Here is a 121,896-nt window from a genome sequence, read left to right as displayed (position 1 = left end):
AGAACCTCTGGGCTTGCAGGTTTTTTGCTGTGGCCATTACCTTCAGGGACTGGGATGTGCCCGGTCTTCAACAGCATTTAGACGAGTGGTACATCAAACTAAATATTGTTACAAAGTAAGATCCATATGAATTGCACTGTAAGAAAATCATCAGTGTTACTCATTTTACCTTTATTGTGTTTTAATGTAGGAACTAACATGTGTTAATGTTATTGCTACTGCATTATCTTACCATCTTTGGCATCCAATATTGAACTTGAGCTTTATTATGTTAAAAAAATCATAAGGCTAAGGCATGAGAGATGGTGCTATGAAATGTCTACGGTATAGTTTACATTTTTTCCATCAGCTGGAAGTGTTGCTGCCTGGCGCTCAAGGACACTTAGGTGAGGAGAAACACATAATTTTGGCAGTAACTCCCACGACATCACTACTGATCACTGCCATTGTGCAACTTACATAATAATAATAATTAAAGAAAAAACATTCAAGGACACAAAGATAAGAAGAGAAACAACTGTACTGCAAAATCACTGCATTTTATTGTATTTTTTTTTTTGGAGTTTTTAGGTTGATTTTTTTTAAAGACGTTTGAAACATTTGTGATGGCATCATTGCTGTTATAGCCTCTAAAAGACCTTGAATAACCAAAGTGCTAGAATAGTTATATTTCAATGGCTTCACTCTGTTAGTAAGAATTGTACATCAAAAAATCTGCTCAGGTGAAAACACATATCAAAGAAAATTAACAAAATTGATACTTCAACCATATCAAAGTATCCTCTACCCCCTGATTGACATAGTAGTACAAGGGGATGTGGTACAGCACCCTATCTGACTTCCTTTAATACTCCCACCCAAAAAAGCTGAAAAAAAAAAGTTACATAGTTTTCATGTCCACAGCATAGACATCAGCATACTGAGCCATCGCAGCAGTAGAACACCACACTTTAACTACATGGGCATCTAATGAAAACTGATACATAAATTCCTAATGTCATGTAAAGTGTGTAAAATAAAACTTTGTCAGTGAGCTAGTGAAAACAATTCTATTCGACACTGCATATACAGACTCTCAAGCCTAAAGAGATCACACAGTTTCAGAGTTAAAACACAATTTATTTAATGCTTAAATAACTGGTTCTGACCATCCAGTGTTTTGTCATACAATATGCTATTTGGAGCTACAATCAAACAATGTCTTTATGTGTCCTTAATGTGAGTAGGTTTTAAATTAAGGAAATACTTCACCAAAGAATCCAAAGTGAAATGCCCCAGTTTTCCTTTAATACCACAGCAGCCATTAGAAAACCAAACTGAAACACTGCTAAATGTTTACAAACAGTCTTACAGTGTACAGAGACTCCTAAACCTTATAGCCAATATGCACAATACAAGTATAATTTTACAGCGAGCCAGCCTACTAGCATTTACATTCTGATTACTTCGTTCCTGTAGCAGAAGCTGCCCTCCAGTTTTACACAGACAGACAAGACATCACATCCTCAAGAAGCTAGAGATTTTTTTTCATCCTCACCCCAACATGATAAAAGCTTTAATGGTATCCTTTTTCAATTTGAAATATAAAATCGGTGACAAACGTCAGGGCTATATGTGTATAGTGATAAAGGGATTCATTTGAATACAGTGTTTTGCAAACCTGTAAAAATTGTAATTAAAATAATGTGAACAGCATGCATGAAAATATGAGTACTCTGAAAGGCTCCTTTTTTTTGCAGGATTAGATCCATTCCCACTTTGGGAATTACAGAAATTAGATTTTTTTCTGGAAATTTCTTCTGTTAAAATCAAACCAGCTTTTTCATGTACAAACATTATACCTGTTCTAGTAATTAATTATACAAGAACCCGTGAAGTTACACTCAAATCTTTAAAAGTGAAATCGTTTCAGTAAATTTTGAAAGCACTTGAAAAGGTCACTCTCCTCAGTGCGTTCGCAACCAGCAACTTGTCCATTCGATTTAAAAGAATTATACACATTAGAATTTTATATACAGGAAAAAAAAGCTTTTGTGTTAGTTGTGTTTAAGTTTTAAAAAGGAAGGAAAAAAACCTCCAAACAATTTACATCCTGACAACAATGGGTTCAAGAAAAAACTATAAGGCGAGTGTTGAAGTTGGATTAGAAGTGTCCATTCGATTTTTCTTGTGTGTGTTATTGTAACTACCTCATTCTTTTCACCCACCATGTGCATTGAGCTCTTGTGCCATCTTTGGTCACAGTTGCACCTGTGTGGTTGTCAGTAATGGAGTCTCTGTCGTTTTTCGCAACAAACGACGCTCCTCCAAAAAGCTCTCACAACACCAGTGGACCGATGGCACGTATTGTTTCACACAAAACAGGAAGCAGGATCATTGTCCACTGGTCCACCACAGTCAGAAAGTGAGAACTTCTTGGTCCTTTAATTGACAGGGAGTGAGTTTTTCATGCTCATGCGCAAGTCAGAAGGGTTGACTCCTTTCATGTGAAAGCCATTTATTTAGAGCAGATAGTGGCACGCTGGACCTTGCTTTAAGTCCTCGAACCTGAAGTCTTAGCCCTCTGAACACTTGTTCCCAGGAAACGTTGAACTTGGTTCCTCTGTATCTGGAAGACAAAACAGTACGTTGCATATTGCAGCACATTTACTGTCACCCTCTTGAAGCTCATACAATACATTACAACTGACAGTGCATTGCCTAATATTGAGTATTAAACTGAATTCAAAGGGTGTAACGTGTACAATGTTTTTCTTAAGTGTTTCATTCCTTTGTATGACAAAATGACAACACATTAACAAGACCTGATGGTACGTGGGTTGTTATGGTGACCTCTGTTACCATAGAAACTCTTTGGCAGACTTCATGGCAGTGCCATCCCATTTCTGCGCAGATGGAATGATTCACCGCAAACATACGGGTGAGCAGCAGTAGGGATTAACAGTCTGGCCAGTGGGATAACAAACTCTTTTTGGATGGGACAAAGCTGTTGTGAGTTGGGGATTTAGTGGACAAAGAAAAGGCGTGGAGGGTTTTAGCGGGGCAATATAATGCTGAGGTGTGTAGTGACCCTCAACCCTGTTCCCTTTGTAAATGTTTTCTATTCATTCACACTGAGGGAACGCAGAGGACAGAAAATCTGCCAGGGGATAACCAAGCTCATGCCAGTTTCTTCTTTGCTTTGAGTTTGAACTATCTGACTAAATTGATGATTTCATTTACTTTAATACTGTGGATACAGGCATCTCATGTGCAGCACTGTGCAAACGTTTGAGCAGCTTCAGAGGTTCCCAAATGTGATGCTGTAGAGTATGTAAAGTATAGTATTTATTGAGAGTATGTAAAAAAGAAATTGCTAGTTTTCTTCAGGATCATTCTCCTTTTGCATGATTTGAGCCAAGCTTTTGACTCTAGGGTATACAGAGACTATGGTATACAGAGTTCATGGTCAACCCAATGACAGTAAGGTGCCCTGTGCCTGCAAAACAAATCCAAATCACCCCCCTTCCGCTTTGACAGCTGGTATCAAGCGTTAGTACTGATGTGCTGCTTTTGATTTTTGCCAAATATGGGTCTGTGCAATACAACCAAACATCTCCACTTTGGTCTTGACTGTCCAAAGGACATTGCACATTAAGTCTTTCTGGTTTCTTCAGATGCAACAACCTAAACTGTGGTGTCTTGTTCTGTTTAGACAAGACAGGCTTTCTCTTAACGGCACATCCAACTTACTTATGATCAGTTGATCAACTGCATTTGATTAGCAGCAACTGGCTGCTATTTACCTTCTTCCTTCTTTCAAAAGCAGTACAGGTGTACTTTGTTTTTCACAGGACTGTATCTCTCGACAAGACATCTTTATAGTTAACTATTAAAAAAGAAACAAACAAAATCTGCTATTTACTAGCTTAATAGTAAAACGTGGTTACACTGAACACGACTGATTACTTTGTACTACATTTATTAATAAATAAAAGGTATACCGGTAGGTTAATTGAGAGGTAGGTTACTTTTGGTGCCTAAAATGATAGTTTGCTCTGTTCAAAGTTTAAAATCTGTAAAGCCTAGAAATAAAAACACAGAATACACTAATACAAAAGTGAAGGCATTAGGTGGTACTAGGTGCTATTCAATGCCCCTGACTTCAGTTAGTGGGAAGTCAGTGAACAACAACGGATATGTACAACATGTACAGTAGTTAAAGCCTGGGGACTATGATGACTGTGTTAAGGTGAGAAAGTAAACTACTGTACCTGGAAGAGAGTAACCATCCCTATGAGTGGTGCTTTTTATCCCCTGATCTTCTATCATCTTTCCGCCTGCTATTCCTTGACCCCTCTCCCTGCTGGAAAACACACATAGAAGTATACATAAGACATGGTATTCTTATCTTCTGATAGAAAAAGACACAAAAAAACCTCACTGCAACCAAAAACACACCTGAAACATCAAAATAAGAGAAAGAAGAAGCAAAACTCAAATGTTAGTAATAGCATCATCGCAAGAGTTATAATTAGGACTTAAACCACACACCAAGTAGACACCTGGAAAAAGAATAATTATGCCATTATGGACAGAGCTGGAAACAAAAGGAGCTGATTGAGTTTCCTTAGCACTCATTAGTCATACTCTTGACTAATTGGCTAAATGCTTTAAAAGACCATTATAAAAGACCATTAGCACCACACAGTCAGGAGAACTGCAGTCAGCATCTTCTTTGTTATGCAAACAAAACAGACACCACACACTGTTAAAACACAACATGCAAGGTTGCAGTTCATATGATATTTGTATATATTTGCCCACTATGGAGATAATAGTCATCTCAAACCAGTTAATCCAGTGTTAACAGGAATTAACTTCACTGAATTCACTGGAGTAAAAGATGATTAAATCTAATTGACTCCCTCCCTCTTTGACTTAAAGCTGCACCTTTTACCACGTGTTACTTTCTTAATCTCAATTTTGCTCTTAACACTTCACTTAAATAATCTTTAAGGTTCAGAAGAGCCTTTAATTTTTAAAGTGAGACTCAGAATTGTGGCCCGTGACTGCAAATTTCTTATTTAGATGAGTTATAATGTTATTTTCTTTTGTTTCAGACCCACTGTGATTCACTGTCAAATGCAGCTTTAAGCCTAAAAATTGTTTTTGCTGTTAACCTCCCACCCAAGTAGTTCTTAGACTGATGTCTTGTGACAGGAGAATAACAGCATATCAAAGGAAACCCATCTAGATGGTAGATTAATTGGATCTTCATGCGACCTCTGATGCATCTTCTTGCAGAATGGGACTGTGGTGAAGGTCTTTGTGCCACCTGTCACCTCCTTGGTTTTCTGGTGTGGGAGTAGACACCCGGCGAATAACCTTCCTTATGACCTGCTCAAGGCAGAAGAAAAGATCTGATGGTGCCTGATTGTATAAAAACACCATCCCTATGATGGGTATTATTTCAGAGCTGGATAGGAAATGGGAATTAAAGTATACATTACTTTTCTACTGATGAGGTTACCATCTTGGTCCATATAGTGTTCCTCTGTCATGGTCTCACCTGGGATATTCTTTGCTTCTTCTCCCTGTAGGTATTTGTGGTTAGCACGTGAATAAAAGCTTGCCAACTTCCTGAGCACTTCACACACGATTAAAAATAATCCATCACCATCACCACACTGAAACAAAACACCAGTGAGAATAATAACCCTGACAGAAAGAGGATGGATTAGTTTTCATTTATGAACTGTGACAGGGTCAGTAGAGCTTGTAAACAAACATATGCACAGTCATATCTAGACACACACATACACACAAATAGAATAAACCACCATTATACCAAGCAAGACTATTACGTATCACAGCAGACTGACCAGTCTAAACCAAACCAAACCACGACCCAGCTCAGCACCTGCTTCAGGCTTTCAGTGTACCTTTAAAATTAGACGGCGTCTGAAGATTCTGGTGGTTACTGTCTGTTCTTCCTCTGAACCGGAATCTACACTAACTCGCTGTGGAGGGAGGTTTTATACAAACGTTACACAACAGAGGGAGTCAAGTGGAAAAAAGAAGCACATGTGTAGGACAGTTACAGGTTGAAACATTTTTGTTGTTGTCCTTTATGCACCTCAACTCCATAGTTGGCTGAATCAGGAAAGACAACTTTAGAATAATAGAGAAGTTTAGTTTTCTTTAGCGTAAGATGTGCTATGTATTTCTCCTGTAGAATTAGAAGGCAGTATAGGACTTTAGTACAGAAAATAAACAAAGATTTCATCCCTCATTGTTACAGGTACAACAGTCTTTAGTATTACCTGGACTTTTTTCTCTGACATTAGTGTTCCCTCCTCTTTTCTGCCATTTGATGATTCAGATGAGCCGTCCTGAGGTGAGTGCTTTGAGTTGTCGCCGTTCTGTCGGGACCTCCCTGATTCTCCTCTAGATGAGGAGGTGATGGAGTCACTAGAGTTCTCTTGGCTGTTGGAAAAACAAACAAAACAACACACCAAATAAGTGGTCTGAGAGATTGTTATTTTGTGATTCTATTTGAGCATTGTACTTAAAAAAAAAAAAGATTTTACCTTTCTCGTCTGTCGAGCAAGTCTGAGCTGACACTGCGTCCTGGCGTTGGTGGTTCCACATTGACACTGGATGAATCGCTGTGCCAACCTGAAAGTGAACAAAGGTCTTGTTCTGCATGTTCAACGTGATCACAAAGCTCCTGAATCCTGGACTTGGTCATCTCTTCGTTCTCCTCCTTTTCCTCTGAGCCACCTTTGTTCTTCACCTCCTCCAACAAAGACCCTAATGCTTCTTCTTTGATCTCTTTATCCTCCTCCTCCTCCTCATCTTCTTCATTGGGCTGAAGTTCCTCAAGTGCCTCATCCCAGGCCTGAGGGGAGAGGTGGACTACAGTCTGGTCCTCGACGTCCTGTTGTGATGTACTGCAAATATCCTTTTCACTGCCACACAACGTCGAATCCTTAAACTGCATATCTTCATGTGTATCATTTATTCTATCACCCTTACAGAAAACTTTCTCAGCGTCTCCATCAACTTTTCTGCTATCTGCTTCAAATGTGGCACAAGCTTTTTCCATTTCATGCTCATTTCCTGGCAGGTCATACTGCTCGTTTAACAGCTGTACATCTCTCACCACTTCCATAACATAGGCTGTCCCCTCATTCCCATCATGAATATTATCCTGCTGGTTACTCACTAAATCTTCCTCTTCCTCTTCAAACCCCTCTTTCTGTTCCACCAAATTTTCCTCTGTTAGTTTAGACCTATCTTTTGTTATCATCTCACATTTTCTTTCCACATTTTCAATTAAGTCTCGCTCTACCCACTTTTCCACTAATGCACTTCCCTCTTCCAACTCTGCTGCAGCCACTTCAACAACCTTCCCTAATTCTTCTGTCACTTCCTTTTCACCTCTTTTCAAACAAACATCCTGTTTTACCCCATTAAAGGGATCCAGCTGCACTCTTCCATCTCCAATTTGTGCTCTCTCTGGTGATGAAGGGGTTATCGATGAAATTGATGATAATGAAGGGGAAGATGTGGTGTATGCCATATCAACATCTAATTCACACATCGTGGGAAAGGACCGTGACCTGGGCCTGTGGATCGGCTCCATTTCTTGAAAAGATCGGTCCTCCTCCTCGCTCAATAGCAGCTGATCATTCAGGGCAATGTGGGGCTTTCTTGGCTTATAGGGAATAGGATCAGGAAGTTCAAATACTGGGACAGATAGGGTGAGCTCACAGGGTCTAGGGGGGCTCCTAGGGGGGCTTTCTGGCTCTCTGTTACTGGGCTCTAACTCTGAACTCCAAGGCAAGGGCTGAGGCTGGGTGTCAGCAAGCAAAGGTGTGTCTGGTTCTGGGTAATGGTGCTGTTGTTGGTGGTGTGCAAGGGAAGGATTGGGAGTGACGGGGAGGTCAGACTCCAGGAAGTAGGGATCAGAGTGCAGTGTGGCGGGGGACTGCAGCTCCACTAGAATGCTCTGATAATCTGTAGGTGACAGGATGAAAAATGTACAGACATACACACACCAAAGCATAACACAAACAATTTAACACCCGAAAACACACCATAACACCACATGACATGGACAATAGCACAGAGAATGAAATGTAAAGCATGTATCCAGACAACCGTTACCTAGGATAAGGATACATTTAACCCTTTAAAGCCTGAAGCATGAACTAATTGCCAGAATTTTTTTTTAATGGAGCATTTATTGAACCTTCTAACAATTTAAAAATTGTCAGAAGGTTTGTGTTTTTTTATTTTCATGACTATTTAAATTATAGATTCTCACTGAAGGCATCAACACTATGAATGAACACACATGGACTTATGCAGTAAACAAAAAAAGTGTGAAATAACTCAAAACATGTTTTATATTTTAGATTCTTCAAAATAGCCACCCTTTGCACAGATTACTGCTTTGCACGCTCTTGGGATTCTCTCGATGAGCTTCATGAGGTAGTCACCTGAAATGGTTTTCAAACAGTCTTGAAGGAGTTCCCAGAGATCATCAGTCCATTTCATCCCAAACCATCTCGACTGAGTTTAGGTCAAGTGACTGTAGAGGCCAGGCCATCTGTTGCAGTGCTCCATCACTCTCCTTCTTGGTCAAATACCTTTAAACAGCCTGAAGGTGTGTTTGGGATCATTGTCCTGTTGAAAAATAAATGATGGTCCAACTAAACGCAAACCGGATGGGATGGCATCTCGCTGAAGGATGCTGTGGTAGCCATGCTGGTTCAGTGTGCCTTCAATTTTGAATAGGTTTCCAACAATGCCACCAGCAAAGCACCCCCACACCATTACACCTCCTTGTCCATGCTTCACAGTTGGAACCATGCATGCAGAGACCATCCGTTCACCTTTTCTGTGCCGCACCAAGACACGGCACATAGAACCAAAGATTTCAAATCTGGACTCATCAGACCAAAGCACAGATTTCCACTGGTCTAATGTCCATTCCTTGTGTTTCTTGGCCCAAACAAATCTCTTCTGATTGTTGCTTTTCCTTAGTAGTGGTTTCTTAGCAGCTATTTGACCATAAAGGCCTGATTCACGAAGTCTCCTCTGAACAGCTGATGTATGGTACAGATGTGTCTGCTACTGGAACTCTGTGTGCTATATATCTGAGCTCCAATCTCAGGTGCTGTTAACTTCCAATTTCTGAGGTTGGTGACATGGATGAATTTATCCTCAGCAGCAGAGGTGACTCTTGGTCTTCCTTACCTGGGGCAGTCCTCATGTGAGCCACTTTTGTCGTAGCACTTGATGGTTTTTGCAACTGGACTTGGGGACAGATACATTTTAGCAATTTTTCAGACTGCCTGACCTTTAGTTCTTAAAGTAATGATGAACTGTTGTTTCTCTTTACTTAGCTAATTGGGTCTTTCCATAATATGAATTCTAACAGGTGTCAAATAGGGCTGTCAGGTGTACCAACCTGACTTCTGCATAACAAAACTGATGTTCCCAAACCCATTAAGAAGATAAGAAATCCCACAAATGAAACCTAACAAGGCAGACCTGTGAAGTGAAAACCATTTCAGGTGACTACATCATGAAGCTCACTGAGAGAAGGCCAAGGGTTTGCAGCGCTGTCAACAAAGCAAAGGGGGGCTACTTTGAGGAATCTAAAATATAAGACATATTTAGGCTTAATTATCAATTTCTTCTTTGCTACATAATTTCATATATATTGCTTCATATATTTGTCTTCAGTATGTATCTACAATGTAGGAACTAGCAAAAATAATGAGAAACCATTAAATGAGAGATGTCATATTTGTAATATCCAGTGTGCGTGTTTGTATAAGATGGAAGATGGTAGGATGGCTGGATACTAGATAAATAAAATAAAATGAATGCATACATTTAACTGTACCAGATCAGCCACAACATTAAAAGTATTGTGAGAGGTGAAGTCAATATTCTACTGGAAAATATTAATCTAAAGGTTGATATGAACTTCAAAATTAACAAAACTACATCAGTGAGATGCCCTGGAAAAAGTCCAATCTGGACAGAACAAGACACTAATACAGGCTTCATGTTGATCTCCTGATGGTTTAGAGCTGTCTGATTGTAATACTGGGACCTCCACAATATTAGTCAGGTGGTTTTGATGTTATGGCTGATTAGGTTAATATTAAACCTACTATATATAAAGAAGTATTTTATAAGTAGTAATCACAAATGCTGGTCGAAGTTGCTCTTATTTGAAAGATTTTGTCAGTGAGGTAAGATATTAAAAGTGGGAACTATTACTGACATGAGGCCTTATAGTGTGTGATGTGGCTAATATTTACCAAGGTGGTCTGTTACATGCTCACATGGGATAGACGACAGATGAGAGTTTTTAGTAGGAAGAAGCATGGAGTGGAAGGAGAACAAGATAAAGGATAGCAAATGCTAAAGGTATATTTCCATATTAGAAGGATCGATGCGGGTTTGAGTGGGAGGTGGATTGACTGAGGGTGCACAAGTACACTGACAAACAGGACAGGGAGACAATGAGCGGAGAGGCGGGGAAGAAGGACTTGGGCTAGGACAACGTGATCCTGAAGGAGAGATGGGAGGGAGGGTAGACATGGAAAGTGGGGACACTGGGCGGAAAGAGGAGGCCAGCTGGGTCACTAGGGACTCTTTGCTTGAGGAGGCAGTGACAGAAGGAGGGACTGTGCCTGGGGCTGTAGAGTGGATGGCTGACACAGGTATGGTGATAGGCTGAGAATGGCTAGGAGACATAGCGCAGGGTGCAAGGGTGAGGTTGGGCGGAGTTGTTGTAGGTTTGAAGGTATCACCAGTTTGACGAGTGACTGATAGTGCTTGCAAAAGGTCCAGAGTAGGTATGCTGAGTCTGGGGGAAGCTGGAGCAGATGTGGGAGATGTTGGGACAGATATAGCAGAAGAAAGAAAGGGTGATGGTGAATGAGGAGCAGGTGAAGAAGGTAAAGGTGAGGTAATAAGAGGGATTGGGGAAGAAGTAAGGGGAGAGAAAGGAAAGGCCGGGAATTGACGAGGGTCAGTATTGGGACACTGAGGGATGGGACATGCATGGGGAGAGGTGAAAACGTCGAACTCTGCCGGCTGAAATGGAGCTGAAGGTGCCAAGTCTTTGAGCAAAATGGACGACTCATAACTTGGCGAGCGGCGTGGAGGGAAGGGGTGACAGTAAAGCGCTGCTGAAGGTGTAAGGGGAGTGGGTGGAGGTGTTGGGGTTGGTGTTGGAAAGAAAGGACTGGGTGTTTGCAGGATGAAAGCTGCTTCAGGGCCTCTGGAAGTTAAGGGGATAATTATGCAAACTATGGGAAAGGAATAAGGTAAGATACAAAATAAGAGAGATAAAAAGAAACAAAAACTACATTAAACCCAGTGAAACATGCTTGCACAACAGGACAACGAGTGAATAATATGGGTGGATAAGGAGCAGGCATATGAGGATTTTGCCAACACATGACTTTACATTTGTTAAGAGCAGTTATGTGCTGTTATCAGCAGTGGATACTGCTGGTGGGAGTTGATGGGAGGCAGGAGGAACAGAAGGAGGAGGAAGAGGCAGTCTGGTTTCACAGAGGAAGACATTCTCTCATCTATCCAAGGAAGGCTCTGAGGAACTGGAGGAGAACTAGGAGAGCTAAACTAAGTCAGCAGAGAAAAGCAAACTATAGGGTTATATTATTTCTGTATAAGTCACACACTGAAAAACATTCAAAGCAATAGTTAACATGCAGCATGCACTTGAAGTGGAAATTAACAATGTATATTAATCTTCTGTGACAACTGGATACAGCAGTGATTTGCAGAGTATTTACCCTGAGCGTAATCTAATTTTAATGAGAGTTAATTTAACAGAAGCCAATTAAAATCAGTGCAAGTAATAAAGTGCTATATAAAAAAGTTTTCATTTAAACTAAATATTAAAATGAAATTGAAATGTAAAGCAGAAATTTCAGTGTCAAATATATTGTAGAATCAAAAGGAACGTCTTTGAGGAATGGTAAGACCCAGCTGTTCACACAAATTCTAAATCCGAGTGTAAATCACCACTTGTGGTTTTGGTTTCACTAGTATGATACATATGTGATCCATGCATTGCCACAAGAAAAAGAAGGTAGCAGGGAGAGGTAAGAGGTCAGCTAGACAAAGCTAAACTTTACCATCAGCCTGATCCCGGAAAACAGCGTTATCATCGGCAAAACATCTTGTGCCTGAAATGTTACCATAGTCAAATATTGGCCCCTCCAGCAAAGTCACAATATCCATCCGATTGACTTTGGTCAGCACTGCAGTTAAGGCATCCGCTGAGGAAGAAGAGACATTAAAACAGTAAAACAGGAATTTGAGCAAATGTAATTATGCAGACGTTTGGATTAGTCATAGCGAAACCAATTTTTAAGCAAATATATTTTAGAGCATCTGGATGATTTTTCAAAAGAAAAGAGAAAAGAATAACAAAAAAGAAAGCAGAAAACCTCAGTGAGGGGCGATAATAAGGAATGACAATATATGACTTTACCAGACAATATAAAGTACCCTGAGGCAACTATTGTTGTGATTTGGTGCTATATAAAAAAAAACTGAATTGAAGTGAATTGAATTGAAAAATTGAAAAGAACTTTCAGGAGTAAATCAACAGCAGAATGACTGAAAAAGAATGGAAACAAAAACAAGAGTAAGTAAAAAGAAAGATGTATAGACATAAAAAATAATCTTACTTGTGGCGTTTTTCCCTTCCCGACTGACCCATTTCTTAAGAAGCATGAAGCTCTGTGCTGTCAGAGAGTTCGGGTTCTCTAGTCTAATGTGATTGATCTCATCCACTGTGAAGTTCATCTCCCGAGCCAGCTCTGTTCAGACACAAAAACCAAGTCTAACATGAATACTCAAACTTCAGTGTTTTTCTTTTGCACTATCCATAAACAAATTGTCCATCATTTTATGTACAGTGGAAACATAAATACAAATACACAATAAAAATGATTAAAAAAATCCTGTTGTTTAAAAAAAAAAAAGTTTTTAGCATTAACTGATCCATCACTTTATTTAAAATTATTTAAAATTCCTCTCCTTTTTAAGGCTTTTAAACCTGGTATCTTAACGCTACATTATAACAGCGTATAGTATCAGAGGCTCTGGGTGACAGTCAGCCTGAAGGTGGCAGTAAATAACAAGGCTCGGGGGCTTGAGAAATAAATAAAGCAGTGGTTATAACCTGTCCAACTGAGTCCCAAGTGATCTGCAACTATAGCCATGCGCAAGTCCGTTCGCTCACAAGGACTTTGGGGACCTGGCAAGATAGAAGACATTGATTCATTAATACCAATAACATTTTTCTACACTTACACGCTAATGTAAAAGAAAAATACATGTGTATAATTTTCCTTTCCTGGCCACTTATTAGTCATGATTATCAGCATTAGTTACAGCTGTGATACAAATATTTTGATTACTATGGCTACCATATTACTGGAATCATTTCCACAAGATGGCAAGGAAAGGATATTTCATACTAGAGACGCTATGGGGAACATAAATGTGTCTACATAGTAAGTGGTTCTCTGTGACAAAACAAAGCATAACATGACTCTCAACAACAGACTTCTAAAAATCTACAGTGGAAAGGTCTATGTTAGAATCTAAAATGTTAACATGCGAAGACGCTTTTGTGTGTTCTTTGCCAACACTAGTTAGTTTAAATGACAGCTGCATGAAATAGTCTGTAAAAACAAACTACCACAATAACTCAGTAACAACCCTGCACAGACAGACAGACAGAGACAGACCAGGATTTGTAAAACAAGTGACTGGTTGTGCCAGTGACCAGTCACTACTACTGGCATGCTGACTCTAACTATGGAAGGTAAACGGGGTCAAAAGAGGAGAACAGAAGAAAGAGAATATTGCGACACGGACAATACAGTACACAGTACATCAATGAAAAAGAAATTTAAATGACAGCTACTATTCTGAAGGGAATATGTAAACACGCCACAGGCATTCCAGTCAATCCATTAAACAATCACAACGATGTCATGCAACTACAAGTGAAATATAGAAATATATAGATGTATTTTAAACATAGTGTGAAAATTTTACAAACTAGGCTTGATCTCCGCGATGGGAGGCGTTCGAGACCCTGTGAGTCCCTGACTGCCCTCCTTCCTCCCACCAGTCCGCCTACTCCTCCTGCTCCTCTCACTGCCGGAGGCCCTGTCCGTCGTCGCCACCTTTGCCCTTACGGACGCGGCCCCGGCCTCAGCCCTCGAACCTCTACCAGACCTGGATGAGCGGGAGGGCTGGGAGGGCTGGGAAGGCTGGGAGGCGTCCGACAGAGAGGTGCTCCGGGAGGTGCTGTCTTCCTCCGACTGCTCTGTCTGCGTCTTTTTCTCCTCGTCTGACAGGCGGTCCACCAACTTTAGCGTCTCCCCGCTAATGTCTTTAAAGTATTCGATGGTGCGCTTACAAAGCTCACTAGGGTTTTCCTGTCTGTCTGGTCTACATACTCCCTCAATTGCGACACTGCTGATCTGATGCCTGTCCTTCAGTGGAAGCCTTGAGGGCAACTGTATGGCTGCTCTCTCTGTGGCCAGTGCCCTCGTTGGCTGTGAGGTAACCCGAACTGAAACAACTGAGCTAGCTGTAGTAGCAGGGCTGCTCTTTTTAACATCCTTTATTGGTATCCTAGACCTGGGCTCTACTTTGGCTATGGCTGGCTCGCCTCTTTTTTTAACCTCAACTTTCACTGCTTGTTTCGGCTTCTGTTTACCTATGGCTGTTCCCTGCGTGTGAAATGACCACCCTGATGCTTTAACTGGAAGTCTTGACTTGGGCTGCTTTACTTCATTTTCTTTAACTGTTTCATTTTTCTCCTCCTGCACCTGACTACTGCTGTGTACTTCCACTCTTTCTTCTAATTCCCTACAGCAAAGCGTTTCTATCCGACTAGCTTTTTGGAGGGTGGGTTCAGAAGAGGACTGCAAATTAAACACCACACTGCCACACTGTATGTAGTTGGCCTGTACATTGGAGGACTCAAGGTTATTATTGTTGTTGCAGTTTTCAGAGGGGTAATCTCTTCTTTCTAATCTGGGCGAAGTGCGGCTGCTAGACTTGCTGTCTGTAGACTGCCCCTCTATACTAATGTATTCTGGCACCAGCTGGCCCTCAGATATCTCAGCTTTACAATCAGTGAGATCCCCTGAGTCTTTTTTCACAGTTATAGAGGCAGCTATGCCCATCTTAATAGGAGTACGTAATTTCGAATCAACCTTAGAGGCTGTGATTGTGCAAGACGAGGCAGTTTCAGCTATGGCTTCACAGATGGGGGCATCAGTACCAGCATAGCCAGTGTCACTGCGAGGCTGTGCAGGACTGCATTTTGCTGTAGTTGCTGCTGGTGTTGTTGGTGTAGTGCTGCTGTCTGTGGTAGTATCTATAACCTTCACCTTTCCATCTACAGTGGCCCTCTCCCCTGTTTTTGATTGAGAGGAAAGTACCCCCAGGATCTTGCCCCCTCGCCCCTTTTCCCCTGTTTTAGGGTCAGAGGAATGCTCACCAATCTGGAAAAACTGAAGCCTCTCTTCAACAAAGTCCCGCTTGCTCATGTCAATAGCACCACTGCGGGTCATCTCAAACATCTTCCCTTCGTGGAAAGGGAAAGGGTTAGGCTCACTAGTCGGTGTGCTCTCATCAGTTGGTGTTCGAGCAGGGGTTGTGTCAGGAGTTGTAGCCTGTGAGTCCTCCACTGATAAGCCGTAGGGTTTTGGGTCATCATCTTTTGATTTGGACTCAAAAACCCCTTCATTATCAACCCCTTTTGTGGACCAGGGGTCAAAGTCCAGACCTTTGGTGGCCACTGTTTTAAAGGGTGAATTCAGCTCCTCTTCAAGTTGATAGCCAAAGTAGTTTTCTCCAAAGCCCTGTCTATCTGGATGTCTTCCTTCAAGGGTGTAATCTTTTTCATCCCCACTACTTTGCAGAGAAGATGCACTGATTTTAGTCTTTCCATCTCCCCCTTCCTCACATTTCTCTTCCTCTATCACTTCAAGCTTGGACTGGCTAAATGCACCCGCTGTTTTTCCATCATTAGACAGACTAGATGTTTTTGGATCTTCACTCAGTCCATCATCCTCATCCTGAAGGTCATACCCATCTAAAGAGTCAATTTCAGTTGCATCTGTGTCATGAGAGAACTCAGCAGTGGTCGCTATTGAGCAGTCAGTGATTGACTGATCATTGCCATTTTGCTCAAAATCAGCCTCCTCTCCCTTTACTACACCATTAATCCCAGAGTCCTTATCTCCATTTTTCTCAGATTTTTTGGGTTTTGGACGTTTCTCTCCTTCTTCCTTCATTTTAAATGTATACTTTTTGAGTGGGATGGGATGAAACACGGACTCATCATCGCTAGAGTCACTGTTATCAGCTCCAGGGGGAATAGGGGATGGAGGCTGGACCCTGATGACTGGCTCAGCTAAGAGGTGTCTATCATGTTCCTCTTGCAGGTTAACCTCCATCATCTCTGTCTCTGAGGAAGAAGCACATGAACCCCTTTTCTCTGGATTGGACTGTTCTGCTTCTATAGGAGGAGGTGGTGGAAACTCTATATAAGCCACTCTTTTGTCCTTTGACCTTTGTCTCTCTCCATCCTGCTTTTTATTCTCTGGGGAAGCTGGCTTAGGTTTTTCCTTTGAGGGCTCTTTGTAGATGAAGGTCTTTCCTTCTTCCTCCTCAGACTCCTCTGGGATAGGACTTGGCATGCCAGGCATGAAGCCTATCACAGAGTCTGGCGTTCTGGAGGTCAGGCTCATTTCCTCTGAGCTGGGAGTCTCAGGGGTAACAGGACTTTTCCCAGAGCTTTCCATGAAAGTCACTTGTTCTAGAGTGTCATCTTCTGGACTTCCTTGAGGCGATGGCAACTGCTTTTGTTTGACAGAGTAAAATGCACCCCTGGTTTCATGCACTGTCCTACTCTCATGGCTTACTATCTTTTTGTATGTTCCCAGCTGACCCGAAGCTGTCTCTTTCTCATACTGCTTTCCTACTTGGATGCTGACATAAACAGGCAAGGGCTTAATATCTTTAAAACCCTCAGTTACAACTACAGGAGTTACTTGATCCAAATATTCTACTTGGTCACTATCAACACCATTACACACTACATTTGACTGGCTACCCTCTGATGAATCTGTGGATTTTCCTAATGATGATCCACGGGTAGACTTGTTGGATTCAGAGCTACTGTGTACCCGATTTCGAGCTGAACTATGAGACCCTGCCCTCTCAAATGGTTCAATAGGGGTATCAGATTTTAAAGGGGGAGATTTCTGATTTTCTGAGAAATTAGATGGCTTTCTTACAGGAATTTGTGATTCCGAGTTTTTTTTTAGACTATCGTTGCTGGTTGGACTTTCTCGGACAACAAATTCTGTGTAGATTATTTTTTTTGTTGTTTCTTGTCTTTGGGAATCACTATTATTGCTGCCTTTCATAGAATCATGGATTAATGAATTAGATAGTTTGGGAGATTGAGGTTTATAGTTTCCATACCCCTGGTTCTCCCATGTTCTGAATAACTTGCTCTCTTCTTGATTTTTTCCACTAGTCTCATGCTTGGGTGAGAACTTATTTGTTTCACTCTCTTGACAACTCCTCTGATTTCCCACACCATCTCCTGTTTTTGGGACACCTGAACCAGCAAATACCTGGTAAACAGGAAGCTTACTTTCCTGGAGCTTTCTGATAGGGGGATTTGAATTCTGGACACCCTGAGGATTCCGATCTTGCCTTTGAGCCTCTTGCTCAAACTTTAGCCTCACTGCACTGACTTTGGAGGAAGACATCTGAAAAGGTTTAGGGCTTTCACCTGTAGTTACCTGTGATTTACCATCACCTTGTCTTCTTGAGTCGGAATCACAATACTGTAACAATACTCTCCTTTCTGGACTGCTTGGTAAACTGGCACATTTCCTGTCACTGGAGGTGAACCTGCCTCGAAGCCTTTCCCTGCTCCACTCTTCCCCACTACTCCCACTCCTATAAGCTGATCTTTCTGGACTGCTGTGTGTAGAGCTGGGCCCTGACCGTGATTCTCTGAAGTCTGGTCTACGAGATTTCTTCTCTGGAGATGACAACTCATCATTGAGCTGTTCTGTTTTATCACGGAAGAACTGAGACACCTCACTTAGCTTTTCCTCTGCCTCTTTTACAGTTCTGTCCACCCTGTCCTCATATATAAGCTGTTCTCTCTCTTTATTCTGCGTGTCATCTGACACACGCATCCAAACAGACTGCTTGGGGCTACCAGGCTCAGATGAATATTGCAAAAGTGTCAGTTTGTCAAAGTTGTCATCAACATTGGCCATCCGTCCAGATTTATCAAAGACGTTTCTTGTTGACCTAAAGACATACTCTGTCCTTGGCCCAACTGATCTACCCTCACTGTGACTGCTTCTATCTGGTGAGCAGAAGCGAGACCTATCTCTCAAATATTCTTCTGTGTCAGAATGAGATTGGTCAAATTTCTCAGAGAGTAGCATTTTCTCTGCAAAATTGTAAGACTCCCCTCTAAGCTCTGATGACTCATCCTCATTGTACTCAACAGACTGTTGGCTAAGTAGCTTTAGAGTTTTGTAAGAGTCATCTGTCATGAGCTGGGCTGAATTAGGGCGACTGTCTTCTTCCTGGGACATGGGTGTGTTCACTCTTGGGGAGTCAAGGTACACTGGGAGAGACTCCTCGGTCTCTTCCTCATCTTGTCTATTCCCTGGATAGTAGTACATTTCCTTCTCTGCATGGTTTTTTGTCTCTCTGATGATGACTTCTGTTGGTTCTGTTTTATTGCCCTTTTCAATATGAACCTCAATTATTCTTTCAACTTTAGGCTTGGAGTTGAGATCCTCGAGGACTCTCTGAGATGTTTCCTCATTGTTTGACTTGTGTTCAAACAGTCCAGCCAGCTCTCTAGAAGGGTCTTTGCCTGACTGAAATGCCTTCATTATGTCATGCACAGACATCGTCTCCTCACACCTCTCAGATGCTGATTCTTTGCCAGGTGGTTTGTGGTACACCATCCTGGTGGTGGTAGTGATATGAGTTTCCTCCTTTACCCTCATCCCTTTCCCCATGGGATCTTCGTCAGGGCTGACTTTAATTGAATAGCATTTATTCTGGTCTGCAGTTGACGTAGTTTGATTTTGATGCCCTTTAGCATCTGAATCAATATATCTTACTGGGTGAGCATCCTCCATTGCAGGTTGTTTGTTGTCCTCTGGAGACTCATAACTCCTGATGACATGGACAACCTCAGTTCTAGTCTCAGTGATCACTGGTGGAACTGGGATATCCTGAAAAAGGGCTTTGGGGCCCATGCCTTCGGCACTTTGAGGGGCAGAGGGTGTTCTTTCACTTCTGGTCTCAAAGCCACTGTCTGAGAGAGGGCTTTTATCTTGTTCATGTGAGATATCATCAGGGGATTCTAGCACAGTATCTGCTCCAAAAAGCGTATCAGCTATTTTACTGATCTCCTTGTCAGAAGAAGAAGACCTCATGTTTGTTGGAGGCATTTTGAGCTTATGCTCCTGAACTGCTATGGTGGGTTTTAAAACACGTTTCTGCTTCTCTTTCCCATCTTCTTCTCTTTTGCCCTCATCTGCTTTATGCTTTGTATCATACATTTTGGAGAAAGAGCTGCTGCCCACATCAGTGGCCAGGTAGTCAACCACTTTGGACAGATTGAAATCTCGATCAGGAATTGTTTTCGATTTGGCTTGAGGGACCACTGTCTCATATCTTGGAGGATAGCTCCAGTTGCTTGGCGGTTGTTCAACTTGTACTTTCGAGAAATGTATGTCATCCAATGAATCCCTGGTCAGGGAAACCCTACCATCCTTCACACCATCTTTAGTGAGGATTTCACTGACTTTTACCAAGTCTTGCTTTACTTTCTCCACAATCCGATATGGCTCCTCATCTTCTATCTTAGCCTCTCTGGGAGAATCAGACTGAAATCCTTTATTTGCTATGGAATTTGGGTCTGTCTGCAAAATGGCTGACATTCGAATCAAGTCCTCCTTCATTTCAGCTACGTCCTTCAGAATCTCTTGACTAGATGACAGTGGTGATGTGGTATTTGACTTGAGGCCAGCAGAAAAGGGAGCTTTGATAGGGGAAAGCGTTTTGGCAAAGGAAGACTGCAACTGAGCATTTACCTCAACTGGCACAGTCTTCCTTGGGGATAGAAGAGCAGCAGCTGACTTTGACACCTCAGGTAACTTTTTAAACTGGTGTTCTGGCAGCACATTAATAACAGAGTACACTGGAACAGTCATTGTACTAGACGTTACAGCAGTGGTAACATTAGTGGGGGATCTTAGTGAGGGATACAGGGAATTAGAAGCTGATGATCTAATGGACTGATATGAGGAAGACGCAGAAGAAGACATGGACTTCAGGGTGCCATAGCCTGCAGAGCAAGAATTGAATGTTTTTTCAACTTCATCAAATGCTGCATTGACACTTGTGGTTGCAGCATTGGTGGTTGCTTGTATCCTTTCTTGCAGACTGCTGGAGAGAAGAGATGTTGGGGATGAAGAACGGTACTGTGTGGGCGAGACACTTCCATTAATCAAAGCTGCAGCACTTGGGGAGGAGTTGGATTTCAGTGGTGATGAAAGGGACGAAAACAGGTTTCTTGCAGGGCTTGTGACATCAGAGGCAAAGGAACGCACAGAAGAGAGACCAGGTACAGTTTTTATAGGTGATGAGGATGATGCAGTGCCACTAGATCCTCCCATAACAGTCTTATATGGCAGGGATGAACTGAACATACTCAGAGAAGATTTGGGAGAGCTTGGTGGGGTCATGCCCATAGATGATCTTTCAAGAAGAGTGCTCCCTCTTTCAGGGACAGTTAAAGGGGAGGTTCTAGCAGACAATGCTGCCAATCCTTTCATAGACAGAGGATCTGGGGCACTTTTGCCCGGTGAAGAAAGGGGACTGGGGCTGACCTGGACGGGGTACTGAGCTTGCTGGACTACCGTTTTTATAGGAGAGGAGATGGTTCTGTAAGATCGGATGGGAGAGGCTATGTCACTAACTGACTTTACAGAAGAGGCAGGTGATCCAGGGATGTTTGTCTTGATGGGGGAGGCAGAGTTGATGGACCAGACAGACTTTAATGGAGAGGCAGAGGGCGTGTTGGATGACGAACTGGAGAGGGAGCCAAACCCAGACTTGGCTTGGCCAGGGACGGCGACAGGAACAGGCGACCACGCCTGATAAGGTCTCGTTGAAAAGACAGGTTTGTGAGGGTAGCTAGAAGGCTGTGTTCTCGGCGAGCTTCGATCAGTTGTTTCTTCAACAGTAATTTAAACCAAAAGCAATAAGGAAGTAAAAATAAAATCCAACATAAAATAATTTGAAATAAAACATAAAAACCAGAAAGAGAAATTTGAGTCAGTCAGAAAGGGCATTACTCTCAAAGGCATAATTTTACACTTGAAATGTAAAAGGCCCATATTACAATGATGATGAGCAATGAGAATAAATACACTCAAAAGAGAATGGATCTTGGAAAAAATAAACAAAACAAACAAAAAACAAAAACAAAAATGCTTGATATGATAGATGTGACAAAAAGGTGATAACCAAAAATATGCAATTCCATTGACTTTTGATATGCTTAATCTATTTGCTCCTAACAACACTGCCTTTTACTGTGTATCTTTGATTAAAAGGTCTTTCTCTTTTCATTTAGTACATTTTCAATGCCAGGTGACCCCACAAGTGTATATTATTAATAAAAAAAATATCACCTTAATATTTTGGTCACAACTTAAAATAAAATATGAGGTTGCACTTTACAAAAAAATGTGACCTGCAATGAAAGATTTATTTAAATGGTCACAATTTTATCTCTAGCTAAGTATACTATTAAATAATCCTAACACTTTTCACAAAATTGTCAGAAAGACAAGTTTAGACATATTAAAATAAAGCAAAGATAGTGGATCGAGAAGAAAGAGCTCCGGCCCTAAAACATAATATCTGTGAGAAAAGGTATTCCAAGATTTAATTAAAGGAAAAAAAAATGTTTTTAAATCAAATCTTGTGCTCTAAAAGAGTCACTGTGGGGGGAAGAAAGTTCATGTAAAGTGCAACCTATTTCATGTTAATATACACAGCCGCACGCAATCATAAAGCCAATAAAAGAGTGAAATGGCTGCTGAAAGAATGAGAACAATTCAAAATAATATTTTTATTCAACATGAATTAAAACATTTCTGTTCAAATGATACACGAACAGACATTGACACCAGTGACAATAACATAGCAGTCAAAACAGGGAGACATTTTGTCAACATGGGGTGGGTAAGCAAAGCATGACACACAGGAAACCATGCAAATGTTTGCAGAATGAAAGATGATAAAAGAGTATGTGTTGGGTGGTAGGAATAAATGCTCGATGGACATGTTTTGTCAGGGTTCTATATTATATGTAAATGAGAGGTAGAAATATGTAAACTATATCATGGGACCTTTCAGACACTAAAACTGATTAAAATAACATAAATATCTGAAACCAATTAAAAATTTCACGTAGGTAAAAATGGGAAACTCACTCGCTGCTGGGTCGGTCAAATAGCTGTAGCGCTTACGCAAAGCTAAGGAGGCAAAGGTATGACGTCGCTCTGGCTTTTCAGTCTGAAACAAACAAAAAAGAACAAAAGATGCTTCAACATAAAAATGAAGTAAAATGTGCTTGAAACTAACAGAAATAAATATTTTTGTTAACTTGTTAATTTAGAAGTTATAGTGCAAGGAAATAAACCTGCTTTTTTAGTCTACCAGTGCATGCTGTTAGTACTTGCACAGGGAGGCACTACAGTTATGTGTCTTCAAAAAACTGTAAACGATATATGATTTGCATGTAATCCCTGCACTAGTAATTGGTGCAACTTACAGTTAAGTATGGTATATTGAATAAATTTCTTCTCATCTTCACATCATGGTAAATCTTAAAACGTCAATAATAATAACTGTGTCAGTGTTGGTCTCAATAGGTTCTCCAAATGTTCATATTTAACAAATATGCATTTCATGATTTAAAATCTAATCTGATGCCAATTTTTAGTGTAAAAGCAATAACTAGTGTGAAATGTAGCCTTTGTAAAGAGTTGGGTAACTCACAAAAGTGAGTGCAGTGTGTTTATTCTTTGCAGACAAACAGCCTAAGTTTTTGAAACTATGACTACAGTTTTTTGCAAATCCTAATGAACTTGTTTGCCGAACCTTAACTATTCCAATATCACACTCTTGTTGAAATAAACGTTTATTGTTGGAATCCTCTTCCATAAATGTTTTGCCATGCAATGGAGAGAGTTAGTACTATTGTTACAGAAAAGCCAAGGAAAAGGACAAAAAATACGAGAAACCCCAATACAAAAAACCAACGACTAAGGCTACGTCCACACGTACCCGGGTATTTTTGAAAACTGAGATTTTTCTATGCGTTTGCACCTTTCGTCCACATGTAAACGGCGTTTTCGGTCACTGAAAACGGAGATTTTTAAAAACGCCTGCCAGGGTGGATATTTTTGAAAACTCCGTTTTTGCATTTACGTGTGGATGAGGAAAACGGAGAAAATGCAGCGTCAAAGGTGTGCGCCTTTCTTGATGTCACACTGTGCGCCACGTTAATGTTTCGGTGAAATGAATTTCTACAATGGAGGTAGACTGTTACTGTTAATTTTACTGTCTGCAGTGTTTAAATGCTTACACATACACACACAGTTATTGTCCCTCCACACATACGACTCGGTTCTGCTTCTATGCCCCAGCTTTGTTTACCATCTCCCACCGAGGCTTCTAGACTTCTGATTGGCCAACATTTCTACACAGTTAGGAATATATCGCCACCTGTTGCTTTGGCATGTTCCTAGCAGCATTTTCCATCATTTTTTCGTTTACGTGTGGACGGGATTATTTTATAAAACGAAAACGGAAAATCTCCGTTTTCAAAAATGCCCGTGTACGTGTGGACGTAGCCTAAGTGGACAAATAATAAAAGTTAGGGTTACATGTCTGGCTGACAAAATATACCAAAGTCTCTATATGTTTATAGTAATGACGAAGTCCTGTTTAACATGTATGAAAAATAAGATAGTGATGAAAAACAAGCCGAGATGTTATACAGCAACTGGCTCCACTGGACTTGGGATGGAGACAACGATAAATAAATCCTTGCAGATTAAAACAATTGCCATTTCCACTCATGCACTGCAGGGTCAGGATTGACACGGCTGTGTAAAAACGTGCGCTCAGAAGCATCTTCCACATTTAGGTACAGAACTGAGGTAAGGTATTTGCAAAACGCATATTTACAACGTTCTCTGCAGTAAAGCCAACAGAAAGGACGACAAAGAAGAAGCGGCTTCGTGTGATGATGAAGAATTTGTTTACCTCATCATCAGGATCAGACTCCATATCCTGTGGTATTCCAAGATGCATTGCAGGAGAGGAGAGAGATGACACAATGGAGAGCAGGGACGTTATAGTGAGCGGGAGGTGAAAATAAAACTCAGGGGATGAAAATGGAGCAGCAAAAACAACAAAAAGCATCAAAAATCTATGGGATTAATAAATACACACAGCAAAATAAACAAAAGCAAAAGCAAAGGAAATACAGTTTCTTGTGATCAATCAACACCACAACAAACAAACAAAGTATTGTTTTGTTGTTTTTTTGGCATAATTTTTATGTACCCACAGAGAGCCAGGCACTAAAGCAAAGCATGATGTGCATGTGTGGCTGCAATGTGTACGTTGTGGGGTCTTATGACTGGCACAGGCTTTAACATTAATAAAAGACACAAGGAGCAGGCAGTCACTTCTAGACCAGGTGAGCTTCAAAGATTTCTCTTGGTCTCGGGAGGACAGTGTTTGTTGTTCTTCAACTGGTTCATTTACATGTAGATGATATGACGTGGCCTAAAACAATCAACAGTTTAATCATGGAAATCGTACCTTCTTGTGGGTTGGCAGTGTGATATTCAAATTGCATATGGCAGTCTGTGGAAGGCCTTTTGTGGTCTTTGGCTCTCTCAGGAAGGAGAGGCGCCCACATGGTTCTTGGCCCATGTCTCTGATCTGCAGAAGACAGTAAACACTTGTTCAACAAAACCTAATGTCAATAAAAAAATGCATTTCTTCTTAATTCCAGGAGTAATTATCATTGCACCTTAACCTAGGGCTGTGCGATATGACCAAAATCTCATATCCCGATATTAAGACATCTATCGTCCGATAACGATATAAATCACAAAAATGTAACATTTTCTGTAAATTCTGTGAATCTCGGGCAGCTCGACTTGCGTGAAGTGTTTCCAGCTGGGCATTGTGTACCTGGAGTCGCGTGTTTTAACCGATGCATGAAACTATACATTTTAGACATAAGTTGTAACGGCCACCGTTTTCTTTGTGAGTATTTATTACACGGCGTGCTGCGGGGAAAAGCCTGTTCTAACATTTGAGTCTAAGGTTTATTTTTTAGCACCTGACGGCTCTTTTTTGCTTCTCATCCGTAAACACTCTGCATCTTTCACGTGATTCCGTTTATTTTGAAAAGTCTCAACAGGATCTTGAGCTTTATTGTGAAAGGTTTATGTGGAACAAGCGGACACACGGTGGTTTTACCGTCGTTGTTGCTAACGACAACGCATAAAAACAAACGCTTGTCTGTCTGTAGTGTGGTTATATTAAATGTAAGAGAAAGAGAGAACTTTAAGAAATTAATATAGCCACCACAGTGACCATCAAAACGATGAAAAAATATTGCAGTAAACAGTTTATTTTGCAACACCACGAAACAAACGATAGCATAAAATGAAACGATAGACGTTTTTATATCGTCATCCAATATATATCGTTATATCGAACAGCCCTACCTCAACCTATTGCAGTGTTTTTATATACAAGTAAAGATATAACAGGGAAAAATATAATCCACTTATAAGCATGTACATGTACATAAGCATGTGCAGAACATGAGATAATTAATGCAGACTGAAGGAAAGGAGAGCTGTTACTGAAATGCACCTGTATAAAGGAGGCTACAGTAAATGCTAACAGAGAGTGTGACAGGAAGAACACATCCTATACCTTTACGTTGAAAGGAAGTCTGTTTTCCTTGAAGGAGAAGAAGTTAAATACCAGCTGCTGCCCGCTTTTGGCAAGAGGGGAAAGATTGCCATAACAATCCACGTAGATCGGTTTGCCCTCAAGAACCTACAGAAATCCATTATCCAAAAATATAGAATCACAGCACATTGTTTTATTTTATCTGTCAGTGCAGTTTTTATTAGACTCTCTTACTGCAGAACATTTGTTTGCATCCCACCTCAATATCTTTGCTGCGGGCCACCTCCTCAAAGTTCTCCTGCTGCTCGAGGGTCTTGTCCACTTTGTCGTCCGTCATGCAGAAGCAGCGCAGCCGAGCCTCAACAGCATCATTCATCTTGGCGAACACCACAAATTTGGCCAGGTACGGCACGCAGATCAGCTCCCGGTATAACTGAGACGCTAGACTCACCGTCTCAGGAATCTGGTGACAGTCTGCGAGCCAAAACCTGAGGGGGAAAGATCCGAGGCGACACAAAAAGTAAATAAATAAAGCAATTTTGTATGAATCTTCTCACAGGTGTGTAACAGTCATTCTAAATAATAATCTAAGTGATCAAACAAATGTGGCTATTTCTCTGAAGGATGCAAAAAGACACATGATATTTGTGCAGTAATCTAATTATAGAGTACCAAAGGGTGCTCTGTTAGTATCAGGCTACACACTCACCGCATGATTTAAATCAAGTTAGGATGGAAAATCATGACTTTGCGTGATGTAACTGAAAGGTTCACTTGCTGAGGTCAGTTTAACAGCATACCTCAACAATCTGTGGTTTACTGACTTTGCACCACACAGTTAAATGTGTAACTGAGTGTAACTCTATCAGAGGGGAACTCGGGATTCTGTCAACTAACTGGTTGCATTTTTGAGCTTTTATCTCGTGGTATATTTGGGCATTCACTGCCGACTTCTGCAAATACACTGTCAATATTTTGAAGCTCACAACAATGTTTTCTGGAAGAGAGTTAAACTCTCTTGGGTTACTTGTTGGGACTTCCACTGAGGTGAGACTAGACCTGCAACTAACTGCTTTTATTATCAAGGTCTCCAGAAAATATAAAATATACACTGATATTTGATATTGATAAATATACACTGAACCAACCATACTTTAACCTACTACCTTTATTATTGATACATCTAGTCATTATTATTTATTATTAATAAAGAAAGTTACACCTGTTTCTAGGGCTCAATGTACTATATTCTCCCTCCACAAATGTAACAGTTTCACTCCATAATTAGTCCAATTAATCAAAATTGAGAGATTTAGATCATTCAAGTCAGAGGTATAACACGGGCGCCATTTGTTTGTCTGTCTGTTTGTCAGCAAGATCATTTCATGACGATTGACTGACAGCTTGGGCATCGGTATATTTATATATGCAGTGGTCCAGTTCTGATTTGCCGTGTGTATAACATACGAGTGTGTCTCACCTGGCCGAAACATTTGTGGTGAAGGAAACGCAGTCAGTTACAAAGGACAGTGGTGTGGTTCCTGTGATGTCCTCCCACTGCGCAGGGGAGGTTCCTCCTGCATTAAAAACAGGGACAAAAATTTAGCTCACTGCCTTTTCAGCATGGGCAGTTTTTAGCTTACGTAATCGCTGTTCTTTTATCTTCTTAGCTCTGCATTTTTTTACTATCATAGTAGAACTGATCAGACTATTCGACTCATAATGATTTGTACAGTGCTGTGCAAAAGTCTAAAGCTACTCCTTATGTTTATTATTTCATTTTGTATATATTCCTCGAAAAATGGAAAATAGGTGTACTGACATGTGAAAACGTAAATGGAAACAAAGTAGATAAGGCAAAAACAGAGTTTTCACAATTCTAATAAGCTTGAAAGTCAGTATTTGTTATGAACACCTTTATTCTTCTTTAATTAGCTTTCAGGAAAAGTTCTCCAGGATCCTTGAAGGACATTCAAAGCTCTTCGTTGGATGCTGGCTGCTCTTTGTTCCAATAATCACACACTGCTTCAACAATGTTGTGGTCCTGGCTCTGGGGAGACCCATCCATGACTGAGAGGGTTCCACTGTGTGTTTGTCTAATCAGGTATGATTTTACTGCATTGGTGATGTGTTTAAGATCAATCTCATGCTCCCAAAAAGATGGTATCGCATAGTGAATCTTTCTGCATTCATAATTCCATCAATTTTGACAGGATTCCCAACACCACTGGCTGAAATACAGCCCCAATCCATGACAAAGCCTCCACTAGGTTTTACAAATAGCCATAAACACTCACTGTTGAATCTCTCTCCTCATTTTGTCTGTACATATTGAGTACTGTGAATGAGTGCTTGACATTTTTTAGGCCTGCCAAGTGCCTTTTCTCTACTTAAATGATTCATATTTAGGGCAGTGTTAAGTGGCTTGACAAACACAACACATCCTCAGAAAATGCCAAGGTAAACGGACTGGACTGAAAACTAATTAAAATATAGCCAATTTCCAAAGAAAAACTTCAAAATTGAGAATTGTTGCTCAAGACACTTTAAAAAAGTCTGTTTTTTGGAAGCAAAACAGAATTGATGATGGGTGGCTCAAGACTTTTGCACAGTGCTATATAATAGTAAAAACATTTTAAAACAAAAATAAGAAATGTAATGACTGTCAAGATATCTTTTAAGGAATCTTGGAAATAAATGTTAATTCTGCAAAAGCTGTTTGCATAGAGGTACCACAAGAGTATTGTCATGCTCTACTAATACACAGGTCGGCTTGCCTGTGATGCTGCAGAGGAGACGCAGGCAGGGTGCCGATTCGCCTCGATGGCCGATGGGATGGCCTTCTGCCGATCTAGGTGGGACAGGGATCGTCATAGTGATCGGCTTGTGGAATTTTCTTCTCCTCGGCTCTACAGTGACAATGGGGCTGAAGGTGGCTCTGTTGCCAAGGACTGCCCTCACCATGTCATCTGGCACAGGCTGGGCCTAAACAGAAGGCCAGGAAGATGTACAGAAAAAAATATTTGGCCATTAAACTCAGATTACTGCCAAATCAGGCAATTTTAAAATATTCTAACAAATTAAGGGATCTAAGCAGTTAAAATGAATGGTAAGGTAAAGAAACAAATCAGTGCACCGTCATCATACAGACCAAACTTAAGTGGGCATTAGGAGTCCTACTGTACCTGCAGGCCAACACGGATCTTCTTGGTGAGAGCTCCTGGGGGGAATGAGGCCTGGACCATGGGAACAGTACTGCTAGAAAGTACCCCTCCATCAGGACCCATATGATTAGATTCCTGCTTAATCCGCGACACCACAGCAAAATACTGTGGAAAATCTCCAGTGACGATGCGGCAAATACGCTTCTTCTCCAACTCGGCAGGACTATCCATCTCTGCAAGATGAGAAGAAGAATTTCACACACACACACACACACACACACACACACACACATAAATATATATTTATATATGTGTTTGTGTACTTTTGCACTCATAAACAGATATTTGCAACAGATATGCAGTATATCTGTTTGTGTAATTTCCATTTGTAGTTTGAGTTGATCAATGGTATTTCTGCAGGCTTTGTCAGCTTACAGGTAATCAGCCCATAAAAAAGCAAAAATAGGACTGGGCTGAAATGCACCAAATCATCTGTGATCATTAGATTTTTATGAGCTCTTTCAATTAATCTCCATTGGCAAACAAAGACAGGAACGCAGAAAGTTTTATGCCGTAGTAATCAGATGATAGCTGTTCACTGTACATGGAACTCAATGCATCCAAAAGCAATTTGCTTTTCAAATAAATATCTATCCATCTTCTGCTCATCCACTTCCGGGTTCTGTCATAGGTTGAGAGGCAGGCAAGACCAAGGACAGGCTAACACAGACAGTCAGAAAGCCATTCACACTCACATTCATGCCTACATCCAATTCAGAATCACCAATTAACCTAACTCCACTAACTGCATGTCTTGAGACTCCAGGAGGAAGCCAGAGTACCCAGAGAGAACCCATGCAGAACATGCAAACTCCACACAAAAAAGCCCAACGATGGTTGATAAAATGTGGAGCACACCAAATAACCTTCCTGTTACCTTCATCCATTCCAGAAAGCAGCTCTGTGAGGTCTTCTGGTCTAATGTCAGACTGGTGCTCCTTCCACGTGTCACCATTATCACTCCTCAACACGATCAACTCCCTCTCTTTCCCCCGCATTGAACCAAAATGAGGGATCTCCACAATCACAGGACTTTGAGGAAACAGAGCATAAGAATCTTCGTTAAATTGGTGCACAATCTAAGAAAGAAAGAAGAAAAAACCTTTGATTTGTCTCCTAGCCTACTACAAAAAAACCCAAAACCTACCCAAGGAACTGAGCCCCAGCAGGTCCGACCTCCACCAGTCGGCTGACCAGCCCCTCACCCTCTACCATGGGTGGAGGATAGGCCAGTTTGTGTCTTTTAGCCAGGCGACAAGTAATACGTGTGGGTGCCGTGCATTTCCTGGGAGGGATGATGATGCGCATGCCATTGTGGCGGCTGCCCCTCATGGAACCACCACGGGCATCCACCATGAAACTGACCAAGAACCTGCCAGATGAAGAAGAACATTTCAGAGTAGGAAACAAAACAACGACAAAAGAGAAAGATAGACTAAAGCTACGGACACAAGTGGGGAGGACGATTCCCATGCTGTGATCACCGTACACCAAAATAAAGTGAAGGAAAAGACAGAAAGTAACAAAAACAGAGAAAGAGGAAGAGACAGGACGATAGAGAGGAGAAAAACGATGCTTTGAGTTCTGAAACTTGGCTGTTCTCACCTTCACCTGCCTGAGTTTAGGGAACTAAACACTGTGTGAAACTAAACTGGTTGCTAATGAAGTTGTAGAAAGTTTAGTTTCCAGGACTGAGGCTGTAAGTGAGCACGTGCCAAAGATTCAGCCCCTGTAAAGCAGCATTAAGTGGTCAAATATTAAACACCAGAACTAATGTTTCAACTTGGGTCGATACGATCGGTATTCTTCAAATCAAGAGCACGTTGTGGCGTCCCACAAATACACCAAATTACACAAATAAGAAGACGGAGTAAGTTTTGGGTAGGCATACAAACCTGCCTGTGCAGCTTTAATTTAAAGCCACACATTGAATTTTCTCCCCATAAGTGTTGCTTGCTAAGCATGTTGCAAACAGTAAAATCCCTGTATATTTTGCCAGAAGACTGAGGTGTTATTTTTTATGTGTAATGAGAGAGTAAGGAATAGCACAATAAAGAAGGAGTCCCAAACATGTCGACTACAAACTTCTAAGATCTAAGCAGTGCAAATGAAACACCAGACCACACAGATGACAAAGGCACAGACGGGAGAGGGAAGAGACAGTGACGAGATGAGAGGGAGACAGAGGTGGAGGAGCGAGTGACATCACTGCGCCATCATGGGTGAGAGCAGCAAACTCAGTCATCACCTGGAGTCATACTGAGGGAGCGGGGAGGAGAAGCTGCAAAATAAACACATGGGAGACAATGCAGGAGGCAAACCCCCAGAACCTAGTTTTAGTAGCAGTTCCATAATCACTGGTGGGATCTCTAATGACTACTCGAGATGAAAGAAGACTAAAAAGGTGAAAAAACAAGGGATGCAGTAAAAATAAGGACAAAAAAATGAGGACAAAATGACAATGAACACAGTAATATTTAAATAAACAGGCACGCTTTGAAGGTAAAATAATGTGTCATAAATAGAAAGAAAGATCCAAAACTTAAAATGATAGATCCCACTATTTAAATTCTCAGTAACACCAAAGATATTTTCAGTTATGTGCAAGTTCTGTGCAAAGACAGCACGCTCTATTCTGAGCAGATCTTAACACTTTATGATGTCGTATATTCAAAGTATGTAAAAGACGCATCGGTTTATCTAAGTGAAACACATGAGCCACTGTACCATGAGCTCACAAAGTATGCGGTTTGTTTCCGTAATGATAAAAATAGAATGACGGCAGTGAACATGGGGGAACTCAAGAGTTTTAGAGGGTGAAGTGTGTCTTGTTGCTTTAATGTAATGTGTACAGTAGCAGCACTGCAGAAATCCCACAGCCCTGCACCTTGTCTGCATCAGTGCTGCAGAGTTTGCTGAATATTGACTCTTTGGGGGAGAGCAAAAGACAGTGAAACATTTGCGTGCAGTAAGCATATAAAATGTGTGATTTCTGCAAATAGTTATATGAATGCACATGCAGTATGTGTGTCGTTTCACATGTACTGTAAGTGTATGCATGCTGGGAAACATCTTCCCAGGCTGGATGAGAGTGCAGCTGTTCTTACCCAGAGTGAATTGGACTAGACACAGTGTTGTGGCTGTGATCCATAGTGTCAGGAGTCCAGCTGTAGCGTCTCATACACTCCGAACTGTAATCTCTGGTCACAGCAAGGTGCTGGTTGAGGAAGATCCAAAGACACGGAAAAGAGCACAGAAAGTAAAGAATGGGTTAAGAAGAAAAAGGATGACAAAGAAAACTGACAGCAGATTTGCAAAACTGACTAATGGATCCAGACAAAAGGAACAAGGTGCAAGATGACAAAAAGTGAACAAATTATCACTCACTGCAATGATAGATATGGGCTGATTACATTTACAGCTTCTATTTCACCAATGTTTTCCATCACTGTCCATGGTCTTACAACAGCCAGGACACAAAGGCACTTGAGGCGCATAAATAAAAGATGATACTATATAATTATGATGACTGAGAAACTTGAAACTAAAGATCAGCTTTAATAAAAGAAGAAGGATGTGAACACGGAATCTTGGAACTCTCGTACACTGAAAGGAGCATGGGAATGACTTATGGCAAAGACCCAAAACAAACAAATATACGGAAAAGCAAAACTTGAGAGAAATGGAAGCTGAACCACTGTGAATGAAAAATAACAAAACCGACGAATGAGTCAGACATCCAACGACATTTATACCTTATTGAGTGGGTCAACCAAGTAGGAAATGTCTTTACAGACACTCTGAAGCTTAGGGAAGAAGAAAAACAGTTCAGCAGTCGCATTATAGGTACTAGATGGCCCACACAAATTAATTTATGGTGCCGTGCTTCACTGCAGGATTTGTGCTCCACTGAGGAAAACAATTTTGACTCCTTGAATACATCTTGATTCTAGCATCTACATTCAATAGGTGACTGTAACTGAAACTTCACTCATCAAAACGCAGATAATTCAAAGCAAACATAATCTCATATACATAATATTTACAGGTTAATACAGCACCAATTTACCAGGAAGCTCTCTGACATAAGACAGTAAAGTAGTGTTGTTAAATAGTCAAATGATTTCCAAAACATCTGCTTTTCTAATTCAAGACAACTACAAAATATCTTGGGTGATGCTGAAACAAATATTAACAATAATTTCAGGAAAAGAGTTACAGGTTCTTTTATTGCTACAGACCAACATAAACAACGTAATGACAGATGAGTGCTGCAGAGCACTGCAGTTTTCCCTCAGGAAGCTGGAGGTGGGGGGCTCAAAGCTCATGGGTTTGAATAAAGCTTTCATCAAGGTGCTATATGCTCACTCTCAGCACTTTGGCAAAAGCAGGCATGGCATTAACACTTCTTCTGTTATGACCCTTGTGCAAGATGAATGAAGCTACTCTGATTCTGCCTTTAATCTATCCAATTTGTGTTTTAATCAGGAAAGACAACAATTACAACAAAAAGCAAAGAAGAAAATGTGGATAGAAGGTGACAGAAGGCTTGGAAATAGTGTTGAAAGAAAGGAAACTTACCGTGTCTTTTGTAGGAGCCAGAATCTCTTCAATCATCATACTGTCTCGTGCAAAGGAGCTCCGGTTGAGCGTGTTGGACCTATCCGAACTGAAGGAGCGGAGGCTACATGTTACCATGCAACCCAGTGCCGCGGGCAACAACAAGTGACGGGCAGGGGGACACGGCATAAAACAAAAAGCAAGGAATCCATTACTACATGTAACCTCCAGGGGTTTCACTTACTGGACAGAGAGTCCAAAAGTAATATGGGGAAAATAGAGAAGCAGAAGAGTCTGCATTTGAACAGGGATAAGATATTGCAGCACGTTATTCAGAGATGGAAATGAGAGTGAGGTCAGTTTTTTGCATTAAGAGATAGAGGGAAAGAGGAAGAGGAGAAGTAGGCGGCCTGAAAGGAAAAAAAGACAGCTCTGTCTATACGTCTGTCATGAGCACTAGTGTAACTACGTCTGCCTGAATGATGACGTATGACAGAATAGCAGACTGTACTTATATGCACCTGGTTGGCAGATAAGAGCTTAAAGTGTTCAATTCTGTGCAGACGTCATCAATGACAGGAAAAGGAACAAGATTCACTCAAAGATATTTCAACTTTTAAATCCGACTCAAGCTCAAAAGCTCACCTTCCTTTATTCTAAGATTAGCTGACCTAGACCTGTTTCAAAGGAGCAAAATACAAGAAGGGAAGCAGGTCTTTTCTATCTATCTTGCTGCAGTCTGCTTTATGGCTGTGTGTGGTGATGTGTGCCTATTTTTGCTGCCTCTTCGGCTCAGTGCAGTGCTGCAGATTCATTTCGGGCTTCTTTCTTGTGCTCCTTTTACAGCGATTTGATCATTGCAGAAGATGTGAAATATTCATTTGATGTGCGGTGACTAAACGCTTACCTAAAACATATATTTTTGTGTGTGTGCGAAGAAGCACTTAAATATCATACGTGAAAGGTGCATTGTTGTTGTTGTTGTTGTTGTTTGTGTAGGATACGCAGCTTCAGCTGTGAACAAAGCTGAAAACTCTGCCTTCGTTTCTCAGAGGGTATACTGTATGTGTGTATTGATGCGCCGTGCGTGAGTGCAAAAGGGGGAGAGTGGGTGAGTGAGGGGGAGAAAATGCAGAGCTCAGCGTGTTTGAGTGGGCACGCTATTCAGCACAGAGAGAAGCCCTTTATTCAGCAGAGCCTGCCTACCCCGGCATCGAAGTTACCAAGCAACTCTGTGCGGGCTGAATGGACTCGCTGGCAAGGCAGCGCCGCGCTATCCCCCCCCTACTCTGTTCTCACCCCGAACATGTTTGTTTTTTACAGCTTCCTCCTCTTTCTCATTCTCCCCCCAAAAACATCAGCGCTTCTTCTTTTCCTTCTGTGTTTTCATTCTTGCTCATTCCCTTTTATGTCCTCCCTGTAGTCAGCTTTTCACTTCTGCGTGTCATCCTTCTCCATAATGATCTCCTTCTCTCTCTGCTTTCTCATTTCCTGAGTCACGATGCTTTAACAATACTGTGAAGTTTATCAGTTCATCCACTCAACTAAAGACTTTTTCAACTTTGCCTCTATCCCACTGCTTTCCTCTAATCAATCAGACCCTGCTCTAACACCTCCTTTCCTCTTTCCACTCCATTCATTTTTATGGGTGGTCACTCATAAAATCTACTTCAAATTTTCAATCTAGCATGTCAAACTATGAACCAGTTAAGCACTGAGTCGAAGGGATTTTTGTGGACTCAGAGAGGCAACTGTAGGCAACTGAGTCATAGTATATCCACGTGAGTGCTGCTGTGTTCGAATGCAAAGTTTCCATCTCTGCAAACCATGCCGAATCATGCCGAATACTTGTGGGACACCTCCAATTATGTCAACAAATTATTAATCCAATGATGTGTCCGATCCCTGGAAGTTACACTCAGAGACACTCCAAAAAAACATAAGGTGCCACATAAGAAGAAGCCACATCAAAACATTAGTCGATTACTCCACACAACTCAAAACTGAAAGATCCGCAAAACAGCTGCTTATATTTTCTTATGTCCAGCAAAACTGTCTCTTTTGCACACCTACATCAAAACAATAGACACAGATTTCACTAAGAGGTATGATTTAAAAAGTGGAGGGATGATGATGATGATCTAAAAATACAACACGTAACAGCAAATGGGTCAAATATGCTACCACGAACAGAGAAACACCAACACTGGATGACACCAATGTCCAATGAATGACTGGTGGTTTGAGTTAGAGTCTTATGAGTGTTGGATTGGGGTTAAAAAGTAGTTCACAGGGTCACAGGGAAGAGACACCATTCACAGATCTTTTACCTACTACTACTGGTACCACAACTACTACTCTTTTCTTACCTGATTCTAGGGCTAGAATGAGAGACAGGATGCAAGAAAACAAGAAAAAAAGAACAAAATAGCAGAGTGAAAAGCAAAGCATTTTGAAGACATTCAAGCGTGATGTGACATTGATGCTGTGCTTTTGGTGGCACACTACGACAAGGTTGAGCGAATTTTTCCCGTTTTACATGAGAAGGTGTTTGCGTGTATCCAGCCCACTCAAAAAGCAGACCATGCAATGTCAATGTCATAAATGAAAAGGTAAGGGAAAGAAAAGAACTTGCTCAGCATCACACATTCACTGATCAATACATTATTTTATACATTTCCGCACTCCTGCAAAAACAGTCAGCTTAACAAAGTGTATGTGCAATGTATGTATATGTATATGCAGATTTTAGTATATGTGTCTGTAGTTTGCAGAGGAAGAAAGTTCTATGGAAACTATGGAAGGACTTGATCATTTGTAAGGAGAAGTCAGTGTAATAATAATGTAATAAAACTCTGAAATAGAAAGGTGAGCACAGCTTTTAAGCTTGCATGTGCTCCTCGCTGTATCATTGTACAAAATAGTTCTTTCAAACTAACATTTTGCATAATTCAACGTATTATCTCTCTGTCAAAACTTTTTCCAGGATCAGCCCATCAAAACAAAGTCGTTCACGTGGAATCCCTCCAGTGTTTCCCTTGTTTGCCTTGCCCTGCTGATGTTAGCAGCTTCCTGTCACAGTCAGTGTGACGTTGTTTTTATCAATCCAGCCATCACAGTGCCATCTGCCATCTGTCAGTGCGGTTACAATACACACTGTGGGGCTGCACAACACACCACCGGAGTGTTTTCATTGGCGCCTGCCATTTTTCCACGACATCCTTTGTCCACTATGTGAAAGTGTAGCTACACCGACACGCAGCTGTTCGCCCAGAGCATCAAAGGTATCAAAGCTTGCTAGCTCTTTGTACATTTTTTTTTGCCCGAGTTTCAAACAGGGTCACGCAAAACGCTGAATCATTTAGTCAGGTTGAATCATTAGATGGCAACTTCCCAGCTGCGCTTTCTGGTGACTTCCATTATGCTGTGTTATTGTGTGTGAGCCTATATGTGTTTATGTTGCATATGTATGCATGTGTGTGTGCTCGGTGGAGGGGGCTGTGCATTAAACTATTCAAGAGCAACAAGAACAATATATGTCATATCAACTATGGCATTATAAATCTGTGGATTTAGGGTGACCACTGCAAATATCGCAAAGATGATGTCACACTGTGAAGTACATCATTAGTTTTAATGTGCATATATATAAAAATGGCAGGTGCCTACCTGGCTGAGCGGGCTCCTATGCTGAAACCCATGTACCCCTCATGAGGGAGAGAGTCATCCCCCAACTCTTTGAGGTCCTGAGGCCGCAGGTATTTGTCTGTATCCCCAGTCATTGCATCCTCACCTAGTGAAGGGACGAAATCAGAAAACCCTCCTGTTAACTTCAAAAGCTAATCAGGGCAAGAGAGACGATGCGGCACCCAGCAAAGAAAAACAAGCCGACACCAGCCTCTTTTTTATTTGATTAGACTACTTAGAGAGGGCCTTGGCTAATTATCAGCATCCCTCTGCCGTTAAATCAACCCAGACTATCTCACTGCAACTTTTCTTTCTTTCAGTCTATTCTTTTCATTTGTGGCACACCAACAACATGAAGCTGGAACACTCAGCAGCGCCTATGCTGGACTTTAGAGGTGAGACTAATATTAAAAGAGAAAGAGGCAGCAGCAAAGACACTTTGCGGTATATCTAGAGCTCTCCTGTAAAATCAAACGCAGCTCGTTTCAGAAGAGTCAAAGCAGAAGGTTTTATAGCTACCAAAGCCTCAGCACAATAAGCAAAGAATAAGGAGAAAGTGCATAACCGCACCGCACCTCGATCGGCGGACCGGTGAACGATGACACGCCGGTCAATGAAGCCGCCGGGGCGGCTACAGTGTTTCCCCTTCTCCCTCATGTCCGGCTCTGTCCTGCCTGCAACACTCTGCTCCTTCACCGCAGCCCCTCCCCCTACCTTCAATACTGCCGCACTCCGATCACACACCACCACCAGTGTCAAGCAAGAGGACAAGGGATGGCAGCGTTTCCGGTGTCAGATTTCAAAATAAAACCAGTGGTGGAAGGGTTATAAATGAAATTATTTTTAGTCAAAACTAAAGACAAAGAAAAAAATTAAACCTGTTTACTCCCTATGTTTACACTTCATAAATTACAATTATAATGTTCATCAGCTACTCTTACAAAGAATACTGTGAACATGTTCTCTCAGGTGAAGCAAGGAAATTGATAAAAGATGCAAGATTTTCGAAGACATATCGCAATATTTTAATTATACTAAAGAAATATTTTAACTAATAAATAATCTCTGTGTATTTAGTATAATTTTGAAATCTTGTGCACCTTAATTTTAAAACACTGGGACAGAGAAATATCGATTATAATATCGCTTCCTGTCTGTTTCCAAATCTCAATAAAAATGAAAGCGAAACATGCATATCTTATGATGTGGATGTAGCATATGAAGTGTTATTGAACGCATAACGATATCTTTTATTGTTGTGGCAGAGCGGATAATCCAACTTCCTGCGTTTCACAGATATTTCTGTCTGACTTCACAGACCTGGAAAGGGATCGACTGCTCGCTGTTAAGAATAAAGTGTGGCAGTCCCATTCAAGCTCAGTTTTCCACCACTTACACCCCGACACACACACACAAACACCCTCCTGTTCTAGCCTATATTTTAAAGCATATTCTGAATCCCCCCGCCCAAAAAACAAAAGCCTGCCTTTTCCGTCCCTCTAAGAAGAAGAAAAAACAAAAACTGTTCACAAATATAAAAAGGATGTTGATTATAATTCACACAATAAAAACTACGTAAAATCAGTAAAAACGGAAAAAATAATAACCACATGTTATAGTGACAATTTCACATTCGCGCTCAGTAACTCTCACTTTCTTACTTTCTGTCTCTCGATCAATTCTCTGTGGTTTAGTAATTGCACCGGCTATTGAAACTTCTTTTAAACCCCCCGAGCGACTTACCTTTGTCCACCGCAGCCATATCGATTACAGCTCTGTTCGTGTTTCGGCGGTAATTTCTGTTTCTCTAAAACGCCACAAAACGCCCACGGTGTAAAAACTGCAGAAAGTTTAAGACTATCAAGAAGTCCATTCAATGCTTCTGGTGCTGGTGGAAAAAGCTGCCCTCTCGTCACCTCAAACACTTAACTCCACTCCAACCAACTTGCGTGTTTCTTTGCCCGTGCGCACATCCCTGCTGCTTTCGTTGCGAAAATAATGTAGATTAGAACCTCTCCAAGTTTTGCGTCTCCTTGTTGCACAAAAAGGACACGAGGAAACATAAAACAGCCTAAGTCTAAGCCACCTGACATCGGTGGCCACACCGGGGTTAAATCTCTTGCAGGCGGCTCAAAAAAAAAGCTCATCTCATTGGATTTAAAGCGAGAGAGAGACAGTGCGTCTCTGGCTCAGCAGCATCCACAACAAACTCCAGTTGAAGAGTGTCAACAGGGGCCGCGGTGGAAGTGTTTACCGCTCTGTGGAGAGCACAGTCAGCTGACAGGTCGTTTGAGCAAATGCCTGGGAACGTCAGCATTTGAAACTTTCACTGAGGTTTTATTCTTCCTCTGTGATGGAAATCCTAGAGGGAGTTTGGCTGTGTGTCAAAGTGGGAGTGGGGCTACAATAATGACGAAATAACCACATAATTTTGCAATTTTTAATCTTTTGAGCAACATTTCTCTGTCTAGCTCTTCTGTCTCTGTGTTGCACACAGTGACTACAACTTGCACAAGAGTAAGAGAATGCAAGCAAAGCAGCAACGGTTAACTGCAGTAATGAAACTATTGCAGGCCAATGCCATAGGAATTATAGAAATCTATACTATGACGCTAACAGAGAAAATCAAAGATTTAAGTTATTCTCTATAGATTAGTGGCTGTAGTCATGTATAGAAGTCATAAGGCAGGTCACAATAACACACAAGAAAACACACACACACAACAGCAACCACGGGGAGCTGTTAGAGTCACTCCAGCCTGCAGCTTAATAGGATTGGCTTCCCTCATGTAGGATTAAAACAAGTTGAAGAAAGTCTCCATTGACTCCTGCTACTTCTTTAACACAAACCCACATAGAGCAAAACAACAGCATCCTATAGAAAATGAAGGAGTGCAGACCTGAATACAACTGCTGTCTGAAGCCAGTCTGGTGGTGCTATTGGGCAAAGTGATTATCAAGGCCACAGAAGTACAACGCTGATGAAATACATGCATGGTATAAACCGTTTATGTGGGGGACATTAAGTCATGGGCACTATATTTCCTATGTGAGGATCTTCAGAACAAACTCATCCCCTAAAACCTGATATGCGTGTATACTTGTTGATTCTAGCTGTATCGCCTCACACAGAAACTCCACACCCCTTGACCAACATCCCCCGAGCAACAGCCTGTGAACGAGCTCATCAATTTTGCAAGAATCTTGGCTGTGTAGTTCCAAAACAAAGGACAGAGGACTGAGTGGACGGTCCTCTGTACCATAAACTTGGCAGAACATTGGCCTGCAGTCCTGAAGCAGCTACTCTGCTGCAAACTATGAAATTTTACATACATTGAAAAATGATTTGACACGATGTATGCCGGCCTCTTCATATTCCAACTCTGCATTTTGATGTGTGTCACATTGATTTTGCTTTCATTTTTTCACAGCTACACAATTTTGTGTCAAATAAAATGGCTACAGCTGGACTTTATTGTTTGTCTGCATGATTAAAGACTAAGGAAAGATAATAAATACAATAAAACAGTATATATGCACAACCCATGGAGCCTTAACAACATAATAACTAAAGAATAACCACAGCATTTAGTTTGAGTGGACAGTGTGTATTCTGGTCAGTGAGTAAGTTCCTTTGAAAACGTTCCCATTACCATGAACAGCAAAGCAGAACAGCAGTACAGCAAAGGCGACACTGTTAGTTCTAGGCAAGGCAGCTCCGTTGTATTAAAGGAAAAGAAGCAAAAAATAGAAGAGAGGATTCAAACCGATACCTTCGTCAACATCTGACAAAGACTCCTCACTGAGAGTTTCTGGCACATTGGCCTGGACTGTGTTTTGGATACACATACAGTGAAACATGCACGTTAATGAGAATGACATCACATAGCACACAGTATATGGGAATTATGCACTTTCATTGATTTTAGGCCTCAGTGATAAAATTTAAAAACATTTTTTTACATACCTTCATCATCTGACATATCGAGGAATTCATTCATGGTCTCAGGGACATTGATTTTATGCTTTTCGGATGCACTCTGGAAATTCAAAAAAAATACATATATATTCCTCACCTGTTTTTTTAAGCAGTTACAAATGGATTTTCTTAAATTATGATATGTCACATAATCACTTGAAATCACTGCCTTTCACATTGCTACATATTAAAAGAAAGTACTGATAGTGACATTGTTGTTGATATTTTGAAAGTCAGTTTATGCGTGACAGCAAAGGGAACATAAGAAAAGATGATCTTGATTATTACCCACTCTTTAAATATTTTATCAGCTGAAGCTCTGATAAATGTAGTCAGCTGGTGTCAACTTCAGGATATAAGTTGCAAATAAAGTGAAAGCTTCACATATATTTCCTTATTTGGGCCTTGGACTGGGCTCCAGGCCCTGTCATAGCAAGAAGTAGCCATACTGTATTTCTGAAGGCCATCTTGACCCAGATAAGCGATCAGCAAATGTTCCAAAGGCTGCAGATGTAGGCTTAAGAGCAACATAAAACAACAGCAGAGGTCTGTGTACGGTGAATAATAGATCAGGCACACTGAGGTGTGAGGAGATGACCTTGATCTTTTATTCACACTCCTGTGGTTTGAAGCATTTATGACGAATACACTTTCCTGCTGATTGTGCTGGATCCTCAATGACCCCTTTTCCTGGCTCTTCACTCACTGTCCCCCTCACACGCTTGTCACTTCTTCATCACTTCTACATCACTGCCTGTCTTTCTGTACCTCACTCATCTGATCATTAGGGTCAGCTGTTAGTATTGCTGTTAGTAACGTTGGCTATACGAGGGGAATCCTTAAGCTCCAATCTGAGCCGTCCCTTTCTCTTAAGCAGGACAACTTCACACATGTGACACAGCGTGACAGACTGACTTGCAAGCTCATTTGCAGTATTCACACCTTAACTCCACTTACAGTGTGCTGCTGGCTGTCCACGGCCACGGTTTATTTTTGGCAATGAGCTAGCTGCTCGGTAAGAAAACACTAGTAGTTTCACAGACAAATAAAAAACCTTATTTCTAATGTTCGCTTTTAAGCAAAAAACAACCTTCCTAATCCAACAAACAACCAAAGTGATACTATTTCTAATGCACTGTACAACTTTTAGTTCTGATATTCTTGTTTTTCCTGATGTCAGAGCCCAAAAAGCATTGGAATCAACTCTGAAATCTTACATATCAGAAAATCCTTTAATGCACCAACAATTAAAACCAGAAACTGCATGAAAATGTAAAGTATCACAGAGTGACAAAGCTGATTTCCACATAGTTAATACCCTAATAAAAATAAATGGCTGCTAAGAAAATAAAACATAGAAGTTTACCCTTCAGTGTCTGGAAAATGAGATTTGCTCATGTTAATTTGCTAAAATGTGATAGCTGTTAGTTTATTATTTAAACTAATGAAGCTGAATCATCAATAAAAATCACACAGTCTCACACACCCAAAAAAAGAAAACATATATTAAAACCTTTCAATAAGAAGCACAGAATCTTTGCCCAGCTGTCAAGTTACACAAAATATCCATCAGTTGATGTATGAAGTAATTATATGTCTTAAGATTGTATGTCTTAAAGCATGTGAGATGGCATTGACAAGAAGTCAGTGTCTTACCATAGTGGCCAAGTTTTCATCAGTCACAGGCCTCAGAGTGTCAACAACAGAGATGTAACCAAGACGGCGGGCAATGGATAGGGCAGTGTTCCCATTCTTACCAGTGACAAAAACACACAGAGGAAGTTACACACAGAAAGGAAAAAAGCATTCAGTATTTCCTCAAACTTAAGCTCTGCTGTCTAGCCCGTGTGTTTGCGTACTAACCACAGTGAGTTCGTTGGCCGAGGCCCCGTTCTGAAGCAGCAGGTTGATGATGTGGGTGTGGCCCTGCTGAGCAGCTTGGTGTAGAGGAGTGTACCCGTTCTAAGCACAGCCAGACAAACACAATCAGTTTGTCCAGGAAAGATGCAAATACACTGCAGGATTGCAGGAAGGTCTTCAGCGATACAAGACTGTATGTGTGTGATTCTGTGTGTCTACCTTGGTTTTGCCATTGACTCTGGCATGGTTGTGCAGCAGGAAGTTTGCCATCTTTGCATTTCCATAGTGGCAAGCTACATGCAGCGGAGTGTAACCCATCTGGAATGACAAATGATGGCAGAAGAGGCACAGACAATTCAATTAAAACAGGACGGAAAATTACTCACAAGTGCCTACTGCAGACTATAATTTGTTACATCACAGCTTACTAGAGAGCTGGCCTGAATTTTGGAAAGTTTATATTTTAAGTGTAAAATTTACCAGGCAAATATATAAATCCTCTCACATAATGGGATTTCTCTAAATCCTAAATTAAAACTGCATTGTATTTCATCTGCTCTATGAATTATGTATTTGTGTATCATGGAGATCAGTGGGTGAATAACCTCTTTGCTGTAAACAACTGTCCTGTCAGCACAAACACACCACAAATAACCTTGTGTTAGCCCAACCTTTAGCTACTGCAGCTCTTAGTGAACGTGATTATGTGCATGAATGTGTTTGCTGCATCCATAACAACATGATCACCTTCTACTCAGGTAACAATCCTTTATTTATGCAGCAACTGAGATGTCGGCAGACAAGTGAGTGTATGAGCGTGTTAAGCTAAAGAGGAAAATCAGGATAAGCACATAAAGCAAATTAACTGATGGAAGTTAAAAAAGTATAAATATGCAGCAAACCTGCCTACTCAAGTATTTACAGTTTTCCCATGTGTGCAAGAAGTCATCTGAGAAAGCTGTACCTTTGTTTGTGGGTTGACATCAGCCCCATGATTGAGAAGGACTTCAGCAACATTGACCTTGTCCTCCTGAGCTGCTAAGTGGAGTGGTGTTAGTCCGCTCTGTATATGAAAAAAGGAGAAAAACATGCAAATCCACAATTACATTTATTAGGGTGGGTGTGCAGAAGAAGAATGAAAAGTAGGGTGTTTTTCAGAAAACTTGTTTGAGAAGTCTAATGTGTTATGGCAAAAATCATGACAAGTGTTTGTCTACTGGGTAAGAAGGATTGTGGGCCATATACATGTGTAAGCTTAATTACATTTGTAGTAGTTCCTGTATAAATACTAGAGCTATGTGACAGATTCTACCTTGTTGCACACGTTGACATTAGCGTTCTTGGTCAGCAGCAGTGACACCAGATCCACGTTGCCCTCCTGTGCTGCAAGGTGAATTGGGCTGATGCCTTGCCGCGTCACTGCATTGGTGTCTGCACCGTACTCCAGCAGTGTGGTCCCAATTTCCATTTGGTTCTTCTTGGCAGCGATATGAAGCGGCATGTAGCCGTTCTAAGGTCCGCAAGAGAGGCGTAGAGGTTAGGAGGCTGGACCGAGCTCTTCTATGGTTGTAAAACTTAAACTATGGGCAGGGCTGAAGGGTGTGTCTAAAAGTAATTTTCATTTTATCTACAAAACTAAAGATCTATTACATGATAGATGCAGCTGAAAATCAGGATACAGCTTTGATTAAAAATGTTGTAACTTTGCATCAGGACGTATAATCCAGTTTGTCATGAAAACAAACTTACAGCACAAGGGTCTTTCAACTTATTGACAGTCATGAGGCTAGTGTGGCCAGCCTAACGTATCACAGGTAAAACTGATGGGAAAACCTCAGACAGAAGGTTGACCTCAGCTGTTACACACATTCACAACAGTGAAAGTGCTAGAGACAAAGTGTACAAACAGGAGTGCAACTTAAACGTGAACAGTCACCACCCTGGCTTCCTCCTTTTTGCTACTGTGGAGGAGAGGACCTGAGAGAAAACATTACAAAGTAGCAGGAGGTCTACATTCAAACCTCTGGGTAGCCTTGAGGTCTGCAAGGGAGAAGGTAATTCTAGCTCAAATGAGAGTGAGTAAAAGGATAAGGTGAGTCTGGAAGAGGGAAGAGCCTCTATTTACAGAGCCTAACTTGGCTTCCTTCTTTGATTTAATTTACTACACTGTGTAAAGCAAGACTTATACTTCAAGTCAAAATCCATTTTTTTCTATCTCCATCACTAAGTAGAAAAACATCACACACGGAGCACAGATTATGGTACTGCAGGGAACTATTGCAGCAATAACTGCAATAGTAACCCTACTCGTGTATCTGTGTTAGCGCCTCTATACAACTCCTCTTGTACACACTGATTGATTTGTTTCCAAAAGCACTTAAATTAGATCAAGCACACTAACTTTAGAACCCAGCCAAATGAAAAACAATTTGAGAAAGAAAGAGAGAAAGGAAGAAGGCAGGACAGAATGAGTGTGGGAAGGCGACAAGAAAGGCAAAGGAATAAATTTAGACAGACGCAGATTAAGGGAGAGAAAGAGAGCTAGGATGGACCAAAGTGGCTTTGCAAGCTTTGGTCTCCCTTTGTGGCATGTCACTTGACAGTCCAGGCAAAACAGGCATTTCCTGCCACATTTTTGGTTGGTTCTGGCTTTTTGCTCACACTCGTTCTGCGGTTTCGACAGACTCTTAAAGCCTGGCAGGAGACAAACCATGACTTGACCACTTATGTTTGTCTGTCTAACTTAACAGCTTTTTTTTTAGGTTTTATTGGGAATACATCATTTTCTCAACTCTTGAACAGACAAAAAAAAAAAAGGAAATTTTAGTTGTTTGGCACTATTACTGACTCTGGAGTAATTACATTTCTTCTTTTTAGGAGAAACACAGTATATTGCTTGCAATATGTAGCAAACCAGCAACTCAAATCTGCTGACAGCATGACCTCATTTCAGGCTGGTCAGGTGGTTTGTAAGACTTGACTGAGCACAAAATAAAACTCACACTTTCACTGATAAATGATGAAACGGATGGAGGAAATGGGCGAGCATTAGATCCACATTCACACGGATGAATATTACACATAAATCATTATTAATGGGATGTTACGTAAGTGATAAGCCAGGTGAGTTCCTCTTAACACGTGTATTGATATGTGTCTGTGTGGATACCTTGGCGGCAGCGTGTGGGGAAGCTCCCTGATCCAGCAGCAGCAGTGCCACTCTCTGATTATCGTAGTGAGCAGCTACATGCAGAGGAGTTAGCCCACTCTAAAACACCCACACACACACACACACACACACACGTACAAATGCAGAGACACATCCACACACACACACAGGAACACATACACACAGGCATGCAACACAACACGGGATTAGAAGATCACCGACCACACCCAAGCACAGACACGCTGACAAGTAAAATGAAAGAGCCAAATTAAAACTGTGTTAAGAAATTTTTAGAGATGGGCATCGAACCGATGAAAGATACAAAGTATAGGAGACGGTTAGAGCTCTAACTTCATGCGCTAAAGGTAGATGGCATTATTAGGAAACTGAGTGAGAGAATTTTCCTGCTGGCCTGCTGATAGATTTCAATGTATCTTCAAAATGTTGACTTTGCAGCACTTATCTACAACGGCTACAGTATTTTGATTTGGAATTCAATAGCCATGTCAAAACATGCTAAAGTCATCTCAAGTGTGCAAAAGCACCAAAACTGAAGATACACACTTTTCACTGGCCAGCAAAGATGTGACTAAAGCATTATTTTTATAGCAGCAGAAGAAGGATTAGTATTAGTTTACCAACAGCAGAAGCAGCAAGGTCTAGTTATTATTTTAAAATGTGATCAGAAAACTGAATCTAATAATTTTTTTTAACCAAAAGCATGTGCTTATCTGCCACTAGTTGTTCAAATTATATATTTTGAGACAAGATTTCTCAGTGTATCCATCGACACAAGTGGGAGATTAAAGGGTCTGCATCACTCATGTTAAACCCCAAAACCGTGCTCGCAATTACTCTTTCATAGGACGTGTCCCACAGAAGGTGAATGCCCAACCAGGCCTCCACACAGTGTGGCTCACTAACAACAACCTTCCATAAAGAGAGTTTCAAGGTCATGTCATTGTCTTAATACTTTCTATAAGAGTTAGATGATGGAGGCATTGTGTAAATAATGGTCTGTATATATGGAGTACCTTATAATCTTAGGCTCTAAAAGTGTTTTACAATGTTTTCTCATCAAAACGCACACGCAGAGTGATCAAACAGGGCGGCATATGATGTGACATACTCATTATTTCTACCAAAAGATATAAAAAAAAACCATATAATATCTTAAAGTCTTTATTTTCATCTTGATATAAAATGTATTATAATAATAACGACCTGATTTTCTTCTTTGTGTATCTGACACTGAGGCAGATTTTAGCATGACACCACCAGACACTGTGGAAGTTTCATTATCATATCTGACAGTCTTTATGTTAAACACTTTCAGATGGTGGCAAAGATGCACATACGACTAGTGCCAGCAGGTCTCAGCTATTTAAGTCTCTCTCAGTGGAATAAAAGAAATCTGCCTACAAGGTTTTTGCAACAGGACAAGCATCTGTTTGATGTGTCGCACTGTGATCAGACCTCAGCTTGCTTCCACCACACTACTACCTCCCAGCATCTGGGCCAGCTGCAGCTCAGAAAACACAACACAGCCCTGCTGACTATCTTAGAGATGAGGACATGAAATTAGGAATTTCAGGTTTATACTGCACTTTTGCTGTCTATCATTTCCTTGCTGAACCTGCCTGCTCGTCTTAAACAGGTCATCTTTTTCTGTTTCTTAAATTTATACTCAGAAACTCTCCGCCTTTTCAGACATCTCACCTTTCCAGCAGCATCAGGTGCAGCTCCCTTCTGTAGGAGCAAACTGGCTACCTCCATCTTGCCATACTTTGCTGCCACATGGAGGGGACTGAATCCTTTCTGCTGGGCCAAAAAAAGGAGAGCAGGGAGTAGTGAGGGTATTTAAACAGGAAGTGAATATTTGCATTATTTTAGGTCCCACTTGGCTGGTGTGGGATCGAGCTTTTCCTTAAGCAACATAGTTTCTCACTGTCTTTCAGTGCTCAAGTCACAAATGAAAACAAAACAGCAGCAGCAAAGATTTTGTGTTATTCAGACTGAACAAAACAGAAAGTTTGATCTTAAGAGTAACATCTCTTTCCTTCATAAGACACAGGACACCGAACATTGCAGTCCAAATAGGTTAAAAAGTTCAACATTGTGAAAACATTTTCAATAAAGTTATATTTTAGCCATATTTAAATTAGGATGGATTCACTTTATTAACAAAACTCAAATGCAAAATAACTTACAAATGAGTATTGTCTGTGCATGAGTAATTTTCTCTCCATAGGGGTTCATTACACTGAGAAAGTAAGGCAAAGGTCTTTACTATCTCTTGAGGCAAATGCATGTCTATTACACGTTTTGCTGTGATGCTGGGTTTGATTTGCCAGTGTGATCACTTGGCTTCCTTCCTGTGTGTCTGCAAAGATATTTAAAGACATTAGATCATATTTTCCAGAGGAATGTGGGACTCCACAGATTCCCATTTTCTCTGAAACACTTGACCTCATTTGTGGGATAGCTAGTAATCGTGCCAGTTTTTAAATTTCTATTCATTTAATCTGCTTTATAAACACCTAAAAGGGGTCAATTAATCTGCTCGATGGCACAAATTTTCTGTTTTCACACAGATATGATATCATTTGCTTGAAAAGCCGACTAAGGTAAAGTCCCAAAAGATGCTATATGTGTGTGTGTGAGGAAGTAAGAGCCCACCATGGGGTTTACCCTTCATTAATCTGCTCTGCTAACAGAAGTCACCTTCAAAGACAGTCCACAGAAACATATCACACTCACATCTTCCACACCCATTTTATACTTTGAGCAATGCACTTTTATGCAATTAGTCAGATCTGTGTGTCAGTTTAGTCAGTTTAGTATGCTTAGACTATGAATTCTTTTGCTGGGAGAAGGACGTATTTAGGCATTTATTTCATATGACAAGAACCTTGGAGGCCACTCGAAACAAAACCATGCCTACTAGTGGAGATACTGGAAAATGGGAACATTATCTACATTGCAATATAATGCTTAATCTTCCACAAGACATACCTTTGTTGCAGATGAGAGTGAGGCACCATTGTCCAGGAGCATGGCAGCAACATCATGGTGTCCTTCGCGGGCAGCCAGGTGAAGGGGGGTGTAGCCTGAGGTGGTGGCAGCATTGGCAGACGCACCGCAATGCAGCAGCTGCTGGACAATGTCGACCTTCCCCAGCCGACTGGATATGTGCAGCGCTGTCTGGTCATCCTGCAAAGAGAGGGGAAGTGACTTTTTGGCCCAGTTCTGTATCCCTTTTTGTTTTCTCCTTGACACAGTGATTGATAATGACGCTCTGTGTTCTAACCTTGGACTTGGTCTCCACCTTGGCTCCGTTCTTTAGCAGGTATCGGACTACGTCTGCCTGGCCTGCCCTGGCTGCCATGTGGAGAGCTGTCTCTCCTCGCTGGAAGATACAAAGGTTGTTGGCAAAAGGGAGATTTTCTAATCTGTATCGACATGTAGTACATTAAAATTAGTCTACTTACCACATTGGTGGTGTTGGGCGAAGCTCCGTGGTGCGTCAGCGCATGGACAATGTTTTCATGGCCCATAAAGGCTGCCACATGAATGGGCGTCAAGCCGGACTGCAGATAATAGATACGATGATCAACATGAAACATTAAAACACTAAAGACCAAATCAGCAACCAAGTTTTATCCTGAACATCAAAACCAAACAACAATAAGATCAATTCCAAGTAATTATTATGTATTAAATGGTACAGAAGAGTAAAGGTGTTCCAGTATGCTCTATTACCTCTGTGACAGCCTGGATAGACGCTCCATGTTTAAGCAACAGCTCCATCACCTTGACTCTGTTCTTCTTGCAGGCGATATGAAGCGGAGTGAAACCATTCTGCATGAAGAGAAAGTGTAAAGCTAAGGCTGGTATTCCAGTACGATCACTGAGAAACTCCCCACAGCCTCTAAACATGTGCAAATGAGTGAATGCTGAGATGTGCCAGGATGCAAATGTGTGGTAAAGAAAAGGTAAATATGAGGAATAAACCTGTTTTCAGTCCTGTTTTAAACATTCGTATCAGCACATATCTATTTATTTCACACAAAAATAGTCCATATCATTAAAAAACAACAACAACAACAACAACAAAATATCCAACACAGACAAAACTATCAGAAAATAGACAGACACAGTAAAACTTTATATTATAGTGCTAAGACTTCTGCACTGTAAAGCTACCCAAACCAAACCATTTATTTTTTCTATGAGTATAATATTAATCATAAAAGCAAAACTTTTGGTGACTAACACCTACCAACATCAACATTTCAGTATTTCTTGAACGTGATTTTTTTGTCACGATCACGTGACTTTTCTGTTTTGCACCCCCATTCTTAACACCCCTTGTACGGCTTTATCCCTACCAGAGCCTTGGCATTTGGGTTGGCCTTCTTGTCCACAATGAGCTTGGCCACCTTATAGTGACCGCAGTGGGCAGCAACGTGCAGCGCTGTAAGGTAGTCATTGGTGACGTCATCCACGGGCACGTCGTGCTGGAGCAGGAGCTGGACGCAGTTCAGGTGGTCCCCCTGAGTGGCCATGTGGAGAGGCGATAGGCCGTTCTATACAGGGCCGAGACAGGGAAAGAAAGAGAGAAAAGGGGAGAGAAAGAGAGAGCCAGACAAAGAAAGAGAGCGACAAACACACACGCAGACGGACACATAGACAGATGGACAGACAGACACAGTAAGTTAGGACGCGGCCATGTGCTGCACAGAAAGACTGCGAAGGAAGTTGCTGAGAAGGTTACAGAAGCATTGTTATAACGAGGCCATTACAACAATGTCTATTTTGTTACACTGGTCGTCCTGCGCGGTCAAACTGTAGGGCTGCGAAGGCAGCGGAGACAGGCTGTTCTGGAGAGGTCGCACAGATGTTATGGAGACAATGCGACAACACTACAGCAACAACAACAGACCTGCTATGTGAGTGGATGACAATTATTTAAATAGCTCCGAGTGGTTAGGAGAGCTGATTTTGAAAACAAAGGTATTCCAGTGTTATTAACATCGTGTATAGTGATCTATTCTGGTCTGTTTTATATTTAACTTAATGAAAAAGATGTCATGTGTTTGTGAACTTTCTTTCCTTCCCTATTCTGAGCTTAGCAGCATCTCCTGAATTGATCATCCAAGTAACTACCTTGGTCTTGGACAGTATAGGAGCTCCTCTGTCCAGAAGAATTTCTACCACCTGCTCGTGTCCGCTCCGTGCCCCACAATGAAGAGGTGTCAGACCGTCCTTAAAAGAACAAAATAACAAAATGAAACACTTTTTTAAATTTGCATTTTACTGTAAAATAATTTTAATAAACTTCCGTTTGTGCAAAATCAAATACTGCTACAGACAAAAACTTCTGTAAGTCTAAAAAACATATATTTCAGCCTCAAGTGCCTTTCTAATTGTGAAAAAAGTCTTACCTTGGTCTTTGCATCAATTTTGGCCCCTCTGTCCAGCAGCAACTTCACCATATTGCTGTTGCCCCTTTTTGCGGCCACATGAAGCGGTGTGATGTCATTCTAAGTGAAAAAGTGGAAAACTCTTAGACACTTCTGCTCTCACATTATGCATTTAAACATATCTACAATTAGACAGAATTAATTCATTAGAAACTCGTCATGAAATTGACTAGTCTGCAACAGACTGTAATGCTTTGTTGCTCTCAAGCAAACAGCTGTAAGCCAGCTCCATTGTTTAACCATCCACCACTGCTGGTGGATAATTTTCTGGACCTTACCTGTTATCAGTATAAAAGCAGCACAAACACAAACACCGCTTCACACACTAGCTGATTCAATTATAGGCCACTGATCACTCTGATTAGTAAACATCTAATATGGAAACCCATTTTCTAAGACAACATCACTGAGATTACTCTGTATATGTCACATAAAATCTCTTCCAGGTCTTTATATTTAATCATATCTCAAAAAAATATGAATTCAGTCTGAGAATAACATAACAGATACATATATAACAAATGTCCCATTGTTCTAAAAAATCTCCCATTTCATGAGGGTCTTTATTAATCCAGGAATCTCTTTCTCTTTACCACTGAATACCTATATATTTATGGGAATGAACACAAATACATTAGGCTTCATCGTACCAACATTACTTCCAATACTTGCACTATTCTGTATGTGTACTATTGTATTTATTTATATTCATTCTCATTATTTTCTATTCATTCATTCTCTTCTATTCAAGTCCAGTACTGTTGTATTTATTCTTAGTTTATCTTATTTCTGTATAGTTGTATAAATGCATATTTGAATTTATTTCATTTTGATTTTTACATTTTGACCTTTGATCCAAGAGGATGATATTTCGTCCCACTGTATACTTGAGTGTATATTGTTGGGTTGACAATAAAACTCTACTTGACTTGACATTAAAGTTTGTGTGTGGGTGGTTTGGGTTTCACTGTTGTTTTTTTCCCTTGAGTAAACAAAATATGCATTCGCCTATCAATGAAAAGTCCACAAACAGAATTCATGTAAAAAAAAACAACCCACATTTGACACCAATATTTTCAGTCCATCCTATTTTGCTGAAGGGTTTACATGCAAAATATAAGTTTATTCTTTGCTTTTGCTTTCAAGGAGCATAAATGTGACAGATGTTTGGGAAATCAAAGTGATTTTCCTCTGCCATAAAAGCTAAGCTATACCTTTGTTTTACCGTTTCATAGTTTTTTTTTAATCCATTAAATATACCCGTATACCATATTCATATGTATTGTGTGTAATGGTTACACCTTTCCCAACCAGCAGAGGGCAGTAGAAACTCACCCGAGCCATGAAGTCCACAGCAGCCCCGCGGTTCAGCAAAAGCGTGGCCACATTAATGTTGCCATAATGTGCTGCGATGTGGAGGGGGGTGAAACCACTCTGAGGATTGAAGAAATGCAACAACACACGTGCAGACAGACAAATAGACACACCATGTTAAAAAAACAGTGGAGCAACATTCACACAAGATCAAACATCTGGCTTTACAAAGTCCCACTACATCAAACAAGGACACACTGGTTGCACACTGCTACACTGACACCTGACTTTTCTAACAGTTGCAGAAAAAGTCTATTTTTTCTAAAACTGTTAGAATCAAACATGGGCCCAACTAAAATATAACAATTTTACATTTAACTGACAAAAAACTAATTACAAAGATATGAGTGTAATATACAACTTGATTTGAAAGCTCAAGAGCTAACTGGTGTAAATCTGTTTAATTCTATTTACAGCATTCTGATATTTTTAGCTGCAAATAATCACCCTGCAAATGAACTTAATCTCCATTTGTTAACATCTTCAATGAGAGATGTATCCTGATATAACTCCTGGATTAGCTGTCGGAGCAACTAAAAGACACTGGAAAATATCTGTGACCTTATGTCTTACATTAAACAATCCAACTGCTGGAATTTTAATTTCAAAGAGCCAAAAGTCAATCAGTAATTCAGACACGTGTCCCCACCGATATCCTGAACTGAGAAATCGTACCACAAAGTTCACCAAAATTAAAATGATTTATATCTGCCTTGAAAAAACACACTATTCATATAAAACAGATTACAGTGTCTTTCTTCTATCTGAGTACACATTTGTTTAATGCAATGCATAAGTCTGAAATCAAAGCCATTTTTGGATGAATCATATCAGAGCCTGCCAAAACCACAGACAATGCCAACCAAAACAGGCACGCACAGAAGGTGGCCACCTGGCTTTGGTTTAAAAAAGGGGCCAATGTTACCACAGACGCAGTGTCACACTAGCTTGTTACTTTGGTCCCATGCAAAATGCTTTAGGTGTGAGTGTTGAATATTGGATGTACTAGAGCTCAATAAAGGATACACCAGTAAACAAATTAGAGAGCCTGACTAATGCTAGAATGCAGGGGTTCTTTAGAGTGTAAAGGGAATTAGACTGCCATGCAAGTTATGGACAAACTGCTGGTTTCAAATGAATGATAACCATTTTTCATGCGTACACTGGTTATCATGCTAATCAGTTTCATGGAGGGACTTAGTCAGGACACATTAAGACAACATATTTTAAACAGTGACAAGGGATTTCCAAAAATAAGACACTTCAGCTTTGGACACCATGAAACCATTAGAATCAAGGAAAACCTTGATACCCAAGCCTTTAGCCTCAGATTTATTAAATCAGTATTTGTGAAGCATGCGCTTTAGCTCTGATTTTCTCAATGACCAGATATATCCACTAGATTGATGAAGCAATGAAAAGGAAGAAGGCAGTACTGAGCTAAAATGGAAAAGGGGGAGTGACAGAGGGCTGCAGAAACACTACTGCATCAAGTCAGGGGCACTGAAGTGATTGTCGTTGTTGTTTTCAGAGTTTTTATGAATAGGATGAACACTACATAATGTACAGAGTAGAGGTGTACCTCTGTTGTTCTATTCACCATCATCTACAGAGTCAGCCAAGAGAGGAGAGAACGGGCAATTAGTGAGAAAAAAAAACAAATTAAAAAGGGCCTTCACTCACATGAAGTGGAGGAGCAGAAGAGGGAGAGGCAGCTCAGTGAAAAATAATCTACGGCAGAAAAGTTTCGGTGTGCAGACTGCGCTCTTACTTGAAGTTTGATTTTAAGAATGAGAAGGATATTCTCAAACTCAAATCTTTTCAGAGATAAAACTGGCCAAAAAACAAACATGAATGTACTTCTGCTTCTTTTCCGAAAGAAAGAGCATCAACAACAAATTCAAACAATAAAGAGAAAAGGCAGCAGGAAAAAAAAGACAATCAAGAAAACCAAAGAAATCAGTGTTAAAAACAAATAATCAAATAGGCAAAAAGAAAGAGATCAACTGATCATTCACTACCAAAGATGGGCTGCATCAGCGTTTTTGCTCACCTTGGACTCGACGTCTGCGTTGTGGTCGTTCTGCAGGAGCAGGGCCGCGGCCTTGGTGTCATCCTTGCGTGCAGCAATGTGCAGGGCAGGCAGGCGCACCTTGCCCTTTGTATCGTTCTCCAATAGCAGGGAGACCACCTGGTCATGGCCCTGCTGGAGGGCCACTGCCAGAGGGGTAAAGCCATCCTGCGAAGGAGGGGAAGAAATGAGTAACCAATGCTGGATGGCGTGGATGATGAGAGCAAATTAAACGCAGCTTATAAAAAGCAAAATGATTTTTAATAGTTTTATAGGCAATGATGAATCTAGGCTGCTCACATTATTTGAAGGTATTAATTATTATAATAAACAACTAGGTTAACTATGTCAATAACAGTGATGTGTTTTCATAAAAATATAGAGGCAGCTTGACCTAGAGGAGCATTTAGAATTAATTATAACTTCATATAATGTAGAAGTTACTGTACATTTCCAGCTCACATCTTCGGCATTTCCCACTCACATTGCTCTTATGATACATAATTCAGCCAAAAGCTCTGCCATTTTATTTTACTGTGTTTTTGATACTGCATGTCTCAGTATGTGTGGGCAGAAGTGTGCACACACACACACACACACACACACACACACACACACACACACACACACACACACACACACACACACACACACACACACACACACACACACATATATATATATATACACACATTTTTTTCCTGTCCTGATAAGCCTCTTTCAAGATGAGGGGTGACTCAGCCCAGCTGAACACTGATGGGAGGTTATAGACTGACAGTGCAGTGCTCTCCATCGCCATCATCAAAATACTAAACAAGGGACTATTTAATTGGAAAATTGGGTTTGAACCCTCCTGGGGGAAGTGCTAAGGCACTTCCTTTAATTTGTCACCAGCCTGTATATTACCTTATATCATGTTTGAGTAGATACTGTGCATGCGTGCCCATAAATGTAAACTTGCAGACGACAGGGTACACTGGGTATTGTATCATCTGCGTATGTGCACGTGTGTTTGTGTGAACGTGCTGTGACTGGAAAGTGTACGTGTGTTCCACAGACTAAGCAACGTTAATCAGAGCAGTAACAGCAGCTGTAGAGAGGAGGCAGGGAGCAGAGCAGACCTCATCAGTGACCCGCTCAAGGTCACTCTACCTCCTCCGTACACTACCAATCAATGAAGTTCTGCCTAGTCCCTCATAAAGAGATGAGGAAGGAGGAGAGGAGGTGGGGCAGGCAGAGGAGAATAGGGGAAAGATAAGAGAGGGATCATGTGAGACAAAAAAGATGAGAAATAGACAGAAACAGGAAAGTGAAAAAGGAGACAAAAAGATGAAGACACCGATGGAGACTGAGGCAAATTGGGGGGGGGGGGGGTGGAGGAAAAGGGGAGGAAGGGAAGGAAACAAAGGAGGAGAGGAGATGGAGGTGGTTAGTACAACAGATAAAAAAACCTTAGATACGACAGTGGCATAGAAAATGCACGGATACATACTACAGAGAAATGGACACACATGTGAGCACAAGAAACACACACACACACACATACATGTACAGTACCTCAGTGGCGATACTCTGGCTGGCGCTGTTCTCCAGAAGGAACCGCACCACCTCCAGGTGATTCTCCTGGGCTGCCATGTACAGAGGAGTGAAGCCATTCTGCACACAACATGAACCAAAAGACACACAATCTTTTACACACTGAGTATATCTTAACAAAACATGTTCCAGTGGTCTGAAGGTAAAGAGTTTTTCCTCTGCTTGCTTTTTTATTTTGGACATTATCAGAGAGAAAGAAGCTGGCTGAATATTTTCTCTTGCTTCGATCTAATAGAGTTAAATGTGAAATGCAAGGACAAGCAGTTTCCTGAAGAGGCAGAGGCCTAGTTGGCATTATGCCAGTTTCTGTCAGTGAGGATTTCTCCCTGTATGTCAGCGACTATCTGATATAGATCATCTCAACAGCAGTGTAATTATACCTACCCTAAAGCCAGACCACCAAGACCTTGCTGTCATTTTGACATTGACTTGCAGGCATTTCGAGTATATCCCACCTGAGATTGTGCGTTGACATTGGCTCCATTAGTGACCAGCTCTTTGACGACTTCCGTTTGGCCAGCCAGCGACGCTATGTGCAGAGCAGTGTTTCCTTTCTGGATTACACGGAACAACCAAAGGAATGCGTGTTAAGCTCTGGCCCACCTGTCCCACTGTTTTGCTTGTGTGTATGTGTGCGTGTGTGAATGTGACTGATTGCCACTATGCTCTTCATATATCCACGTCAGTATCTACGTGCACCTGTGAATCCCCTTACACAGATCACATGCTTGTACTGCTGGCATTCCAGCTCTGGCATCCCCCTGCATGCAGTGCCAACAATGTGTCACTTCCTATCCCGCCGGTAAATAAAACTAGTGGAGACTTTTTAAGAACCTGTGCAGTTCCTTGTGAGGGCAGAGTCGACCCTCAGCCTGATTCATGGCCACATGATCCTGATGCTAGTTGATCACAAGGTTCTTTTGCACAATAGCGATCAGTCACATATAGCGCATACAGGAGCAGGGAAATCTGATAGCCATGGCTCCTAACAAACAGACAAGTTTCTTTTTGTTTATTACACCACCACTCAAAGCTGCCAAAGATGCCAAATTACAGTTATTTGCAAGCACTGCTGAATACAAAAATTAGTTTAATGGTTGAAACTCTGATTTCTTCTATTTCACTATGATTTTTTTTTGACAGATTTATAAAATATCTGTGTTTTGATACGCTGTCACTTTATTTTAATATTCATTTAGTCACCTTATTATTGTTGACAGGCTAATTGTACTTATGTTTATACCTTTATTACATGCTGTAATGGCCTTTTTTTTGGAGCATTTCAACTTGCTATACATCAAAATATAAGTAATTAGGCCATAGTAACAAAATAAATCACAAGAAATGCAGTAAAAGAAATTGAAAAGCTTCTTTCTACGCACTAGATATAGAAATGTCATAGCTATATCCATCAAAATTGTAAATGAAAAAAAAGTTGCACAAATATATAGAGATATATTTATATATAGGGAGAAGAGATATTTATATATTCATATGTGTCTAACGAGACACAACATTAGTACAATACTACATGTTTGAGGCCAAACGTTTCAGCTTTTGTTTGGAATCGTGTTCATTCAGATCTATCGTAGCCTTTATGAGTGGTAACACTTAAACAGCAGTGTTAAAGAAGTGCTGGCTGCACTATTTGAAGCTAACTGACAAGTTACATTATTTAGCTTTGCAAAAATACCAACTCCTGTGCTTGAAAAAATGTGCCAATGTTTTCACAGTGTACATTTGAGCACTGAAAACACACAGATAAAGGCAGGTGAAGATCTTGGCCTTATTTAAAAAAATGATTAGAAAAATACTCCTTAAATTCCTTCATGCTGAGAACCCTCAAATATTTTTGGCTAAACAAACACTATGAATACCATTTTAAAGACACGTATTTAAGTTCATGTAATCCAGTGCAGCGATGCCACTACAGCTCAAAAGATCAGTTATTGTATCACTGACTATTAGTGAACACAGGACTTCTTGTTTAACTCTCCCACAGTGAGAGCAGCACTGTTGGAGGGGCTAATGAACAATAACTAGAATCAAACAGAGACGCTGTTGCTAAACAAGAATCCTCGATAGCGTTGCCTCCTCTGGCTGCTTAAAGAGGAAACTGATCGGCATTAGGATGCAAGCAGACACAGGCATATCAAACTAATCCTCGAGCATCCTCCAGGTCACAATACAGAAATATTTTAATTGGGAAGATTTTTTCCTTGATCTTGAATATTTTATTGTGTCTTATGTTTATGTCAGCACTAGGCATGTGGCCTGGGGCCCAGAGGCTGAGCCAGACCACTAAATGGCAGTAAAAGGCTTCAGGGGAGAAATATGGAAAACATTTTCAGTGGCTCTTCCTCTGAACTCCTTTTAGATCAGAATTGAGATGCGTCCATAGCAAAAACCTGTCTTATTAAAATATATGCATGTTTTTACAATACATAAAATAACACTACAACTGGTTTTACTTATCTATATGTTTAATACATACAATTCTTGCAACACACTCTTTTGCTTCATTCTAGCACACATTCTATTATTTTCGTATGGCTAATTACCTTGTCTGCTTCCAGCAGTAGTCCCCATAGACGTCATTAAATATTGATCCAGTATCAAACACTAACAAAGGCTGCACACTTCGTCGTACTGATTCTGCATACTGTTTAATCCTACAGAGATGCCATGATCCGCGCTCGGTCCAAATATAGTCTTCCATTATACCTGATGGAGTTGGTCTTACCTTTGTGGCTGCGTCCACAGTGGCTCCGAGCTTCAGCAGCTCAGCAACAACCTCTACATGTCCCTCCTTGGAGGCCAGATGAAGAGCATTTAGACCATTCTAGGAAGGAAACGTTTATAGGAGTTAGGGGTCTTATGCATGATGAGATAATATGAGATTACGTTTGATTGTCAATGATACGTTGGCTAAAATCATCTATGTTTTATTTATGGTAAGATAGTGTTTATTAAGTTATACATGAATCTTGTAGTCCTCTTAAATTTAGCTTGGGAAGCATTGCAGCTTAATGCGTACCCTAACATGCTTCTTTAATTCTAAAATCAATGAGCATGCATAAGGACATGACAGTTTAAATGGTAAAAACTTACTTGATTGCAAATGTTAATCTCAACCCCAGACTTGAGGTAGTCAAGGACTTTTTCGAGGTTCCCTGCCCGGGCAGCTCGTAGGTAACTGGCATTGCTATCAGACTTAAGAGGAGGAGGAAACAAAGAGAGCGAAAGAGGGCACGAGAGGCAGATGAGAGGGAGAGCAAGAACAAAGAGAGACGAATTAAGCACTGTCTTGATTTAAACATAACACATCTTTAAGCCCACAGTAGAACAAAGCATGTGCATTACTGTACCAGGTAGAACTCTGTCATAATTTCTCAGACATCCAAAAACATCTTATCTTGGCAAAAAAACAAAGCTAATATCCACAGATGCAATGTGTTCATTTTTACACTGCGAACAAAAAAAAGTCTACTTGTGCTTCAAAGCGAGAAAACACAAACATTTCAAGAAGTAAATCCATGAGAAATGAGAGAGCCCAAGCATATCTTCCCGACAATTCACATCATCCTTCATCATCCATCAGATCCCACCGAAATGTTATTGCAGCTTTGTTAAATCCAAATGTCCATGATTCCCCAGTGAAAGAAGTTCAGTGACCGGGTGGTCGTTACAGCTGCCACAGAGACCTCCTCTTTTCCTCTGAGATGTTTTCTGTCCACCAGCAAAGCAGTTATGACTCTACGTTGCCGTGCTATGAGAAGCAGAGCATCCGCTGTTCTGCTCAGCTGTCCTTTATTTCACTACAGAAATAGGGCTTTGCACACCAAAATATAATGATGAGGCAAGCATTTTTTTTTTTTTGCCCCATAACAAATGTGGTGAGCATGTGCGTGTAGAGAAGAAAGGGAGGGAGGGAGCGAGATGGAAAGGAGGAAGAGAGAAGAAAGAAAAAGAGAAGGAGAAGGAGAAAGCTAAAAAAAAAAAAGAGAATAGAAGAGACGAAGGTAGTTTCTTTTCTGTGTTCATGTTACCTCAGAGGACATTAGGTCTGACATAAAATGACACACAGCAAACTCTGCACATTTTGTCTCCCTTCTTCGCAGCAGCCTTGCAAAGAGCATTTTGTAAAACTCAGCACTGGTGCTGCTGAGAGCAGGAGGGAGAGATGCTGTGATATGCTGCTTCATAACAGGGGCACAAAACCAAATTCCCCTGATTTATCAAAAGCCCAGACTTGCTAAATTTAGCTTGCATCCAGAGACATGTAGGATAAACGCAGCAGGGCAATGGTACAAGTGGTTATCCAATGTTGTATTCTCTGCCTCCCCCTCCACTGTGCTTGTCCAGAAATAACTCTGACGAGCATAGAGGGATCTGACCCTTTGCCAAAATGTGAGGGAACAAGACACCAGTATTAGATTGTTCCACTAGTCTGTATAAAAGTTTGAGAGGAAAATATTTCTGTTTGTGCTCTTGCACACATGTGTGGACAAAAAAATTAAATACAAATGAGGCAGTGTTAACTGGAACCCGAGTCATTTCCTGATTACAAGATTACAAGAAACCATTAAGCTAAAACTTATATATCTGCAGCCACATCTAGAGATTTCTCCTTCCTTTTTCCATAGCCCCAACCCTCTGAGGAATGTGTGATAGCACTGAATCACTAATGATATTTCTGCTCTTGTGGCCTTGAGAAAAAGTCATGCGTGGTACCGAACCAGCATGATAAGTAAACAGCAAAAATGAGCCATGCACCGAGAACAATTAAAGAAAAATTCAGCTCTTAACTTTATCAAATGCATGTGCAGAGGTAATATTATAAATGTCTCAAAGGTCTAAAGAGGCATAATAAAAGCTTGAGATTCTTTCTTAAGATTGATGCTCTATCAGTGTGTGTGGCTGTGATTATCTTAGCATTACTTAGCATTAGCACTGCTGAATTGTACCGGGCTGTGATACTGAAAGCCTTTAAACATCTAGTGCTATGCTCTGGATCTTCTTCAGAGAAATACCTCCAAATAGCTTTATAAACAACGTGATGTAATGTAAACAATCTCCACAGCAATTAACTTAAAATTAAGCATAACCTTTACTTAAAATTCAGCATAATACAGTGAGTAGATCTTTCATGATAACCTGTGGCCCAGCCACAGTCAGCAGCCACCCTCTTTCTTGTCATCATTTTTATTTTCTGTCTTCTGTTAGGTCTACGTTTCATTTGTTTTCAACCTTCTTTACAGTGAGAAGTGCTGGCTATGCAGGAATGGTGAGAAAATATTGATATTAAATATTGAAGGGGGGCTGTAAAAATAAAAAAAGCAACACCATGATGTCGTTTTCCCCTCCAAAAAACATCATACACATTTTTCCGCCGCAGAATTAAACACAGCATAAATTCAGGCAGGCCTTGAAGTCGAGCACATTCCACAATCCTGTAGATCATCTGACTTCAGTTCCAGATTACATCAACTTGCTCATCAGACACTCTTTTTATGCATCCTATGGGTAGTTCTCATAGAGTTCATACTATTTAAGATGCTTTAAAGCTGCTCTTTGCAACTCACTTCCAACCCAACTCGTCCTTTCATGCTGTTTCTGTCTTAATCAGCGTCATGTCTGTTATCACTATACACTTAAAGGGTGGCATGTCACATCACAAAGTGGAAATTACTGCATATGGAAATAATCTAATTTTAACTATAGTGGTTCTGAACAATATCGAAGATGGGAAGGAAACATATAAAATGTTTATTTGCCAAAACTTAAATGGGTATTGCCTTTTTATTGACTTACTGAAGTCTCTCCACATACTATAATATCTGTGCAGCATATGTTTGTGTTTCCCACCAACTAAGATGTTTCCTACTAACTGCCATGTGTCCTCACTGTGAAGCATGCTCTGCAATGTCTGACCCATGTATGAGCTCTTGAGTGCAACCAAATGCGTGACCGCTCTGAAACCCCCTGACATGGAAATGCAAAGGTCACACTGCTGTGGAAAGACAGCATGCACCAATACTGCTGCTTGATTTACACCATCAAATATTACCTAGGTCGAACATGATATCTAATGCAGCCTTTAATCGTTTAATACAGATATTAAATGAGGGATGACTGGTTGGCAGCAGATGAGACAGAAAAAATATATAAACTTCATTACAGAAAAGTTACTTTATTAAGAGCTTTTACGTGTTTCTATGACAACTTGCATAGTCTTTTAAATATCACATGGTGCTCTTTGCTTCTCGCAACAGATTAAGTAGTCCACATCCATATCTACATTATTACTGATTTCAGTTTATCCCTTAATACAGTGACCAAAACGTCCAGCCCCACAGCCATCCCCATCTATGTCTAACATGAGGGATCTTGGAGTCTTTGTGAATGAAGTATTACACACGACTGGGTATGAGATTAGTAAGAGAAATATTATTAAGCCTCCACAGATCAGAGGTTCAAAGAAAATGGGGCCATTAAAGACTAGGTTAAGCCTGAAGGAAAGCATTAATCTCATGTTAGATAGAAAGTAGAGGACGAGAGCGAAATCTGGCACACAAGTGCTAACGAAAAAAGCCTGAAATTATGCCATCACTCCAAATTAACATCTGAAAGAGTCAAAAATTGAGCTAACTTTCAGGTAAGATGCTATAAAAATGAGAATTAACCATATGGGTTAAAAATTAATAGAGCCCTGTCGCCACTGCCTGCAGATGCTCTTTAAAATGAAGAAAAATAAATGTGAATAAAAAGCAGCTAGGCCTTTGTGCTGGCATTTGATGAACCAAAATGCATGTGTTTGATAACACTACAGCACCTGTTTCATAGAGTGGATACGCTCTTTGAAGAAGAACAAACCCTTAAAGGTTCAATCTGCCTCTTCAAAAAAGGGAAGCATGGGAACAAAGCACAATCCCTACTGAAATTTTGATAGTACAGATTTCAAATATCTAGTAAACATTCCCTGCTTTTGCTCACATGATATATACTGTAAGCTGGTAACAATGCATGTGTGGTGTCAACAAATGCTACTCTCCCACAATAAACTTGGAAAATGAGAATCTACTCACAGTAACATTTTTGGATAAAGAAAATAGATCTGTTTTCTTTTTTTTGTTGTTCTTGGAGTTTTCTTTCCTTCCAAAGGCAAATCTGATATCCAGCTATTAGAATAAAATTAGCATTACAGTATGACACAAAAGGATGAAATTAAGTTCAATTCAATTCAATTCAATTTTATTTATATAGCGCCAAATCACAACAAAAGTCGCCTCAAGACGCTAGTAAAGGCATAACGGTCAGATTTTGGGTGGGTCACATCATTCACTTCTTGAATTTGAACTTCACGACCCGTTGCTGCTGCTGTTTGTTTTCATTTTTGCTGAATCTGTAATTGGCACCTTTTCTCTTCATGACATCAACGCAGTGATAGTCTATCTGGATAGAAGGTACTTAGTATAAAGAACTGATATCCTGTCTTTCCAGACTACAATGATGTCAGCTTGGCACTATATACCAAGCTCACAACAAAGCAGAAGCTCGCACACTGAGTGGAACAGCATTTATATAGCACTTTTCTAATCTTACTGACCATCCAAAGCACTTTAGACTACAAGCCGCATTTAACCACGCATTCATATAGCGCTTTATTATATACACTTTAAATACCAGTCATCCGAAGTCAATTTAGAATCACTAATGAGCCTAACATGCATGTTTTTGGACTGTGGAGTCTAAAAACACGCATGTACCTAAAACAAACCCAAGTGGGCATGTGCAAATTCCACAAAGCAGGACCCCAGCTGTGCTTCAAATCAGGACCTTTCATAGCATGAGGGGACAGAACTAACCGCTGCACCACAGATAAAAACAATGTAGACACACACGCGTTGATGTCATCGCTGTAGGCGCTGTGTGAACTGAGGGAGCTTAGAAGAGGAGAGCCAGACCAGCAGCAGCTGTATTGTTTGATTTTATCCCCTGCTCTCCTGACAACACAAAACTCACAGAGCTCTACAAGCAGAGAGTCAGGGGCATTGAGTAACAGGCCACATCTTCTATGAGTGCCAAAGAACCTCATCTCAGCAACCACAACATCCATTCCTCTCAGCTCTAAATAGCCAAACTTCCCAAATCCCCAGCCTTGCTTATTTCCCCATGGAAACTTGACTTCTTTCTTTTTCTCCATGCAAAATACAGAAAAGCTGCTGCTGATTAATCCATCATTTCACTGTCAACAAGCTCACACCAGAAAATCTTAATTAAACCTTTTAGAGACATGGATGTTAAGTGATAACATGATATCTATATGAAGAGATGTGACATTTTTTTAATCTTCTCTGATTTTAAATGTAAGAGTTGCATGTACCATCAGCCATCAGCACATGGCGCAGACAAGTGGTTCTAATAAAGCTTTTAGGCTAAGCGGCAGTGAGACACTGTGTGACTTAGAAAGCAAAAGAATGAATGAATGAATGAATGAATGAGCAAGTAACTAAAGTAAATCACTTTGGAAAAAATTCATTAATCCAGAGCGTTCAACAATGAAACAGCTTTACTGAGAATATTATCACACTACAGTAATTCAATAAAAGTTTCAGCTGAACTCACATATTTACTTACCTACATTTTGGATGTGTACAATTTGTATGGGCAAATATCAGTCCAGTCAAAAACATGATCTAGTATTGCCATGCAGGATCAAACAATCACACAGTCACTTCAAGCTCTGTTCATTAAGATCAGTTGACTTTCCATGTTCATACGCAGCCACAGCCTAGTACAAATGAATGACATGAGACCAGTACCATTCTAATGGTTCACAAAATGGTTCTAAATTCACAATATTAACCTCTGAGTGAGTCAATAAACAAAACTGCAAAATAAATCAAATTAATCCAGGCAGAAATTCTAGCACTACTCACTTGGGTTAGGAAGACAGCACCCTCCTCCACCGCCATGATCACTTTATTTCCCTCTTTCTCTCTCTCCTCAGAATGACAAGCAGTGAAACCTGAGCTCAGAGTGGCCAGCCAGCCAAGCAGTCATTTGCTAAGTCAGTCCGTTAGTTAGTCCTGCCCTTATCTCAGCCTCCTGACGATCCATCCTATCCACTCAGAGGAAAGAGCAAGGTGCAACTTGTTCAGTTAACAAAGGATTTTTTTTTTAAACTAAGAAGTGCTAGCATAGGAGTAATTGGAGGCAGCCCCTTCTTCTGCCTGGTTGATGCCCCACACACCAGACAAAGGGATGGAGGGAAGCTGAAGACGTATTGCAGAGGGTAAAGGAAATTGATGTCAGGAGGAAAAACTAGAGAGGAGGTCTACACAGCACTGCTGTAGCGAGTAAACAAAGCACTGAACATCTCGTAGTCTTTCACGCTGTAGAAAGGACACATGCCAAATCCCCTCTGCTGCCTCTCTCCCTCCCTGTCCCCTCTTGGTGTCTTTTTTATCAAATGTCAACAAGAGTAAATCCCTGCTGCCTCACAGAAGCTGGCCCCTGCCCCAGAAAGCACCTTCAAATCAGGGAGTGTGCAGGAAGAGCACCCTGACTTACCATAATAGCTGAGGCTTCTCCCTCCCTCTCTGCCTCCTTCCTTTTCTTTCTCACCTTCATTTACTCTCAGGGTAGGTAGGTGGGGGTTGCTACCGTTATCTTGATATCCAAGGTTGGGTAGTCAATGATGGACATGGGCCAAACTGAAAATAGCAGCTGAAACAAATACTTTCGCTAAAATGCCACCCCCCCTCAACCCCTCTTGTTATCCCACCCACTTGCCCTCTTTCCCTCCCACTCATTCTCTCTGGTTCACTCTCCCTGCCTCACACAGGGTCTGCCAGCACACGGCTTTTTATTGTCATCCTGCTTATCAGCTATTTTCCCCTAACAAAAGACCAGTTTGAGTGTTGTGAGTTAATGTCCCGGCTGGGGCGGCTCTACCTAGTTGTGTAAAATGAGCCAGGGGGATCTGAGAACATGGGAGCTAGCAGCAGTGAGACTTTGCGTGCCTACTGGGGGTGGTTTATGGGGTTTATAATTCCAATAACAACAGACAACAACAACAATAACACCACACACTATCCTAGGGGCAGGTGGATCCGAGGGGCACCCCCAACGGTCAATGGGGATATTTTAACAGAGGATTAGGAGCTTTTCCGTCAGTATTAGGGACACCCTCTGTCTCTCCACCTCTCACCCCTCAGCAGGCACGCCCCACTTCTCCTCGCAGATTCTGCTGGATAATCCCCCCACACAGTAAGACAGCAACCAAGTGAACTCACTGCTCTACATGAAGAGCTGGATCTGATCACTATCTGTATGAGCAAGTTAAGCATAACATCCAGCATAACTAGTGAGGTGTATATTTTATCCAGGATTATTGCACCTGTGGGTGGCATGCAATCTGATCATTCATCTTCCAAGACCACCCGCTGCTGTTATGCTTTCACATAGCTTTCAGTTGCATGTTTATAAAGCTAAAAGATTGGTCCATTGCTCCAGCTGCACATTTGCAGTCGATAAAGCAGAAAGACAATGTGATAATAGCCATTATAACACTACATATCAACATGTATCTTTTTAATGTCAACAAACAGCATGAAAAGACCCCAAAACACCATTGATTAGGTGGTTTTTATCTCTCTCTCTCTTTTTCTTCTTAGCCCTTTTGTCCCATTTCCTGTGCTACACTGTGCACTGTAGCCCCGAACCTCTCACTGACACTACCTGATACAGCTGTACGTGAAAATGCAAATGTCTAGATCAGTCAGATTGGACATTAAACTAACTTCACTCTGCCAGCTCCTTGGTATAAAATCCAACTGCACCCATGTGGGAATAACGCAGGGAAATGTCCAGGAAATTCACAGTGAGTGGGCATCTTGTGTCATCCCTCATATAGATAAAATAGAGTATTTCCTTTAATGAGAATGAAGCTTCTTTTGTGTACATAGTATAGAAAGAAAATCATCAAGTAAAAAAAAATTTAAAGTGGGAATGCAGGGCCATGGCATGGGGAAAATGAGATACACAACCGGTTAACTACACAGGAAACGAAGGGCGAAAAGACCGTGGTTATAGAAATTTAAAGTGCTTTGAGATCAGTGCTGTTGTTAAAAGATGCTATAAAAGTAAAATAAACACATCTGAACTGAAGCTCAAAAGTAAAACAAAATAATGTTTTTATGCTTTTAGAAAATCCAGCATGAGCATAAAACCCCCCCAAAATACATATTACTAATACTATTTTCAGTGGAAGATAATCTAATCCAAAGATTATCTAAATAAATACTGTGGTTAAATGCCAGCATATGGAAAATCCCTAATACGTTGCATGTAAGATTTTGACAATAAATTGTTATTTTCTTACTGGGGACTCTCCTGGCAGCAGAGAGTATCACAGACACTGATGTAAACACAGACAGAATAGTCAGTCACATGCACTCCATCTCTCAGCAAAGGCCAGTGCATTCTGTTACTATTCCGGATGAATAACACCACTGCATTCTGGGTATTTTCCAGCTCTATAAACTGCCAGACGACAGATAAAGAGAGTTGGGGACAATCAGCGGGAGTCAGGGAAATTTAAATGCAGAGAGAGAGAGAGGGAGACTAGTGCACGTGAGAAGTGGCAGAGGGAGTGACAGATGCTCTGGACCAGAAGTGGCGAGCTGAACATGTGATTGGTGGATCACAGGTCCCTTCACAGTAACGCTGCAATAAGCAGCCTTCCTTGGAAAAGGCATGGTTACCATGGTTACGGGGGAGGTCACAACAGAAGGGGAAGAGAGTCGGGCCTACTTATGGAAAATTATCTTTTCTGGCACTCACGACTGGTAGCGGCTGCCAGCAATCACAGCCACTGGTTTAGTCCTGGTTTAGTATTTTACTTGGAAAAAAACAAACATATATATATATGTATATATATATATATATATATATATACATATACATATATATATATATGTATATATATATATATATATACATACATATATATATATATATATATATATATATATATATATATATATATATATATATATATATATATATATATATATATATATATATATATATATATATATATGTATATGTATATATATATATATATATATATATATATATATATATATATATATATATATATATATATATATACACATATTTAATATTCTGGTGGCATTTGTGTGGTATTTTAGTGTGTGTTATTTTAAATCGTATTCTTTGAAATAAAAAATAACATAAATTAATTGCAAGAAACAGAGAACCAATATGTCTTCCACCATTTATTCACCTTCACACACACACACACATAGTGACGTCAGGGTTTTTCCTTGTATAGTGCAGAACCATACGTCACGGCAAAAAAAAGGATGATCAGAATCTATTTTATTTACTTTATTTTAATTTAAATTCACAGTATTGTTAATCTGTAAATTTTTCAACCTTTCTTTCACTTACTTAAAATCTAAACAGGACGTAAACACGTTACTTTAATCAGAGATAAAAGTTTTGGGAGGAAAAATATTCTGCCACCCTGCAGTAATAACATGGCAGTGCATTTTCTGAAAATCCAATTGACAAACTATTTTCAAATAAAATTACCAGCATGATATACAGCTCAGCACACTGTACTCGAACAGTTCTTGGAGGTTTTTGTCGTACTAGAAAATAAACGTCTTTGCAAATTGTTGCCCAGCTTTCCTTTCCAGTTTACAAACACTTACGAGAACTGAGCTACCTCACAGAGGCTATAAAATATCACACTTTCATTATTCCAGGGTGTATGCTTAAAAGTCTTTTGAAAATTTACATCTCACACACCCCCACAAGCACACACACGCGCACATACACAGATATTTAATGCTCCTGCTGCGTGAAGCGTGCTCAAGGGCACAGCTCCCCTGTGTCACCTGGGACATGAAACCATTAGGGAGGGAGGTTAGGAGGGGAAGTGAGGGAGAAAGCTGGGAAGGCAGCAAGGAGGGGGAGAAAGGAGAGTAGGAGAAGGAAAGGAGAACATGGAAAGTAGGTGAACCACTCAATAAGTAAGCTTCAACTACAACTATGCAGCGTGGCTAATATAATCTAGCTTTTAAAAACTAGTACAGACCGGAGTAAATCATCTTAAAAATATCTGATTAATACATTTAATATTTGACTTAATACATTTTATAATCAAGTGTCAGTATTTCCTTTGATTCTGCTGCAGCCGTGTGTAGGTAATTAAAACATTTCTATCACCTATCATCATGTTACTGTTAGTACTACTGTTGCACATGACATGAAATGTCCTGTCTCCCTGCTGTCTAGGGCCAGTAACGCTGACACTGACATGGGTGACATCATAATGTCGCATTGGATTTCACCTGTATAGCTAAATCTACACACAAGTGCACCATACTCGATCGATAGCTGTCGCGCCAAAAAGTCATCCTAAAACAGGCTCCAGAAGATCGATGGTCACACGGTGCTGCGCACAGGCACGAGGAGGAAACAGACTTTGGGCAGATAAAAAGGGCTCTGGGCTAAAAGGGCAAAGAAAATTAAACAACATATCAGAGTCTGGCTTTAATTCAGAGACAACTCCTCTTTTTCCCTCAGCTCACCATCTCTAACCTCAGTGTGACCTGCAGAAGACTCTGCTGAGCAGTCAAACACTGGACTCTGGTGGGCAGTCTCCTGCATGACAACTGTGCAAAGAATCGCAAACCTCACTGTGGAATTAGCTAAGCATCGTCAACACCAACAGTGTTTTGGTGGATAGAATACACATCCAGAAGAAGGACAAGTTAAAATGTAGAAATGCATTCGTAAATTCATTTAGATTCCTTGTTTGTGTTGTTCAGTTAGAGAACAATGCATCAGTCAGAGATTTTGTTTGGAGTGAACTGTGACAAGATGCTTCCCCATTGATACACTATTCTGGCGTTGAGAAATGTTTTTAACCAGGAATTAGAAGTCTCGAGCTTTGCAGCACTGCGCAGATTTAGACCCAAGACCTCCTTACTCTGAGGTAAGGCTGCTACTAACCACTGAGTGATTTTGCTGCTCACAAGGACTAATGATTTTTGGACTCATCACTGCATGTTTTCAACACGTTAATTTCAATAACCTATCATGTGCACTTGGTGAGAAGTTAAGCAATTTGAAAGAAACAATAAACCCATAACCACTTTAACAGACCTTTTGTGTTTAAAAAGGGGCAGTCCTCTACAGTCACATTTTCATGTGAGTGAGTTTCCTTTCTTTGTGACATAAAAATGTGACATAAAAATGCAAATGACTAACCGGTAGATGGACTGTAATGAGTGTAAGACCCAGTCCTGGCTGAACAGCAGGTAATGAGCTGTGGGAGCTGAAACTGCAATAACTTTTAGTGTGTGCATCTGTGTGTGTCTTTATATGGACTAGAGAAAAAGGTACATGTGACTTATAAATAAATACATTTGAAAGTGTGTGTGTGGGTAACACATGAAAGAAGCTCGGCTGTAAAAGACCTGAAAAAGACAAAAGCTTACAGTCCCAAATGTGATGACTCACAAAACGCTCAAAAAGAAAGATCTGAGGAGAAAATGTAAATGAGAAACATGCATATATAAAATTGAGCAGCCTGAACTGACATGATTAGTCTGAATAGAGAATTGGCTTTTTTTCCTCTGTGTCAGTTTATAAGGACTGTTTAAGCTACTACCAATGATCTGGAGGAAAAGGAAGATGAACAGAGGCTCCTGATCTCACTTCATCAACTGCACACATCATTAGTGAAAATCTTTACTCCCTTGCTTCACTGAGCTTCCTCAATTTCATTCTTGAGGTCAAAAAGGGAATGAGCTTCTTTGGTTTACAATCCTAGCCTTAGTATGTAAGCAGCAAGCTAACTATAGCATCTATGCACCTTGTAAATTTCACATTAGCTCAACTAGCCCAGCACCACAGCTCTGCTACAATAACTGAAAGTACTCTGGATAGTGTCAGACACTAAATGCCCATCTGGCATCTAGTCCTAAATTTAACAGGACACGGTGAAACTGAATTCAAGATGACATTCAGAGTTATGTAATCAAGTTTTAAGGTAGTATGATTTGTTGCCAGTTTTTTTTGTGCATTTATCTTTCCAACATCCTGTTTGTTTAAAGCCTCTGACTTTAGAAAACGCTTGAGGCCTTTAATGTTTCTTTGTCTCAGTCTTCATGGGTTATGATGTTCAAGTGGTCTTCAAAAACATTGGAATTAGCTGATCTTGTTAACAAATTGAAGTACTATAGGTAAGTATGAAAAATATCTTTATGTTTTCGTGTGCAGCCAGTGTGTCTCTGTATAAGATGTATTTATGTTATACGTCTCCAAGGCCCCTGCAGAAGACCAAGAGGGTCTTTCCAAGGCTTTAAATAGGAAAAGAGGAAAAGCCAAGTATAAAAACTCCCCATCCCCATTATCACAAATGGCTATGATGGCTGAGAAAGATCAATAAGATGTGAATTGTCCATCACTGAGCAAAATGCACAGCTGGTATGTTAACGTGTACTCATTGGCATGGTAAACCTTTTGCATAACTTTTATCATTTAAAAATCTTTTCTTGCTCATTTTCTTGCTTGCACTGTGGCAAACAGCTGTTATTTCAAAGTCAAATAATACAGCGTGTAAAAAAGGGGGGTACGGTCTGATGCAGGACACACTTAGTCAAGATGTCTTTGAACTAAGAAAACCCGGCAGAGCAAATTCAGAAATCCCCCTGATAAATTATTAAAGTCTTAGAGTCTGGAAGATGGAATACAAACACGTGCCAGTCAAAAAGTATGCTACAGTCTTCCAGCTAAACATTTACCACATTAAAGAGCCACAGAAGAAAATCATGCGTTCATTGTCTGACACTGAGGTACAACAAAATCTGCTGTAAATGTCATTTCTGTAGTTTTGACCGTAACATTATGAGAGCTCATAAAGCTATCTATAAAACAGGAAGAATAAAAAGTCCTGCTTTTCCCCTGTCGGTGCAGGGCTGAAAAAAACAGAGTGCTGTACCTGTTTTTGCCTGATCTTTGGCAGACAGAGAGCACCAGACGAGAACAGACCATGAGCCATCTGTCCCCTCTGAGCCCCCCCAGTCTCCACACAGTGCGCACACAAACAAGCATGCAGTTAGACAGTCGCACATGTGCAAACAAGCACTTAAACTAAGCACATACACGAGCATGAATTGCTCAGTAGAAATTGTCAAAATTACGGGACTATAATCTAATTCTCCATGATCGCCCCTTTGACACGAGGCCAAGGATTTCTGACCGAGGAGAAGAGGAAAGAAACAAAGTGATGTGAAAAAATATGAGCGTGAACATGGATTTACACTGGATTTGCACATCATCCTGCTCACCAATACAACTGATTATCCTTCATTTATACCTTTTAAATATCTACTCTTTTCTGCAAATACAGAAGCTGTAACACATTCTGTTTCTTACACTGGAATAATATCCTGGCATTTCTTTCTGGCAAACAGAAGGCTATTAGGTGCTGAAACAGCCAGCTGCCCCTCAGGCAACACAAAGTAATAGGCTGTTGAATGGTAAGGCCCAAATCCTTAATAGCAGTGCTCCCTGAACATGGCAACAAGACAGGCAATGTGAGTGTGTTGTGTAGAGAAATTCACCTGTGTTTTGTTACCCTGAAGTGGTCCATTTCTCAAAGGACACACTAATACACAGAAACGTCTTGATTTCTTTAAGAGCAAAAAGCATTTTAAACAATTTGCACACTCTAAATTATATTTAGTTTTATTTAAAACTCATCACAATAATAGTAAAGGCTAATCCTGGAAACCAAAAGACTGTAAAGGCTTTGACAAGTGGACCGAGCGCTGGAATAGCAATCCAAGCGTCTCTGCATAGAGCAACTGATTTAAATTAATAACACCAGCAGATGTCAGTGCACACAAACAATGCCATGTAAAGACATATCATGTGACCTTCAAAAAAAACCCCAAATGTAAAATCTCTCTCTCTGATGCTGTCTGCTATTTAATGCTGGCTATGCTTATGAGCAGAGTCTCTAACATCTGTGCTGTTTAGCACGGGACATTCGATGCATTTCAGCATCTCAGAGTTCCTAAACTCACATTTATTCAGTCCATTAAATAAGACTGGCTTTAGATCAGTTATGTCCAATCTGATTCTATACAACATCCAAAACACAGTTCACCGTCAGAGCAAGCTACAAGTGGAACAGTGGTAAATTATACTAAATTAAATATCTAATCAACCGGCACAGCATCGATTTTGGAACAAGCTCTGAACTAAACTACCACACTGATCTTGGGCCCTCAGAGGATTAAAATGTGTATGAAAATTGTAATTCTGATGAGTAATATAATATTGTATATTTCCATTATATGTGGTTAGACCCATGGATTGTACTATGTACTATGTACTAAGTACTGCCAAGCTTTGCATTTTTTCAGATATTAGAATACCAAATACACAAGAAAGACATAAATAAAAAAGTGTAAAAGTGTTGTGGTTTTGTGGGAGTGTATGTGCCAGACTATTTTATGGCACGTAAACTCCTGGATTATTTCTTTAAATCCACAAAAATGAGTCTAATAGGTGTGTTAGAATTTGATGATATAGCCAGTTGTGGTCTGCGTGTCTCAGTGTAACTGTCAGAATGGGAAAAGAAAAGCAACCAGTAAATGTCTGTTGGCAGTTAGAACACAAGCTATTGTCCTGCACAGCAGACATTTTTTTTATTGTGGGTGGCAGCACTTTTACTTTAGACCAGCATCAGTCCTGTAGCACTAAATCTGTGAGTGACATCCATTCCCTGCCCCCCGCATATGGGTGTGTTAGCTAACCCTCTGTGACCCCGTGTGTCCACTCATCTATCACACGGATAGCCAGAACTCAGTGCTCATCAAGGCTGCAGCCTAGGTACACATACATAAACAACACTTAGAGACACACACACACACACAGCTTTTTGACTACTATGGTGTATATACATGCTCCTGCAGGTACCGCCAAGGTCACAGCTGAGCAGAGAGACTAATGACCTATAATAAGACATAACCTTGACTGATAGGGACAGTCAGCATTGCTGTAGCAGCCAACAGAGCAGTATACACGTTCACTCTTACTCTCTCTACAACACACACACACACACACACACACACACACACACACACACACACACACACACACACACACACACACACACACACACACACACACACACAGAGTGAGTCGAGAGTCCTCCTGCTCTCTGCAACATCGTTCTGTCCCTGGTGGATTCAGATCTGCTATGCTTAATTTTGCTTCATTTTTTTCAGCACCCTTGTCTTATCTCTCCTTTTGTACTGTTTCTGTTTTATAATCTGTTAACTCAGGCTAGCAGAGATGTCCTGTTCTTGTCCAGAAAAAAAAAGTTTAATAACTCTGAAAGTGTCCAGAGCATCAGTATCTGTGGATTTGATTCAAGTCTTAAAAAAGCTCAACTTTCCACATTGTTCTTAATCAACAAAAACAAAACCATTCCATGTCAGGAAACAACACAAAATAAACAAAGCAACTTAAAAAAAAAAACCCTTAAGATTTCACACAACTGCAAGTACTACTACCCTGACAGAACATCACAAACTGGCTCTAACTAGAGAGAGACGTTGGTGTGCAAAACTAAGCAGCAGGTAAAGTACATCAAAGTCATGAGGTAGAGAAACAGACACCTCACAGGTGCCTATCTGGCAGCTTGATTACAAATGGTACCCAAAAAACACCAGTTTCAACATCAGCAGTGGAGAGGCAGCTGAATGTTGGATATCTGGGCTGAGTTACAAACACAAACACAAACCTGAGATTGTGAAACTGGCCAATAAAAGGAAAAGAAACAAATTTGAAGTGTTTCAAACAAGCTGAAATACTAAACTTCCATTTGCGAGCGTTTACGTAAGTAACTGAGGTTATTTCAGTTAAGGATATGTTTGCAACTCCCTACATGTTGGCTGACTGTTTGGACTCCTTAATCCATTCCTAGAGTCGTAGCAGACAAATTGATGTTCACTAGGTTAAGTGTCGTATGTGCTCCTATGAGGAGAATGCAACTGAGCAGTCTCCACCCATAACTCAGCTCACTATGAAGTGTCTCCTCTTTGTAACATAAATCAGCAGTTCTCAAACAAACAGAAGGTATTGCTAATTCTATAATAGAATAATAGAATACACACAAAAAAATCCATATTTTTTAAAAACTGAGATGCATAAACATGCTTCTCTACTCTTCACCAATTCAATCATCCATTTGCGGGACAGCTTCCCGCTGCACCAATTGTAAAATGGCCTGCGCCTGACTCATAACATTATTAGAGTCACGGTGAGATTGAATCAAATTGTTTAATCTTAATTCTGCCAAAACGTAATGTGATGACAGACTCTGCGCAGCTGTTTTACTCTTTACTAGTTTACTGTCAACAGACTAATCAATAACAGCTAAAAGAGCTTTAAATCAAATTTAAATCAACACGTTATAGGATATAATCAAGTTGGGCTTAAAAATTACACGTTTCACATGCTGACCCTTTAAAAGGAAGAACAAGCACAGCTTTTTTCCTGTTGTTCTCTAGACTGTGTCATTCCTGCTTAGTTCCAACACTTCTTATAATTGGTCACTTCAGCAACTTGTGTGTGAATGTGTGTGTATGTGTGTGTATGTGTGCGTGCCCTTCTTCAGCTGAGGTGGACATTTGGGCATCAAGAGGGAAGGTCCCAAAAAAAAGTTAAAAGTGCACTGTAGGTGTCGAGATGGCTGACACACAGCTGACAGCATCCCAGTCAGCAACACACACACACACACACACACACACACACACACACACACACACACACACACACACAAATGCACATGGTGACAGCAACCTAGTCAGCAGCACCACTAACAGCAACCTGACGCGTACTGCTCCGTCTCAGTGTATCAGATCAAGCCTTCAGTCTGTCAGATAGCAAACTGCAATTATATAAACAGGACAATGATTTAGCACTTCCCTTTTTCAAATTCTGCGATATATGATTCCTTAAAATAACCTGTGGATATTTTTTATAGTTGATTAATCTGTTGATTAGGTTTTGATGAACTGAACAATCATTCTTGATATATAAATCACCAGAAGAATGATCATGCTCCTCCATGCTGACCGAAGTTATGACTAATTGCACCTCATCGGGTGTAGCCTTTAAGCCCAGACAACACAAAAAGAGCTTCGCACTGCCACTGCAAGAAGTGTTGCAGAGGGGCAGAACACCTCCCGCCTTAAAATGGTTCCTCGAGGAGCCCTAAATAAATTTAGAAAAGGCCCCTCTAGAGTCTCTTCTAGTGCTTCATCTCCCTCACCTAAAAAACGAATGTGGAAATCAAGAAAAAAAAGTGTGGCATGCAGCAGCTGCAAATCAAGTTACTTCAAAAGTCCAATGTGAATGTGACCAACTGAAGCAAAAGGAAACCTTACAAACAAGCTTGAGCCACCAAAGTACAGCATACACAGTCTGACAGCAAATATCTGACCTTTCTGCTTAACTTACTGGTTTAGCACAACAGTGATGGCAGGATGATGAAAGTTCACAGTTGAAGTTGTACTTTCAGAATAACAATAAGAGTACTTTATTAATTCCAGATGAAATTATATTGTCATAGTAACTAACTAAATGAAATTAAATAATACAGTATATTAAAAAGTTATAAAATATAACAAAATATTTCTAATAAAAACAAAAAGTTCTACATATAAATGCCCCAGTACGTTTGTTCTAAAACAGTAACAATGTGACAAAGCTCTGGGTAATGCTTTTCACTGTCCTTCAGGTAGGAGACTACTGGGTGGGCTCACAGATGACACACAGTGCATACAGAACTTGGGTTGTCTGTGACTCAAGCTGCATTTGAAATAACAACTAGAAACACAACCAAAAATATCTGATGTGAGACTGTCAACGCGGCAATACACATCATCAAGGGAGATTGCTAGAAGTTGCTGTAGGGCTGATCTATTTTCAACACGCAGGGTGTTTGTGAAAGGAGCTGTAGTGAAACGAAGGAGAAAGGACCACCAGCAGAGGAGGAAGAAGAGGGTGAGAGTTAAAATAACATGCTAGCTGTGCAATCGGAAATTGTAAAGCAAACTGATTTCAAACGCAGTGAATTCGAGACACTGCATTGACTCAGTTATGTCTGGAATAGGGCGGCTCACGTGTTGGTAATGAAATGATTGCATGAGGTGAAAGGTGATACAACAGAGATGAAGTTCCATCGTCATCATCAGTTCAAGAACAGTCTTCATTACTGCTTTAGGTTTAACATCTCTTTCAGGTTGGAGCTGAGTTATTTTCATTACTACAACACTTATGGAATATTTTCTTGATAACTTGATAAACTGTATAAGATGACAGACATGGGGGACCACTTGTCCTAAACACAATTCAATTTAGTTTAAGAAAAAGGGAATTAAATCACCCATATATACTGACATTTGTGAATCTATAACCATGGATTCTTTTTTATAGGTTAGTAATTTATTACTGCTCTTGTTTCAATGTTCTACTCTTCTCATTTCCTGTTTTAGCCCTGGCTGTACAGTGTTAGCGATAGATCTGTAGTAGGCTGATGGATTTGAAAGACACACAGAGACAGAGCACAGCATCAGTCCTGGAGACACACAAGTAAATCTACATCACAACGTGTACAGACAATGCCCCTTGGAGCACCAATTTTCTAACTATCCTAGTAAAACACCATTTAAGGCAGCATACTAATTCTTTCAAAGGGCCTTTAAAAACAGGGATGTGTAAGTCCATATAATAATTTTAAATAAAGGACTTTTGTGATGCTCAAGCTGATCTTAAATGTAAGCCCACTTTAATAAAAGCTATAAACTAGAATATGCCCTCCTGCTCTATAACTATAATGTACTACACCTTAAAAGATAAGTCCAAAGCAAATCCTATTGTAAATATTGAAAGTCTGGCCCAAACTAATTTTTTAAACATTTATGAATGACTTAAACGCATAATTTATGAGAATATAGTCCCGCAATGATGACCAATATGTTAGCTCAGATAGGAGGTCATAACAGAGCCAGACTTTTTTGCTTACAACTGCCACCCAGGCATTGATTCCCTTCTCTGGTTACCTACAGGAACAACCAGGGAAAGGACGAGAAGGGAGGACAGGAGGACAGAGAAAAAATATGAAAGAGAGGGGAAAAAAATCAGTAGACTCTGGGCTTGAAATTGAGGACATTTGGGGGAGGGCGAGCACAAATATAGGCATGATATGAATCCACTCTTTTTGCGATCTGTTCCAGCCACATCCTTGAATTTCAGACATAGTACAACTGGGTACAACTTGGATTCTGTGTAACCTTCTCTGACCTTTCTAAAGCTGTCGTTTAGGTATTCTATGGCAAAATCCAGTGCTTTTATTAGTTAGAATTTGTGCTGCCTTAGTCATCTTTCAGAGCAGATAGTCTTCGTGGGGATGATAAATCACATATCCAATCTGCAATATGCTGGGAGTCTTCACTGATAACAGAGTGCAAACATGTTTGGCAAAGCTGCCTGTGAATAATTCACTATCAAAATTAAGTAGACAGAATGCTTTGCCTCTATCCTGGCTGTGCACACAACTGTTAATAAAAACATGCAGCCAAAGACTTCTGTGTGTGTTTATGTGTAATGCTCCCTGTCTAAAGGTCTGTTTTTCCAGTGATCTGGCACATAACCAGTAAAAGAATACCAATCCCAGCTTGGAGCTACAATGAACCTTTTCCCATCAGCTGTCATTATGCTGGATTACAATTTGCACAAGGTTGTTTTAAAACCAAGAGATGACAAAAGTGATCATTTAACTGCTTCTTTTATATCTCACTATACTGCACAGTACACTCGAGACCACATACACTGTGTGAAAATTCAGAATCCCCATGCTAAGATCACACTGCAACCTTTTCACACTAAATTACCTGATTTAAGGTGGAATGGAGTCTTTCCCTCAGCGCTAAAAGTACACAAAAATGCCGCGTCTATACTGTGACAAAGTGGTTTTAAGAGCCAGTGTTGAAGTTGAGTCTCTTAGTTAGACATCGCAGGACTGTTTTACTGTTCTACAGAGGGCAATATTACACATTTCAAAGACGAAATACAGCACACCACCACCAGAGCAGCTTAGGTATGTACAGCAAAATCAGCTTGCTAAAACAATTCAATCAGTGAGGTTGGAGCTTGTTCAGAAAGTAGGCTGCATGCATGTTTGGGAGTTGGAATGGGTGGAGGGGATAGGGGTGGGGTGGATATTTTTTCACTAATCATGAATCAAGGCATTTTTCTGTTCCCAAAGGGACCCTTGATACACCCCTAACCTCCTGCTTTCCCTTTTTACCCCTACCCCCTTTTCTCCCTCTCTCCCTACTCCATGTGAGAGACCTAACTGTGTGGAGGTGTGATTACCATCGATCTGTCCTAACACAGCCCATTTCCTCCAGCCAGGACCACATGCTCCTGTCCTTGGCCAGGTGCAGATGTTTTTAGGGGTAGAAAATGTAAAAAGACTGGATGACGCATCCAGGACTATTGATAAGATATGAGATTAGGGTATTAATTAGGGTAGCCTTTTCTTTGTGTGGGGGGAGGGGAGGGGGGTTCTCAGTATTATCTCTGCTGAGCTTGGCTTGACTCATAAAATCAAGCCAGACAACAAAAGTGATGGTCGCATGATTCCAGTTATCTCTGCATGTTATGGTGGAGTGGCAGGTGGTTAAATAGAGGACAGGGGAACAGGGTGGTGGTGCAGGTGGGGGCGAGCAAATGAAAGTAATTATCAAGCCATACAGGCGTGAGTCCCAAGGGTAAATAGCGTTTGTGTGAGTGTGCGTGTGTGGGTGTTTGCAAGACATGTAGGAAATCTAGACAGCACTACGGGTAAGCTTTATCAGCGAATGTATGAGGAGCACCTGCTATACATGCACAAACGCACACATGACACACCATTTGGCGCATTTAAGAGCTGATGGAGGAGGTCTGGCACTGACGCACAGCAGGGGTTTAATAAGTGTGATGTTGTAAGAGTGGGGGCGTCATTTCTTTCCCTCCTCCCCCTCTTCGACTCACACACACTCATGCACAATAGTGCTTCAGTGAACAGTAAGCTGCAAGTGACCCCGAGACAGACATATACATCAAATGGATGAAAAAAGAGCTAGAGCCTGCAGGTAGCATCATGCTTTTTAAAAGCAATACACTATCAGTAGCTGAAAGACAAGGAGATCTAATCAGTCACTGTCAGATTATGTGTGCACACTGTTTGAGTTCTCTCCTCCCTTTCAAACACCAACTCTAATTCATCCACTTATCCCTGATCTTTTTTCTCTTATAGCCAGCTTCAGGTTGCCCCCTTCTCTCTTTTCTCTCTTTATCACCACAAACACCTGCTCCCCCTCTCTTTATGTCGCTCTCTGTCCTTACGTTATCAAGCCTCTGCTCTCTTTTCTTTTCTCTTTACCCCTCCTCCCTTTACATACCATTCAGCACTGTAACTACAATCGCCAGCCACTTTGTCAAGCATATCTGTTCGATTGCTTGTTAAAACAAATATCTCATCAGCCAATCACAAGGCAGCAACTCAACGCATTTAGACATTTAGATATGGTCAAGATGACCTGCTGAAGAAAGGTGTTTTACATGACTCAGAAACTCAAATAATCACTTGTTGCAAGCATAAGTATACAGGCGAGCATCTCTGGATGTCAAACTGAATGTCAATCCTGGAAGCAGATGGGCTACAGCAACAAAAAAGCACACTGGGTGTAGAGCAGGGCGATATGGGCAAAAATATTTATCACGATATATATTTGAAAATTTGCGATAACGATATAACCAACGATATAATTGATGCGAGACAAAATACAACTCCACAACATTACTAGCGCAAAAAGACAACCTATCATTTATTTTCACTTAAACAAGAAGCTGGTTTTTATGTACATTAAAGCTTTATAAAAATGTAACAGTGCAAATGCAAATTCCTTGCTGAAAGTTTAACCAAAAGGCATTTCCAGTAGAAATGGGCTGACATAAGAGGTGCTTTGCAACATTAAACTGTAGTGTGCAGTACGTATTTTTCGGACCATAGGGTGCCCAGGATTATAAGGCACATTACGCGAAATAAAGCAGTCAGATAAATCAAACTTTATTAAACTCATTCTTCTTGCTTCCTCCACTTCTGTACCATTGATTCATTAATGTTGAATTCTCTGGCAGCTGCTCTATTCCCATGTTGTTGCAGTATATTAATGACTAACCTCGTATTGTGGATGGATTATCTCAGTTGTTCTCCTGACTGAAGATTGGTCCTTTTACAGCATCCTGCCATGCGATTGCATTTGTCTCTAACCATGAGGAACCTTAACGTTAACTTTTATAAGTGGAAAAGTGTTAGTGTTCGTCCTCCAGCTTCACTGTTTATGTTATGCTAACATAGCTGTGTCGCTAGCGATCACGTAGCACATTATTATATACCAGCTAGCCCAACTTCAGTAACCCTACAAACGTCACTGCTGTTTAGTTTCCTGTCTTCATTTATGTTGGAAGTGATAGCAGAGCTGTACATTTGATTTTTTTCAGAAATCTCTCAGTCAGAACATGCAATATCATGCTTAGGTAACTAGCGAAACTAGCGAGCTAACTTCCGCTAGCTTCCTGCTAACTTCTAACTCCGTTAAATGTAATACATTTTGTTTTCATGGATGCCTGGAAGTTAAACTTCATAGTTACACCTGGTAAAGCAGCAATGCTGATCGTTTTATTAAAGATGAAAGAATTTAGACAGTTTTTAACTCTTAGTGATGCTGCAGTGTTCGTTTGACCTGAAGCATACGGAGTTTAGGACCCAGATTACTCCCAGATTTAAGTCGTGTATCTGACGGACAAACACCAAACCAGTTCCACATCACTGAAGTTGCACCATTTTTACAAACCAATTCTGGTTCATCTGTTTCACTCAACAATCGGCCATGTGCGTATGAAAACAAAGGCACTGCGCATGCGCGTTTTACTCATATTCTATCGCGATATTTCATTTTCCTATCGTTGCCTAACATTATACCGGTATTACCGTGAACGGTATAATATGGCCCAGCCCTAACTGGGTGCACCTCTTTTTTAACATCAGGAGATTGGAAAACACTGCCTGACCTGATGAGTCTCAGAATTTGGCATAGATATATCCTGCTTAGTATCAATACTTTAGGCTGGTGGTGTGTGGGATAGTTTCAAGGCACACTTTGGACCCCTTTGCACCAACTGAGAATGGTTTAAACAGCACAGCCTGTCTGTTTATTGTTGCTAATCATGTCCAACCCTGTACAACCAGCAAATCTGATCTCAGACAGGCATCCACATTTTCACACTTCTCTCTTGTTTAAACACTCTCAGAGTTAAAAACTTTGTAGGAAAAAAAAGTCCAGTATTATAGAATGAAACCAAAGGCACCCGTTGTTCCCTTTAGATGTTGCAAAACGTTTAGTCGACATTGTTGTGTTTGTCACATACAGTACAGTACAGCACTTCAGTGTCACACTGCTAGCATTCGAAGATTTATGTAAATTTGACAAGCTGAACGCATTCTGTACTGGACAGGAGACACAGCACGAGATTGATTGACAGTGGTCTACAGCCAATCAGGATGCAGAACACAATGCGCTGTAAAAAAAAAAAAAAAAAAAAAAACAGCATGAAAAATTGCTCCAAAAAAACCCATCCGCGAACCAGCGAGGCCGCGAAAACTGAACCGCATTTTAGCGAGGGATCACTGTAATGCAGAGTCCGTGCCCCAATAGAACAAAACTGTTCTGACTGCACTAGGGTGACCTGCACAATATTAAATAGGTTTTTAATATTGTGACCAACTGATGTATAAAAAAACCAACAAAAATTGTCCTTAACGCAGAAATTTCTTTCATTTCTAAATACAATTAACCACTTTCTTATTCTCTAAAACCATATATTGCATGATATAACATAAGCAGTTCTCTTTTGGGGAACCCACAAGCCTCCGTATTATGAGATTTTCACATACATGGAGTGGAAGAGTGGCAAAAAAGACAACAATGACCTTCAAATGACCTTTAGGCTTATGATCACGCTCCCTCTCTATCATTTCTCACTCCTTGCCTCTCTAATTCTCTCCATTTCTCCTAATCTCTTGCGCTCCTTTCCATCACACCCGCTTACTCTCATTTGATCTATTAGTCCTTATCTCTACCACTCTTCTTCTACCTCTATAACCCCTGCTGGTGATTTTTTCCTCTATGATTCTTCATAGACAAACACTCTTCTTCTACACACACACACACACACACACACCATGGTCAGCATCCACCTGGCTTTTACAAGCATGTCATCATTTTTGATCTTCCATAAAAACCAAATCACCTGCTGCACATAAAACAAAAAGACACTTAGGAGTTATACACAGACACAACTAGAAAACATGATTTTTTTTCTCCCCTGTTGGCAGGACAAACAAATTCCCACATACACTGGTTTCCCATTACAAGCGCTCCCTAACAAACCCCTTCACCACCACTCTCTCTCTTACATGTGGACACACAATCACGCACACACACCCCATCCCCCAGCAGCTGTTTTCAGTGAGGACCCTCAGAGTGGTGGATCAATAATTAGAACAAATCTTATTACATGCTCTCATTTTCCCTTAGAGACTCAAGCTAATGTAGAACAATAGCAGGATACAGTAGAGTAAGAACGCCGCGTTGAATGCTGGAGGAATCCATCACGTTTCCGGACATGTGAAACGCAGGAGTGAGGATTACAGTGTACTGATGGAACTCTATGCTACTATACTAGGATCTACATGTGAATGCATAACATCACACAGCCACACTGTCAAGATTCAGGAAATGTTGTTCCTTCTCACATCTGAATGAAATTTGATTTGATGTAGAAAGACATCAGACTGGTTAAGCGGACCAGAGTATGCCCTACTGCAAACTGTATTTATCAAAGAAGTAGACAGCTGGTAGAAAAAGCTAAATTGTTGGTATGCTTATTGATAAAACTGCAGTGAATATCAAACAGCGTTAGTGCAACTTTTCCGTGAACAATCAGAAACCAGCACAGGAATTCAACTCACCTACCTCCAGCTAAATCAACTATACAAAGAGGTACTAAATAAATATGATTCATCAAGTCCCAGCAAACAGATTTTCTAGTTTTTTTAAAAGTATCTTTTATGGTTTTTTCTTATTTTCATGCCAGCAGAGACAACGTAGGAATCTCATATCAAAAGGCACAGCTTTTACAGAATTTCAAGGTATTTAGTGAAAGTCTCACTGAACTATGTCTGTCCCTTTCAGAGTGTCAGTGCATATAAGCTACTATATATATATATGTACGTGTACAGTCAAGAGTAGGGATGGGTACCGGTGCACCGGTTCTGACATAAACGGTAGTAACCAGACCGAAAAGCAGCGCACATTTCGGTGCTTTATTTCGGTGCTTTTTTTTCCTGAGCTGTGATACACTTCTAGCCAATCATTTTACGTTTCCGATGATAGTAGGCGGGTCCAGGTACGTACGTTCTTTTAGAGCAGAGCTACAGATTAAAAATGCCCAATGCGAAGCGGTCAAAAGTCTGGCTGTACTTCACAGCAAAAGATGCAAACTCAGCAGCCTGCAACAAGTGCTTTAAGCTGATACCTCCTTTGACAGTATCACAGTAACACCTCAAATCCGATGAAACACCCGGCGACGCATAGCGTTTGTTTTTAAAGCCCAGAAATGCGCCGTATGATAGCTTGCTGCGAGACCTCACACCGAGCACATCTACTGCGGGTGGGTTGCCTGTTATGCAACATCCCCCAAAAACACGAAGAGGAGAGTCCTGGCCCCTAGCCCTGCCAGTGTAGCAGAAATGATGACGGATGATGGTGGCAGCAGCAGCCGTTCTTCTCTGCGTGAGTAGCTTAATGTTGTCCGTGTGTAATTTACGTTGAGTAGGCTAACCACGTTATTACATTAATGCATGTAAGGTGAACTAGCAAACATCATCATAGCTACATGCGGCTGTCTTCTTGTTTGATGGCAGATACTCCCTTCACCCTGGCCAAAAAGGCTAAAATGACCAAAGAAAAAGTGGAAAACAATTAAAAATGAGAGGTTTTGGACAAAGTTTGTGTTTTTTCCATTGTTTAAGCACTGCTTCCAGCCAAGAGTGATACCATATATGCCCCATAGCTGCAGAAAAGGCTAACATTGTTATCTTTTTACAAAAAAACAGCTGAACATGAGAGGTTTTTGGACCAATTTTGTGTTCTCCATTCTTTAAGCACCGGTTTGAGCACCGTTTGAGCACTGGCACCATTTCAAAAGTACCGATTTGGCACCGGTATCGGATAAAACCTAAACGATACCCATCCCTAGTCAAGAGCGTGATGTTTCGTTCAATATAAATATTGGACATTAAGACCAGGTGACCACTGCCTCTCTGAGACAAGCACACATGCACACACACTCATGCAATGTGTCCTGCAAACAGTGTAGTACTTATACTACAAACTAAAAAAAAAAACAGATTTCGTGATAAACATAGTTGCACATAATACATTATATTACTGAAGCTTAGCAGCCTTTCCTAAATCCAGGTCTGTCAATTGTCCAGTCGATGGCCATCTTGATGGTGAAAACGTTTTGTAATACTGGGAGGAGTTCCCAATGCCAGTGCAATTAGCTGAGGCATGCATGGGCGCTGAATTCATTAACCTCCATCTTTCAGGGGATGGTGGGGAGAGGAGGAGGGGAAGGAGAAGGCGAGCAATACGCGTGTCGGCTTTGTTTCATCCAAAGCGATGGCAGGGACGTTATACAATAAAGTAGGAAAGAAAAAATAGAGAAAACGAAGAGATAAATTTGTCTTAATTTCCACCAATATTACGTTCCCCTGAGGATTTTTTTTACGCCGTTGTTTATTTTTGCTCCAGGGGCTGGACAGAATCATGCCTTGCCACTGTTGCCATGAGCTTGCACTGAAGCACAGGGCTGGAATCCAATTTCAGCACTCCAACTTACCCTCAGGCTCTCATCCCATAGTCCTTATTTAGATTCATCACTCTTATTATCGAGATTTATACCTCCTAATGAACAGTGATGATAGTGATGAATCACAAACTTTACCTCCGATGTGGAGGACAGACTTAAGTGGATCAAAGAGTAAAAGCATTCTCAATGTAACAGACACAATGGTGCAGTACGAGGCTTCAACGACACACAGTCAAAGCACAAAGGCACAAAACTATAAAATAGGCACAACACTTCAACTGAAGGTGAAGCATTATCAAAACAGGACCAAGTGACCCAAATAAACCTTGGAAGAAGAATAACAAGTACCATACCAATGCATATTCTGGGTACTGGAATGGTGTGCAAAACTGGGACAGTAAGAAACCCATGCTTTGCTTAGCTCTCTCCCTTTCTCTCTCTGGGAATCCATTGGGGGCTCCTGGCTCTAGATAATGTCATTAGAAGTACAGCAGCTTGAAGCATTTCTGTAACACCGTAATGGGGGTTTCCCATTAAAGTGACCACTGCAGCGACCAAGTTTTCACCGATTCCACTGAAACTGTCACACAACACATGAAAATTAAGCTTTTATGCAAACACACACGTAACATCTCATTAGAAACTCCATCTCCTCCATCCTCCCATGATGCTTTCCTGGCGATTTACATAACTAACACAAGTTAAGATGGCTTAAGTGATAAGGCATATGCAACAATGACCTTTCCGCAACAATCCAGTTGCATTTTGCAGGTGACGAAATGAGAATTGCTTAGCTCAAATCAACACAAATGAATAATTAATACATGTCCAAAAGCTTAGTTTACTGGGTGCATTTAGGAAGTAGTGATCAAATGAACAAAGAAGTGGTTAAGGGCACAGCCTATGCTTGAATGAACTTCACACTGGGTTATAATACGACATTACTTCAAACAAGACAGGAAACCCCAGCAATCACAGTAAGTGGTATGAGAATGCAACTTGAAAAGTTAATAAATATCGATGCAACATAAATTAAGTATGAATTTCAAAACATTCTGCTGCATTTCATGACACATACAGTCATCCACCTGCTTGGTGACTAATGCAAAAAAAAGCGAAGCATCCACTCTGCATTTAAAAGTGTTTTGTACTTGCTCTGCTAACTAAATATAGCATTGGTAGGGCTGGGAAAGGAGTGACTCAAAACACTCTGTTGCACAATTTGCGCCTAAGCAAGCACATATGCGTTTACTACAATATGATGCAGACAGAAATAAAGGGTTTTCAGGCAGAATAATAAAGAGAAAATAACAACATAACTTTGAAATGATGCGAGATTTCTTGAGTTGGGCTCCATGGCTTCTAAAAAAGTTCAATTACAACATTAACAACATTAAAGGGATGGAAAAAATTCAAATACATTGTGCGCAAATTATCACGGTTTTAATTTTCTTCTCTGTTATTCTTTCTCATTTTTGTCTCTGACTGTAATGCCCTTTTATCACATTTTTCTGAATGTGTCACTCTTTTGTTATGTCTGTCTGTGACTCTGATAACTCCTGGTCTATATTATGAGACACAGCGAGAGTTGGAAGGCCACCAACAAGACTAACCAATGCACAAGCAAGGGCAGCCATGGAGTAAAGCCATAGGAATGAAAACATAAGAGCACCCGGTGTGTGTATTTTGAAATGCAGCTACTGTGTAAAGTGTGGGAGAGCGAGCGACTGACAGCAGCGGCCCACAGTTCACCATCTGACAAACAAATTAACTTTAGTGTTTGACTTTGTTTTGTCACAGAGTATTATTAAAAGCTAGCAGTGTGAGCCAAACAACAAATAATAAAAAAGTCACAGAGCCATACGTGATTGGACAGGATGATGTGAATAAGAGAGACCAAGCCAAAAAGGGAGAAGACAAAAGACAAACACGCAAAAAAAAAAGCCCTACAAAGGAACACAGAGTGACAGACAGAGAAATGAAGAGTAGATCGGTGTGAGGACAGAGAGAAGGACGCAGGGCAGGCCGAGAAGAAAAAGCTGATTACTCTCATGGATGGTGCTGTGCACAATCCAATCAATACAACCCTCTCCTCTTCTCTCCTCTCCATCTCTGTCTCTTGTTCTCTTCTAAGAAACATGACCCTTCATAAGGACCATAAAACCTCCAATACAGATCAGCATTGCAGACACATACAAGTTTGCCACACAAACACAGGAGAAAGTAAAAAAAGCGCTCCAACAGACATGAGCACAGTCTTAAAACACATTTGGCTCCAAAGAACTCCACCAACTCACTTGAACTCAAGAATCTTTGTTTTGTTGTTTGTTTAGAGAAGATTGGGCCATGCTAGCTCACTTCTTGTTTATGCTAAGGTCAAATAACGTTGCCAGCAGCATAATTCAAAACCAGGCACCCATGGGCGCAAAGTACAGTAAATGTCACTGTTATTGAATTGATCTCTCACGGTCAAATCTCCTGGCATTAATACGCAGAATGAAAATACATGCTTTCTCTAAACTCTGTTCTGGTCAGACAGACAGAGAATTCATTGCTGATTTTGTGTTTTTTTCTCAACAGAAGCAGCTCATAAGTTCCTTGTGTTCTCCTTATTTTTGCATGAGTGTCTCCAAAGTAAAGAACTTAACATGTACGAGAGGAGGAAGAGGAGGGAGACCCCACGTGCATTTCTGTTCCTCCTCTCTCAAATGAAAAGCTTTGTCATCAATAAATCAGATATGTATGCATTATACATGGCTGTCTGTGCATCCAAGTACAAACACAGACATGCACATGCAAGAACCTAAAAAACTCACTAAAGTAATCATTTATATTTACAATACAGTGGTCAAGTGCATCTATGTGAGAGGTTTGCACCTTGGCCTGGGTTTGCTCCATTTAATAGCATTTTTTTTTAAAAACATGCAATCATCACCTCACGCTCCTTGAAACTTAATTTGATAGAAATAAAAAAGTCTCAACAACCTGACTCTGCATAATGCCCGTTCTTCACTAAAACGAGGAAGGATGGATATGGAATTGTTTAAAGGAGCCTTGTGTGGTGTAGTTTTACTAAAGACAGACAATATGACTCATAAAGAGTTGGAATGGGATAAGAAAACAAAAGGCACAAGTCCATGGTGAGTTTACCTCATTCAGAGGCAGGTAGCTAAGATCATAATCGCAAGCAGGTGTAATTATCTTTGACTTTCCGCTGTCATGTATGCCCACATACTCAGATACACTTTAGAATGCATAGAGGCAATAAACACTGACTCCATCACACATGCATTTAAAGTACAGAGTTACAGATGCTGTTTGAATTGGACAGCACGACCAGAGTAAAGAGATACAGCAAGAGAATCTCCACATCTGGATTTATATGAACACGTGAATGAATGAATGAATGAATGAATGAATGTATGCGAGACCTCCAAGCTCATTTAATCAGTCAAGCTGAGGTAAACGTCCACATCTACTTGCTCATACACACAGAGTCACGGTCCAGCGACGCTAGTGGAGCAAAGCAGATGAAGCCACCAGCCAGCCAAGCCAGCCCTCGTCTCTTTTACCTTTCTCTTTTGTTCCCGGGATGCTGTTCTCCTGCTCTTCCTCCGCTTCTCCTTCTCGTCCTCTATTGCATTCACATCCACTTCCCCCCGATTCTTCTTCAATTGGGAGGCCGCGTGAGCCATGATAGGTAATAAAAAAAAAACGAAGAAGCACCACACACTACACACGCGTGCCTCACCTGAAATCCCAGAGAAGTTCAGGGGCTATAATTTGACAAAACCAGGATCTCAGAGGAAAAAATCGGGGTAGAAAAGGAAAGGGGGGGAAAGGGAAGAAAAATGCCCTCCTTGAAAAGGAGAATGGAGAAGAGTAGGGTTTCTTTTTCTTTTGTATGTATGTATATATATCCTGTGTGTCCTTTCTTTTGGTTGTTGCTCTGGTCTGGTCTCTCTTTCTTTCTTTCTTTTTTTTAAAGTGATGGAAAGCTGGGAGAAAAGAGACAGCAGCTTCTCCTCGTCACCTCTTCCTCCTCCTCCTCCTCGTGTGTCATCCGTTGGCAGTGTGAGAGGAGCACGTCCAGGAGAGGTGAGGACGAACCGGATGGAGAGAAAAGAGACACGAGCATCACCAGCACAGAGGTGGAGGGAGGGAGGAGAAAGGAGAGAGAGAGAGCGAGAGAGAGAATGGAAGTGGAGGGAGGGTGTGTGTGTGGGGGGGTGGGGGTTACCATGGTAACCGCACTCTTTTTTTTTAATGGTTTCTTTTAAATCTTTCCTTCTTTTTTTCTGTCCCTTTTTCTTTCACTTTCTTTCTCTGTCTCTGTGCTCTGGTTCCTGCTGTTGTACAGTACCTCAACTGGTGCTCCACCACAGGGCGCTTGTGTGTGTGTGTCTGTGTGTGCGCAACAGAGATAAACTGTGTGTGAGTAGATATGAGTGCATGAATGAAGCAAAGACATTGGCTAGGAAAGGAGAGGAGAGGAAATGGTGGCAGGAAGCAACAGCAGAATGGGTGAGTGTGTATTTATATAGATATATCTATATACGTGTGTGTGTGTGTGTGTGTGTGTGTGTGTGTGTGTGTGTGTGTGTGTGTGTGTGTGTGTGTGTGTATGCGCGTGTGTGTTTAAACAGCATTTATCTACTATCACACATATATACACGCATTACCAGTTGGAGGTGATCAAGTAATGGATGGTAGAACATGCAGAGGACACACGTAGAGCCAATGCAGGAGGGAGGAGAGAGTAAATGACTGATGCTCACACCCTTCAACCCCCACGCTCATGCAACCACACAACCATACACATGTATGCACAAGGAAGACTGTAACAATGTTCTTGACTGACACAAAATTGCAAGAAATAATAATCCAGTCATCCATTAAGTAAATTAACTAATCTGCACAGAATTATAAATGATTTAGTAAATGAATGAATAATTTAATAAATGCACACATCCAAAATCTAACAAGTAAGTGCCTGCTTCCAAGATTTATGAGTCCTCAATCCTGTGCTTCCCTAACTTCTGTGTGGTCAACCCATCTGGGATCATTGACATCATGATGGAGAGGTCAAACAGGACCAGGGGAGCTTTTGTTTCACCAAATCTCTCGGGTCTTTGTTGAAAACAGAGAGGAGGAGGAGGAGGAGGAGGAGGAGGACAGAGCGACAGTAAAGAAGATCTGCATAGAAAAAGAAAAAAAAGACCCTGTTTGATTTTGGTGACTGAAGAATGGGGAAAAAACGTCTTGTTTAGAATGTCCTTCACAACCACCACGCTCACGTCACACATGGCATCGTGGAGGCAGATGGAGCATGCGGCAGCCATCTTTGTATTTCTTTCCCTTCCTGCCTGCGTGTCAGAGGCAATCATGAGTCTGGTTGGGTCCTGTCGACACCAAGAGGATGCCTTATCACATGCCTGTCTGCTTTCAACAAATTCTGTGTTCATTCACAGCTCTAACTGTATGGACTGAACATGGAACCATATGGGGAAAAGTGGGGGATAGGAAAGGAGATGATCGGGCGCCGCTGTTAGTGCAAGAGGAGAACAACCCTCCTGGGAGACACAGCGGGTTTAGCTGGTGGACACCAGTCATGTAACGATATGAGCGTGAAATTCCCTTTTCTTTCCCGCAGAAATCTATTCATCCTCACCACTTCATTTTTCTTTCTTTTCAACCACAAACGCCAGCCAACAGCAAAAAGGGGGGCTGAAGCTGACTTACAGCCCCCATAATGCATCAGGGGGTGTCACATTATGCCAAATTATCATGCGGTTGCTAGGTGAGGGCCAATGGGATGGCTCAGGGGAGGACAGGATGGATGGATAAGGAGTGTGGAGAGGTAAGACGAGGGATTAGAAAGGGAGGGAGCAAGCGGGTGGGTACATGTGTGCATGTGTATGTATGGAGGCATATGTGCACATGATATACAAATCACCCGAGTGGAAAGAAAAGAAAATCCTTTGTCCAAAGAGAAATGTAAAATTAAAAAAAATTAACTGTGTAAAAAAATACATTTAGTACCTGCCAGTTCTAAAACCCCCTTTTTTTTTCCACAATTCATTCATCAATAATACCCTAATCGCACTTTAATAGCCAAGAGAAGAGTGCACTCTCCCACAGTTGTACTTGTAGTAAAAGCTACTGCCAAGGTGTCCTATATTTCAGACACCAGCATTTTGGAGGCAAAGGGAAATAACAACTACTACAATAGAGTGGAGTTGGCTGGTGGCCGGTGAACTCTAGAAGTGGACGATTATTGGACGTTTTCCACTGTTCTTCAGGCACCATGCCATAAACATAAAGCCAGGCCAAATAAAAAAAAGACCACTAGAGTGATAAATCACACACAAAATGAAGAATACACTGCATACAAAATGTTTAAGCATGCTACAGAAGACATAAACGTTAAATTAGTCCATTATTATGGTGGTAATTTTAAATTGGTGGCTATTAGGAGAGCTGCAAGTTCATGAATTGGCACAATGGAGACACAGTACTTAAACATTCCTGAAATGCTAATGGTCTAATCCAGTTTCAGAGAGAAATGTTAATATTGTGTGCTCATCTAAGTCTTTTATCAGAATAAAGCAAATTTATTTGTGTCTGTGCTGTTGATTGACAAAGGTCTTTGTGAAGGAATACTTTGGAATAAATATCATTCTTAATTAACATTATTCTTCGCATTATTGTAGTATCATTCTACAAGCAGCAATAGTAACCGGTATTCTTCAGATATTCCTGAAAGCATGTTGTTAGATCTGGGGTAGGCTGCCTTGTCCTGAGCTTCTGTATCCTATGCAGCTCCCAAGCTGAATACAGCTTGTCCAATCACAGCGTGACTCCCAGTGGCCTCTTTGATCTCTCCAGTGACAACAGTGCACCCTAACACATAAACAAAAACAGGCAGAAGCCCAGACAGGATCCAGAGTATCTCAGCTGGAGAAGTCACATTGAGGTTACAGAATAGATAATTACACCGACACAATAAAAGAGGGAGGAAGGTGACGCTTTCTCCAGCCACATGAATGGTTTTACTGCCCCTTTTAACCAGGCCGTGTAATAGGTAATTACTTGTGACCCAAATATAAATTAAGTGTTTCTTTGCACTGGTGATTTTATACTTATTTTACACGCCATTTTTCATATATATTCGTCAGACTGACTAAACCAATTCGCACGTGATGTATGATCTGCATCCGATTGGAGGTTTTGGAAAAAAGAAAAAAAAATGTATGAGCTTATTTTGACCAGTCAGACTGCACACATACATTGTACTCTGCTGCCATCTAGTGGTCAACTGCATTAACAGTTCATCAGGCAGTACAGGACATTTTAAAAATGAGTTTTTGTTTAGAAAACATAGGCAATGCAAATTTGACATCATAAAAATTTGATAAGATTGAAAAGCACCCACATATTCAGGGATATATAAAGAAATCACTATAGCTGCCTACTATTTACAACACATGAACAAATTTCACCTGTTCTCTCAATCCACCGCAGCCATTAAAGATTTAAGATTTTGCCTCTGTGCTTAAGACTTTTACATATAAAATAACAGAACCTTATTCAGCTCATATAAGACCATAACATCCATCTGTGCAAAATACTCTTCCCTGTGCTGTGCTCCAGCTGGGAAGAAATCATTGTTTGTTGGTCTGGAAATGCCTCCAGGAATAAGAAAAAGGGCAGAGGAAAAGAATGCAAGGTCAAAAGGCAAGTGGCACAGACTGACAAGAAATAGATCTACCCACACAGAGAAATACCACCTACACTTGGCCTGAAGGCTAACATGGGGGGGGGGGAAGTACTGAGTAGAGGTGGTGGGGATTGAAAAGAAGGTATTGTGTTTTAAAACGCCATGACATAAAACCACAGAACAGAAATAAAGGAAAAATAATGGATGAAGTAACAGTCTACAAGAACAGAGAGGTGAAAAAACACCAAAATGCAGGGATGGAAACAAGTACAACCAAAAGAAAAATCATCAATTCCTTCGGGATATGTAGAACGTAAACAAATTACTCAAGTCTCACTTTATATCCAGCGGTATTGCAGTCATACTTAAGTGGGTGTATTTACGGCCATAGCTGAAGGCGATTTGTAGTTGTTTTGGTGAGTTTTATTTTTTTAACCCTCATCATTTGCATGTCAACACAAAACTAGGTTTTACTCACACACACATATGCACAAGCTTTTTTGCATACCATCTATTTTTCTCCCTCCCCTTAATACCTTTCTCGTTCCGCTATTCTGTCATCTAAATTATTCTAATGTCTCCCCTCCGGATAAGCAAATGTGCCATGAGACACGCGCTTTAACCCAGTTAGCTACCAATAACCTACCTAAATGTGTGTCACGACCAAGCAGTCCCCTTCAAACCAGACCAAAATGTTATTGCATGGTTTCCCCACTGAGGGGCAGACAGACATTCAGAGCGGAGGTGATAGGCATGCTAACACACGCTGTGTTTGCACACACACAGAGGCTTTGAGGTGGGGGTCTTAAATCGTTAAATTACATTAAAAGGAGGGAGGTATGTCTTTCAAACTGTGGAATTTTTTGATTCATATTCAGTGACAGGTAGAAAGACAAGAAACAAGGGAGCTGTGCACTAAATTAATTTACAAATGCAGATAATGTCAGTCATGTTAACAGGTTACAGTCACATTACAAATGAATCAACAACAAAAAAAAACACTGATATTATGCTCACAATGCAAAAGTAGATCCTCACAAAAAAATGTTTTTAAAAAAAATGAGGATTCATGCAGGCAGTGTATCTGCTGTCCACTGGATTACACACGCTCTTTGCTTCTCCAGCACAAAAAAAGATGAAAGGAGGTGATGTGGAACATCATGTCACCCCAGGATAAACCACTCGGGGAAGTGGAAATTTCACACAAACAAAAGTGAGTGCATTTATGTTTCTATTACACTAGCGGCAGCAGTGTGCATTCAAAGCCCATCAGTTATAGGTCTCCAGATTACACATGACTCTGTAGAGCAGCAAAGCATTTGAAAACCAAAGCAGCTACCCGAGAACAATGTGAAAATACTGGAAAAACGGCTTACATCCATGCTACTTAATCTACATTCCACCATGAAGGAAGTGCTGTGGAGTAAACACATGTCAGTATGAGGAGAAGGGAGAAAAATTAATAAATCATTTCAATAGTTTTTCTTTCTCAAGCTCCAGGCTATTGCAATAATTTTTAGACGGGTATGTAAATAACAAGACGAGCAAACACAGTTGACTGTTTGATTAGGAATTTCCGTCAGTCAATGGGGAGTTAATTTCTTGGCCGAAACAAGTGGTGGTCTGACTGTGACAGTTGTGCAGCAGGGGGAAGTGAACCCCTCTCTGTTTTACACAGGAATGGCAGCAGAAGAATAAACAATTTCACGGTCTGCTGGTAAGAGTAATACACTTGCGCAATCACGTTCAGTGTATTCTTATTCAAAGGTGGCGTTTTCATCAGCATATTGTACAACAATATGTAATTTCACCAAGGCACAAGGCCATCGGGCAGCTTTTTAATCGTATGCAACGTGAACTGGACTGGTTGCCTTTGCACAAACAGTAATACAAACTATGCAAGGCACTGATTTAAAAGTCACGATATTTCTAAAAAGAAAAAGAAAAGAAAAAAAGAAAGTAACATTTTTCCCAGCACGTGTTTCTATTCCATTAATTCTAAAAGCTTTATTGCATATTTACAGTAAGCCTCACTGTATTTCGTTGTCCTGGAAATCTGTTGTGGGCAGAATGATTATGTTTGTGGTTACGCAGAAATTTCAATTAGGGCATTAATAAAACACCATTTCCTGTTGGCAGCCATTATAATCCAGCCTGAGTGGTTTTTAATTGTAAGCATTAGCGATATATTGTCCAGCTTTTATTTTCATATCCTGAACATAACGGAAGAACAATGGAAAAAAGGAAAGGCAACAAAAATGAAGGTGTTATTTGCTGACAGTTTCTTTCCCCTGACTTACTCTGACAAAGAGAAGCAGGTGAAAACAGTTACAAAGTTAGCGGGCCTGCTGGTTTAGAGGAAAGCTTTTCTTCCTTCTGTAAACCCCCTTTATTTTTTTTCATTTTTGCCATTATTTTTAATGGAGCAACAAAGGACTGACCCTTTTGGCATGGCAGACAGCTCTAAATGCTACAACACCCATGGGCCTCATAAGCTGTTGCCACTCAGGAGAAGCCAGTCAAGTGCAAATCAAAGCAGGATTGAGTTTAGAGTTCTTTACCGCTTTAGTGTTGAAGTCAAGCAAAATGCATCACATGTGAGCACAGTTTTCAAACTTTATTGATACTTCATTTTTTACTCCCAAAGATTTATGCGCAATTTGACACACGCCACCACGCAGGCTGCATAAACATTTTAAAACATGTTAAATGTTTACATAGGAAAAATGATGGCTCAGTGGTTAGCACTGGTGCCTTTTAATAAGAGGGTCATTGTTCTCCACTGCTTCTGATTTTCAGAATGGGTCAAATGCAAACACTGAGTGCTGATAAAGAACAGCTAATCATTTATGCTGCAAAGCTGTAAAATTCTCCTCTCTGTTAAATTAAATGAGACTTTAAATGTATCCACCGGTGGCAACCTCTTGATGGCTGGATATAGAGGAAAATGGTCCAGTGGGTCATGACCTTGTTTCTCCAGTTGATCACATATAAGATTAGGGGAAATAGCTTCTAGTCCTTGAACAGTTATAGTCAGAAATCCTCAGGAAGTCTCTGGTGGGCGAAGTGGTGGGATATTCCAGGGGCTTCACACACAAAAGAAACATCTAAAAAACAAAAGCTGCCATGGTAACTGGAGGTTGACGTTGCTGACGAGAACTAGGAGGATATTAAAGAATGAAACAGTTTCCTTTAAAAATGTAACAGCTAATGTTGTAGTGAAAGCAAATATGGTTTATACAGAAGTATTCTAGGCAGAATAGATTTTTGAGAGGATGTGTTGTTTTCTCTCACTGTGTAGTGCAATTATGACTCTGAAATTCAGCCTTTATATGACTGTTATTGTAATGCTCAAATATAAATAGTAAACAGGCTGGTACTTAAAGTGTTTTTCTAATCTAACTGAGCATTGAAAATACTTTTTACAACACGCCTCATTCACACACATTCATACAGATAGATGCATAGGGAGCAATATAGGGTCTTGCCTAAGGACATTTAGGCATGCAGGGAGGAGCCAGGGATCAAACCATCAACCTTTTGAATGGAAGCCAACCAGCAATACCCCCTGAGCTACAGCTGCTGCCAGTGTGCTATATGTGGATCAGATGTTTTTGGTCCAGAATACAAATTTACAACTGCAGACACACTTCTCATCAACAACATAAAGAGATAAAAATATGTATTACAATGATATTACACTATCAGATGAAACAATAACAAATATATCCCTAAAATTAAAAAAAATTGTTACAAATTAACAAAATGTGGAACACATCTATAGTTTTAGTGTATAGGTTTACACACAATTAACTTTTCTATGAGACATCTGTGCTTTTTGTGCAATTTGACAAGTTTGTAAAAGAACTACAAATTATACAGGAAGACAGTACAATACCATGAAAACTTTTGAAATTTTCTTAATATAACCTGGGATTGTGAACTCATAAAGAAAGGGAGAAGGGAAGAAGGCATTATTATATATATACTTTTAAATAATGAGGTAAAATGATGCAACCCAAACATAGATTTTTTTTGGAGCTGTACTTTATGTGCTGTTCTCTGTTATTTGGAGTCTGATCAAAGGCGAGCACAGTGCCTTCCTCTCATGTGAAGCGGCAGAAGCCACCAGCACCATATGTGTGTGCCCATCAGTGGGTCTACATGCCATATGCCTGAAAGTGCTGGTGTAATGCCTTCTCTGTGCCAATCATCTCACTGTCCGCTCAGCAATGGGAGTGTTCATTAGAGCAATCCTAGGGCGACTCTGCAAATGTACCTATACGCACATGCACGCACATACACATGTACAGGGCATGTCTAAATATCGTTTGCATGGCATCTGCGTGCAGTTTTGGATACTTCTATACGCAGGATTCTGTGCTGAAGTGGCAAAGATCAGGAGTGTGTTAAGCCCTGCGTGTTTGTGCAGGCGTAACCTCACCAGACCCTGTTACTGGAACTGCAGGAGTGTGTTTGTGCTGCCTTGTAACTCCCCGAGCTGCTAGGCAGTGGAATATCTTCCCCAGTGTCGAGTTTCCCTGTCATGATGGGATCATAGAGATGTCCCGAGAAGCGCTGTGCCTGGGGAGCCTCGCTCACTCTCACGCAGTACGCCGAACCCATATCAAAGTATCACCACACATACACACACAAACACACAAAGCAACCACCTGGAAAGAACTGGCGGACCTAGCAAACCCCAAAGTCTTGTCTTGCTGTGTGAGTGCACACAGGGCCAAGCACAGACAAATACATTTGCACACTCTGGTCCTGTTGCTTGTCTTTTCAAAAGAAAGGTCAACTACAACTTGAATGTTTACAGCCTTAAGTTACTGTATTTTTCCACCTTTGATATATTTACTGCAAATTACTAGTGTCCCAATAAAGAATTAAATACATAATAATAAAATAAACCAGAAATGAATCCAAGTGTATCTTGCAACGACGACGGTTTTGCAGTGATAATGAAACTGCAATGTCAATGCAGCTTTTCGATAGGTAGTATATACTCTTCAAGGCTATCAGACAGAGCCACCAGCATTTTCACTGTCACTGTTCTATTTAATTAGAGCTACTTTCTGGACATGTTTCTTATCAAAATATACACATGTAGGGTGAAAAGAGAAATAAAGTCTACTGGAACAAACTGGAAGTATGCCCAGACTTTCCAGTAGTACCCTCTGCCCTAGTAACAGCTAAGGCGTTTTATCACTTGCAGGCTTCATTTTCAGTCACTGGAAAGAAGAGGCTAACTCTAAGCCAGAGATGTTTGCTATCCAGACAGTAATGGAAATATAGCTCCCCTACACTCCTTGTATTAGTGATGCCAAAAGGTCGACACGCTGTCTGATATTGTATCTGGAAATTAGACAGCATGGAAAGGTTATGGACAGAGCTTATTGAAGTTTTAATTGGATGTAAATCAGCTAATTGTGTTTGCCAAGTGAAAGCCGAGCAGCAAACTCAGCACGTTACATGTGCAAGCATACTTAGCAGTACATACAACACAAACAAAGTCTACATCCAATCACCTCATCTTCCTCACACTTTAGCAATGATCACGATGCATAAACACACGCAAGCACTCCCTGGATGGTTGGGATCCTAAGGACGGGACAAGACAGAGGCAGTGTAAATGTCATGTCCTTTCACAAAGCATATGATAACGTTCACTTCTAACCAATCAACCAGAGCGCCAGGTTTCAATGTGGTTTCATTCATATGGATCTGAAAGCAAGCATCATTTATCTCATCTTAGGTAGCTGAACACAAAACCAGTGTCATTCTGCGAGATGAGTCTTGTGCTGCCAACACAAAAGAGAGGCTATCATTCGCTCTATCACTGAAAGCAATAACGCACAAAGACGGAGAAAGAAAGGAAGACAGAAACGTATCAGCGTTCTCTCCCATAAGCCATAAAGCTGCAAAATCTTGCCAAGTCTGATAAGCAACATCCAACTCCGCTCTCTCCCCTACTCATTTCGCCCCACCCAACCCGTCCTCGCTGCTCCGACATGACAGCTGGGGCCCCAGTGCCACATCAGTGGAAATTTCCTGAACTGTCACTTCAGTAGATGGTCTGAGTGATTGCACAGTGTGGGGAGTGTTGCTGCAAAAACCATACACAGAGATACAATTCTCCCTCAGCCCATTGTCCCCAGTCCCCACACGATGGCTGTCACCTCAACTTCATGGCTTGCAAGACAAATTTGTCTGGCCATGCGTGTATCTTTCTGTCTCAAAACCCCCACTGTGACTCGCTTCCCCCAACCCCCTTTATATTTTGTCCTCACCTTTTGGTTCCTATAGTCCAACCTGTCATAGTAGCTCAGTGTGGGTCCAGAATGAAAAGGTGATAGGTCAAAGGGGAAAATGGATCCTCTATCAATCTGTATCTTAAAGGTTAATAATATACTACAATAGGAAGCTGTGTTCAGTATAAATACTTCTGAAAACCGACTGTGTGTTGTTTAATTAAGAACAACAATAAAGCTGAAAATGTCAAGCTCCCGGTGGCACAGGAGACTTCACAGCACTCCAACTGATGCGATGTTTTAGCTTAGACTTTAAGAAGTATGCAAACTAATAATCCCAACATACTGCTGGGCAAAAATAAAGGACAAATAAAAGTAAAGGGAGACTATGACAATGCATTTTTACAAGGCTGTGGGCAAGATCCAAACTGAGTCATCCAACTAGCAGATAAATTGGTAAGCACTGTACTTCAATTAGTTAATCAACAGCTCTGTCAGCTCTGGTGTTAGACACGCTGTTGTTTGGTAAGTAGGCCAGCCTTCATGAAGACAATTACTGACATGTAGGTAAACACACAAACCCATGTGACTGTTATTAAACTCACCCTTCCAGCTCTGTGCATCTTCAGTTAATCCCTCTGCCTGACATTGCAAGTTCACCAGGTGCGAAAGAGGTGAAAGCAAATGGGAGGCTACGAAACGACCAGAGAGGGGACAGTAACAGCGCGAAGCTTTGCCCAACTCACTTGAGCGACAAGCGGCAGCAGGGGTTACAGGGAGTTAATCAGACAAATGCTAATCTAGTTAAGAGATCAACAAATGAGCTCCTCAGTGCTGAAAAGGAGGACACAAGCCCACAGACAATAGAACAGGTCAATGCCATTGTGCAAGAGAACAGAAAGGATAGAAAGTTATTGTCATAATTCAGATGAAAATGAGGGTCGAGTGTGCAGCAGTATCACTGAGCAGTGGGAATTTTCATTGGATTAATTGTTCAAGCAGCATCTTTGTCTCAGAGAATCCTATTTAAAGTCTGAACATGACAAATTGTGACTTAACAGTATAATATTTGCTAGTTTAGATGTTTTAAATCCTAAAAAATATCACTGTGGCCACTAAATATGGGGGTTAACCGAAACAATCACCCGTTCTTTCTAACAAGCATCGTCTAGTAATCATTTGCAAAGAAGCTGCGCACGAAGGGCTATTAAAGGTGAGAGGCAGTGGCTGGCAGCACGTATGACAAAGCCAGAGACCACAGAAGGGTTTCAGGATTCTCCACACCTCTTTTGGTCTCCATGGAAACAAGGAGCGAAACGTTCAGACACAAGGGAGCTGCGAAGAGACTGTCACAAGGAGAAAAACATGCGTCTGGAACATGCTACTGGAATTTCAGAGATTTTCACACCCACCAAAATCAAAGCGCTATTTATACGCTACAAATTCTGAGTAGAACATCTCAGTGTACACCTGGTGCCTCCTGCTGTTCTTGTTTGTCTGTAATTATGCCTTAAAAGCAAACATAGAGAACTCGGGCTTTTGCCTGGATAAAAAAATATGTCAGATGTAACAGCATCTGGCATATTTATCTACTTTAAGGCTGTGCCGCCTGCCATTATAATCCCGTTTTAAGCCTACAGAAATTTGTTTTAGAAAGATGCTTCACATTATAACCCACTTAAATACATTTTGGCCTTAATTACACATAGGCTGTCCTCATGACTGTTATAGCTCCCATAAAGAAACTGTTACACTTCGACAAAGAGCGTCTGTAAACTGCTATAAACACACAAAGACAGTGTTTATTAAACTTTGCAGCCACAAAAGCGAGAAATGGCTTGCTGTCAAGCAAATGCAAACAGTGGCTGTACTGTGACGTTCATTAAAAAAAAATTTGTAAGCAAGGAAATGACAGGCCATATATCTAAACCACACATTTTAGTTCAAATATTAGTGAATTTGAATCCATTTTGTGTTTTGTTTCATGTTTCATGCTGCTGTTATAGGGACACATGGAGATGAATGCTTTGCAGATGATAAAGTATCAGCAACTGACCCAGACAGTGAAGGTGAGCGAATGAGACAGCGACACAGAGAGCCAGAAAGAGCTCTTTCCTCAGCAACAGCAGGAAACGCCATCCTTTTAATCTGAACTGCACCATTGTTGTTAATGTTATTTCTTAGCATTTAGCAATGCAACATTAGAAGCTGTAGTATTACATGCTTGAGCCTATTGAAATCCAGATGGATTTTCTATAAGACACATTCGGTAACAAGCATATACCGGTCAGCAGCAACATTAAAACCATTATTCTTTGTTCCAGAAGAGCTGTGATCCTTTGTGGTGTGGACACAGGACTTATGAATGCATACTCTGTGGTATCTGGCATGGGAACATTTGCAGCTGATTCTGTGAATCTTTGGTGATGTGGTTCAGGATCTATACAGACCAGGCTCTGGACACCATATCAACAAATTGGGCACTTTGGGCACCTTGTCCTGCAGGGAGTGGCTGATGCTTAAGTTGGGGTATACACACACAGTCACACAGGGGTCCTTGTTAAAGTGTGGTCACATTTCTGTGACACCATTTTCAAGCTCAGACAGACAGATGATCCACAGTGATGGACCTATCTGCCTGCCTGTTACCACTGATCTGTCTGATTCACATTTTCTCTCCAACCTTATGTTGCTCACCTCATCTTCTGCCTCTGCCTTGCTATCCTTCCTGCCCAGAGACGTGGCTTATCAGCTGGCAGAGAATGACAAGAGCTTTGATGCCAAGACAGTGCGTCTGTCTGTGTGTGTGTTATTTGAGTTCTTAGTCAAAATTTCTACCTTGCTTCCGGTTTTCCCAGTTCATTCCAGCCCCTATGAACCAGCTGCAATAAACAAGCACACTGACAGAAATGGAGGAAACTGAAGAGGGAAGAGTGAGGAAACAGGTACAACAGGAGGTAGAAAGTGTGAGAAGAAAAGGAGGTCAGACAGCTGATAATGTTTTATTGCACCGAGTCAGAGTCAGAGAATGCATCAAGGTTGAAGGTTCTCCTTTGATCTGAGAGATGACAAATCATGGATGGGTGGGTGAACGGGCAGATGAATATTGATTAAAGCAGGCAAGATAATAAATGAACTGATTAAAAGTTCTATACAGAACTTACTGTTAAAATTTGGTCACTTAAAGCTTCTTCTGCTTGAAGATATCACAATAAAATGTCATAGTCTGCTCCTTGGATCTGCAAGGTTTAATCAAAAATCTTAGCCTTTTCTTTAGCAGCAAAACTAAAGCTTCCCAAACTGTTCAAAGACAAGTCAAGAGAGCCCAGGAGAATTCTCGAATTACCAATCAATTTCATTACACTTTCTGTCAGACAAACTGCTACTGGGTTTGCCCTTTTCACTTGCTAGCTGCATAATTCTTTTCATTCTCTCTGCCAAATGTACTAACACACACACACACACACACACACACACACACACACACACACACACACACACCCTTTAATCATCTCTCTTAGAAATGTTGAGTTTGTGCAGTTCCTTTTTGAATGGCATACTCGAATACAGATTATCAGCATCTTGACAGCTCCAATTAGCCGCTATTGTAAGGTAAAGTATCACTGTTGAACACAGATCCTTCACCTTCTCCTGTCTTATCCCAGATGAAATTAGAGAAAATCCCTGCAAGCGAGATAAAACATCCCCAAAAGGATATAATATATCCAAAAGAGCCACAAGAAGGACATCTCTCTGTCTTGGTCTAAATTTTCTTTTTCTTTTTCTTTTTGGTGATTTATCATTTATTTCCTAGTGCTGATTTTCAAAGTGGAGCAGAAGTCATGTTAACTTTATTTGGCCCTGTCTACAGCACTGGCCGCCACATTTCTGCAGCACTTCCCAGTCACAGGCTTATATAGAATCAATGCTAATGCTGTCTCTATACTATTCTAACTGTGACTCTGCTGGTAAAGAAGACAATTAGCTGTCATATTCAGTTAGGAAATGATATTTTCTCTGAAATGTATTGGACGTTTTAGAACACCCTCTGTAGATGGTCTCATACTGGAGAATTACAGCGGTGCTAATCATTTGGATGGTGACATTTTGGGATTTAAAAAAAGACTTCCTGCAGCGTATTCTCATTGCCTACGGTAATACAGAGGATCAGCTGATATGATATGTTGATAATTAAAATCCGCAGCTTAAAATGTCTCTTTGGCCACACTTTTTGGGTAAGTAATACATTTTTAAAATTTTTTGCCATCTGGACGAATGAAGTAGGGCGCACAGGGAACCCTAGAGACTCGCTTCAGATGTCAGTTGCTTAAGAGGATGCGTCAAGCTTCATGTTTTACATACAGGGATGTAATCCAGCACTGTAAGTCAAGTTCCTGACTAGCTGATGACTGAGTCAAGCAAAAGAGCCTATAGATGGCAGGTGCGAGAACAACCACCCTACATGGCATGTCACACTGTGGAGGAGAGTCCTAATAAAGTCCTAATTCAGTCTGTGTCAGACATACCAGATGGTGCAATTAATGCATAGTAAATCGCACTGCACGATGTAAATATAAAGGAGAGACGTGTTAACTAACATCATAGATTTGCATCTCTTTGACCTTTGAAAACTTTGAAAAATAATTAAGCTTTGGTCACAGTGATGATACTTCTATATTTCCAAAATAATCAAACGAGGAAGAAGACCCCAAAATGGGGTAATGAAAAATGGGAATGGCAATTTTATTTATGTAGCACAGCTGATTACAAGTACCCTCATTGTACTTAAATTATATAAAAGATGCCTAGTGTTGGTTTTGTATCTAGCTGTATTATAATCTGTCTTTTCCATGTTGCATTTTTATTATTGGGCCTTAACAGCCATAAGTAGACTGTTTTTTGATTTAAGGTTTCTAAGGCAGGCTGTCTCCAAATCAGCCATCTGTGCATAAAATACAGACTAAGAGCACTATGACCCACCACCAAAGATTTCAGCTTTTTCTACAAATTGATTCCTCTTTTAGCATCCTGCTACATTTTGATGGTCGGCATTGATACAGTTTTACCAGAAAATAAAGTAACATCTTCTACAAATATGAAAGCGTCACTGCTTTCGTACACTAAGGAAAGTCCCACCTAATTATGCCTTTTTTTATTTGATTTTAAACCTAACCCACTTCTTTCTCCTCCTACGTGTTACAAAGTAGATTTACTGTACACTGAAGTTCAGTTTCTTCTTGGGCCAGTTATATTTTTAGTGAAGCACTACTTCTGGTTAAGTTAGCTTAAAGAAAGGTGCATTGGCAAATAAAGTATATATAAAACCTAAAAGAGAGATTTGTGTCTACATAAAGCCCAGAACTTGAAGCAGAAGTAAAATAGCGTTGAATGTTAAGTGAATGATCCTGGATTGCATGTTTGCGTTAAATTTGGATTTGTGTATGTTAAGGATGGTGTCAGTTACCAGAGACAAAGGCTTTAGTGACAAACTCCTTCCTCTACAGAAAAAAAACACGTTGTGTCTTTCACACATCCCTGTAAACAAGAAACACACAGACACACACAATCCATAATGATTCTCCACAGTCACAGCCATTGTGGAACATAGGTCTTACCAGACTTACTCAGTCCCTTACTGTCCTGGCCAGCGAGGAGGATGTCTCCATTGTTTAATGACAGTGAGGCAGGAAATGGTTCCTTTTCTTCCCTTACAACTCCATTACTGTGTATGGGTGTGCGGTACTGTACTGAGCTGACAAGACTTCATCATTTGAGTAATTTTGACTCAGTTTTTTTGGGCCCTGATCTCGTCTTCCCACTCGCTTTTACATAACACCCTCCTCTGCGACTGCATCAAAGAAGGCAGTGATTTTTAGAAAGGTACTACGTTTTTAAGATTCAGGTACACATAATGGATCCATTGTAATTTCTAAACAAGACTTTAATTTCTACATCTATTGTCCTTCAAACATTTTTTTTCTGTTTATGCAGGTAATATTAAACAGTGGGGGATGCCCACACTGTTTCCTTTCATACTTCACTTGAGCTGGGTAATTGATGATGGATGAAGCAATCATAAGAAATCCCCAGCTGGTAAATTACGACTTGGCTTATTCTCTGTGGGTAAACTAGGCCATCTGGGATGAGCTATAACTATGAAAGGATACTGGTCTACACTGGGCTAGACAGCAAGGAGATCTCAGCAGTGATTTATTCATGACGGAGCCCTCCTCTCCACTCCCTACTCCCTCAGCATCCTCTTTCCCTCACATCATCCTCACATTCTTAGTCTGTATCTTCACCATACTGTCCACTTTCCTCCTCCCCTCCCTTCATTTACTGCCTACTTAAATTAATCACATTAAATCAATGAGAGACAGGGGCAATTCATTTTCACTCCCTGTGCATGGATATGGAAAGAGGCTATTTCAGTGGGATCATCGCATCAAACTGATGGATTTAAAATATGTACATATATATGTTCAATTTTTTTTCAAAACTGATTTTCCTAAAAAAAATTAAAAGAAAAAGAAAGAAAGAGTTGTAGGAAATAACTTTAAAGGAAAAGTGTGACATTTTATGCTCATTTAGTTATCAATGTGCTACATCAGCGGTCCCCAACCCCCGGGCTTCGGACCGTTACTGGTCCGTGAGTCGTTTGGTACCAGGCCGCGAGAGTTGAGGCTCAGGTGTGAAATGTATGGTTTTCAGCGTTATTTTGTTAGCGTTTTTATCGTTAACTCGGCTTTCCTGGGTCTTTTCACGTGTGTTATGAATAAATCATCTTTTTTTCGGTACCGGTACTAGTTTTATTTTGTTGTATTTATCCGCGACACCTTAAAGGCCGGTCCGTGAAAATATTGTCGGGCATAAACCGGTCTGTGGCGCAAAAAAGGTTGGGGACCGCTGCTCTACATGACCAGAAATTCATTGAGTTTCACCTGCAGCTTTGCTTATATTTGTACAAATCCATCCCAGTTAGGGCTAGCTCCTGGTGATAGCTTCCTAATTACTGAATACAATAATGGTTTCCATCTGGGGATAAAAATATTCACAAGAAAACATAAATTTCCTACCAATATCTTGCACATGCTGTAATAACAGCAATAATAAAAAAAAAGTATTCTTCTTGAGCTTTAATTATGACTTTTTCTGTATTATGTTATTACAACAGTTCTTATTTCCACAGCCTAACTGAGAACTTTTCTACAAAGGCCACCTCAAAAAATCCTCAGGACCCACACCAGGATTAAATGTATTCTTCCAATGGCACCTTTCCGAAAAGGTTCATGAGATTAATCTTTATGGGTTTTGTTTTATCGAGCTTGCAGACAAACAGCACTGACACATATTCCCCAGCCTCAGCTCTCACCTTGGAGGAGGAATAATGTATGTGCATCATTATTATTGTGATGTGGCAGCAAATGACAAAATGATCTCTGTAGCGCTTCATGTAAGATGTCGATGGTTGTTGTTCTGGTTATTCCACTAACAAATAAATGCACACACACACAAAGATCTACACAGGCAGGTCGAAAGGGTATCTCATTAGCAGACTCACACCCTCACAGCTGGAGGTTGTCACATTGTGTGTGTGCTGACACTGACCACAGGGCAGGAGAAACCCTGTCACTGTTAGCAATAAACAACTCACCCATCAACCTTCTGCAACCACTGGGGCAACAAACACACAAAGCAATACTGAAAGGTATAAAAATCACGTGTTATCACTGTACGACTCCCACGTGCTTCATCAAAGCCTTAGGCAATGCTACTTTTCGTGCCTCAGCTTACTGCAAGTCAGGTAAACACATTTCAGCTACTGTATGTGTATACAACAATGACAACTGTGTCTAGAAGGCACTTTTCACTGTGGCTATAATCAATGCCCAATTTCAAAATCTATAATTTCCTCTCTCTTCCAGGTAACCATCCATTTTAAAGCGATGCCTTGCAGGGGAGAAAACTGAAATTTAAAGCATACCCAGAGAAGAAAACACCTCACATTAAATAGAGAAAGAAAGCGAAGCTTTTAAGGCACTCTGATATACTTGTCAGTGTGCATAGCAGCAATAGTTTGAACCCAACTTTCTGACAAAGTTCTTGATGTCAGGAATTGTTGTTTGGCAGTTATCAGGAAGCTATTATCGCCTTCAGTCAATTCATTATTAAAGGTTCATGCAAATCATCTGACAGTACTTTCAAAAATGTGGCGATGATAGCCTTCAGCCATCATACAGACTTGATGGCTTGGAAGAAAATATGAGACACGCCCAATGGCACGCAGCTTTTTAATGTAATGGGCCTTTGCCTCACGGCTGTTTGTAAAAAACGGCAATAACATCTTAGGAGGTGTGTTTTTGTGAGTGTTTTGGAATGTGGCGAAGCGCATATAACCATTGCCGGCTTCTCGTTAAAGTCACTGATGTGGAAAATTTATGATGCAATGGATGGATGCAGTAAGAGATACACTGAAGGCTGTCAGCGTAACAATTTTCTCATTATTAATAACTTAATAATGTCTGTTTGCATCAGCAAAAGATTAGATCACAAAATCCAAAGTCAAAAGGAAAAGTCCAAAAAGAAATGGTCAAAAGCTGAGCCAGACTAATAAAAAAAGAAAAAACAGGCATTTGCTGCATCCCTTAAGCACAGAACATCAGCAACTCAAAATAAGATTGGTCTGTTCTTCAACAGACCAATAACTGAGTTATCAATAAAAATATGTAGCCAATTCCATGTGTCTGACCCCTCAGCTCTATAGCAGTATGAGAAACAGAGAGCAGAAGGCAGAGTTGGAGAATAGATGAGGTTAACATTTTTGTTCCTGCACTGAAAGCTGACAAATGTCACAGTTTTACTACAGAAGAGAGGGGATGATTTCTTGGGTTACATAATACTGTAAAAGAGAAAACTCTGTGGCGCCATCTCTGTCACTGAAGCCCCTGGAAATGTAGATCTCATACATGCCTGTAGGTGTTTATTTTAGGTGTACATGTGTACATCCGCTTATAAACATTTATAACCCCGTGCACTTCTCCTACAGGTTCCTTCCTTTGCTCAACATCACAGAATTCCCTTTTGGTTTCACCTGTCGTGAATCTCTACGCCTCACTCTTTTTTAAAAATGTCATTTTCCTGATCCTCTACTGCCTCTCATTCTGCATATTCTTCCACCTTCTCTGTTTCTGTCTGCCTAATCTTGCCTTCCAATGCTATCGAGCCGTCTGGCTCAGGTGGTGTTGCTTTGGGCTCACATTTTGCTGCTGTCAATCCTGACCTGAAATCTAAAAATGGGCGCATTTAACATGGTCTCTCTCCCCCCAGTTGGCATACCTCAGTCCACCCCCGCACCTCCTCCCTATGCCGATCCAAGAGCCCACCAGACAGCATGGGAAAACCATAAAATTATGAATAAGGGAATTGTAGCATTATGGAATCCCCACTGAAGGCTGATGAAAATCCCACTGCTCCTGCAAAATTTACCACCAGAGGTTTAATGACAAATGTTATTCAACATTTCATTGACCCTGAAAAGAAAATTACTGTTTCTCAGCAGGATGGGTGCTTGACAAGAAGTCCAGAACAATGGCTCACTATTTTAAGTAAATTAAACCTTTCAAGGCAACATGTTATCTCACTATGATTCTGATTAATTTCAACAAAGCTCTTCTCTCAGACCCAGAAAAACCACGTCACCTTAATATTCAGAAAGTCAACAGTGACATGAAGTGTGAGGCACATTCTCACTTTAAAGGAAACCAAAATCTTTTCTTAACCTCAAACAAAGTGTGTTTGCTCACTAATCATAAGCACCGAAGGACTCAGGCTGTGAACTCCCGAGGGAAAGTGTTGCACTTTCTGCACTCGCCATCCCTCTCAGCCGCCTCTTTTCAACTTTGATGCGGTACAGGACATTGCACTTTGCTCCTAGAATAAAATGCATCATAATTGAGCCAGCAATTATATATCTATCAAAGAGTAACAAAACAACCAGCAACATTTATAGAAGCCAGAATAGCCTAAAACATGCTACTAAAAACACTAATGCTACACCATGAAAATCATCTGTAATAACACAGAAAGAAGTCTCTAGACGTCTCTCTCACCTGGATTTCCAAACAGCTTAGCATGAATAGTGCTAAACTGGCAATCTGCTCTACATTTGAAAACACAGCCTCTGTTTTGTGGCTATCTGTCAGACATTTGAATTTCAGTGGAAGCCAGATCCTGCTGTTAAGTGCAACTTCAAGCAGAGAGACAGCAGAAGGGTCCTGGCACATGACAGTTTTAAGAGAGTCTGCAGCTATCTGCTCACATTTCCCTTTTCATTTCCTTTACCTATTTTATTCACCAGCAAGCTGTCATTTTCCATCCCACGGAGGAAGCATGGGTGAGCCATCTGGCTTGCCTCCACTGTGGATGTATTCCTGATCCTAGAATACATCATCCGATTTAAATAAACAACACCTGAGAACCAAAGGAACGGAGAGGTACGCAGACCCCTACTTCTCCCGTTTCATTAAATTGTGTTTAATAAGTCCTTTCACTTACAAACACTGTACTGTAACTGTCAACGGCACCGTCCAGGTCACGGTGGGGCCACTGCTCTGAAATCTGAAACTAAAATCTGTTTGCACCCACGACAGCTTGCTATGCGAATAAACACAATCAGTCTGCACATCAAATAATAAACAGGAATTTACATCACATGACACTTTTCCCTGCTGCTTCACTGTGGGAATTAGTGTGGGAATAGTGTGATCTTTGTCAGTCGTTATTCCCTGCATCATGACCAAAACCCTATTAACAACTCATACATCAGTTTCGGTAGTGCAATTTTTTTTCTGTGCAGAACAATTAACAACCAGAGAATCTGTGACTCACGTCTTTTGAATATGGACTAAAAATAAAGTCGAGGGACTTTAATCTGTTTTCATTCAGTGCCATAGTAAAAACCACTGATGTCAAATAACTGAGAAAAAAGGTGGGAGAATGAAGCGGTCACTACAGGGTCGGCAGACAATACCGTGAGCATGAACCACTGTTATTGCTTTTGGTATGGAACAAAAGCTTTTGTTATCCCGTGCTGTTGCATTTAACAGTTGCCATGGCAACACTGGGCCAGGAGAGGCTTAAGGAGGATCCCGAACTTGATAAAAGAGGTGTCTAAATCTGACAGTGAAACTCTGCATTCAACCATCTTTTTCCTCTGCTGTTTTCCACGACTGACTCGTATTGTGGAGCCTTTTGAAGGAGACAGAAAAGACGGGAAAGAGGAATGGAAGGAGCACAACTGAGTAAGATGTAAAGAGCCTTCCGGACGGAGCTGTGGGGAACGGAATTGGCTCCGGAGTTCAGGGAACTGTGACTGCCAGCAGAGGAAAATACCAGTAGAGTGGATATGAAAACATGTATTATTGCACTGTCTACGTCTGAAAGCAACTGCAGTCTGGGTCACCAAGCAGCCCAGGTTCAAAATGTTGGGTGTTTTTACATTCAAATTTTGCTGCAAGTCATTATTTTTGCTGTCTTTTGATTAAAAGCACACCCCAAAGAATATTCAGAGATCTGAAGTTTAATTTTCTGACTAAGGGCTGGTTGTTTTTTAATAATTACAGCCAGGTTTTCACATGTGTGTAATAAGAAGCGCTCCGATATGAGATTACAGCACAACACGGGCTCTTGCTATTTCTTGCGGGAAGAGAAACTCTTTTAAAATTGCACTGAGCACTCACTGATATTGATTCACTCTCGCTGACAGACGTAAAAAAAAATAAAATAACGAGGGCATTTTTTCAAATTGCTTGCTTTTGTTGATGGAGGAGGGGTGATGAGAGAGGTTTGTGTGGGGGACGGATACACAGAGTGAAAAGTGGCAAGCTCTTGTAAGTCCCTTTTTTGTTAATTGGGTCTGGTTCAGCAGCCTTGCTACCTGGCCAAGGCCATCTGTATCCGTAGTCTGTGTGTGTGTGCTGTTTTTGCATGTACTTAGGTCAGTTTAAGCATTTCTTTGACACTGACAGCTGCCTCAGAAAGCTGACTTATGATTATGTGATTAAAACTGTAGTCATACAACTGGTCAGCCTTTTAAACAGTCAGTGACTCAACCAAATAAACAGCAAATCACATATTTATGCTGGATTCATAAGGGCTAAGCTATGCTAAACTTTGTTCAGCTTGTTAATCGTGGTTAAAGACAAAGATAGATTCCAATAGGCCAGATCTGAAGTTATAACAGGTGAGGAGATGACAACAAACATTAAATCATTTAAAAAAAGGGGGGTAATGAAAAAAGTCTTCCTGAACGTCTCTATTTAAACGCATATTCTCACCTTCACCCACCTGTGCCATCGCTGTAATGTGGGCGCGATTGTTTTGCTTTCCTTATGCTTATGAATATATTTTTCACATCTACTTGAGACAGTGGAAAACTGTGGTGGTAGACACTTTGTGAAGCTTGATTATTGGACAACTACTCCTGATATAACATAATGCCCTTTCAAACCTCCGGCGAAGCAGTTTGGGGATTAAGGGAGTGCTCCAGAACAATGGACTGACAGAGGAGCATGCCTCCTCCGTACTTCCTTATCCCTTTCCTTTCCATCTTTTCCTCTGTCACTCCATCTGCTCACACCTCACTCTCACTTCTATTTCACCATCTCCTCTATCCTCAATAGCTGCCCTCTTTCATGGTTTTGCTCTCTTTTCCTCCACATCCTTTTCTTCTTCCCTCAATGGAAACAGAGGACCAGAGACAGCACATCTGAAAGTGATGGAACTCTGACAGGCTGATCCCACTGTCCTCTCCCCAGGGCGCACAGCTGTGCCCGGGCTCTGTGACGCCTACCTAACCAAACACACATTCACACAGAAATGGTAGGAATACACCCACCTACACACATGCATGCATACATTTATAAAGCTACCGAGGGACCACACATGCGCACACCTCCACAGTCCAACAGCACGTGTGTTTGTGTGTGTGTGGTTTTATATATAAGTCATCACATTTCTATGCTGCACCTAGAATATACAGCAAAAGCAAGGAATGCCAAGGAGGTGAAGTGATGAAGAACCTCATGTTTTTTGGCCCAATACCAATATCAATATTCAGGTTCAGTAGATTTTTCTTGGGTTTTCTGTGTGTGCGCCACTGAAAAACCTTTTGGAACAAACATAATATAATACTTCAGCGAAACTGAATATAATTCAACATTCAGTCTTAGCTATATTTTTGATATGCAAGTCATTTTGGCATTGGCTGTTTTGTGATTAATCTAATAATTATTAATAAAATGCTAGTAGGCAGTAAATTATCTCTGTTAGAATGAACTCCAGTGTCACGTCTTTTCAGTATTTTTCTATTCATACCATCCAAAAGCCAAATTCTGACCCTAAACATTCAGTTTAGGGTCTAATTATGTGTGACAGAAACAGCAAATCTTCCCATAGGTGCAGAGCAGGGAAAGGACAATCATTGGCTTTTCGTTTAGATATGACTAAGTGACTAATTCATAATCCAAAAATGAACCAGCTCACCTCTATTTACAGAAGCATTATACAGTATTTACTTGTATTTCCTCTAAATTTTCACCACATACTTTCTCCCAAACCCACGAAGCATAACCTTCACCTCTTTAAGGATTTTATCTGTGCCAAGTCCATTAGTGTAATCTGAAAAACAAAAGCAGCACTTTGTTTGCTCTCTGTTAGTCTCCACACACACACACACACACACACACACACACACACACACACACACACACACACACACACACACACACACACACACACACACGCGCGCGCTTCACATCTTCCATCAGCACATTCACCAGTGCTCTGCTGTTATCTGGGGGATGTGATGTGCAATTTCTCTTTGAAGGCACTGTCACAGAACGGCTTATTTCACCAGTCCTCCAGACGCGGGGCTCTCTGTCTCTGGCAGGGTTTTTCCATCCAAGACAAAGAACAGAGCTGCCCGAGCTTTGCTGCCTGGCCGACTGGCTGTCTCATTAGAAACAAGACAACAGAGGCGAGACAAAAGGGGGATGTTTGCAGCCCAGTGCAAAGTGGAAGGATGGTAGAAATTGAGCTGAAGTCATCATTACTTTTTCTATATCACAACGAAAGCTTCAGCTACAGCCCTAAAAGCTTTCATTTCAAAAAGATATAGCAACAAGTGAATGAACTCTTACTGCCACTTGTAGTTGCGTTGTGAGAATGAAATACACAGCGAGGAGCAGAGACAGAATATACTGACAGTGGGGAAATTTGATCAACAGCAGCGGCTTGTTTGTGACAAAATTTTGTGTTTCGGTGATACCGATACCTTCTCAGCTGTCTCCACTTGTCAGCATGTTGGACTGTCAGAAGCTTTGACAGGAGCAGCTCTCCTTAGGTTTTTTCTGACAGAAACACCATGGATCCTTACACAATCATCAGGAAGTGTAAACACAGAGTACATCTTGCAGTTAAGGCAGTTTATTTTTGGATGGTATAACCCCATACTGTGGTGCTTCTTCAGTTCAGCGTGAACATTTCTTATGTAATGTTATGTTTACTTTTCTGAGGAGATTTATATGGAGAAGCCACTGCTGTGGGCAAAATGCACAGATATCCTTAGCACCCCTGCTTTAATTCATAAACTGCAAAACATCTGAATTTTAACTGCGAACCACACCAGTTCCTTAAGTAACCTGTACAAAGTCTGTGCCTAAAAAATCTGATTAAAAAGGGTATTTTCATCATTTTCTTTCTTTCTTTTTTTAATTTTATTGAGTTTAGTTTTAGTTTTTTTAGGATTCTGAAAGGGACATACTTCTATATAAGTCCTCTGGGGTCTTTTTTATCTCACAGCAAATCTTTCTTCCTTATTTCCTGCATAAGAAAATCCTTCTATGTGTAGTTTAAGCAGCTAAACTAACTACACGATAACTCAACACAGCGCTTCAAACCAGATGTCCAATTACGAGCGTGTGCGTGCACATGTGCACGCCCGCCGTGCGCGCATACACCCAGCAGCTTCCTTGTGCTGGAAATGTTTGCCACTGAATTCCTTTTAATACTGTGTGTGCTTATGTTATGTAAACCTCATTATCTCTATCACTACATCGAATTCTTATCATTAAGCCTCTCTGAGATCATAGAGCACTTGGAGGAACATCAAAGTGCTACACTAACATGCTGACAAATATTCAGCGCACACACCAGACATGCTACACTTAAACACACACCCACATACACCCAGATAAGTAAAAACAATCAGGGGGGAAAAAGCCCCTAAACACCACACTGAATCTGGGGTTGATTCACGACTCCTGTCATAATCAGTATAAGTCGGGGGACCTTGAGTCAAAAGATGTTTGATTGTATCCTTGAGCTTCACCCGTCACAGCAGCTGCCTCATGAAAAATAAATTCTGTTCTGGCCACCAAGTTCACCAGTCCACCCCCTCTTCACTCACTCTCCTCGCTCCTCTCCCTCTGCTCTCACCCTCGACATCTTTTGCTTAGAAGAGAGACTGGTTGCCATGGCTACAATCATTAACACATCTGGCATATTTATCTGGCGTTCGCATGCTCACGCAGAGAAACGCACAGCCAACGAACACACACTTGCACACGTGCTCGCAGAACGACTAAACAGCATACATATGTAAAAAGCATTAATATGCATTCTTCTTTTGGTGTGCAGTTTTCAGCTGCATGGCTGCAGTCTGGAGCTTGTGTGAGAGAGATAATGGACTGAGTCTTGTTGGGGAAAATATGTCAACAGAGAACTTAAGGCCTCGCTCATAATCCTATTGGTGAATTTAACCAAACGCGCTTTATCTTAATCCGTTGTGAAATGGAGTTGGAGATGGAGACTCTTCCTTATATTTGCATATTCCAAACTGATATTTACGATTTTGCTTAAAATCACAATTTCTCCGTGTGAAGAAGAAGAGTGTAGCCCATCATGTATTTGTGAGGCTCATTTGAATAACTGATATTCTTGAACTTATTCAGCTGAGACACAGTTTCTATGTAATATAAATGATGTATTCTGTATGTATCTGGTGATATTAAAAGCAAAACCCTCATTTGCAACATTACTGATGATAGTGATCCTCTTGCCCTCCAGAAAATGTCATGGGAGGGTGTTTGACAATATAATCACTAATGTTTCCTTAGACCTTGTGGCACACTACTGAGACACAACATTTAACTATTTGCCTAATATTTTGTATCTTCTCTTTTTGCCACCAAAGCAGCTTTGATGTGCTAGGACATCAACATGTTCGAACATGTAGTGTCTGACCCCCAGACACAGGAAGCAGGTACTTTGGGTCCTGGTGGGGCCTCCATAGACATGGCCTGTTCCAGCACATCCGGTTGATGTTTAATTGGATTGGAATCTGAAGTTTGAAGGCCAGGTCAAAGCCTTGGGCTCCTGTTGTGTTTCTCCAGCCGATCCTCAACAGTTTTTGCAGTGTGGTGGGGCAGAGTCTCCTGTTGAGGCAGGCCACTGCCGTCAGGGAATGCCATTGCCATTGGCAGGGGGATGGGGAGTCGGGTGGTCTTGTGATACTGTCAAATTAACATCTGCATGAATGCTAGGCCTCATCTTTCCCAGCAGAATGTAACGTTTTGCTTCCATAAGAACGAATAGAATTATCATTTTAGCCCTCGTGAAGATTTATTACCATATGTAATTCAAATTTGTAACCATTAAACCATACACGATTTTATAGATAAATGCCATTTCTCTACATTCAACACTACTGTATTTACTGAAGTCTGCAATTTGAAAATTGTGTCTCTCGCTATTCATGAGTAGCCAGACTGACAGCTTTACCACTGAGGGTGGTACATATTACAGCAGCTATAAATTATTTAATGAGAAGCACAGAATACATTTCTTCTCAACAACAGGCACGCTCACTGTGTAAAACGTATAGCTAAAATCTGCTGTAGCTCTTCTCTGTTACATCCCTGATCTTGGGGGCTACCTCAGATCTTGTATTAGCTCTGAAGCAGCTCAAACAATCTGGAAAACAATTTGTGTGTTTGGTGCCCCGAAGTGTGTATTCTGCACTGATCACTTGCTTTCAGTGCCAGAACATATTCATCATAGGCTACTAACATTAACACACCAGCATGGGAAGCAAAGAAGAGAGAAGTGTTTTAATAATGGTTCCACTACCAACAGACACACTGAAGATATTTAACTGCCAACCACAAGCGGAAAATCAAAGATAAGTATACACATGTGCGCAAACAAACTTACCGACATTTCATAAGTCACGACCTGTTTCTGTGGTGAACACCTTCAATCAAAAACCATAATAGCTACTTCAGCGGATCATAACAGGATGACTACGTAGATGTCTCTCAGATAAACACACATTCACACGGTAACACAAAGACACGCACATACACAGCTGTGAAGGAGTTTGGCTTTACGACAGATGCCTGTGCAATCCGTGCATTATACTGCCCCCACCCTAACCCCTGAGGACATCCCCTTTCTTCCATAACACACATTCTCTCTGCACTTTACATACAACTGTTCCCTCAGCCACAGCAAAACAACCAGACAGACCAGTTGCAACGTCAGGGTTATAACCAATGACTGACAGGCGCATTTCAGTTGGCTTTGGAAGCATTCCAGGTAAGGCTAAACAAACATTTCTCTCTCGTGACAGAGTCGTAGACAGTAGAAAAATAAATAAATCTGTGAGCACTTCATGGGAGAATTAACATAATATTCAGTCTTAAACATCTGAAAAAATCTGCTCTAGAAAAAAGATCGTTTTCAACAACGTGGTTAGACACACCTTTACTTTCCGTTTGCAATTGGTTCATGAACCTCACCCATAATCTCACCTCATCCAACCACCTTTTACTTCCACATGAAAAATCACTAGCTAAGCCTAAAGCAAATGATCCAGTGACAAGCCAGGCACACCAAGACAAAGAAACCGCTTCCTCTCTCATACCTTTTTGCCTTTCTTCTTGCGATGGGCTCCTTTCCCGCCGCCTGCTTTCTCCTTAGCTTCCTCACTCATATTCAGAGATCTCCCACTGTTCTTCCCCTCTCTTCACTTTTTTTAATCCAGCATGTAGGAGCTCATGGAGTAGAGTGGCAGCAGCTGCTGTCTTCACTGCTTAAACGCTGCCACAGAAATGTCCATTTAGAAGCAGTGAAAGAAGGACTGTTCCATGCAAAGTGGGAGTGTGCGTGAAGCGAGGAGAGACTGGGAGGACTGTGCTGATGCTCACTCCCTCCTCCTCCCCCCCCCTCTTCTTCTTCTCTCCTCTTCCTCTCCACGTTCACAAACACTCGCACACACTTGCAAGCACGTTCACTGAGGTCCACTCCCACTTGCTGCCTTCTCTGTGCGCAATTGGCGACTCTCTCCAACGCGCTCTGAGGCAGGGTGTGGAGGCAGGAGGAAAGTGGAGAAATAGAGATGGAGAAGGAAGATGAAGAGGTGGAGGATGTTGATATATGTGATGCAAGAAGAAAGAAAAGATAGATAGAGAAGTAGACTGAAGGAGTGTATTCCTGACTTGGTGTCGTGCTGCCTACCTGAGCGTGGAGTCTAGAGGCACACTTTCAGAAAGAGGCAAAGACACACAAAAATGCTACATGGGAAGAGAGACAGAAAAAGAAAATACAAAAAAACAGTGATTAAGGCGTAAAGTAGGAGAAAGACGAGAGTAAAAAAAAAGTGTGAGAAAGAGAGAGAGAGCAATAGGTTGAAAAGGGGGTGTGATCCACTTCACTCTGCCGGCTGGATGATCTCTGCTGTCGCTCCCTGCCCAGACGTTGTAATAGGAAATGAGACTCTCCTCGAACAGGCCAGCAGAGAGACGGGGAGAGAGAGAGAGAGGGAGAAAGAAATAGGGTGGAAGAGAGAGAGGATCATTAACACGATGCATCAGGTCCTTCCAGAAAAGGAAGTCTCCCACTAGCCTTTGCCAACAGGATCAGCTTACTGGAAACTGGAACAGAACAGAACTGTACCAAGCCCTGACTGTCTGACAGACTGACTGGTTGAGTTAAGGTGTGCGCATAAAAATGTGTGCACGAGACAGGAAAAACAAGTATACAGATATGCACGCAAGCTTGACATAATCCAAAAAATATTCAACCAGTAACCACTGAAATATCCGTGTAACGATTCGGCATAGACAGACTTCAAAAAGACATGAAGACCACGCCTTTTTCGGCTTCAACAAGCTACAGCGCTCCACCAATGAAGCATCCAGCTAATGAGGCAGGGGGAGAGAAAGTGAATCACAGAAAAGGGGAGAAAATGGGAACAAAAAACCCTGGGTGTCACAGAATGAGAGATCGGAAGGAGGGGTGGGGTGAGTGGAGGGTGAGACGCAGAGAGGAGAGAGAAACTGACAGTGGGAAATGAGGAAGGTAGGGAGGGTGAAAAAACAATGTGATATCAGAGGAACAGTGAAACCAGGGAGGCATAGAAAGAATGAAAGAACAAATGAAAAAGCAAATGAGCAGCCGACAGAGGCACAGAGAGGCAGGGATTGCTACAATTGCCCCCTAAACAACAGGTTCTTTATTCTGGGGTGTATATTGCTGTTAACCAGCTCTTTCTCTCTCCTGTTCCTGACAAGCACAATCACGCTGTTCACCAACAGTGAAACCATGTAAAAACATGACTCAGTTGAAAACACACACACACACACACACACACACACACACACACACACACACACACACACACACACACACACACACACACACACACACACACACACACACACACACACACACACTATATTTTTATATTTATATATACAGTCAAATATCTTGAATTTTAAATATATAAACACAACATAGAAAAAGATCAGCTGTTCCTAATTGCTATTCTTTTCAATACAGGTCAGGCTATAATAACATCACAGAGTTAGAGGGCAATCTCTGAGTTGCTGATTATTAAGCCATTAATATCATTAAGTCTAATTTAAGTTTATTTAAATTTCAGTCTAATTGAAAGAAAATGAATGTGCTATTCATCAATTATCTTACTTAGTACTGTGGAAATGTCTTGATATATTGATCGTGAATTTCTCAAACATGTACAAACATACATGTTCAGTAAAAAGCTACAAACTGTTCAGTTCGCTTATTTGCCAGATGTGTCTGGGGTGGAAGCATCAAAAGTAAATACAGGAAGAAGGTACTGTGTTCTAGACAATAGGAAAACACTGAGAATTGACTCTTATTTCACATGTAGTTGCTAGCTTGTAGTGACCTTTGCCCATCTGCTGCATCCCAGAATGGAGAGCACACATGGCTAAGGGAAGGTGTTTAGCTCAGTAATGTCACAAACCACTCCGGAGTTTGTTTGGAACTGGACTGAGATCATCATCCAAAGGTTGTGTTGGTTTGCATCCCAAGTGAGTCTCACCAAGTGGGAAAATGACCCACAGTTTAAGTTAAATGGACTAAACGTTGCAGGTGTGAAAACCTTAGGACCTGTAAGCGTTCTTGTAGTTTCTTTAAATAGTCTTCAGGAATAGTTCTCCAAGCTTCTTGAAGGACATTCAAAGCTTTTCTTTCTAGCTATCTTTTCTATCCATCGTGGATCAAAATCTTATGATACTTTTCTCCATTTGTAATTT

General features: G+C 40.8%; 1 protein-coding gene across 44 annotated transcripts; it reads right to left on the bottom strand.

The window, feature by feature from the left end:
- Window positions 1-1,098: 1,098 nt before the first annotated feature.
- On the bottom strand, window positions 1,099-120,249 carry LOC113034723 (ankyrin-3-like). Of its 44 annotated transcripts, XM_026189645.1 has the most exons (52): window positions 119,831-120,249; window positions 119,238-119,668; window positions 60,278-60,379; window positions 59,910-60,008; window positions 57,622-57,720; window positions 57,128-57,226; window positions 55,553-55,738; window positions 55,082-55,105; window positions 53,461-53,559; window positions 52,087-52,185; window positions 51,809-51,907; window positions 51,031-51,228; window positions 50,402-50,500; window positions 50,131-50,229; window positions 49,950-50,048; window positions 49,655-49,852; window positions 48,359-48,460; window positions 46,640-46,738; window positions 44,783-44,980; window positions 44,435-44,533; window positions 43,690-43,788; window positions 43,474-43,572; window positions 43,267-43,362; window positions 41,599-41,671; window positions 41,405-41,461; window positions 37,614-37,737; window positions 36,314-36,325; window positions 33,966-34,068; window positions 33,140-33,190; window positions 32,492-32,601; window positions 31,633-31,665; window positions 30,532-30,756; window positions 30,262-30,416; window positions 29,346-29,557; window positions 28,938-29,145; window positions 27,641-27,737; window positions 26,420-26,648; window positions 26,182-26,307; window positions 25,048-25,170; window positions 24,484-24,510; window positions 22,644-22,725; window positions 14,123-21,376; window positions 13,235-13,309; window positions 12,738-12,869; window positions 12,180-12,323; window positions 6,573-8,004; window positions 6,306-6,468; window positions 5,925-6,002; window positions 5,493-5,576; window positions 5,266-5,379; window positions 4,254-4,345; window positions 1,099-2,608 (listed from the first exon to the last, which is right to left on the bottom strand). In XM_026189645.1, the coding sequence occupies exons 2-51, from the start codon at window positions 119,304-119,306 to the stop codon at window positions 4,274-4,276; spliced, it is 14,055 nt and encodes a 4,684-aa protein (XP_026045430.1). In that variant the 5' UTR covers window positions 119,307-119,668; window positions 119,831-120,249; the 3' UTR covers window positions 1,099-2,608; window positions 4,254-4,273. The 44 variants fall into 44 exon arrangements, with proteins under 44 accessions (XP_026045430.1, XP_026045429.1, XP_026045444.1 ...); XM_026189644.1 differs by having other exon boundaries at window positions 119,238-120,249; XM_026189659.1 differs by lacking the exons at window positions 119,238-119,668; window positions 119,831-120,249 and adding an exon at window positions 101,860-107,766.
- Between the last annotated feature and the right edge of the window lie 1,647 nt (window positions 120,250-121,896).

The sequence above is a fragment of the Astatotilapia calliptera genome, chromosome 13, assembly GCF_900246225.1.
Source record: "Astatotilapia calliptera chromosome 13, fAstCal1.2, whole genome shotgun sequence".
Lineage (NCBI taxonomy): Eukaryota > Metazoa > Chordata > Actinopteri > Cichliformes > Cichlidae > Astatotilapia > Astatotilapia calliptera.
This window is presented reverse-complemented; position numbering and strand designations above follow the sequence as displayed.

Coding starts and splice junctions, on each gene's coding strand:
- LOC113034723 (XM_026189631.1), bottom strand. CDS start 90,972: ATGGCTCACGCGGCCTCCCAATTGAAGAAGAATCGGGGGGAAGTGGAT. Junction 55,739..57,127: donor GCCAGAGTATCGCCACTGAG/GTACTGTACATG, acceptor CCTCCTTCGCAG/GATGGCTTTACCCCTCTGGC. Junction 26,308..26,419: donor CCCGCAGCAAAGATATTGAG/GTGGGATGCAAA, acceptor GGATTTCTGTAG/GTTCTTGAGGGCAAACCGAT.